We start from the raw sequence: 140,353 nt of genomic DNA on the forward strand, positions 1-140,353 counted from the left end.
GTCCCTGGAGGGAAAGAGGATGGGGGCCTTCTCAGGGAGCCTTGTTTTCCAATCGGGATTTCTGCCCCATTGGAAGCAGCTCAAAACTAAAAGTCACTTGGGAGTTTGTTCTTATGTTGAACCCATGAACTGGTCTCACTTCCTCTTACCTCCCATCTGTCCCCACCTGGCACCCATCCTACACATCCCTCCAGGTCCCTCTTCTTCAGTCACTGTCCCCAAGACTCCAAGGGAAACATCCTCCCTGTGAAAACCTTTAATGATGTAGAATCACCACAATATCTTAAAACAATAATACTCAATGTGGGCAAAGACATTCAGAAATGGACACTCTGGTACACACTTCATAGCAGGCTACACTGACACATTCCTTTGAAGGGTAGTTATGCCATGTATCAAGAATGAAAATGTGTCCCAACTGTTCTATTTTCAGGAATTTGGCCTAAGAAAACAATCAGTGTTGTGCAAATAGATTTATATATACGACTCCTCCTGATCAATCCCTTGTCTCCCTCCCCACCCCCATCTTTTCATCTTTTGCTGATCATGCCACTGGACTCCATAAACCAGGACATACTACAGGAATGTGTATTTTTTTTTCTTCTTTCTTTCTCCTGAGCTCCTTCCTTCCTTCCTTTTTTGTGGGGGTAGGAGCTTGGGGGTCAGGGAGATACAGTTCTCCCCTTGCCTGTTCATCTTTCAACAGTGAATTCAGACTATCACCTCCTCCAGGAAGTTTCCTGACCTCCTGGAGCAGGTTGGGTGCCTCCTCCAGGTCCCCAAGCCCTTCACTTAGTGTTTGAAAGGCAACAACAAGGGACTAACAGAATATTCTAGAGCTAGCCTCAGATTCTAGTACCCACCTCACATGGTTGTGTAACTCTGGGCAAACTACCCACATCTCTGTAAGTTTTGTGGACTTATTCTTAGAAAACATATTGTATGCCCTAAGAGGTGACTGTGGAAGCTGCTGGAACATCAGCACCGTTCCTGTTCTCGGGCTATTGAACACAATGGCCGGGAGCAGGATTCCGTGATCCCCAGGGGCAAGGCGTAGGTTAGAAGCGATGAACCCTCAGTCCCCGCTTCCTGCACCTGGCGATTGCGAGCCCAAACATCCCTTTCCTCCCTTATCCCATGACTGACTCCCTGCGTGCCTACATTCAACGGAGAACGCAAGCCTGCTTTACAGCTTCAAGACAGTGGCCATTGCTTTGTACTCCTTTCACATGCTTTGAGGCATCTGTCCTTGCTTTTCTGATTAAAAACAAAAACAAAAACACAACAACAAAAGAGCTATGTGCAAGGTTCAGCTGCTGCTGCTCTCCCTTGCAGAAGCAGCCTGCGCGGCCACTCAGACTTGTGTCTGAGAACTTTATTCCAGTCCACAACAACAGTTTTCTTTTAAACATGTATTAAGCACTTACTGTGTACCAGGGACTGTTCTGTGTACTTCACAAATAGCAGCCCATTCAACCTCACAGCAACCGTATGAGGCAGGGGTTATTTCTACCCATTTTCTGGATGAGGGGGCTGAGGCCCTGAAGCTTGATTGTTTGTTGAAGCTCCTGCGATGAGAACAGCAGAGCTGGATATGAATCAACAGCGTCAGCGACTATACTATGCTGCTTCCAGGTCTCAGTCTCTTCATCTGGAAAGTGGGGCTAACTTTAACAGTGCTCCTGCATGGAGGGCTTCGAGGACCAGATGAGTGTATCATGAAGGCACCTGGAGCAGCGTCTGCCTGTCCTGGCACCCCGTGACCCTCAAGGACTATTACCGCTCCCTGGACTCTATCTTCATTCCCTATCTTCATCTTTTCATCATTTCCAGTAATCACGGCCTAACTCCTGCCCCTGATATTTATTTTCCAGGCACTCAAAACAGTGTCCATTTGACCTTCGCAACAGCCCTAAGGGGGAATACAATTGTTGCCCTATTTCACAAATAAGGAAATTGAGAGGATCGGAGAGGTTGAGTGACTTACCTCAGGTCACAGAGCTAAAGTAAAGTGATAATTTGACTAGTCTCAGTCAAACCCACCTGGCCTCACAGCTTCCCTTTCAGACACAATCACTTAGCAGAGAGAAACTCCACCCCTGGATCTGACATGATGAATATTTTTCAAGTATGTAGGTTCTGGGGAGTCAGAAGAGGGGCCAGTCAGACCTTAAGGGCTGGTCAGACCCCAGAGAAACGCCCTCCCCCACCTCAGCCCTCAGCCACTCCCTATGAGCAGGGACCCCATCCTGGGCTCAGCCCAGCCACGGGGAGCATCCAGGTATAAGTCACGAGTCCTCAAATTCCCCAGAAGTACTTCCTCCTGAAGGGAACTTGGTCTGCAGAGAACAGCCCAGGAGAACTCCTGGGTCTCCCAGAGGGGAGATGGCCCAGGCTTCAGTACCCCTGATGAGGGCCATGCCCAAGTGACTGGCAGCAGACCCAGAGAGCAGTTGGCACAGTCCTGCTCAGTTTGTAACTAATCAATGTCCCATTATCTCATCTTTGCCTATATCCCCGGTCCAGGACTCCTGTCCTTTGCTTAGGCTGGTCGTCCCAGAGTAGGCAAATACAAGGAAAGCCTGCTGGATGTTCCCTGTCCCACTATATCAATGGGAATGAGAGGCCCAGAGAGAGCCAGTGATTTCCCCAGATGGCACAAAGGCTCTGAAGTCTGATCTCCTGTGTCTGGGCCAGTCTGAGGACCCAGGCAGGAGATGGCAAGTGAAAACCTTCTTCAGGAGTCTGAGGTGGGCTGGTCAGGAGGAAAAGGAAACTCATTTTTACTGAGCAACCCACAAACCTGTGGCTCTCTTTCACATCTCCCCAGAACCCAATGACGTCTCCAGCACCATCACCATCTCCCACTGGGACCACTGCAGCTGCCTCCTCATGGGGCTCCCTGCTCCTGCCCTTACCCTCCACAGTCTGTTCCCTACATACAGCCAACCAGAGGGGTCTTATTAACACTAAGTCAGCTATGTCCTCCCCTGTTCCAAAACTTCCCATGGCTCCCATCTCACTCAGAATATAAGCCAGAGTCCCCACACTGGCCCATAAGCGCCATCCCCCCACCACTCCATGATATGGCCCCATCACAGCTCTCATCCCCTACTTCTCCCCCTCCCACTGCCTCCCTTCAGCCATACTGGCCTCTCTACTGTAAATATGCCACAGTCTTGCCTCAGGGCCTTTGCACTTGCCTTCTTTCCCCTCCAAACACTCTGTCCAAGGTCCCCACAAGGCCTCCTCCCTCACCTCATTCACGTTCTTATTCAGATTTCACATCTTCAGAGGCCTTCCCTGACCACTCTATCTGCGCCCAGCTCTCTGTGTTTCCCACTCCCCTGGCTTACCTCTCTCCAGAGCACTCACTGCCGTCTTACCCTCTGGCACCCTGTGTTTGCTGGTTATCTGCCTGCCTCTAATGTCAGCTCATTGAGGGCTGAGATTTCTATCTGTTTCATTCACTGTTGTATGCCCAGAGCCTTGGACAGTGCCTGGTATACAGTGTTCAATACATATTTAATGAATGAATGTGTGAGCCCCCCCATGCCAAGTAGTCTATTTAATCCGAAGTGAGAAGTTTTCCCCATGGTACACAGGCAGAAATGGGAGGTTCAAAGAGGCCTGGTCACTTTCCAGCCACACAGCTCACGAGGGCAAGAGGTGGGATTTGGACCCAAGTCTGTCTGATGCTAAAGGCCATGTTCTTAACCACCATGTGATACTGCCCCTGGATGTGGGGATGAGGCCCAGAGAACATGCCAGTGGTCATCCCCACTGATGTCCCCTTTGTTAACCAGGACTCTCTCAAAGGTAAGAAGCAAAGGATAAAAGGAGCCAAAGCAAGAATTCCTGCAAGGAGATCCCTTGAAAATCCCTCCCAAGACCTAGAATAAATCTTTCTTAGCTGAGGGCAGCTCTGCCATCTGGTGGCCTTTCACCAACACTGCCCCATTGGTGTCCCATGTCACTAGTATCAACAAGAATAACACTTAACAGGCAAAGGCTTAAAATGCCATAAAATGCACCGCCTGGGTGGCTCAGTCGCTTAAGCGTCTGCCTTTGGCTCAGGTCATGATCCCAGAGTCCTGGGATCTCCACTGCTCAGGGGAGAGCCTGTTTCTCCCTCTCCTCCCAGCTCATGTACTCTCTGTCACTCTGTTTCTCTCTCTCAAATAAATAAATGAACAAAAACTCCCCTAATATACAAAGACCTCCTGAAAAGCAATAGGAAAAAGGAAAATAACACAATTTTTAAACGGGCAAACACACGAATATGCAATTCCTCAAGGACACCATCCTCAAAGGGCCAACTTAGGAAAAGATACACAGCTTCACCAATGATAGAAATGCAATTTAAAACAACGTTGGTGGGGGGCACCTGGGTGGCGCAGTTGGTTAAGCACCCAACTCTTGGATTTGGCTCAAGTCATGATCTCAGGGTCCTGCGACTGAGCCCCATATCGGGCTGCTGGCACTCAGCATGAAGTCGACTTGAGATCCACTCTTCCCCTCTCTTTGCCCCTCCCCCCACTTGTATTCTCTCTAAATAAATAAATAAATAAAATCTTTCCCCAAAATGTTGAGGTCTAGGGGTACCTGGATGGCTCAGTTGTTGGGTATCTGCCTTCAGCTTGGGTGTTGGTCCCAGTGTCCTGGGATCAAGCTCCACATCAGGCGCCCTGCTCAGTGGAGAGCCTGCTTCTCCCTCTCCCTCTCACTATCTCTCTCTGCCAAATAAATAAATAAAATCTTTTAAAAATAAAAGTTGAGGTACCAATGTTCATACACAGATGGGCAATAAGAGGTGAAGTATTATGTCCAGCACTGGGGAAAGGGTCTCATCCAAACGCTATTAGAGAAAGTAAACAGATGACAGTATTTACTAAAACATATCACATAGGAGCCCTTTGTACCCAGAAACTCCAAATTCAGACAGTCTATTCGACAGAACTAGTCACACACGTGGACAAAATATGGGTACCAGGATACTTGCTGAAGCATTGCTCTTATTGCAGAGGATTAGAAACCAGTTAAATGCTAACTGATGACAGAGATTAAATAAACTATAGTAAATTTTTACTATAAAATAATAGAAAGTCATTAAAATTCATAAGGTATGGGGGTGCCTGGGTGGCTCAGTCGGTTGAGCGTCTGACTCTTGATTTCGGCTCAGGTCATGATCTCAGGGTCGTGAGATGGAACTGTGCATTGGGCTCCGAGCTCAGTGGGGAGTCTACTTGAGATTCTCTCTTTCCCTCTCCCTCTGCCCCTCCACCTGCACACTCACACTCTCTCTCTCTCAAAATCTTTTTTTTTTAACTTATTTATTTATTTGACAGACAAAGATCACAAGTAGACAGAGAGGCAGGCAGAGAGAGAGGAGGAAGCAGGCTCCCCGCAGAGCAGAGAACCTGACACAGGGCTCAATCCCAGGACCCTGGAATCATGACCTGAGCTAAAGGCAGAGGCTTAACCCACTGAGTCACACAGGTGCCCCTCAAAAGTTTTAAAAATTAACAAGGTAGGGGCGCCTGGGTGGCTCAGTGGGTTAAGCCGCTGCCTTCGGCTCAGGTCATGATCTCGGGGTCCTGGGATCGAGCCCCGCATCGGGCTCTCTGCTCAGCAGGGAGCCTGCTTCCTCCTCTCTCTCTGACTGCCTCTCTGCCTGCTTGTGATCTCTCTCTGTCAAATAAATAAATAGAATCTTTTAAAAAAAAATTAACAAGGTATATCACTGATGTAGAGAAATCCTAAAACATACTATTAATTGGAGAGAAACACATAACAAAAACAACAGCCCTATGTAAACATATTTTTGAGAGCTCTAGAAAGATCCATACCAAACTAATACATGGGATGGTGTAGGTCTGTTGGGATTTTTAGCTACCTGGTATCTGAAACTCTCTCCTGTGTTTGGAGGAATGGACACTGTGTAGATTTTGGCAGGGACTGAGCTCATCCTTCCTGAAGGAAGCCCCAAAGTTCTGATGTCCACTTTCCCAGACTCCACTGAGTAAGCAAAGAGACATGTGCTCTGGGTTCAGGCAAAGCGACCTGTCCTCTCTGGACTTTGAATTGAGAGCTAGTGACACACAGAAGCAGGACAATGAATCCTTGTGTAGGGAGCAGAGGCACTGGTGTGGACACAGTCCAGCACTGGAACACTGAGCTGTGACTGCCCAGGCTAAGGGAGCAGGGTGTGCGTATTTGGCAGCCATGTCCCTTTGCACCGGCAATGTGGCATGATTTGAGCTGTGCTCCTGGCTGCTGACCCCTTTATTGCTCCATCAGTCAGGGATCTGGGTTGCAGACAACAGAATCCATTCTAGTTAATCTGAGCAGGGATGGATTTATTCAGGGTGTTGTTTACTTATCGACGCACTGGAAAGTCTGGGAGACTGGCTCCAGGATGGTCTTCCAGCTGAAGATGATGGAGACCCCAGAACCAGGTTGTCTTTGTCAAAAAGGCATCCAGTTTTGGGGAGTGAGTCTGGTGGAGGGGTGGGTTTGATCAACCCAAGGATGAGCCCAAAAGGCAGGAGGCTGCTCAGATCCCTACACTGGGGGTTTAGGGTTGGAACAGGGGTGCCACTGAGAAGCAGAGGCCTACAAGGGACTGAGCCCTCAGGGCTCAGAAGCCACATTGAGGGTCTACATATAATACACACGGTTCTGCGGCTTATTCTTTTCCCCTTATTACATCCCAGAATTTTCTTTCACATCATGCACAGCTTCTCAATGCTGTATAGTGTTCCACTGTAAGAATGTGTCACAGTTTACACAACCAGTCCCTTGTGTGTGGACACACTTGTGTGTGTTTCCAAGCTCATACCTGTGCAAGCATATTTGTGGAATAAATGCCCAGAGGCCAAGTCAACTGGAAAATGCATTTGCAATTATAGTTAAAACTTACAGGGAAAGATGAACCCAGCGAACTGAAGGGCTGGGGGATGGCCAGGTGTACCCTGCACACCTCCGTTCACCCTCCATCAACAGGAACCTCTCACCCCTCCCTGCCCCCGGGCACCCATGGCCTCACCACCCCTCTCCACAATTCCGAACCAACTCTGACCTTCACCTCAGCTTCCGGTCATCACAAGGGGTTTAAGAAGCCGAGGTCAGCCACATCTTCAACACTCTAATCCCCATATTCCTTTTCCCAATCCCACCTCTTACCACAGTTCCTGAAACCTTTCCCCTGTGCTCCCAGAAACTCGGGCTCTCACCAAAAGCACCTCTTGCGCCCTCTCTTTGCTCCAAGGTCGACCTACTCACCCCTGGGGCACCCCTTCCCTGCAGCCCTCTCAAGGGACAGCTGTTTTCTCTCCCACAGCTCTTGGCCAGAGTGCCTAGAGGCGGGTGGGTGGTGCCCTTGTCCTCACCGCTGCTTCCAGACCATGTCAGGTCTCCTGGAAGGTTCTCTGAGCTGACACTGCCGCTCGCTTTTCATCCGTCCGCTGACTGGAGTCTGTTAAGCCCCTGGGTCGAACTTTCTATTTCAGTTCAGAGGTTCTTCCTCACAAATGCCTCTGGTTGGGTCATTGTGGTGATGGGTCCCTCCAGCTTTATACTTCCGGCAATCCTCCTTCCTCTCCCGGAGGCCGTCAGGCTTATTCTCACTTCCTTTTCTGTTGGCTCCATTTATTCTGGGGCCTGGAACTGGGGATTCATCTTTTTATTTATTACATGCTTCCAGCTCTCTTGAGTCTTTATTCTGCAGTGTGAATTTTCCTAAAATACATGTGGAACTGATGCCAGAGCCATGTGTCATTGGCGCCTGGCCAGATCCAGCTAGCACGGAAGGAATCAGGGAAGTGAGAGATGTCAGCCGTCTGGCTTCTGGAAACAAGAGGGCTCCAAACACACTGGGTTCAAAGAACAAACTGGAAACACTTCCAAGTATGGACTCTGGGTTTGAATTCTGGCTCAGCCACTTTCTAGCTGAGCGATCCTGGGCAAGTTACTAGAGGTCTCTGAGCCTCCTCATCTGAGAGGTGGATGTAACAATCCATGTTGACCACGAGGTTGTTAGGCTGTTAAAATGGCTGCAAAGTCTTTGTCGCTCCTTCCATGGAGAGCATGGGACTGCAACCACCCCCCGCTCCGGAATCCGGGCTGGCTTGGGATTGCTTTGACAATTGTGTAGAACAGAAGTGAGTCATGACCTTCCTGGGAAGATCACAAAGAGGTCATGCAGCTGCCAACTGGCTCCACTCCCTGTGGCTGCTGTAACGAATTTCTATAAACTTAGCAGCTTAAGAGAAGGCGAAAGTACTACTTCACAGTTCTACAAGACAGAAAGCTCATATGGCTTGGCCCGGACACATTCCTCAGGGATGTCAGGGAAAATCCATCCCTTGGCTTTTTTCCACCTTCTAGACGTGCCTGCGTTCCTTCAGGTTAGCTCGCAGCCCCTCCTCACAGTGCTCTGACTTCCCTTCCGTCATCCCATCTCCCCCTCTGACTCGGACCCTCCTGCTTCATTCTTGTAAGAACTCTTATGATTACAATGGGCCCATTCAAATAATAATAATTACTATATAATCCAGACGGGTAGCTCCATCTCACGATCCTTAACACAATCACATCTGCAAAGTCCCTTTTGCCACAGGAGGTAACATACTCACCAGTTCCGGGGGTGAGGATTAGACACCTTTAGGGGAGCGTTACTCAGCCTGCTTCTCTGTTGCCTCGGTCTCCTCACCCTTGAAATGGGGAGAACAGTTGTACCCACCTCTGAGGTTGTTGCGAAGATTAAATGAGATCATATGTGCTCGGAGCTGGCCTGGAACTGGGGAGGGCTCAGAAGTACTAGCTGTTGGCTTAGTTTAGAACACCCCAGAAGATGACTCTGAGACTTCCTAGTTTATCTGAGAAGTTCGAGGAACAGTAATGGGGGGTGATGCAGAGAAGGGAGGAGAGTTTTGAAAGGGTGGCCACGAGGCCAGCTGCCGCAGCAGGTAGCCAGAGCTCAAGCCTGCAGAGAGACTCTGGGAAGCAGGGCAGGCGCACACTCGAGGAGTGAGGGCGCTGGGCTATTTGGGCTCCAGTTTCTCTCAGGCGTTACCTGAGGGCTGCTCCCACAGGGTGTTAGCTCCGAGGCATTCCCAGTCTGGCCCATGCGGGCGGAGTAGTCTCCTATGGTTCCAGAAAACAGCCCACAGGTACCAAGATGCATGCTGGAAGTCTACAGAGCACCACAGAACATCCAAGGGACATGGGCAGGGCTGTGAGAGCACCTGCTGCAGCTGTTTTTATCATTAGACCCGGCTATTGATGAGATAAAAATTCACGTGAGCTGCGTGAGGTGATCCGAGGTCGTGGAGGGGGGTGGCCACACCCAGTGGCTGTGGCTAAAGGCACAGTCCCCCAACTCTGAATGCCCACCAAAGCCACTCAAGCCTTCAGAGGTAGGGGACTCCCAAAGACAGCTGGAGCTTTTGTGCCATGGGTCACCCCCTTCTTGCCCCTTGTTCGTAAGGCATGAATGAGGCCTCAGTGGGCAGTGGCCACAGCAAGTCAGGGCCCCCAGGGAGGCTGATGAAGTGACCATGCCCTGCCGGCCTCAAGAGGCGGGAACGTCCAATGGGAAGGGGTTCAGGTAGAAAGGGCTTTGTGACGACACTAACTTTCCTTCCTGTAGGAAAGCTGCCTGGCCCACAGCATGGCTTTGTGTTGTTCTACACGCAGTATGTATGTTGGATACAGACAGAATATCTAGTTATAATGTTTATTATCATTCTCTCCAGCTCTGTCCCCCACTTCATGTGACACTTCATGTGACACTTCAGTCTGTCCCTGACTTCACGTCTCAAAGCGAGCTGCCAGAGGGCACCTGACTCTCTGGTTTCAAATCCTGGAAACCAGTTCTCCCGGCTGAAGCCAGCTGGTGCCAGTCTTGGACATTCCAAGGTCTCTTTTCTGGAATGTTCATGGAAATGGAATCAGGTGTTCTGTGGTCTTTCATGTTCAGTTTCTCTTGCTCAGCATCTTGAATTTGAGATTCATCCTGATTGCTGTGTGGATCAAGAACTCATTCTCATTTTTTAATTTAAAATCAATATATAGTGTATTAGTTTCAGAGGCAGAGGTCAAGGGTTCATCAGTTGCATGTAATACCCAGGGTTCATCACATCATGTACCTCCTTAATGCCTGTTACCCCATATTCCCCCCCCACATCCCCTCAAGCAACCCTCGGGTAGTTCCCTAGAGTTAAGACTCTCTTACGGTTTGGCCCCCTCTGGTTTCTGTTTCATTGCCAGATGGTGATCCACTGCGTGGATGTTCGACAATTTTTTCTCCATCTTTTAACGGACACTTGGATTATTTCCGGGGTGGGGGGAGTGCGGTCATAAACAATGCTCCAAACATTCATTCTCAAGTCTGTGCGTGAGGGCTCGGTCTCAGCTTTCAACTGTGGTTCTGCTATTTGGGGGACGGCCCCACCGTCAATGACTGAGCTTGTCGGGGCTACGGGAGTCTGGATATTTCTGCTCAACACAGGACTTCTCTAAGGGGCTATCTTGGCCCCGGAGCTCCTCGCTGATGCCTGGGACGTCAGCACAGCTGCGTGTGGTCTGCTCCCCTGGTTCCTGTCACAGGCGTGTCCCCCGACCAGACTCCTCACACAGCTCACTCAGTCTCCACGTCTGCTTTCTAGAGAACCCAGCCTGAGGCGCACATGCGAAGTGCTTGGAAGAGAACCCAGAGAACAGGAAGTGCACTAAAAGCATTGGTTTTTCACTGTGATTTTTATGCATTGAGGGGCACACAGATCCGGGGCTGGGGGCCTGGGTTCGGTTTCAGGGCATGAGAGCCCCCTCTGAGGGGAGAGTTGGCAGTGCTGGGGCCTGCCCCACCAGGGCCTACCCATCAAGGGCTTTTCAGGGGCCTCCATGGCTCAGTCCTGAGGGAGGAGGGGGTGAGGAGGGAAGGGGTCAGATGCCCAGGCAGGGAAAATAGGAGAGAATCCCCCGCTCTCTTTGTTCGGAGCTCAGCTGCCAGCCTGGAGCTCTTGTCACTGGGGGAGGCAAGAATCTTTAAAACAATCTGAGTTTCCATGATGCCATGGGGCTAGATACCTTTATTACTGAACCGAGACAGCTCTTGGGACAAAGGGTGGCATCGAGCCCTTTTACTGCCAAAGAGGATCTGAAACAAAACAGCCCTGCAAGGTGTCTCGTCCAAAGGGCATGGAAGAACTGGCAGCTACAGCAGCCTACACGTGGACGCGCAGGAAAGAACAGATGTGGGGCGGGCTCGGGTCCCGGAGTCCTGACCCCTCCACCTGGGAGACACAGCACTTCGGCAGTTCCGAGTAGAGCCCCACCCCCTGAGTATTTCGGGCCCAAAACCATTAGGTGGGACCAATCAACTAGGCAGGGGCTGAGGGGAAGCCTCGAGGAGGCCCGGAGCAGGAGGTTAGCGCCTGCCCAGGTGAAGGGGGCATCCACATGTGGGGGAGGGGACAGGCATGGGGGAGGGTTACAGACAACAAACAAGAGAGCAGATCAAGTGCGCCTGGGGGCTCAGTCATTAAGCATATGCCTCCAGCTCCGTCATGATCCCACACTCTTGGGATGAGTCCCTGCTCTGCAGGAAGGCTGTTTCTCCCTGTTTCCTTCTCTCTCTCTCATAAATAATAAAATCTTAAAAACAAAACAAAACAAAAAAACAGAGGGCCGATCAAGTACGCAAATGAATTCAGGATAATGGGAGCTGGGCTCGGGCTGTCAGAGCAGGGAAACCAAAGGAGGGAGAGAGAAAGCTGGCCGGACACCGTGGCACCTGGTCGGGACTGGAGGCTTCAGGGTAAACCAGAGGTTTTCTGCAGGTAGGCGGAGATACAGAAGTCAAGGCTAACATGAACGTGCACTAAGTGACCCAGAGTGAGCAGACCCTGGCCTTCAAGCACTAATAACCGCTCAAAGGTACCGGGGCTCTTTGAGGATCTGGCTCGTTCTGAGGCCAGGGCCGTGCAAAGTGAGCCTGAAACATCTTATTGTGCCAGAGAGAAAAGATGTCCGCAAGGAGAGATGGACAGGATGCATGGACAGGACGCAGAAGCCAGGTGAACTCTTCTGGGCACCTACGGGATAATTTTAGCATCAAAGTAAACAGCGTGTATTCATTACTAAGGGCTGATGTAACAAAGGACCCCAGACTGAGGGACTCCTGCAGCAGAAACGGATTGTCTCCCTGTCCTAGAGTCCCAGATCAAGGTCTGCTGCTTCTGAGGCTTCGAGGGAGAATCCGCTCCCTGCCTCACTCTTAGCTTCCGGTGATGTGAAGAGTCTTTGGTAAGAGCATCCCCTCGAGCTCTCCCTTGTTCTTCAAGTGGCCTCCTTCCACAGGCCTATCTGCGTCCAAATTTCCCCCCTTTTAGTGGGACACCAGTCATACTGGGTTAGGGATCCACTCTAGCTCGGTATGACCTCATCCTAAGTCATCCTAGCTGCGATGACACTATTTCCAAATAAACTCACATTCTGAGGCACAAAAGAGTTAGGACTTCCACATATGAATGGAGGGCGGGGAGCAGAACACAATCCAGCCCTCAACAGATAGTAACAGATATAAGGCACTGAGTAAAACAGAGAGCCACAAGTCCATACTGTTACATAAATAAATACTGATTAATAAAATTAACAAAGTAGGGATGCTGGGTGGCTCAGGCGGTTAAGGTGCTGCCTTCAGCTCAGGTCATGATCCCAGAGTCCTGGGATCAAGTCCCTCATCAGGCTTCTTGCTCAGTGGGGATCCTGCTTCTCTCTCTGCCTCTGCCTGCCACTCTGACTGCTTGTGCACTGTCTCTCTCTCTCTGACAAATAAAGAAATAAAATCTTTAGAATAAAATTAAATTAACAAGGTGAAAGTATGAAAGGAATAGGATAGTTACAGTCTCAGAATAGCTCCCCGTGAATGATTAATTCATTACAAAGTGAGAAAGGGGAACTTTTAAAGAGGCCCCATCTCAAAAAAACAATCACATCGAGGGTTGGGACTTCAATATATGAATTTGGAGGTGACATGATTTGGGCCGTAACAGCTCTCTTGTCACTGAGCAGGAGCTCGGAGGCAATGCTTTCCAGCAAGTGGTTCCTGGAGGTCCCCAGTAGGACCTCCCAGCCCGCAGGAGACAGAAGTATCCTGCTCACAAGCACCGACAGGCCTGCCTCCCCCACTCACTTCCCCACCCCGTACCGGCACCTCCTGGGACTATACAACCAATTCAGCCACGTGCACTGGAAGCCTGGTCAGTGGAGCTGCTTCTGGGGGCCCCAAACTCACCCACTGTCCCAACTCCAGCCCAGGCCTGGGCGCCCAGCCACAGGCAAAGGAGGGGCCTGGTGTGAGGGTCCCTTGGGCCGGGGAGGGGGGCGCTGCCTATGGACAGACTCTTTCCCCGGGGAATCTAGGATTGAAGCCAAGAAATTCTAGCTCAGCCTCTGAAGAAAGACTCTGAAAAGCAGGCACTGGGGGCGGCCTCCTTTCCCCATGCTGGGCACTGAGATGCAGGGGAAGCAGATTTGCAGGAAAGGAGGAGAGAGGGGAGCAGAGAGACGCAGGGGCGAGGTAGATGGGGCTGTAATGAGGCTCCGACTCTGTGCTTTCTCTTCTGAGCCTTCTCAAAACATGCACTGTGTCCTACGACATGATCTTTTTTTTCTTTAAAGTGTCCTGTGTTGGTGTCGCAGGCACTACCAGTGCCTAACGAATGACCCCCACACTCAGCAGCTTGAAACAACCACGATCCCGTCTCCCAATCTTTAAGGGTCAGGAATTTAGGAAGAGCTCAGTGGGGGTGGCTCGGGTTCAGGGTCCTACAGGTGGGCAAGATAATCGTTGTTGTGTAAGTCACATTTGGGGGCCACTCGTTTCACAGCGATAGGTAACAAACACACCTAGAAAGCGGCAGAGCTGGGACTCGGACTGAGCTCTGAGTCTGCGATCGGTGTCTTCTTCCTCAGAGAACACTGAAGTTCCAGCTCTGGGTAGGGCTGGGAAGACTTAGCGGGGTGGGTGGGTGTTGTAGGAGGGGATGGTTGTGGGGAATTTAATTTTATTTAATTCCTGAAAGGGGAGGGTAAAAGTTTTGTGAACCTGAGCTACAAAAACAAGACAGCTGGACACACAAGGGTATAGAAGGTGTTCTGATTCCTGTCTGTTTCTTTGGGAAAGCTTTTTGGTTTTAGTATTAATGTGTGTATTTGGGTTTTTTGGTAATTCTACCCCAATTTTTAATTATGAAAAACTTCAAACCTACTGACAAGAGTAGTAAAATGAACATCTATATCCCTTTACCTAAATTCACAATGAACATTTTGCCACATTTGCTTTAGCACCCTCCCAAATTCTCCTAATGCATTTAGAGAAAAGGAGACAAGAGCTAAAAATACAGCTCTTGCAAACGTCAACATAAGTATGAGCCAGAACCGTATCAGAGGCTAGCGACAGAGAGGCTGACCTTTTGTCCCTCCCAGTCACCACCCCACCCACCCCTCCAAAGGCAACTACCAGTGTGACTGTGACACCATATTGATGAGGCAAATCTGAAATGAGACTGTTCATCTATGGGGGAGGGTCAGATTCCCTAGAGAGTCAGGAAAAAAAAAGATCTTCAGGCCTCTCTCCAAGATGAAAATGCAGGCACACACCACATTTGGCACTCAATTTGAAAAGATGCCCAGCCCTGAGGCTCGTCTGGGCAAGAACATAGACAGGTAGAGCTGGGTGGAGGGGGTGGGGGGGTTGCTGGGAGACCCTGGGCTCAGGCGGCTCTGCATGTGGGCCCCGGAGAGAAAGAGGCCAGACCAGGCCAGGGATCCCTGTCCTCCTCCTTCCCCAGGAATCCAGCTCCTTCTCCAGCTCCCCTAGCGCAAGCACCCAGATGAGACATCCTCTGCATGAATGGTGGCTTTGTCTCTGGGACTCCAGTCAGTCAGCGTTGGCGGTGGTGTAGTGTCGGGAACAGCTGTGAGCAAGACAAGGCAGCGTCTGTGATGACATGAGATTATGAGCATTGTGAGCACACGTGGGATGTTTTAAAATGTAGATTTTACTTTCATTCAGGTAGGATCGGGCCAATGGATCAGGAAATTGCCCTAAAGAAATCGTTTGTTACTCACAGTTCCCAGGAAGAGCCACATGAAAGAACATGGAGGGGGGGGTGGGGAATGAGAGAGGGTATTTATTGTGGGTTTTTTTGTTTTCTTTCGTTTTTACAGGAGGAAATGGGCAGAGTAGGGTAAAGCAGGCTGGGTGGGTTTAAAATTGGCTAGTCTGAATCATTTCTGCAGGCTCTGGGGTGTGTCCCTAGTTGTCTGGTACCCAGGCCTCGGATGATTTAGGCAGGGCCGAAAACAGGACAGCCCCCACCATAAGGAACTGGTCAAGGTTGATTAATTTGCGTAGGAAAGGCGCACTCACAGGGAAGCTTTTTGCCATCTCTAGGAATCACTTAACCCTGGGAGATGGACCCCTCCAGCATCAGCAAGACCCCAGATGCTTCCTAATACTGAAAAATAAAGAACGTGTCTCATCCAGTTCACGGGCCAAGAACTCTGCGAAGTGCTCAGGAGGCAGGAGAAGGCTTATCAGATAAAGACGTGGGGACGACTGCCGGCCGACTGCCAAGTGAGGCTTATTGATGTGGGGGCAAGGAAGCTCAAATCCCCATCGGGAGTCTCCTCCAAAGGAAAGACACAAGGCTAGGGGATGGGAGGGTGGCAGAAGGGGGGGGATATTGAAAGGACAGGGCGTTTTGACGGGCACAGAGAAAAGCAGGGCTGCGAGGACGGGGGGTTCATAAGGTCTGGGCCGTGAAGAGGACTCAGCGCCTCGTTTCCTTAGAAGCCACAAAATTAGAATAAGTAAACGAGACTGAGGCCAGAAACCCCTTATCAGAAGCTCTGAACCTCGGCTAGAAATCGAGGCTGTCTCTGTATTGATAGGGTTCGGGATATGTCCCCCGAAATATGGCACTTTGGCACACCAAACATACTAAGCTGGAAGAATCTTAAGAAATGGCAGAAGCAGGAAGGTCACACTCACGGCTCTTCCCTGAAACAGGTCATGAAACTCCCACCTGAAAGGTCCCCTCCCAGGAGGAAAGAAGGCGTTCTCGTCACGGGAGACAGGGAACTAGGGGCCGAGGAATCTTCATAAACAAGGCTTATTAATGAATGCAGCCCTATCGTCCTGGCTGCTTCGCCGCAGACTCTGTCCAGCCCCAGCTGACCTCTGGGTTCTTCACGCGTTTGTTTTGTCTGTAGCATATAAAAGCTGCCTACTCTGGGCATGGCTCTGGGTCTTCATCTGGGCTGGAGGCATTAATCAGAAATAAGGAGCAATGTCTGAGAAACAAACCATAAACCAATTACTTTGAGGCAGAGCCTGGGCACCGACAGCTCCTACCCAGCTGGGTCTCATGGGGGGGTCTGCGGACGGGGAGGAGAGGAAGGGGCTCCTCCAGTAGTTATGTCTGTGTTTCTCCCGTGGACAGTGGGCCTCTGTCCCAACCTGCCGGCATGAGATTTTGTTTCTCAGAGGCAAGTGAGGGTGGGACAGATTGGCTGCACCCAAGGGTCTGTCTAGACTGTGACAGTCCGACACCGCCTTCATCCATCGCTCAGACTCGAGTGCAGCAGCCATAGCTGCTGGGGAATTTGCCGAGCCAGCGCCCACCGATGGATTAGCCAAAGGTCCACACCCCTTGCCTGCAGAGCTTACCTAAAATTCACCCCAGCATGAAAGGGGTTTCTCCTTCCTTAATCTTTGTGTCCTTCTAAGGATTTTAAAGACATTTCAAAACAAAAACAAACAACAACAAAAACCCACAAAAAACAGCGTGATAAAGTCTGTCCTGAATTAGCAGTATTGTCCCAACATGGATTTCCTGATTTTAAAACTGGACCAGACGTGCTTAATAGATCTACTCAGAAAAAAAAAAATATTCTCTGATCTTGACGAGGTATTTAGTTATATAAAATAGGATCACTAAGGAAAGCTGGGTGTGATACAATAAAAACTAAATAGTGGTCTTTGTTCTGGGTTTCTGGTACACAGGTCCTAAAACCTTTGGGACTCTCCAGGGTGCTCGAGTGTCTCCTGAATGCCAGTGATGTGGCTGGCCAGAAAGACCAAGATGTGGTGAGAGGGTGAGAACTTTCGGCCCATCCTGCCCCACCCCAGATGTTGGTGGAGGAGAGGGGGCTGGAGGATGACTTCATCACCAGTGGCCAATGGTTTACTCAGTCATGCCTACATAACGCAACCTACCCAAAACCCCTAAATGTCGAGGCTCAGAGGGCTTCAGGTTCGGTGAACACACTGAGGTGCTAGAGGGTGGGGTACTCAGAGGGGGCACGGAAGCTCTGTGCACCCCCCAATACCCTGCCCTCTGCATCTCTTCCATTTGGCTGTTCCTGAGTCATCTCCTTTATAATAAACCAGAAAAATGCATGTTTAAGTGCTTCCCCGAGTTTTGTGAGCCATTCTAGCAAATTACTGAACCTGAAAGGGGCCTGCGGAAACACCCCAACTTTGTAGCTGAGACAGACAGAAGTGTGGGTACGCTGGGGACTCAATGCTTAGGACTGGCATCTGAAGTGGGAGCAGTCTTGTGGGACTGAGCCCCTCACCTGTGGGGTCTGACGCGAACTCTGGGTGGTTAGTGCCAGAGTTAGATTGCAGGAGACTCAGCTAGTGGTGGAAAATCAGACAACTGGTTGTTGTTGTGAGAAAAGAAACCCACACGCTTGCTGTCAGAAGTGCTGGGAGTAAAAACATCACACTGGATGAAGGATGTACACAGGAACTCCCAGTTCTGTTTTTGTAACTCCTTTTGAGTCTTAACCTATTTCAATATGCAAAGTTACAATTTAAAAAAAAAATGTGAAGGGCGCTTGGATTTAATTTTGCATTTACAGAGAACATTTGTTTTTTTCAAAATCTGCAGAGCTTTTCAGAGGATGGGATTATGGTGTATACTTGTGGCTCTCTTGCTCTAGTTTATAAACTTTGGCAAGACTTTGTGGCCTTTCCAGGCCATTTACCTAAGCACCTTTTCTTTCTAAAAACAAAACAAAACAAAACAAAAAAACCTAAAATTTATTTTCATGGTCCATTCGATGTGATTGAAATTTTATGACACTTGACTGATGCAAGTGCATTCCCAGAGGGAATGAAGGCAAGACAGGCTGGTCATTAGGAGAAGTCACCTAAGACTTGGAAGCAGAAAGTCAGGAGCCAGGAGCCTACCTCCTCTGGGAGTGCGGAGGCTCTGTTTGCAGGCCAGCTCAGTCTAAACTGCGATCATAAAAGTGAACATTTATTGAGTGTTTACTGTATGCCACGCAGTTGTAAAACACAGTTCACTCAGTCCTCACATCAACATTGTGAAGAAGCTATTAGTATTATCCCCATCAGACATGAAGAACCTGAAGCCCAGAGAGGTTCAGTCACTTCCCAAGCTCGAAAAGTCAGTGTGTGGCAAGACGGGAATTTGAACCCTGGCCGTCCAGCACGATGTCTTTACTGCCCTTGCAACAGAAGCAGAGCCTGACACAGGCCTGTCTTCAGGGGGTGGTCACAAGATAGGGGCCCTAAAATGAAGGAAACCTTACTAAAATGGAGGCAGGAGGTTTGGGCAGGGGAAGCGCTTGTGCCCTACCACCTGTGGTCAGCTGCAGACCCAACAGGAAGAGAGAAACTGGACCTTGCTCAGACTTGACCTTACACATGGATACTACTCTGGCCTGAGGAAGGACGACGCTTTCCCCCTCTCCCAGGGAGAAGTCACCACACTTTGAACTTTCAGTTTACTGAGATGGACTTTGGTTCACAACAAGCCTTCCCAACTGACTCTTTCTCTCCTTAAAAAAGCATGCCTCCGCGCCTTCGTTCCCTGGACTTCCCAATCATTCATCCAAGATTCCAATTCTTTTTTATTCCCGAATAAACCCATCTTTTATTGGTAAATTGGCAGAAGTTTGACGGCCCTTCAGAGGACATCGCCAGCCTTCACTGCCAGCAAAGGTGATTCTGGGAGTTTCTGTGCCCTGTGTTTGCCCAGAGTCTCCGTTCCCTGGAAACAGTCTCTGAGGGAGCTGCGTGCAGGAGTTCGCCCGGGAGTGCTCCTGGCCTGCGTGGTGGTACAGAAGGCAGGCCTGGTGGGAGCAAAGCTGATCTGCCCCAGGAAAGACAGTGAGGCCTCTGTCGCCTCTGAGCCCACCCCTCCTCTCTGAGGAGCGCTGAAGTTGGGCTGGCCCAAACTGAAGCAAAGGGGTTACTACGTGTTCCAAAAAAGACCAAGTCCTAACTCCCAGGACCTGTGAACGTGACCTTATTTGGAAATAGATTATTTGCTGGTGGTAAGTTAAGATGTCAGTAGGCGGGCCCAGATCCAATATGACTGTGTCTTTATGAAAAGGGGAAATTTGGACCCAGAGCTCATCAGACAAATAGGGAAGGTGAAGTGAAGACACGCAGAGAACGCCATCTACGAGGCAAGGAGCTCCTGAGGCTACTAGAGGCCCAGCAAGTGGCCTTGGACCAGACTGTCCCTCCCGGCCCTCAGAGGGAACCAACCCTGCTGATGCCTGGGCTTCAGGCTTCTGGACTCCAGAACTGGGAAGAAATGCATTTCCATGGCTCAAGCTTCCAGCTGGTGGCCCGGCACTGTGGGACGGCCAGGAAAGCAATGCGGGAGGTTGGCCTCTGTGCCCCAAAGGGATTGATGGCTGGCCACCTGGGAGGGGTGGGACAGCAACAGTTCCCTCTGAAAGTCGGTGATTTCCAGGGAGGGAGCCAGCAGGGCATGCTGGGTCGGGTGGGGGGGGCCCACGCCAAGCCCGCAGAGGCATTTTGGGGGGAAGCACACGGCACTCACCTGTGGCAGTGGGGCCACAACCAGTCCTGTGACCTACAGGAAGTGCCTGTGTGGGATCTTCCCGCTGTCACCTCTCTCTTTAAGAAGCACTTGGATATCAGAGAAGCAGAGGTCACAAAATCCAAGGTCCAAAGCAGGCAACATAAAGAAGCCAAACCAGTGAGTCCCTGACTGCAGAGCCCGTCATGTCGCGGACTATCCCACACTTGACAAAGGAGAATGCTCCCTGCTACTTTTCCATAAAATACAAGGCCTGCCGGCTCCAGTGTCCATTTCCACACTACTGAGAGAGATTGAGCCATAAGACACATTTCAGTCTCCTCTTAAGTCTGCTGCAAGGAGAGCACAGCACAAATGGGACGACAGAACGCAAAGGCCTGCCCGAAGGGATCGCTACACACACTGGGGTCTGTTTGGGTGACAGCATTCTATGCAGGATGGGAACGAACACCCTGCGGGGGAAACCATATGAAGTGTGGCTTGTGTGGATCAGAATCTGAACACGAGCAGCTTCAACAATGCAATTCAACAATGCAACCGTATGAATGAGTCTTGCCAACGTGTGGGTGGGCACAAAGAGTCAGACCCGGGAGGGCACAATGGAGGACCCATGTGTCCATAAGGTCAAGAACAGGTGGAGCAAACCTGTGCCCTAGGAGTCGGGATGGCAGTTCCCTGTGGGGGGTAGTGACTGGGAGGGGGCACACGGGGCTGGGAATGGAGCAAACGTTCTGACTTGGATCCGGGTCCTGGTTAAACCAGTGTCTGCTGTTTGCAAAAATTCGTCAAGCTTTACACTTATAATGGGTACATATTTCTGCATCTACATGATGCCCCACAGATGTCACTGAACACCATGGGTTAGGGCTGAGAGGCACAGAGAGGGTGGGCTTCGGGGTGTTGCAGTCAGTGTGATGGCAGGAAACAGATGGCCTGCAGACTATCTGGAAAGCAGGTAATGGTTTGAGGAGCTGTGGGCAGGGGTAAGGAAACCAGTCATGGATGTCATGGCTCACAGGGACTAACAACAGCTAAGAAGCGTGAAGGAGCAGGCGCGGGGTTGCCAGGACCCAGAATGAGCCAGAACCGAGGCTGGGGGTAGAGGACAGGCCGCCCCACGGGAGCTGTGACCTTCCGCAGTGGAGCACAGCCAGCCGAGGCGACCAAGACACAATCTTCTCCCTCCAGACTCTCAAAGACGCTTCCACAGTGGCACCCAACCAGAAACCGGAGGGCAAAGACCTCACTGACGTAGCACAGGCGGGGCAGCCCTCAGGACAGAGGACTAGAAGGACACCCAAGAAAGACCACCATGCTGGCTGCCAGGCAGGGACGTGGACTAGCGTGGCCAGTCTTGCTGTTTTTCAATGGAACTTGGAAATCTGGACTTTGACACACCATCTTTGCATTTGTAAATGCTGGCAACTCATTGGAAATATTTTTCAAGCACTGTCTGGCCCCAGGGAACTTGTGTCTGGGAGCTGCTGGTTTGACATCTCTGAACCAACATCCAACGGGGAATCCAGAGCACCTGCTGGTAGAAGGCAGCCCCTTCAAAGGGCCAGGTGTGTTGGGGGGCATGGTAGTGAGGACACGGGGGTGGGGGATCTATCCTTTCATTAGCAGGTATAATAGCACCAAGAGGCACAAAATGAGTGGAAACTATATGTAATTCTCTTTCTCGGTAAAGGCATCGTGAACCTCCCAGCACCCAGAATCCCTTCTTTGGGTCCACAATGGCCCTCCTCCCAGTGACACACTTGGCACCTCAGGGGGTACAAAGGTGGCTAAGATCCAGTCCCACCCTAAGGACTCTCACAGCCAAGCGGGGTCAGTGGTAAGAGACCTGGCACCCAGAACATGCTCAGGAGAGCTGGGACAGGTGTGAAAACCACAGAGGACGTGGGAGCACAGTGGAGGCTCCCACCCACCCAGGGCTGAAGCAAGGCTACAAGATGGAAGTCACAGCCAAGGGAGTATGGCCCAAAGGGGAAAGAACAGAATCACTGTGAAAGAAACGCAGGAAGTGTGGACAATCTGGTGCACAAAGTACAGGGGTGACGTGGCCCAAGAGAGGATGGTGTCGGGTTACAGAAGCAAGATGGGGAAAAACAGACCTGATTCCAATTCAGGAGCAAAGATGAGCCACTGAAGGGTTTTAAGTAGAAAAACAGGACAGTCAGTTCTGCATTTTGGCAGGGTAAAGTCAGACCTCCTCATGAAGATCCACGTGATCCTGTCCCTCCCAAAATGGCCCTGACACTGACCCTGTGACCCCTCTGCTCCCTCCACCAGGATGGCCCCCCTCCCATGGCCAGTCCCTACCCACTCCTGCCAGCTGAAAGGCAGCTGACACTGCATGGTTGGTCGGTGAATGAACGCACAAAGGAACGAATGAAGACCGACTTTCTGCACCGAGCCACCCCCAGGAATCCCAAAGCACCAGTTCCCCTCCCTTAGGGCCCTGACAGCACTGGCCTTGTCTCCTTTACTGGACCATAAATTTCCCAAATACAAACACCGGGCCTCACACGATGGCCCCCAGCAGAGGGAATGGACTTTTATTAAATTTCTTCTCGGTACTGGGGACTTCATGTGCCTTGAATCATCTCACAACAGAGTATGAGTCGTCATCAAAATACCCTCGAGGAAGAAGCAAGAGTTTATGCGCAAAGTGACTGGCCCACAGCAGAGACTGCGGAGGGGAGAGTGGAGAGGTGAGCCCAGAACTCAGAAGTGTGACCCGCCAAGGAACAGGTGTGCCTTCTATCAGCCCGGGTTACCTGGCAAGGCAGCTTTGCTACTTGCGTCTTGACAGTGTGAAAAATATGCTTTAATGAGAGTATTAACAAAACCGGTGGAGCGCCAGCAACAGGGCGCCCAGGAGCGCTTGGAGGAGAGGTTGCTGGGGTTGGGCGGTGACAGGAGGGAGTGATCACCAGGGGAAGAAAGGACTGCCTTTGCGGAAGGCAAGGCAGATTTGGATGGGGCTTCAAGCGGCACGGAAGGACTGGGACAGCCAGTCAGACCTGTGCATTCCACAGCTTAGCGAGCACCTACTGTGTGCCGGGCACTGTGCTGGGTCCTGGGCTATGGCAGGGAAGAAGACAGTGCTCCCAGGGAGGTGACCCAGCAAGGAAGTAAATGATAGGTACATGAGCCGGTAGTCAGTGCTGTGCAGAAAAAGCAGGGAAGGGAGATGACAAGTGTCATCCCCAGAGGACTCTCCGGGGAGGAGACACTTGCACAGGGACCTGAAGGAGATGAGAGAAGGAGCTGAGTGTCCAGATAGTCAGGAGGAGGGTACAGCCAGGGAGCACAGGGAGCAGCCAGGCAGGAATGGGACTTGCACCTGCCCACAGAGGGGCCATGATGCAGGTGTGGAGAACCAAAGAGCAAAGAAGGAGTGCCCGGACCGAGTATGGGCAGAGGGGAAGTGAGCACAGAAAGCTAACCCAGAGGGAGGGGGTGGCATGGGGGCATGGCGAGGACCCAGATCTTACCCTGCTGGCCATAGAACAGAGAAAGGACAAGGGGTGACTTAGGTTTTAATGGGATCCCTGTAGCTATGAGTGGGGGAAAGACAAAGAGGGACCAGGGCAGGAGCAGGGAGACAGGGAGATGAGACTGCCATGACCCAGATCACTGGTGGCCGTCCTCAGACCAGGGTATTCCTAGTTACTTGAAACTGCGACGGCAGTTTCCTCCAACAGCAGGGTAATGGAGGGCGCCTGGGTGGCTCAGTTGGTTAAGTGTCTGCCTTCAGCTCAGGTCATGATCCCAGCTCAGGTCCTGGGATCAAGTCCCACGTAGGGCTCCCTGCTTGGGTTGGGGGCGGGGGGTCTGCTTCTCTCTCTGCTTCTGTCCCCCTCCCGCTTGTATGCACATGCTCTCTTTCTAATAAACAAAAATCTTAAAAACAAACAAACAAACAAACCAGGGGACTGGATAAACAAGCTCGGGGGTATTCTACAGGGAATTACCACACAGTGAGAACAAGGAAGGAGCTGTTGATGACGCAACAATGTGGAGAAAGCTCACAGTAATTATGCTGAGTAAAAGCAGCCAGACAAAAGGAAAGAGCACCCGCTGTGCAAGTCCATTTATACAGAAGATGGGAAAATGCAAACTATAGTGACAGAAAGCGACCAGTTGTTGCCTGGAGATGGGCAGGGGCGGGAAGCAGGGAAAGCCATGGGAGATTCTGGAGAAATTCTGGAGGGAGAGTTGATGGAATCTTTGACAGACTGCATGGGAGTGTGAGAAGAGTTGCAGATGACCCTATAGGAGCCAAGGGCAGGTGGCCCTAAAACTTGCCACTTTGGTACTTTTTAAAATTTTTTAATGTATTTTTTTAAGATCTTATTTATTTACCCAACAGAGAGATAGCACAATATTTAATTTACTTGAGGGTGCCTGGGTGGCTCAGTCATTAAGCATCCGCCTTCCGCTCAGGTCATGATCCCAAGGTCCTGGGCTTGAGCCCTGCCTAGGCTCCCTGCTCAGCAGGAAGCCTGCTTCTCCCTCTCCCACTCCCCCTGCTTGTGTTCCTTCTCTCACTGTGTCTCTGTCAAATAAATAAAATCTTAAAAAGGAAGGGAGGGGGTAGAGAGGGCAAAGGAGACTCCCTGCTGAGCAGGGAGTCCAGCTCTGGGTTCAACCCCAGGACCCCAAGATCATGACCTGAGCCAAAGTCAGATGCTTAGCCAACTGAGCCACCCAGGTGCGCCTTGATTTTATTTAATTTTGGGGAGAGGGCAGAGGGAGAGGAAGGGAGAGAATCCTAAGCAGGCAACATGGGGCTCGATCTCATGACCCTGAGATCATGATGCAAGCCAAAATCAGGAGTCAGACGCTTAACTGACTGAGCCACTCAGGCATCCCGGCACGTTGATTCTAAAGTTACTTAAGAGTTGGCCGGTGCAAGAAGGACAGATACTCAGACCCTCCTCTGTCCCCTAAAAGCAGGACATAAATTCCCATATGAAAGGTGCCTTCCCTATACCAAGAGGTAAAGAGACATCCTTAGTATCACCAGATACAGGAAATTCAGGACCAAGATGGCCATTTAAACAATCCTTATTACTTTCTATTAATCTACTGCCCCAGTGCAAATTATGTTTATAGAATTCCTTACTAACTGAAGCTCCCAAAGTTAAGCTTTCTTTGTCCTGTCAATTCTTCACAGATTTACTGTCTCTTTGTCTTAAAAAAATACAAAAACTGTGCCTTGGACATTTCTTCAGGTCTCAATTTCATCACTGGGCTTCTGTGGGCTCATAATTAAAATGTTGAGTTTGTTTTTTTTTTTTTTCCTCCTGTGAACCCATCTCACGTCAATTTAATTCTTAGTCCAGCTGGAAGATCTTGAGGTAGAGAATTTCTCCCTCCCTTCAACCCCAACATGTGGGGAGGGCGAGGGTGACGTGGAGATGGGGGAGATGGGCGTCACCACAGAGGCGCACAGAGTGGAGGTGACAAAGTTGAATTCCCACGTGAGGGCTGCAGCAGATTGTGGGTCTGCACACGGCAACTTGCAGGAGGCAGGTGAATGGACGGTTCTGGGTCTCGGAAGGGAGGTGGGTATGAGAGACGAGCGCTCGGGGAAACACAGAGCAGAAGGCAGCTGTATGCTGTAAAAAATTTGCGTATGCGCAGACGCCCGCAGCTCAAGGCCGTCTTGTTGGGGATCAACTGTAGTTCTCTGAAGTGCAAGTGAAAAGCCCTCATTTATTATGCTTGTCAGTCCCTGTGCGGTGCATACTCCCACCATGCCGAGTTCAAGCTCTGAATGGTGTGTTCATTAGAGGAAAAGCTGACAGCTCCCCAAGCTAGGAGGAACAGGCTCCGGTAGCCTCTGGAAGGGGCAGAGTCTGAACAACCCTGACAGTGAAAGTTTGGCAAGCACCCACCCTGTGGCAAGTTCACCATTCAGCCTTCACCATAGGCTCTCCTCCCCTCAAAGGACAAAAGGAAGCCTGAGTGGTGCTTTGCTCAAGGCCACAGCCACCGACCAGCAAGTGGAGAGTCTGGGACTCAAACCCAGACAGACAGACACACTGCAGAGCTCAGTGGTTTCAGGAACAAACAGTTTCATCAGGCTTTTACTCCAGCGTCTACGACATCACCAACATTTCCTCACACTGTTTAATTCCCCGAGGAGCCCCAGATTTTAATGGCAGAGTTACTATTCCAGGCGGGACAATCAGGACAAGAGACACTGGCAAAAGGGAAGGGTGGAGTGGAAGCTGAGCGAGGTCACAGTGGGTGTTTCTCCAGAGGCCTTGAGGTGGGGAAGGTCTGACCTTCCTGAGTCAGGATCCCTCCAGCACATCACAGGCCCTGCTGAAACAAAGGACTGTACCTGTGCTCACTAGGGATTCAGTCAGATGAACCAGAAGGCATCCATCTCCCACCAAGTGGCCCAAACTGTGAGTCTCAGAGAACTTGAGGGCTATGAGGAGCCATGTTCTGGCCTCTGAGGAGAAAGCCAGTCTATAAGAGACAAGTATGAATCCAGGGCACAGAGGCAATGGGAGAGAGAAAAAAAAATTCCTGTAGTAGTTTGAGCCTCTCATTCTGGGTGTCCCTGAGGCACAGCCCTATTCCTAACTTGATATTCCCTTATATCTAATTTATCAGTTTCCTTAAACTACCTCAAGGTGGCATCCTGCCCTGGGGACCCAAAAGAATCTCAAGGCACACACCTGCCTTGACAAGATGCCCCCTGCATTTCTCCTCCCTGCCACAGTGTTCGGTCATGACTAGATTCAGCTATAAATAACAGAAAATCCCAAAATCAAATACCCTAAACAACATGGAAGTTTAATTTCCTTTTCCATAAATGGAGTCTGGAGGTGGAGTGTCCAGGGCTAATGTGACACTTCATAATCATGGGGACCCAGCCTCCTTTCATATTATTGCTGTCATCTTCAGTCCTTAACTTATGACCCAAGATGACTCCTGGAGCTCCAGCCATCACATCTACATTCCAGTCAGTAGTGAAAAGGAAGAAGGAATTAGAAAAACTTTTTTTTTAAGGGCAATTCCTGGAAATCCCATATAACACTTTTACTCCTATTGGTCAAAATGTAGTCACATGGCCACAGTTTGCTCAGGGGAACACAGACAACGCAATTTTTGCTGGGTTCCAACGTGTCCATTTACAAAGCAAGGTCTGTATTACCAAGGAAGAAAAGGGCCTGGCTATCAGGGGAATCACTTCCAAAATCTTATTCCTTCTACAGAGGTGGAGTGCATCCTAAACCTTCAGCCCCTCAGGCCCTCTAAATTGAGAATTTTCCCAACAGATGTTTGGAGAACCGATTCTTCCAAAAAGAAATCAACACTGGGCCAGCGGATGCAGCTCACCTGGGGCAGGTAGTGGCCTGGGGAGCTAGCACAAGGCCAAGGATCTCCTGCTAGGTCCCTCTCTCCTGTCTTGTTAATCTAGTTAGAGGCCAGCCTTCTCTCTTCTCAAGACAGAAACCATCCCAGTCCGACCCAGGCAAGGTCCCTTACTGACTGGCTGGGAGCACACACTAATCCATAACCCAAGCAGCCCACTGACCGCCACAGTGAGAGTTTACCAGCAATCCCCAAAATAAACACCTCCACCACCAGGAGGCGCCAAGGTGGAGGAAGTTGGGGGAGGCCCTGAAGAAGTGGATTTTGCCTGCTCCGTAATTAAGGTACTGTGGCTATGGCCACATACAGAGTATATGCCTCCATATACCCTGGCACAAAGTCAGAATGGAAAGGTCAGCAGAGGTCAGGATACAAAGGACTTCAAATACCAGGCTAAAAATGTCACCGTTTTCCTCTGGACAAAAGAAAATAATTTAAGGAACATAGTTGTCGTTTTCCGGCATTGATTCACAGGATAGAAATCTCTGACTATGAATTTCTATGAGCATTTTTATTACTAACAGTGTGTCACGTACTCTAAGCGTAACCCTAGCCCTACCCTTAAGCCCCTAAACCCTAGCCCTCTAGAGAGGTCTTTGAACTGCAGGGTATCAAGCACATATACTCACCCTCCCCTAGGTCTGAGAAAATGGCTTCCTCAACACACAATTTAAAAAAGGAGAGAGGGGCACCTGGGTGGCTCAGTGGTTTAAGCCCCTGCCTTCTGCTGAGGTCATGATCTCAGGGTCCTAGGATCAAGTCCCGCATCGGGCTCTCTGCTCAGCGGGAAACTTGCTTCCCACCACCCCTCTACCTGCCTCTCTGCCTTCTTGTGATCTCTGTCAAATAAATAAATAAAATCTTAAAAAAAAAAAAAAAGGAGAGAGAGAAGAAGGCTAGTTACTCTGAAGAAGACCCCAAATATTTAAGAATTGGAAATACTTCTGAAAATGGTGCGACAGTAGAGATAAAAACACAAGAACTGAATACCTATTTAAAAAGTATTTAGAGGGGTGCCGGGGTGGCTCAGTTGATTAAGCGGCCGACTCTTGATTTCAGTCAGGTCCCGCACTCAACGTGAGGTCTGCTCCTCTTCCTCTGCCCTTCCCCTCCACCCACCCCCGGGTCACACTTATTGTCTCTAAAATAAATAAAAACTTTTTAAAAAATAAAATAAAATCATGAAAAGTATTTAGAGCCCAAAATCCCTTCCTTGCTTTGGCTGGGTGGATAGCAGCCCTGCCCATACAATCACCCCAGCAGAGACTGAGGACTTGTTCACTGGGAAGGTCTCAAACTGCAGGATGCCAGGCAAATGCCCTAACCCTAGTCCTTACCCCCATCCCCTAACTCCTAACCTTAACTTTCTGGAAAGGTCTGTGAACTGCAGGATACCAGACACATACTCTCACCCTCATCCTGACTCTAACCCTAAGGGGAAAAAAAAAAAAAAGACGTGGTATATATATATATGCAATGGAGTCTAAGTCAGCCTTTAAAAAGAATGAAATCTTGCCAATTGCAATGATACAGATGGAGCTAGCGAGTATTTTGCTGAGTGACATATGTCAGTCAGAGACAAATACCACATCATTTCAATCATATGTGCATTTTAAGAAAGAAAACAACTAGGGGCGCCTGGGTGGCTCAGTGGGTTAAAGCCTCTGCCTTCAGCTCAGGTCATGATCCCAGCGTCCTGGGATCGAGCCCCGCATCAGGCTCTCTGCTCGGCGGGGAGACTGCTTCCCTTCCTCCCTCTCTGCCTGCCTCTGCCTGCCTATGATCTCTGTCAAATAAATAAATAAAATCTTTAAAAAAAAAAAAAAAAAGAAAGAAAGAAAGAAAGAAAACTAGCAGAGGGAAGTGAAAGAAAGAGGCAAAACAAGAAACAGACTAACTATAAAGCACAAACTGATGGTTACTGGAGGGGAGGTGGGGGAGAATGGGTCAAGCAGGAGATGGGGATTAAGAAGTGCACCTGTTGTGATAAGCACCAGGTATATGGAACTGTTGAATCGATATATTGTACACCTGACACTAATATTACACCATACATTAATGGAATTTAAATTAAAAAAGTAAAAGTGTGTCAAGACAATCCATTTTTGGTAAGGAACACTACAACAGTGACTCTCCACATACATAACATTATATTCTCACCTAGTTTTTCTTACGTTAATAGCGCGTGATACCCACGCTTCAAGATCTAATTTTCAAGCGTTCTCACAACTCAGTATATGACATTTAGCCTCAATACAATTACCAATCCAAATCCACCAAAATGACCACCTGAAATCGACTTTATAGAGGGAGTGCCAAAGAGTGAAAATAATTATCCTGTCTTTCTGCTTTTTAATGTTACTAGACAATTTTATCTTATTTTTTATAAGATTTTATTTATTTATTTGACAGAGAGCATCTGCGAGAGAGCGCAAGTTGGGGGAGCAGCAGAGGGAGAGGGAGAAGCAGGCTCCCTGCAGAGCAGGGAGCCCAATGCGGCACTGGATCCCAGGACCCTGGGATCATGACCTGAGCGAAGGCAGACGCTTAACGGACTGAGCCACCCAGGCGCCCCACTGCTAGACAATTTTAAAACACATATGGTTCACATTGTTACATTTCCACTCTTCAGTGTTGCTTCCCACTTCCCAAAGGCTGACGACAGCTCTCAGTTCAGCCTAAGCATATACACAAGAGATTGATTTTAAACCTTTGCATGGGGGGGTCCAAGAGTTTGATAAACAGTAAAAATAGATAAATAGCAAAACTTAAAATAGTAATGGGTAGCATTGAAAATGAGCGTGTCCCATACACCAAGCACATATGCCTCCATATTCCCTCACTGAATCTGCCTCCTGTCTTTGTGCGGGCTTGTATCCAGGGCTGTGTAACAGATTACTCCGAATATTCGCGGTTTAAAAGTTATGAGGGCGCAGTTTCCGTGTGTCGGGAATTTGGGGGCCGCTTACCTGGGCAGTGCTGGCTCAGGGCCTCTTGAGTTTTCAGGCAGGATGAAGGCCGAAGTTGCAGTTAACCGAAGGCGTGTTTGGGGCAGAAAACCCACTTTCAGAATGGCTCATCCCTACCTGGCTGTTGGCAGGAGCACCAGCCACCCGGCCCACGCCCTCCCCCAGCTCTCTCCATATGGTTGCATTTATGGGTGGGGAATGCGGACAGAGAGCCTGAGGCTGGGGAAGGCAGGCTGTGAGCCAGGCCTGGAGGGTGGGAGCCGCCTCGGATGCCGCAGAGCTGGAAGGCTGGTGGAGACTATTGAGGAGCCTCTGCAGGACCCTCTCCTCCCTGCTTTGACGCCGGACGAGCCCCAAGGTTCAGGAAAAGCCTCCTCCTCCCTTTCTCCGCCATGGCTTCCAGACAGAAGCCCGCTCAAAAAGGACAAATCCTGATTGGCCAAAGGCTGAGCCAATCAGATGTTCCCCGGCCAAGTCATGTGACCTGGCTCCGGCCAAAGCTGAGTAAGAAGAAGTCTGCCGGGGAATGATGGGAAGATTTTATTGGATCTTGACTAGAGCTGGGAATGGAAAAACGCTTCGCCTTTTCAGCCTTCGGCTGCAGTTGTGCATGCACGTGGCGGTCATCTTGGTCTGTGCTGGCAGTAGGCCTCAGCATGTAGCGTGCGGAGAACCGGGAAGGGAGATGCAGAACCTGGGGCTTCGGAGTTATCACTGAGCCACCGTGTTGACCAGCTCGGGAACTGCCCCATCATGGGAATCCCTGCTACGTAGGATGGGACACATCAGAGTTTCAAACCATTTTGGGTTAGGACACCCATTTTATGCATCCAGAAGCATCCACACTGATATTTTAAAGGCTGGTTTGCTCACCTGATCATAGCCCAGGCTCAGGTAAGCGTGGGATGTAAGCTTTGCATAGTGGCACTATCATAGCCAGTGAAGTTTTTCTGAGGCATAATTACTGCCAGTTGAAAACTTTCCCCATAATCCTAGAATTTGCATTTCCTGTGCACTATGAAATTTTTACCATGTTATAGATGCTTCTTTATTCTCCCAGCGCTAAAAAATAATGCGATTGCAAGATTTTGACTTGAAACTCTAGGCTGTTCTAACTGCTGGTAACAAAAACCTCAGCAAGGCAAGAAAGAGAACATGTTCTGTCTTCTCCTGCAGCTTCAGAAAAGCAGACTCTGCCTCATGAGACTGTCCTTGTAAATGTATTTCTAACAAAGGAGTCTTATAAGACACCCAGACTTTAAAGATTGATGTTGCTGTATCCTCTGACAGCCACCTTCAAATTCCTGTATTAGTTTGTTACAGCTGCCATAACAAAATATTACTGGTTAGACCAGTGGCTTACACAGCAGGAATTTTCTTTTTTTTTTTTAAGATTTTTATTTATTTATTTGACAGACAGAGATCATAAGTAGAGAGGCAGGCAGAGAGAGAGAAGGAAGCAGGCTCCCTGCTGAGCAGAGATCCTGATGCGGGGCTCCATCCCAGGACCCTGGGATCATGACCTGAGCCGAAGGCAGAGGCTTTAACCCACTGAGCCACCCAGGTGCCCCACATCAGGAATTTTCTTCTCATGGTTCTGGAGGCAGAAAGTTCAAGATCGGTGCTGGCTGAGTTCGTTTCTTCGGAGGCCTCTCTTTGGCCTGCAAATGGACATCTTGTTGCTGTGTCCTCAGATGGCCTTTGCCCTGTGTGCACATATCCCTGGTATGTTTTCGCCTTCTTATGGAAGTCCTGTTGGATTAGGCCTCCACCCTTATGACCTCATTTAAAGTTAATTACCTCTGGGTAATTGAGCCTGGCTGGCTCAATCAGTTAAGTGTCTGACTCTTCATTTCAGCTCAGGTCGTGATCTCAGGTTCATGAGATCAAGCCTCATGCTGGGCTCCATGCTCACCATGGAGTCTGCTTGAGATTCTCCCTCTCCCTCCACTCCTCTCCATCACTTATGTGCTCATGCACATGCTATAAAAAAAAAAAAAGTTAATTACCTCTTTAGAGGTCCTGTCTTCAACACAATTACATTGAAATTTGGGGCTTCATCATATGAATGGGGCTGGGGACCACAATTTAGTCCATAACACCTTTAAAATCTGGACTGTGTGTCTTTTTTTTTTTTTGCTTTTGAATTTTCTTTTATTTCTTTAATTTTATTTTTTCAGTGTTCCAAGGTTCATTGTTTATGCACCACGCCCAGTGCTCCATGCAATACATGCCCTCCTTAATACCCACCACTAGGCTGACCCTTCCCCTCACCCCCTCCCTTCCAAAACCCTCAGTTTCTTTTGTGGAGTCCAGTCTCTCATGGTTCCTCTCCCCCTCCGATTTACCCTAATTCACTTTTCCTTTTGGACCGCATCGCATGTCTTAACTCATAATCTGTCGCCCTTGCTAGTAATATCTACATCAACAGCACTCCCTTTTCCTGAAAAGTACAAAGACTTGGGCATTTTCGTTGTCCCTTCTCTCTTCTCCTACCCTCGAGGAGCTAAAAAGAGCATCATAATTCTGCTAGACCTTCTTATTCAAACAAATAGTGTCATGTCACTTAAATTCATGTTTTCCTCCCATTGATTTACGGGCTGGGGCTCAAACAGCGACGTGAGAAAATTGCTTTCACATGAAATGCTGGTGCGCCTGTATTTTCTAAATGTTGGGAGTAGGTCTGGTGCTGTGACATTGTTGTGCATCTGATTTGATTTAGGACTGGACTGATTCCAATTCTGAGAGGTTCAAGAGGACAGACCCAGCCCAGGGAAAGAGAGCTGGCTGGGTTCTCTCTGATGGGAAGGAAAAGGAAGCCGATTCCATCACGCCCCCCAGGCTGAAGATCTGAAGCTGCCAAACGGACCCACTGGGGGAGCTGCTATCACCACCTCCTAGAACAGTGGGGACTCAAAAAGCTGCTACTACTGGAATTGTTGGCTCCAGAACCACGCCACGCTTGCTGGAGTCACAGAGATAAGAGCCTCTCAAAACGCACAAAGCCAGTCACTGGTGGTGCCCCAGAAAAAGACACCAGCCTCTCCACCACTGTGCTTGTCAGAATCTGTGGCAGAAACATCTTAAGCTCGGCCCCCACTTCACTTCTCCTTTCCAAATCTCACGAAGTATGTCACATTGGCAGAACCCTGGCTTCGAGGGAAGTGAGGAAGTGTGGTTTTAGCTTCCCGGTCTCTGTAGCACGGAAAAGCACACCAGAAGAAAGAAGGCTTGAGCCAACAAATTCACAGTCTAAAACCCCTGGGACATTTTCTCTTCAGCTTCCTACATCCAGGGGGAAACCCAAATCTGGTCTTTTCTCAGCCTAAGTAGGGCCTGCTTTGCAGAAAAAGCTCCAGATAATCTCGATTTCTTTGCACCTATTTTTCTACCAGTAACTGGGCAGAGACTTAAAATCTCAATGAATATCACCTTTCATCCTGGCCTAATGGCAGAACCAATAGAGAGAGAGAGAGAGAGATGCAGAAGTAAAAGAGAGAGAGAAGGCAACATGTTGGCTTTATTACCTGAACAATAAAGAATACAGGAAACCTAAGTGAGCTATGTGGCCCAATGGACTTGCCACTGCCCCCCTCTTTTCTGCTCCCTTAAATTGAGCAGCTTAATTTAGGATATAAATTTGGCTGTGTATGACAGTCAAAATAAGAATAGCTTTAGTTACATACAAATACATGGAAATGTATTCTCTCTGCTGTAACAGTGCAACCGCTCTGTTCTGTGAAGGTGTCAGGAGCCTGGGCTCTTCCATCCTGTTCTTGGCCATCCCTATGGAGTTGCGCTTGTCCCCATGGTCCAAGATACCACATCACCTCGTCCCCACCCTGGACCGAAGGAAGGGAAAACAAGAAAGGAGGGGCCCAGTCCTTTAAGGGCATGACCCCAAAACTGCACTTCTGCTCACACCTCGTTGACCAGAACCTGGCCTCCAGGCCACACTTGCTGCAAGGGAGGCTGGGAAATATAGTCTTTATTCCAGGCAAAAAGGGGCCCAGCGAAAACTTCTTTAACTGTGAAAGAGGGAGCTAATATATCAGGGGTGTGGGCACCACTAGTTTCTCTCCCATATAATCTTACTTCCAGTAGGCCCTTTATCATGTGGCAGACCAAAATGGACACTTTTTAGAGAAAAGCAAATCCAAAAATGGAGGGAGGGGGTCTGAGCCATGCAAGCTCAGTTTCCTCTCCCAGACTCATCAATTTCATAACAAGGAAGTGGGACATAAGCCATAGCCTTATTCCAACTCCAGGTTTCTAACTGGGGCACTACTGGCGTTTTAAGTGAGACAAGTCTGTGTCACAGAGAACAGTCCCTCCTATTACTGCAGGACGTTTAGCCCAGTCAACACCAGTACTGTTCTGGCCTCAAGCATGGTGACAACCAAAATGTAGACAGATATTTCCAACCCCCCTGAAGGCGCTGGGGCACCAGTCCTTCCATGGAAACAGGAAACACATGGGATAGGACCTCACTCTATCCAAACCTAGCCCTGGCGGGATACAGGGTCCTTTCGGCCTTCCAGCTGCCTTTTACAATTCATCTTTGTCCAGAGCCCCCCAGTACTGGCTATTTGTCCTGTTATTAGTGAAATGATACTTTACTGCTCCCCTCTAACACATCACACCCTTGCACATGTGCGCATGCGCGTGCACACACCCGCATGCCAAGAGACCTGAACGATGATGTTGCCAGCAATACAGGACCTAATCTGTGCCTCAGGAAACTCATCATCCCAGGACCGGAGGAAGTGAAGCTGGCTTGGAGTGAGTGTGCCTTACCAGGGTTTGGCTTTGGACTCTCTCCTCCAAGTGGAACTCATGTTCTTTTTTCTTTTTCTTTTTTTTAACTCTAGACATTATTCGAATTTCACCAATTTTTCCATTAATGTCCTTCTTCTGTTGCAGGACCCCATCCAGGATCCCATGTCGCATTTAGTTTTCATGTCTCCGGAGTCTCCTTTGTGACAAGTTCTCAGTCCTACCTTATTTTTTCATGGTCATGATCATTTTAAGGAACACAGGGTATTTTGTAGAATGTCCCTCCATTTGGGTTTGTCTAAATTTTTCTCACACTTAGACTGGGGTTCTGGGTTTGGGGGTGGGGAGAATACCATTAGGTGAAGTGGTTCTTCTTCTCCTCCTCCTCTTCCACATCGTTCTCCTCCTCCCCCTCCTTTTTCTTCTCCTCCTCCCCTTTGTTCCCCAACACCCCCTCCCCTTTCTTCCTCCTCCTCTTTTCCTCCTCCGCCTTCTTCTTGAAGTATCCTTCTTATCATATTACTTCAGGGCCTACATAATATTCACATGACATCACTAGCCAGGTTGAACTTGCTCCATTGGTTAAGCTATCTGACTCTAACGAAAGAGAATGACTCATTAGATGTTGTATCTGCCATTTGCATGCTGTTTTCCTACTTGATTAATCCCTTCCCCAAATTATCTATGGGTGTGATGATGATTTGTTATGATTTCTGCAAATGTTACTTAGCTATTTCCTGGAGTACCAGCAAGGGTTGATTTCAACTTCATCTGACCTTGACTGGACGATAAAGACAAGCTACGTATATGTCTGTTCCTTGTCTTTTTTCTTTAAATAATTTTTAAAACTTTTAATGGTTTTTTTTAAAAAAGCTCATGAAATAAAATTTACCATCTTAACCATTTTAAAGGTACAGCTCAGCAGTAAGTATCTTCATATCGTTGTGCAACAAATCAGGGCTCATGTTCTTTCAGCGACACACCCAAATTTGTTGCAGTTATGTGGACAGATATGTTTCATTTCATCATTATGTTTTTGCTGTCATCTGCAATGATGAAAGTAGCCTATTAGTGTGTAATTTTGTGGGTGGTGGTGTTTAAAAACTGAGTTGAGCTTATTTAAGTCGTTTTAAAGTCAGATATTGAGTAAATAAATAAAAGTGCAGATGGGGTGTGACTATGGAAGGAATTAGGATGTGGTATAAGAAAGGCTGAGGTTTGGGAAACGCAGACTGCTAAATCCTCCTCCTCCCCCCAGGGCATCCCTTACCCGTCCTCAGTTTCCACTAGATCCCAAACCACGTGCTCTAAAAAAAACTCTGTTTTTCACCTTTCCTTTCCTTCAGAGTTCCTTTGGAAGCATGTAACTAAATCCCAAATCAAACTTCCATGAAGATTGATGGGAATCTATAGCCTCAGATGACACAAAAGCTGAAAGATTAGACCAGCTTCAGGCACAACTGGATCTAGCTGCTTAAATGATGTCATCAGAAATATGTTCATCTATTCGCTATGCTTTCTTCTGTGTTGGCCTCCTTCTAGGCAGCCTTTGTAGCCATGGTGGAAAGAAAGCCACAGCTGCTCCACATTTAGGTCCCTTCAGCTTTGCAAGGCAGACAGAAAGAAAATACTTTATTCCCCAGAGTTCCAATAGAAGTCCTCTGTTTAATTTTCCTGGGCCTGTGTGGGCGGTGCGCCCTATCACAGAAACACGGGGTTGAAATGCTCTTATTGGCTAGGCTTGGGTCACGTGCCCAACCCTCCCCCAATCACTGTGATTGGAAGAAGAAATGCTCTGATTAGCCAGACCCAGGCCTCCTCTCCCTGGAACCGTGGGAAGGCTGGTTTCTCAAAGCAAAATCCAGATGCTGTTACCCCAATAAAAGAGGCAGTAAGCTAGATAAGCTGGAACCCCAGACTCCTCATCCACGGATGGTTATTAATCGTGTTGCAAATATTTGCTTATCACCCGCTGGTAGTCCTGTGGCCTGGTTAGTCGCCCCAGCAAGGCCTCATAAAAGTCATAACAAAAGGCAGTGTGGGTAATGCTAATAAAGATATCACCAAGTCACTTGATAAAGACTATTTTCAAAGACTTGTGGGTGAAACTTTGCCCAAGAGAAGAAACCTGGACCTCACCAGGAGGGGAAAGCATGAGCTGCTGAGTCAGATAGGAGTTCAAATTCCAACACTTCCCATGACACTCACTCACTTATTCATTGTTCATTCACTATTAAAAAAAAAAAATTACTGAGCACCCATGATATGCCAGGCACTGTCCTAGACAATGTGGACACAGCCAGACAAAATCTGGACAAAACCCCTAAACCCCTACCCTCCTGATGTTCTAAAGATGGTGTGGGAATGGGGAGATAAAAGAATAAACAAGTGAATGAAGAAATGAATCATTTCAGACAGTAGCAATTTTTGGAAAGAAAAGAAAACAGTGTATCTTGCCAGCAAGAAGCTGGGGTTTCCCCTGGTGCAGGCATTAGGGAAGGCCCTTTGGAGGAGTTGCTATTTGATTTGCGAATGGAACAATGAGACGAAATCAGTCATGAGATGACTTGTGAAAGGTGCTAAGGCAAGACAGCAGCAAGTGCTAAGGACCTGAGGTGACTCCATCCAAGAACTGACAAAAGCCATTGTGAATAGCTGTGTGAGGTTAGGTGAATTACTTAGCCTCTGTGAGCCACTGGAAAGAGGACGATCATTCTGACTCCCCAAGGTTGCTATGAAGATTCAATTAAACAACAATCCTTAAAGGTCAAGTGCTGTGCCTGGCATATGGTAGATGTCCAATAAACGCCAGCTATCTGTTTGAGTGATACAACTATTGAGGAGGAAAGAATGGGTCCAAAGGATGAGAGAATGGAGCTTTTGTGGCTTATCCTTCCAGAATCCAAATTCAGGATATAGTATGAGCAAGGCCCCAAGGGCTTTTGAACATGCCTCCAGGACATCCTGGATACCAACAATACTTCGCATTATTATTTTTTAAGATTTTATTTATTTATTTGATGGAGAGAGAGAGATCACAAGCAGGCAGAAAGGCAGGCAGAGAGAGAGGGGGAAGCAGGCTCCCCGCTGAGCAGAGAACCCGATGCGGGGCTTGATCCCAGGACCCTGAGATCATGACCTGAGCCAAAGGCAGAGGCTTAACCCACTGAGCCACCCAGGCGCCCCAATACTTCGCATTATTTTAATAGCTATTGCCATTCATCGAGCACCTACTCTATGCCAGGCCCTCTGCTGGGCATCTGATGTCCCTGGGCCCCCCTGACTCTGAGGCAGGCACTATCGTCAGCACCCTCATTTTACAGAGGAGAAAAGTGGAGACTCTGAGCTGATAGTCATGGAGTCTGGAGCCAAGTCAGGAGGCAAGAGAAGCCCCTGCCACCTCCTACGTGATGACCTTTGGCCATTCCTCTCTGGTGTGAAGTGACAGAGGCGGGACAATTCTGCCCCACCCTCCATCTTCATCATTCTCCACGGCAGAAGGGCTGGAAAAGGGGGGCAGGGAGGGAAGAGAGCAAAACCGCAGAACCTCTCCTCCCAGAATCCCATCCCTGCGTGTTCCCCACCCACCACTACCATTAACCCAGTGATGGAGAAGAGTGCAGGTCTGGGAGGTGAATCCCCAGCCAAGAGCAGGAGCCAGGCAGGGAAGCAGGGGTGTGGCCAGGACAGGGGCAGGGCCAAAGTCACATACTTGACTGTGAAGTCTAGAAGGCCCCACTCCTGACAGGGTGACCTCCCCTGCGCGACGCCACACCTGGACAGAACGCGGCATGAGGTGTCCTCTGGACGCCAGACGGGGCCACAGCCCTGCCTGGAAGGGGCTACTTCTAACAGGTGCGTAAGGAACAATGGGTTCACCCACAGGTTGGGGACAGGGAGAGGACACCCCCAGGGAAAGTCTCTGTCCAAGTCAGAGTTGCCCCCTCTCAGAGCTCTGCCTCTAGTCAGTTGAAAGAGGCACAAGAGCTCTTGAGGTCCCCCCAAGAAGGGGGGGGGTGTGCTCTTTTTATTTATTTTTTTTTTAAAGATTTTTTAGCGACACAGTGAGAGAGAGAACACAAGCAAGGGGGGCGGTGGGAGAGGGAGAAGCAGGCTTCCTGCTGAGCAGAGAGCCCGATGCGGGGCCCAATCTCAGAACCCTGGGATCATGACCCGAGCTGAAGGCAGACACTTAACAACTGAGCCACCCAGGTTTGACCCTTTTTACCAAGGAAAGAAGTGAGGCCCAGAGAGGGGCAGAGTCACCTGTCCAAGATTGCAGGCTGGGGAGGGGAGAATCAGAACTCAGGACCAGGACCACCCCCACCCAGCCCTTTTTCACTGAGCACCATGGCTCACCCCAGCTAGCTACCTTTAATAATAATTTTTAAATAATAATAATAATAAGATAAGGGCACCTGGCTGGCTCAGCTGGTTGAGTGTGGGATTCTTGGTTTTAGAGCAGGTCACAATTTCATGAGTCGTGGGATAGAGCCCCTCCTGGGGCACCACACTCATCACAGAGTCTGCTTGAAGATTCTCTCTCTCCCTCTGTACCTCCCTCCACTCACATGCTCTCTCTCTCAAATAAATAAGTAAATCTATTTTTAAATAATAATAATAATAGGGATGCCTGGGTGGCTCAGTCAGTTAAGCATCTGTCTTCAGCCGGGGTCATGATCCCGGGGTCCTGGGATGGAGCCCTGCTCCTGGCTCCCTGCTCAGTGGGGAATCTGCTTAAGACTCTCCTTCTCCCTCTGCCCCTCCCCCCTGCCTGTGCTCTTTCTCTCTCTCAAATAAATAAATAAAATCTTAAAAAATAATAATAAAATAAAGAGTCGTAATATCAAGAGGTCACGTGACTGACTTCTCCATGCCATTCTGTTCTAAGTGCTTTCATGTTGTAACATATAATTCTTAACCCTATGAAGCAATGGCTGGATGATCTCCACTCTATGGTAGGGGAAACTGAGGCACAGAGAGGTTATGTGCCTTCCCCAGGCCACCCAGCTTAGAAGTGGCAGAGGGAGAATTTGAACCCAGATGGTCTGGCTACCAAGAACACACTTTCCAAAGATGACACACACGCACCTCTCAGAAAGTAAATGAATTGCCTCCTTTTCCAGGTCTTAAAAGGTATGGTTCCACGTAGTTTCAAAACCCCAAACGCCACTCTATTTCAAGTTTCGCCTCATCCCCAGCTCAGGCCTGTGTCTGACTACAGTGAGATTGTAGTGGGACATGGTGGGCCTCGGGCCGATTTCTCTGTGTGTCCTTCCTCCCCACCCAGAGATGTGGTCCGTGGCCTCCTCAGGGCCATGGGCAGAGAGGAGGAAGGCAAGGAAGGGAGCAGGAAAGCTTCTATTTGGCTACTGTACTTGTAAAGAGTGAAGGCCTTCTGTATGGTTGAGGCACCGTTGCCGGATCTGTCGAGGGGGGGGACACTTTGAGGACCCTTGTCACTGCAGACTATGTTCCTGGGGCTCCATGAACTGGGCCCCACTAGAGGCTTACCACCATCTTCCAGTGCCCTCCAGCCTCTTTCTGCCAAGGTCAGCCCCTTGGGAGCCCCGTCCCATGAGGGTCTTTGCCAGACAGCCTCCACCTGGCTCCCTGCGGAGGCATCCGCCACTGCCTCATGGGAAACACGAGGACACCTCTGTTGTCCCACGGAACGCTGGAGGCGTGGGTCATTTCCACTCTGGCCTCCATTCCCTCAGCCCCGCAGGCCCTTCCCTCTCCATCCCTCACTTGGAGACCTAGAGGTCTAAGTCCCTGCAAATTCCAGCTGATGCATTTCTAGTTCCCCGGGACAGTTTCCCTTGGAGCCGCCCTCACTTGGCCTGGGGAGGAGGAAAGCCCCAGGACTCCCCTCACCCCTGGGGGGAGGGCTCGAAGTTCATTCTCAACTCTCCCCCAGAGAGCCTCACTCTGGGCCTCCCCCTCTTCTCCAGGGGCTCTTGGCCTCCATTCCAGTAGACTGGCAAGGGCTGGAGTGGCCGATGCCGGCAGAGCTAGTGACGTAATCCCTGTTTTGAGACCTCAGCCAGGCATGGAGGTTCTCGTCAGCTGCTCTTCCGCCCTCAGCCTCTGGGACCTCTGTGGAAATTTTGAGAGCCCGAGGAAGTCAAGTATAACATCTCGCCTGTGTCTCTATATTTAACTGCCGATTCGGGAAGTGTCCCTGACTAAAATAGCCACGCTCCTAAAACCTAAGAGTTCTGGAATCATCTCGATGGTTCCACCTCTGAAATTCCATCCTTCATCCTGCAGACTTAAAATATATGTGTGTGTATATATATATATATAATTTATATAATACCTGAATGAGACTGTCCCCAGCCCTGAAAATTCATGATCTCACTGAATGTCAGACACTGCTGGGAAATGATTACTATCAAGCACCTTCCTTGAGGTGAGTGGGGAAACTGAGGCTCAGAGCCCAGAAATAATAAGTGGCAGAGTCAGGGTTACAAACCAGGCTCCAGTGGCCTCCAAGTCTCCAAGTGAAACCACGATTCTTTTTTTTTTATTATTTTTTAAAAGATTTTATTTATTTATTTGACAGACGGAGATCACAAGTAGGCAGAGAAGCAGGCAGAGAGAGAGGGGGAAGCAGGCTCCCCGCTGAGCAGAGAGCCGGATATGGGGCTCTGATGCCAGGACCCTGGGATCATGACCCTAGCCAAAGGCAGAGGCTTTAACCCACTGAGCCACCCAGGCGCCCCTGAATCCATGACTCTACAGCAGCTGAAGGAAGGGTCCCCAAGATGGGAGGTCTCCTTAAGGAGCCTTGGGGACACTCGTGGAATCACCAGGGACCTGCAATGGTGTCAGAGTCAGAACTTCACCCCCGACTGCAGACCCGGTGACCTGAGATCTTCCACTTCAATTGCTTATTCAACAAACACCCCTGCTCTCTTGGGGCTCATGGTCCAGAGAAAAGACCAGAGTGGGTAGGGTAGGAATGTTGGGGCCCAAAGAAGACGAAGCTGGGGAGGCGCTGGCCAGGGAAGACCCTTCAAAATAAGAGCTCAGGGAAATGTGATGTCACTTTTGCAAACTGCATCCCTGTGCCCTCTGTTTCATAAAAGGGTAAGAATGCAGATTTTTTTCCATCAAAAAAAAAGCGACACCCTGAGAGCTCTCATCACTCCATCTGCTGAGGTCCCTGCCCGGACACTGTAGCGTCCATCACCAAGCATCCCTGAGGGTCAGGGAGGGGTTCAGAAGGGGGGTGCCTGGGCTGAACCTGGAATCACAGCTGGATGAAGAGATTCTAGGTAGGGGGACCCACGCGTGCCAAGGCCTGGAGGCCGGGGCAACTGCACAGAGCTCAGTCTGCCTGATGCAGTGAGGGAAGAGTGGTAAGACGGGCGTGGAGATGTAGGAGGGTGCTAGGTGAGGGGATCTGTGCTGTGTTCTGAGAGCACTGGGGAGCCACGGAAGGCTTATGAGCAGGGGAACAGAAAAGTCACACCAGGGGTGCCTGGGTGGCTCCGTGGGTTAAGTGTTTGACTCTTGATTTGGCTCAGGTCATGATCTCACAGTTGTGAGATCAAGCCCCGTGTGGGGCTCCGTGCTCATCGGAGGAGGCCACTTGAGATTCTCTCTCCCTCTGCCCCTGCCCCAACTCTCTCTCAAATAAATAAATCTTTTTTTTTAAGATTTTATTTATTTATTTGACAGAGGGAGACACAGCGAGAGAGGGAACACAAGCAGGGGGAGTGGGAGAGGGAGAAGCAGGCTCCCCGCTGAGCAGGGAGCCCAATGTGGGGCTCAATCCCAGGATCCCAGGATCATGACCTGAGCTGAAGGCAGATGCTTAACAACTGAGCCACCCAGGCACCCTGAAATAAATCTTTTTTTAAAAAGAAAAACATACCAGTTGCCCACTCAGAGATAAAAATCAGTGGAGGTACGACAGGGGCAGTGAGGCCCACCCACCCAGAATGCCCTATAACAGTGTCCTATATTTCTGATCCTTAAAATGTAACCACTTATTGTATTGGGTTTTTTTTTTTTCATCCTTAAAAAAGTCATATTTACAGCACACCGAGGACTTGCGATTACAGAAGCAAGAACGGTTAACAGTGATGGTAATGATAACGATAATGTCAAGCATTGATCTGGCTGTCACCTAGTTGGGACACCGTTCTAAGCCCTTTACAAGCATAAGATCAGGGCTTTTCAACATCGACACTACTCGCATTTGGGGTCCAGTGCTTCCTTGTCACCAGGGCTGTCCTGAGCATGGTAGGAGGCAGAGTAGCCTCCTTGGCCTCTACCCACGGGGTTCCAGTAGCAGCCCCCCCACCATCATGACAACCAGAAAGACTTCTAGATATTGCCAATGTCCCCTGCGGGGAGCACATCATCCCCAGTTGAAAATCACTGGAGGCATTATTATTCCCATTTTATAATAAGGAAACTGACGCTCAGAGAGGATAAGTAACTTTCCCAAAGTCACTAGAGTTAATAAGTTTCAGGACATGCACACTGGCAGTGCAGTTCTGGATCTTACACTCCGGTGTGTGTGCATTTGTGTGTGTGTACGTGTGTGTGTGCATGTATGTGTAAAAGACTACTGAGAACATTTATGCTTTCTTATTTCCTTTATTCAAACTTTAATTTTTGAATGGGTTGTACGTTCCAACGCTTCAAATCCCAAAGATATAGAAAAGACCTTGTGACGTCTCTGTCTACTTACCCAGTACCTCTGACCCTTCTCTCCCCGCCGTCACACACAGAGAGCCACTGTTTTTGTGTTTCCGGGATTCCTTTGCATGTTTATAAGAAATGCAACTATATATTTACTTTTCTTTCGTTTTTACACCAAAGGTAGCACATCATAAGAACTAGCCAGCAGCACACATTTGTTTCTTAACTACATACCCTGGAGCTCTTTCCTTCTCAGTTCATGCCATTCTGGAGTTCTTCCTCCTCCTTTTGTACGGGTATATCATTCCACTGTGTGGACGGACCATAACTTATTAAACCGGCTCCCTATGGGTGGGCACGTGGGTATTTCCAATCCTTAGCCATTATAACTAAGGTGTAGCAAAAGAAACCTGCCCATTAGTCATTTTATATTGAGAAAGTGTATCTGTAGAACACATTCCCTGACATTTAATTTCAGGATCAAAGGATACAGAGGGGCACCTAGGTGGCTCAGTTGGGAAAGTGTCTGCCTTGGGCTCACGTTACAATCTCAGGGTCCTAGGATCGAGTCCCATATTGGGCTCCCTGCTCAGCAGAGAGTCTGCTTCTCTCTCTGCCTGCTACTCCTCCTGCTTGTGCGCACTCTTTCTCTCTCTCTCTCTCTCTCTCTGTGTCAAATAAATAAATACAGTCTTTAGAAAGACGTATATAATAATAATATAATAATAATAATAATAACGTGCATTTCTCCTACCATGAGCACGACTGAGCATTTTCCCAATGTTGACACATCTGAATTTTCTTTTCTATGAATTGCCTACCCATATTCTTTGTATATGTTTCTGTTAGGTTGCTGATATTTTCTTACTGATATCTCAGAGCTTTTTACATATTAGTGAAATGAGCCCTTGGTCTTTGGGATCTGTTGCAAACCGTCTTTCCTGGTATGTCATTGTTCTTTTGATTGGTGGGTGGTTATTTGTTGTTGGTTTTTTTTTTTCCACTTGGCCAAAGTCTTTTACATTTTCACCTCAGTTGTTTCCGTCTTTTATGGCTGGACCGTGTTCTTACTGCAACAGCCACCAATCCAATGAGAGGCAGAAGACTGGGGTGGCTGAGTATGTGCAAAGGGTCTGAAGCCAGACTCCAAGGATTCCACTCCAAGCACTAAGCCACATGGAAATTTAATTAAAGGAAGTGAGAGCAACTGGGGATGATAGGGGCACACTCACCGTCTACTTTACTGACGGAATTTTGCCTGCCTGGTTGTGGATCACAGCTCTGCTTTTCCCACCTAGGACATCCTAGACAATGGTCTTCAGGTCTCTGAACTTCCATTTCCTCAGTCCTCCTGGGGGGTGTAATAGTTGTGTCATTCAGGGTTGAGGCAGGAAAATGGTCTACTCAAAAGGAGTAATGGTGGGGGAGGGTAAAAAAAGGGACTATTTGCAGAGATGTAGACAGGGCATAGATAAACCCATCTGAGATCGTGCAGCACCCAGAGGCTAGTCATGGCAGAAAGCTCTTACCTCCTCTGTGCTAGAAACCCTAAGAGGAAGACCAGACCCCCCCAAACCCAAAGACAATGGTATATGGAGAGGGACCAGGAGCTCTAATAGAGGGACACGGCTGACTGGTGTTGATGGAGGAGGGAGGGAGTTGGGGGACCAGCTACCTCAAGGTCACTCCCATTGGCAAAAGCCAACCGGAAGCAAAAGACACAGGGACCTGACAATGCAGATCAAAGAAGTCAGCCTTCCAGGAAGCAGAACAGGGCAGAGAAGGTCAGAAAATGGATCGGCAGGATTCCCTGAGTAATGTGTGCTTGGTGGCGTCAATGAAGGAGTAAGATAATAAAGGTTCAGTGCTTAGAACAGTGTCTGGCTTGTGGGAGGTTCTCAGTGAGTATTTCCTTTTATTTCTTTTAAGATTTCTTTATTTTAGAGAGAGAGAGAAAGAGAGAGAGAGAGAACAAGCAGGGGGAGGGGCAGAGGAAGAGGGAGAGAGAGAATCTTCAAGCAGACTCCCCGTTGAGTACGGAGCTCAAGCCCAGGACCCTGAGATCATGACCTGAGCAGAAGTCAAGAGTCAGACACGTGACCGACCGAGCTACCCAGGCGCCTCCACCCCCACCCCCCACCCCGTACACTCTCTCTGTTATCATCACTGTTTTCAACTCTCAATGTGCCACACTCTTTGCCAGCTCGGGAAGGGTTACTTGCTGGGGCAGCGTCTCGCCTTTGGTCCCATTCGCTCCCTCTGATCTCTCCTCTCCCTTCCTACCTCCTCCAAGGCATCCTGACCGCCTCCTGCACCTGTTCTGCCTCCTTGGAGCTGCCCACCCCTGCATCTCCAGATGCCCTGACTGAAGGAGCCAGTGCCCGCCTGCCTGTCCCCGGAAGCCCGAATGATGTTCTCTCCACTTCTTGGTTCCGAGGGCACAACGCCCAGCCAGAGACTATGATCTTCTCCCCTGAGGGCCTCCCAGGGCCCAAATACACAGGCCAGGAGACGCCGGACACCCAAAGCAGCCTGATCATAGGAAACCCGACAGCTCAAGATGCAGTGCTGGAAACCAACAGAGGACGCAGGAGTGCAACAGGGCAGATAGCTGACCTGGGTGAGTGGGGCCCAAAGGGACCGAGTTCTCAGGCAGAGAGACCAGTGTAGGCAAGGCTGGAGGGTCAACAGAGATCTGGGAAGCATAAGAAATTGGGAGCAGAGCCGTGTAGGGGGTGCGGGCCATGAGAGGCTTTGGGAGGTGGGCACAGCTGGTGGTCTGCAGCACTGACTGTGCAGGGCCTGAGATTTCCACTCAACAAAACACTTACCAGCGTTTATTCTTGCTTACGCATCAAATCCTCTTTCAGTGCTTCTCTGTCCTGGGTGAGGCTGGGCTCATGAGCAGAGACATGGGAGAATCCAGCCTAGGAGACAGGTAGGGCTCACCAGGGGAGGGGCCATCTGAGCCGGGACCTGTAAGCAGAGTAGGAGTTGGCCCCAGGCCGAGTGGGAGAAAGTGCTCCTACAGAGAGGTGAGCTGAAGTAAACACCAAAATGCAGGACAGACTGGCTCCAACTTACTAAGCTCTCACTACATACCAAACACAGGGGATTTCACAATGATCTGAGAAAGCAGATGCTCCAAGCACCAACCCCACTGCACAGGTGGGGAACTAAGACTGAGAGGTGATGTCAATAGCCTGTGGTCACCTAGAAGCCAAAGGCCAAGCTGGGATCTATAAGACTTTTTATGGTCTTAGAGCTTATCTCCTTCCCCCATGACCTCTCTAGCCCAGCACCATCTTCAGGGTACCAAATGGGGTAGAGGTCCCCCATGCCCATGCCATGCTCAGCCCAGAGCTTATGCAGACTCTGAAACCAGGACAGCCTTGCAAAGATGTGGTGTTCCACCTCTGACCAGCCAGGTGTCCTTGTAAATTTACTTCGCATCTGTGTACTTCAGTGTCCTCATCTATAAAACTGAGTCACAGTAGAACCTACCCCATAGGGTTGTTTTGAGGATCTCAGGAGTAAATCTGGTGTTCAGGCTTTGTTGATCATGACCCACCGTGAGAAATGAACTTCACATCATGACCCAGTGTATACGCATACACACATACACACACACACACACACGAGTAAGACACGTGTCATAAAATAAGTTATTGCTATGCACAATGCATTCTGATATTTTCTATATTATAGTTCATATCACATTTCAAACACTGATTATAACTTCCTAAATGATTTCGTCCAAGCATGGATGGGTCTCACTCACTCATAACCAGCCATGAGTTAGCATGTGTTTGGAATGGTGCCTGGCTCCTTGTAAGAGCCAGATCCAAGTAGATATTACATTGATTCTTGTTTCTACACCTGGAGTGCTCTTTCTCCTCCTGCAAGGCTTAGCTGAGACACCATCTCCTCCAGGAAGCCTTCCATGAGTTCCTGGTTGGATCTAAAGTTCTTTTCACTTTATCACATTGCACTGGAATTGGGAATCAGCTCAGTGGGGAGGCTCCCGACACTTACCATGACATCAGACTTCCAGGTCCAAATACTCACTGTGCCTCTCTGACCACAAAACCTGGGTCTAAGAACCCCTGGATCTCAAGTCTTTAACCTGGAAACAGAACTGTTATGGGTGCCCCATCTCTATAAAGAGGGTTCCCAGCAGCCAGTGGCACAGGTCCCAAGCCTTGGAGGCCCTCCCTTGACTCTTCTCTCTCTCTCTTTCTCCAATCTATCAGCAAATCCTGGGGGCTCTGCTTTCAAACTGATCCAGAATCCAGCCACTCCTTCCAGGTCCTTGGCCTTGCCCTGGGCCCGCTGAGGGATGGGCAGCTGGGATATTTATACACCAGTCCATGCCAGTCATAGCTCAGTGCCCTGGCTGGGCCCATCTCCCAATTCTCTGGCCTACTCCCTCCTTGGCCGGAGCAGGCTCTGGCAGCTGAAGAAAGTGCCCAGGCAACAGGTGCAATGTGGCCGTTGGACATGGTGAGGGTGAGGGGCTGGGACGGGGGTGCCAACAACTACGCTACGGCCCCGTGTCTGGAGCAGCACTGGACACCAATCAGGAACTCCAAACACACTTGTTGATGAATGAATGAATGAATGAATGAATGTTGGACAAGAGAAGTGCTTGGGCTCTGTGAGTGCTCCCCAACCACATGACCGTGCTCTCCATTCACACAGCCAGCTCCAACGGCGTGATGCTGCTGACATTCCCCTACGACTCTGAGGGCGTTATCCAGAGTGACCTAAACTACTCAGTGATCCTGGAGTGTCTGGCTTCTTCCATCACCCCCAAACCTGTGCTGCACTGGAGCTTCAATGGGGAGCCCTACCAGACTGGGGCTAGGCTGATCATCCGGAGGCTGTCCTGGGAGCATCTGGGCACCTACATGTGCACAGCCAAGAACAGCCAGGGACAGTACTCCTCCTCTCCTGTGACCCTCGTGCTGCCACGTGAGTCCCCCACTCCCACCCCAGACTACTGCCTCCTCGGTTGCATTGAGTCACTTACACAGCAGTCCCCTCTGAGTGCCTTTCTAGCCAAGATGTCGTCCTGTCCTTCCATCTGCCTGGCAGAGTGGGGACTATTAGCCCATTTTACAGAGGCTGCAGCTCACAGAGATGATCTCTAACGAAAGCTCAGCTCGGGATCTGGAATCAGTTGTTTGGGTCCCAGCTCCAACAATTTGTTGGCTATGTGAACTTGACTTCTCTAGGTCTCAGCACACATCTGCAACACACACACACAATGCAGGTGTTAAAGAGTGTTTCTGAGCACAGGCTTTGCAATTTGAATTCTGACTCCGCCACTTCCTAGCTGTGTGACTTTAGACCACTTCCTTGATTTCTCTGTGCCTCAGTGTTCTCGTCTATAAATTGGGAAAATAATAGCTCCCACCCCGAAATATAGCTGTGAGCATTCAATAAGGAGGCGAACAGCTTAAAGTCATAGTGCCCAGTGCTACTGAACGCTAGTGCTCAGAAAGCATGAGTTAGTATCATAGCTGCAATTACCATTATCCATATTATTATTAATTTTGTGACCATAACTATATGCGGTGGCATGTGTGGAGCCCCAGGTGGTAGCTGGCATCAAGAAAGTGGTCTGGGAGAGGGTTAAGCCTGGGTTCAATTCCCACCCTTGTGCCTTCCTGGCCAGGTGATTTAGGATAAGTGACATCCCTTCTCCGGGCCTCTGTTTCTTCCTGGGTGTAACAGGAAGTGACAACAGGGGTGACTCTGTATACCTCCTCATGACTGTCATAAGGAGCAGAAATAATACATGAGTGAGGCCAGCAGAACACCTGTTAGAAAGCAGGTGCTTTAAGGGTTCCTGGCCCGTTCACAAGGCCTTGTGAACTCAAGCCTACTTTAAAAAAGAAGAAGAAAGCAGGTCCTTTAGATAGCAGCTAGCCTCATGAATATTATTTTTCATGTACTTATGCATGGAGGACAAGAGGCCTGGAGTGAGCTAGAATGGTACAAAGAACCTGGCCAGTAGGGAAGCCAGGGAGGGATCTGGGCAGCAGGGAACACATGATCCAAGGTCTAGAGCATGGGAAGGGCAGGGGTGATGGAAGGTCTGGCTTGGCTGGGTCTCAGAGAACTGCTACTTCTTCCCAGCCAGGCTCCAGTAGGAGCTTCAGGATTTAGTTTGGGAGTGATTCACTGGGAGAAAAAAGGTTTAAATCCTGTAGCAGCAGGTGACTCTTGTATGTTCATTAAGAAAGACCCCCTTTATTCATTCATCAGCGGTACTAGAAATGTTTATTGGCTGCCTACTACATGACCACCCTGTACTGGGGGGTGCTGGGGACATTCTGGAAGACAGCCCTGGCCCTGTCATCAAGTAGTGATGTTTGAGTGAGGGACAGAGCAGTGGGGGACAGACCCTTCCACAAACAGTAATGGTCAGAGTGGGCAAGACTGGGGTGGGGGAGCCAAGGGATGTGGGACCCAAGGGGCCACCTGACCCAGCAAGTAGGTCAGGGAGGTCAGATGTCCCCCACTGGAGGAGGGGACATCTGAGCTGGAACTAGGATACATAAGAATTATCCAGGCCAAGGGAAGGAAAATGGCATAAATTGTATTCAGGCCAGGAGGTTGGAAAGAGAAGTGAACTTAGAAAATTGAGTAGAGTCCAATGGAACTAAGTTATAAAGGTGAGGAGAGAAGGAGGGCTGGCCAAGTGGCAGGGCATCAAAGGCTAAAATGAGGGATGCTTCCTCCCCAGGTCCTGGGAAGCCACAGAAAGGTTCTGAGCAGGGGAGGAACAGGGTCAAGTCTGATCTTTCCACAAACCTCTCCGACTTCTAGTTGTGGGGAAGTGGAGAGGGAGAGACTAGGGCAGGAGAGCCAGGAGGAGGCTGGAGTGGAGACCAGAGTGGGGAAGAGGGGGTAGACTGAAGACACATTTAGGGGGTGAAAGGGTGGGAGCGGGGCTGTGGAGGGAGGATGGCTCCTCCAGTCTTGCCCCTTCTTGGTCCCCAGAAGACAACGTGGATCCCACAGTCGCTGAGCCCATTGAGCCAGACCCCGTCCTCTCTGTGTCAGGAGGAGGTGCCATTGCCCTCCTCTTGGCTGGAAATGTGGGGGCCGCGATGCTGATAGGAGGCATAGGCTTCATCATTGTCCAAAGCATAAGGTATGTGCTGTCCTCCGCCCCTGTCCACTGCCTGACGCGCTCAGTCCCCACAAATCAGAGCTCACTCTGCAGCAAGGCAGAAGCCCAACTGGTAGCCTCATCCAAGAAGCTTTGGACTCAGGGAAGAGGATACAGACACTGATGCACCCACCCAACGTGACACTGGGGAGCAAAGAGACAGAGAAGGATTCTGGAGCTCATATGCCTAGGTTCAAACCCCAGCTCTATTCCTTACCCGCAGTGAGGCCATGGGCAAGTCACTCCTGTGGTCTGTGCCTCAGTTTGCCCATCTGCAAAATGCCATCCTCGAGGCTGTTGTGAGGATGAAACAAGGTAGTATTTCTAAAGTATCCACACCTGTGCCTGGGATGCGGTCCACACCATATTCATTCCTTCTACAAGTATCGACCCAGTGCACACTCTGCCCACACTGGAGAAACCATGGGAATAGCAGCAGGAAGTCCTGGACCTCATGAACTTGCATCTGAGTCAGAAACACCAGCAATTTCCACGATGACCAAGTAAAATATAGACAGCATGTTGGATAATGATGAGTGCTAAGCAGAGGAGTAAGGCTGGGAAGTAAGGCCAGGGTTGGGTGGGGAATGGTTTAACTAAGTCTGAAGGCCTCCCCAGAAAAGTGACATCTGAACAAAGACACTGAGCAAAGGAGGGATGGATGTCAGTGGATGTCTGGCAGAAGGCATACCCAGTGGGGTAAACAGCTGGTGCAAAGGCCCTGAGGTAGGATTTGCCTGGTGTGTTCAAGCCATAGCAAGCCACAGCGTGGCTGGAGTGTGCGAGGAATGGGAAGACAAATAGGCCATGAGATCAGAGAGGGAATGGGGGTAGGGGTGGAAAGACAGCATCAAGGTCTTGAGGGCCCTATAAAGACCTGGTTTGTGTTCTGAGCGACACAAAAGCCATGGACTTACTCTCTGACTTGCATTTCAATCCTAGATGTATTAGCTATTACTGTAATACTATAATATCTTACCATGTATTGAGTGTCTATTATGTGCTTGCTAAACATTATTCTATTTAATTTCCACAAGAGCTCTGCAGGTGTTAGGGAGGAGGGGGAGGAGGAAGGGCGGCTATAGATAAGAAAGAAACTTGTTTTTGTCAAAGAGGAAATTAAGGCTCAGAGAGAAGTGACTGGCCCCAGACCATACATCTAGAGAGGGTTTCATACCCAGAACCCTGCCTCACTCCTAATTATCGCCCCTCACCTCCACTGCCTCTTTTCCTGCCATAACAACACAAGCCTTCATAGTTTATGTACTACAACCTGACATTGTTTGCAAAGGCCTTGTCCATCAACAGGGAGAGGCTGGGGCCAGGTCTCCAGTCCCAGAGTCCCATGTGGAACCTTCCAGGGGTGGAGGAGGGCCAGGCTGTTGCCTGACACCCCCCCCCCCCGCATCATCCTCATCACTGTAGCAGCTGTAACTTCCCGGGGGTCCTCAGTAAGTGTCGAGAGCCTTCAAGTCACAGCTACTCTGAGGGACAGGGACGTTCTTGTCCTCATTTTCCAAGTGACTAAACCAGAGAAACTCACCTTGCCCAGGCACGCGCCTCTGACAAATGGCTCACCCCGAACCAAGCCCAGATCCACATCCAAAACCACGTTCTTAGAGAGGAAGCATGATGAGACATCCAGTCCCTGCCTCCACGGGCAGGGAGGAGGGGTCACTTCCAGTCCTCCCACCATTTTGGCCAAGGCGTACAAGGACGTATGAGGACGTACAAGGACATATGAGGACGTACGAAGACGTATGAGGACGTACAAGGACGAATGAGGGCGTACGAGGATGTACGAGGACGTATGAGGATGGACGGGAGTGATATCAACCAGGAGGAACCATCCTCTTCCAATCATGGGAGCTTTGGAGACGAGGTCATGAGGACAGGAGTGGTTGTCTTGCCCCTCCCAGTGGGGAAGAGCAGTGCTGGGGAAAGGGGATATGGGCTCAGGGGGAGCCCCACACACGTTCGCCACACCCACCCACGGCCATGAGAGCTCCCTGTTGTTTGCAGTTAAGGCCATGGGCTCTGAAGCCAGGCTAACCCTCTGCCTTATCAGTAAAACAAGGTTAGTAGGAATTACTATTAATACTATTACCTCCAAGGGAAGGTGCGCGGATTACACGACACGGTAGGAGTGAAACACGGCAAATAGTGCCTGGCGGTGGTAAACCTTTCATAAATGTCTGCCACATTAATGATGACGATGATGATGATGATGGCGATCGATCTCTCTCTCTCTCATTATAGGTCTAACAGACAAAGAATACGGTCATGCTGCTGAAGTGGGCCCTTGTCTGTCAGCATCAGAGGTGATGCTGGGAAGGGCAACGAGAGCATCCTGGGGCTGGGACAAGATGAAGTTCCTGGGGGCTCCAGATGAGACCTCCTCCGTCCTGATGATTTGTCTTTGGGATGTTCCCATCTTGCTGAGCGTCCCAGAGACTGCCTTTCTCTCCCTCACCCCAGCTGCCGGTGCCCCATCTGCCTAGCTCACCAAATCCCTGGAAGCCACCTACACAAGTAGTCCATACTTCATAAAATTCATGGGCTGAAAGCAAAGGATACTTCCTTAAGTGGTTCAATAAAAACAAAAGGAGGAATTTAATACAAGGATCCGGGAAGATTTAAAAACTAAGGACCTATCAGTTAGCACTTGCTGTGTAACAAACTACCTCTCCCCCCGGACCCCCAGTTTAATGGCTTGAAAAGACAGCCATGGGTTTAGCTTACAATTTTTGTACAATTTGGGGCTGCGTTCGGCTGAGCCATTCTTCTGGTCTCTGTTGGGCCCACTCATGCACCTGTGATGAGTTGGCAATCACCCAGGGACTGTCTGGACTAGGACAATTGTCTAAAATAATTCACCTGTCCTCCACATCATCTCTCATTCTGGAGCAGGCTGACCCAAGCTTGTTCACATGACAGAGGGAGGATTCCAGGAGTAAGATCAGAGGGGCAGTGCCTCTGAAGGCCAAGGTTAAGAATGGCAGTCATCATTCCGGGACTCCTGGATGGCTCAGTTTGTTAAGCATCTGCCTTTGGCTCAGGTCATGATCTCAGGGTCCTGGGATCAAGTTCCCTTGTTGGGGGGGCGGGTCCCCTATTCAACAGGAAGTCTGCTTCTCCCTCACCCTCTGCCTCTCCCCTGACTCGTGTTCTGTCTCTCAAATACATAAAATTTTAAAAAATCAGTAGGGGCGCCTGGGTGGCTCAGTGGGTTAAGCCTCTGCCTTCGGCTCAGGTCATGATCTCAGGGTCCTGGGATCGAGCCCCGCATCGGGCTCTCTGCTCAGCAGTGAGCCTGCTTCCTCCGCTCTCTGCCTGCCTCTCTGCCTACTTGTGATCTCTCTCTGTCAAATAAATAAATAAAATCTTTAAAAAAAATCAGTAAATAAATAAAAATAAAAATAAATAAAAAAATAAAAATTAAAAAAAAAAAAAAGGATGGCACATCATCATTTCTGCCACATTCTTCTGGCCAAAGCTAGCCACGTTGCCAGTCCAGATTTGAGGGGTGGGAAAAGGACACCACCTCTTGATGAGAAGTAAAGAATCCGTGGCTCTCTCTCTCTGCCCACGGATGCTCAGTGTTTCTCCATCCATGTGGGGAAAGACACAATCCCATAACTTCTAAGACCACTGAATTCCTTCGCCTTGTCCCCAAAACCCCTAGAGAAGGCATCCGATTGGCTCACTCGGGTCAGATGTCAACCATGGTCGCATTCCCGTGGCTGAGGTGGGGGCCAGGAGGGTTTGTACAAGCAGAGTTCAGGGGTTCAGCCCTGCCTGTGGGGTTTGTTGCTCATAAAGCCAGGGAGGTTTTGCCTTGTAAACTGAGCAGACACTCCAAAATGTCTTCTACACATGCAGTTTATTTTTGCTCCTTTTCAAAAAAAGAAAAATAAATAAATACATAAACCTGGACACAGAGAAGTGGGGGAGGTGGTCACAAGCCCCAAAAGTCTGTGGCCCATTTTTTAAAGAGATTATATTTACTTGTCAGAGAGAGAGAGAGGTAGAGAGAGAAAGCACAAGCGGGGGGATTGGCAGGCAGAGGAAGAAGCAGGATCCCTGCTAAGCAAGCCCCCCCCCCCCCCCCCGCAATACGGGACTCGATCCCAGGACCCTGGGATCATGACCTGGGCCAAAGGCAGCCACTTAACCCACTGAGCCACCCAGGTGTCCCTTCATGGCCCATTTGTAAATAAGACTGACCACTTGATTTTGAGCTGTTGGAGAATCCCGGTAGATGGCAGGAGGAGGGGAAAGGAGTATGAATGAAGCTTTGGCTGGGGAGCATCCCTGCTTTTGTGACCAACAAAAAAAACCACCTACCACATCATTATGATTCACAGTGATAGGAGCAGACCTGGGTGCAAATGTTGTCTGCCAAGGGCTGTCTCTGTGTCAGCCCCTACACTATGTACCTTTGATGATTCATGGGTCATATCTTCTTCACTGAACCCACTGAGGGAAGGAGAACCCACCTCCGTTTTCCTGACAAAGCAGGGGAGGCTCAGAGAGAGAGTGACTTGCCCAGGGTCACATGGGGTAGCACAAGGGGGAGCTGTTCTCCAAGCCAGGTTGCCTGGCTCTGAAATCCCTGTTCCCAATCACCCCGCTTTCCTGCCACTCCCTCCTTGGGGCCAGACCCCCCCCCCTTCCCCTTCTTTCATGAGCTCCCTCCTCCTGTATCAGGTAGTGGTCACTGTGCTTGAGTACACAGGATAAAAGTGATGCTCACAGAGGGCAAGTGACTGGCCCGAGGCAACACAGCCATGCATGATCTCAACTCAAGTCCCCCGAATTCCAAAACCCGTGCCTTAGACCAGTGCTGTCCGACAGAACTCTCTGCGGTGATGGGAATGTTCTATACTTGCACCATCCAGTACCTGTGGCTACTGAGCTCTTGCAATATGGATAGTGTAACTGATGATCGCAATTTTTGTTTTTAATTCAATTTAATCCATTTATATTGCCACCTGTGGCTAGCCGCTATTGTACTAGACAGTGCAACTCTAACTCCTCATTGTTAAAAATAAATAAATCCCCCCAGGACCCGTATGTGTCAATCACTGACTCTGGGTTCCTTGCCCTGGTCTGTCCAAGGGCTCAGATTTGCTTAGAAACCCCTAATATCTAACCAGTTCCTTGGTCACCTTAGGCATCCTGCAGTTCCTCATCCCTCCTTCCCTCTCCCTCCACTGTTAAAGAAGTTAGTCATTTCCTGCTTGGGCGGTGGCAGGGCAGGAAATGGTTCTTCCAGCTCCAAATCTGGCCAGGACTCAGTGGGTGACACTGAAGCCACCGCCCAAACCAGCCCACGGCCTGCTGTCCTCTGTAGCAAGTCCCTTTCCCTTGCCCTCTGGAACAGCTGAGAATCTTTGTGAAGTCCCTCCCCACTCCTAAAAGTAAACTGGGCAAATTTCCTCAAAGAGACCTCCTGACGACCCCTGTTATAAATTCAGTCCGCTGGTGGAACACTGTCCTAGCGGGGTCCTGCTTAATAGCGGTTAACCACATTGTGTCACTAAAATGTTTGTTGGTGTGAATATTTCATATTTACCTCATCTATTAGACTGTCAGCTCCACGACAGCAAGATCTGTCTCTGTCACACAGGGTACGTGCTCCATGAACCTTGCTACAGCGTGCTTACCATGGAAATTGGAAAACAGTACAAATCAGAGGTTTTGTGGGCTTTTCTTGTTTTGTTTTTTTTGGAACGTCAGTTTACCAACATCCCACTGAAAAATGAGTGCCATTTTTCAGAGATGAAAGAGACTCCGTGAAGCCATCCAACTGGTTCTGTCTTAAATTCCTCTGGATTCTTTGTACCTGAAAGAAGAAACAGCCCTCTTTTTTTTTTTTTAAAGATTTTATTTATTTATTTGACAGACAGAGATCACAAGTAGGCAGATCACAAGAGGCAGGCGGGGAAGGGGGGGAAGCAGGTTCCCCGCTGAACAGAGAGCCCAATGTGGGACTCGATCCCAAGACCCTGAGATCATGACCCAAGCCAAAGGCAGAGGCTTTAACCCACTGAGCCACCCAGGTGCCCCAAGAAACAGCCTTCTTTCTTACTTACACCACTGTTGCCTTAGTTCCATGGTTCCTTGCAGCCAGTCTAATACCCATGCATACATCTAACCCTAAGATGTAAGCCATAAAGTCAAGGATTTAAATGACACTTGGCAAAACAAAGCTGGCGTGACTAGGAGGAAGGCTGTGCCCACAGGCAGGTGTGGAGGAGTTGGGCCACAGTGAAAATGTGAGCTGAGAATAAGCACAAGCTTATCCCAACATCCCCCCGGGGGGGCGGCGTGGTTGGAAAGTGCTGTCAAAGGCACGAGATGCAGGACAAGAAAGTTGAGAATCCCGCACCTGTTCTTACTCTGTGACTGTGTAGACATCACACACTTTGTATCCAGGTAGAAGACAAAAACAAAGAAAATCTGGAACTTTCCTCCTCTCTCCAGGCATTCCACACATCCCAGCAGCCATAAGGGTTGTCGTGTTCTTGAGGATCAAAGAAGGAAGAAATGGGAGAAGGGAGATGGAATTTCTAGCTGTAACCTCTGGCCATAATTCCTCTCCATTTTCACATCCATTTTGCCAGGATGCCTGCCTCCTCAGCTACCATTTTTTTTAAAGATTTTATTTATTTATTTGTCAGAGAGAGAGAGAGAGAGCACAAGCAGAGGGAGCAGCAGGCAGAGGGAGAGAGAGAAGCAGGCTCTCCTCTTAGCAGGGAGCTCGAGATGGGGCTCGATCCCAGGACCCCAGGATCATGACCTGAGCCGAAGGCAGACACTTAACCAACTGAGCCACCCAGGTGCCCTCAGTTCCCATTTTTGATAGACTGGCAGTAGCTCCTCTAAGTAGTATACTGAGAGTTCTGGAAACCCACCCACACTCCCCAGGAAGGAGTGCCAGTATCAAGTATCAGGACTGATGTTCACCAGTCTAGAATAGAGTGGTGACGGCAGTCCCATATTTGTCTCCCGTGCTTATCAGCAATGAGTCAGACTCTCTCCTCCCTGAAAGGGACAAAAAGAACTTATTTCCGGTTCAAGACCTGTCCAAAACATACCATGACCAACAATTATAATAGAGGCACAGCAAGATTCCTAGGCTACTTTAACAACACCTGGTTCATTCACTCACCCGAGGAATATTTATCGAGGCTCTTCTGTGTGGCTAGATGCTGGACACGGCCCAAAACAAGACAGACATGGCTTCCGCCCTCTCGGGGTTCGACTCCATCTCCAGAGTCTAAACTCCAGCTCATGCCTTGCCCAAGTCCTCAGCCCTCCCTGCTTCCTACCCCACCCCTGTCTCTTCCCTCTTGGAACACACCCAAACTCTCAGGCTTGCTCTCACTCTCTCTCTCTTTCACACACACAACTTCGTAAGTAGGTTTCTTCTAAATTCCAGTATTGACAGGAAACATAATTTTATGTGCTAAGGTGGGAGAGAAGACTAACAGACAAATAACAGATCAAATAATTACTAAAGCCATCCATCCAACCATTCGTTCAACATGCCTTCCCCTGGCCCCTGGTCCATGTAGAGCCCTGTGCTGGGCAGTACTGGGTCCTCAGGGCTGACCACAGCAGCTGCAGCCCTGCCCTCCCAGAGCTCAGGGTCTAGTGGGGAAGAAAGATCCATTCCCGGTGATGACAACCCAGAGTAGTCTAAGTTGGGACGTGGGAACCCAGAGGGGGCTCCAGATCTAGTCTGGGGAGGGGAGGTCCAAGAGGGCTCCCTGGGGAAGGGGTCAGCTATTCTGGAGAACACATTAAGAGGATAACAAGAGTAGCCATGTCCCTTGAAGGCATTATTTATGCTAAAGGGTTCTAATGCATCATTTCTGTTTATTAACCCAAATCCTAGAAAGTAGATGCTATTATTAGCTCCATTTTAGAAATGAGGAAGTTGGGGCGCCTGAGTGGCTCCGTCAGTTAAGTGTCCAACTCTTGATTTGGCTCAGGTCATGATCTCAGGGTCGTGGGATCAAGCCCTGCATCTGGGGCTCTGAGCTCAGTGGGGAGTCTGCTTGAGGTTCTCTCCCTCTCCCTCTGCCCCTTCCTACACCTCTCTCTCTCTCTCAAATAAATAAATACAATTTCTTAAAAAAAAAAAAAACAGGAATGAGGAAATGGAATTCTCACCACCCTGGGCCCTGCCTCCATGGAACTTACAGCTTCAGAGGCTCAGGAACACCAGAGAAGGGATTGCCCAGCCCGGGGATCCAGGAAGGCTTCTAGGAGGAGGTGCCGGCTCAGTCATGAACTGAAGTGTTAATAGCCATTGCCAGGTGGAGAACAGAGGAAACATGTCCCAGCCTGAAGGTGAGCAAATACGCTTTATTTAGAGGGACTGCAAGGGCTTTGCTCTTTTTGACTTGTAAAGCGGAAGTGACATCATTGCTGTTGTCAGGGGCCAGGTCATGTAGGAGCTATAATCTGGACCTTGTCCTTCTCTGTTGTATACAGAGAGCTGCCTGTCAGAGGGTACGGCTCTGATTAGTCACCAGTGGTAGAAGTAGGCTGGGGAGGGCAGGTTTCAATTCCTTCCTTGGGCTGTGAGAGGCCTGTGGGATTTGAAAAGAACAAAGAGGGAACAACCTTGGGGAGGCACCAGTACACCCCTGCAAGGCAGTGGACGTGAGGGAGCTGGCCAGAGATGTAGGACAGGAAATGATCTCAGGATCGTGGTCTGGTAACCAGCCGGTGTTTGGGGAAGGGCAGGCAGGTGGTGGTGGTTTGGGGATTTCTTTCCATCTTTTTCCTGCCTAGCCTCAGAGTGTAGAAGATGAAAATTCTGCCCCAGGACACCAAGAATAGTTTCTGCCATTTGTGGACCACCTGAACAAATTTACTTGTTTAACCGTATAACTTACTCGCAAATAACTTATTCAATCGTCATCACACAGTTTCTTGATCCTCTGTTTTACAGATGAGAAAAAAAGGAGGCAAGAGAAATGATCCAGGTTGTTTAGGATCACCAGCTACTATGAATTGGTGAAACCAGAATTTGAAGCAAAAGAGTAACTCTCTGGACCCCCACTCCCTTCCCTCCCTCCCCTCTCCCTGCTCTCTTTCTCCCTTCTCCACCCCTCCCCTCTCCCCTGCCCCTTTTCTCCCCTGTCCACTCTTTCTGCCCCCCCTCCCCCTTCCTCCCCTACCCAGCCTCCAGGTTCCTACGTGAAAGCCTTGGGACAAAGCTTCACATCTGAAATTCTGGAAGCTCCAGTTTACTGTCATGCGGGTCCCGGGGTGGTAAGCCCTGGACTGCCACCCTCTACCTTGCCGGTAAGAGCACTGGACGACAATCTGGTGATGTCCCCCCAAAACACAAGTGTGCATGCCCTCGGACCCAGCCAATCAGCTTCTAGAAACTACCGTGGACCTGACTGCATCCCACACCAGGGGAAATGGCGTGGACATGGTTTCTCTCGGCGCCTCCCTCTGCACGGGCGAAGCAATGGAAATACCCAAAAGGAGAGGTTCAAAACTGATGGTGTGTTTGAACACAGGAACGGTTCGACTAAAGGAGAGTGGTTTCAAGGAGATCCCAGACCAACATTAGGGCTCAGAGGTGGGGAGGGGTCCCGGCAGGGGCTGTCTAGGGAATGGTAGAACACCTTGCCTCAGCCTACCCATTCCAACTGGCAACAATCCCCCACCCCACCCCATGATGCCCTCATTGAGGTTCATCCAGACCTAAAAGAAGACATTTACTTGAATTCAGAGATTTTTATAGCATGGGTGTTTTGGCCTTCCCAAGTATCTATTGACCCAACTATTTGGGGGCAAGGGGGTGACCAGAAATACCAGCCACCGAAGGCCCTCCCCATCCCACTGACCCTCCTGTCATCCCAGCCCCATTCCGAAGCCCTCCCTTTTCTTGACCCCACCTCTGGTTCCATCCTTAACCTTCACCACATCCCTGACCCTTGGCTCTGCCTTGACCCCACTTTTGCGCTTCAGTGACCGAGGGCGGGTATCATTCCCTTTACGTGCCCGTTGTTTAGGACCAGGGTTCTGATGGCCTGTTTTCAGACCCAGGCTCCATTCCTGTCAAAGAGGAGTCAGATGTCCAGGGGCGAAGAGGTAGAGTATGGGATGAGGTGGGCCCCAGATCTGAAGCTCAAACATCAGAGGAGGAGGGGGCAGCCTCTGACCAACCAAGCTCTGTGAGGAGGCTCCTCACATGCAGTAGCTGGGGAGCCCTGGAGGAGGGGGAACCCCGGAGGGTGACAGCACGGTCCACAGGAGGAACGCAGTAGCAGCCACAGGTTCCGGATTCAGAGAGAATTCAGCATCCCAGAACGAGAGTGCCAGAAAATTCAGAGATTTCCCAGTGACTAGCGTCTGTGTTTCCATTCAGAAATTCACCCACATCCAGGGCGAGAGACACCGGGCATCAGAGCCACCCTCCCACGGCGATGCGCCATCAGTGAACACTAGCTCCAACTCAAAGACGTCGGCGGGATCACAAAAGCCTCCAAACCGGCCAAAGCCTAAAAGGGGAGTTGTCTAGAAAGATAGAGGGATGTCACAGAACAAGAGTCAGAGCTGCTGGGCGGGGCCGGGGCTGGGGGCGGGGCGGGGGGGGGGCACCAACTATAGCCAGGATAGACAGAGCTGGGGAGAAAGCCATCTCCCAAGCTCTGTGTCTGAGTACACAGCTCCCTGCGTCTCTCTGTCAACTCTCAGTTCTCTTTCATCTCTCTCTATGCTGTGTCTGCCTCTCCTCTCTCTCAGTCTCTCATCTTGTGTCTCTCTCTTTGTATGTTTTTCTCTCTCCCTACTTCCCAATCACTGCCTCTGAGTGTCTCTGTTTCTCTCCTCTCCTCTCTCCCTCCCTCGCTCCCTCCCTCATCCTTCTCCCTGTTGTATGTGACCCTGGGACCATCATCACCACCAAACAGGACAGTGTTCTCTGCATTCATTTGTTAACACCTATTTCCCTCCAGTAGAAGGTGGGCTTCACGAAGGCAGAGATTTTTGTCTGTGTTATGTTCTGCCGCCTTCCCTGTGCCAGGAATAGGGCCTGATTCAATAAATTGATGTTGAATGCAGAATGGGTGAATCATCGTTCTCGCCAACATGATTGTTCAGTGATATCTGTAAAAATACTGATACTGGTTGTTACTGGTATAGCTGTTGCCTATCAAGTGCAAACGGTAAAACCAGGAATCGGGCTAAGCAGTTACTTTTCAGCCTTACAAACCCTCCTGTGTAGGTGAGTCCTGTCATCGTGCCCATTTTTCAGATGAGGAAAGCGAGGGAAGCAACTCGCCCAGTATGAGCCCAGGCCTTGTCTGACTCCAAAGTCCAGAGGGTTTAGGCCTGGTGGTTAAGAACTAGGGATCTATCCCAATGGTAGGTTGGAATGTCAGCTGTGGCCCTTAGCAGCCTTGACCTTTAAAAAGTGAAGTAAGTCAGTGAGAAAAAGACAAATACTAAATGGTTTCATTTAGGTGGAATTTAAGAAACAGAACACGGTGGTGGGGTGGGGGCCGGGGGAGACAGGTTCTTCAGTACAGAGAAGGAACTGGGGGCTGCCAGAGGGGAGGTGAGTGGCGGGTAATGGGGGAAACAGGTGAGGGGGACTGAGAGCACCCTTGTCACGGGCGAGTACCGAGAAATGTACATAAGTGTTGAATCATAGGGGCGCCTGGGTGCTCAGTGTGTTAAAGCCTCTGCCTTGGGCTCAGGTCATGATCCCAGGGTCCTGGGATTGAGCCCCGCATCCGGCTCTCTGCTCAGCCGGGAGCCTGCTTCCTCTCTCTCTCTCTCTCTCTGCCTGCCTCTCTGCCTACTTGTGATCTCTGTCAAATTAAAAAAGAAGTGTTAAATCATTATACTATACACCTGAAATTAATACAACACTGTGCTTATTATGCCTCCATAAAAAAGAAGAAACCACCCGCTAGATCCTGGGCGGTGTCTCGAGTGGCGCAGGCGCAGAGGCAGCCCCCCACCCCACCCCCTCGCAGGGCCGGTCTGGAGGTGAAGATCGGGGAACTTCCCACGCGCCTGCTCGCTCTGGCAGGCTGGGGTGCCTCGGGGTCTAGACTGCAGCTCCCAGTCGGCGGCGGCGGGCGAGGGAGAAGGAGCCCAACAAACCAGGGAGGGAGGAGGCTCGTCCGGAGCGGAGCGGCGGAGCGGCGACCCAGCTGCGGGAGGAACCCAGTATGGTGCTGCCGCCAGAGCTGCCGCCGTTACTGCTGTCGCTGCCGCCGCTGTTACTGCTGTCGCTGCCCTGGGTGCCCACGGAAGCCAGTAAGTGACACTTCCCCCCACCGCGGCGTGGCAGCCGCGGCTCCCCCCACCCCACCCCCCCACCCCCCGCACTGGCAGGATGGTCCGCCTCCCCCAGGGCTGGAGGAACAGAACGGGGAGAGACCCCAGCCTCCCGGAAAGCAGCCGGAGTTCCTTACGGTAGAACCGTCAGTCAGTCTAGGAAAGCCGAGAATGAATGACACATGCCCGGACACCTCACCTCTTGCTCCTGCTCACGGTAGCCAGACCGCAAAGGCTGGGCCCGCTGACCTCATCAGAGAATGCTTGATGGGGGCGGGGGGGGGGGGGAGTAGAAGAGGGCAGGAGCACATAACCTCTTCCCCCTTCTGACCCCAAATGTTTGGCTCTAAGTCATGGCCATTCATTTATCCATGCAGCTGGGCAGTTCATCCCACACACATTCACCGAGTGTCTCACAATGTTCCAGGCCCTGGGGATATAGCTCTGAAGTCAGACCGCCCGGGTTTCAAAAGAGCTTTTGGCATTTAATACCTGTGTGAGCTCAGGAGAGTTTTAGGGAAACTAAAACTGTTTCCCTAAAAAGTGTTTCCCTAAAAAGTGTTGGGGATGGGGGGATAGAGATTCTACCTACCTTCTAAGACTCTTTCTTGGGTGGATGCTGATCAAAGTTGGGTGCACTGGGTAAGAACAATAATGACATGGTAATTCAGATGAACAATATTAATTCTGAATGCAGACTTGGGGAAGCCACAGTTGATCAACTCAGCATTTCCCAAAAGGTGATTCCCAGAACTCTGGGCACTTCTCCAGAAAAGAGGGGCCCAAGGCTCAAGGACTTCACAGAGAGCCACCAACCCAAACCTCTTAAGGAGATTCCCAATATGAGCCCCACTGTGGCCTCCATTCGGAGAAGGGAAGCAACTTGCCCAAGGCACCACCAAGAAGTAGCAGCTCCAATGAGTGAACCAAAATAGTGGACGGAGCCCCCCCTCTGCCAGGACGGGAGAGCCTGGTGCCCAGGAGCAGGGGCGCAGGGTAGACCTAGGCAAGTGGCTTGACCCTCGGAGGTGCACCTGACCTCTCTATTCAGTGGGGATGAAAATACAAGTGCGCATCTCATGGGGTTGTGGAGAGGGTTGGGGGAGGCCACTTGTAAGGAAACAGCTTTGGTGTCTGGCACAGAGGAGGCACTTGAGTGTGGTCGTTACGCTTCACCCAATGTCGTCTTCATGGCAACCTTGCCAGGGACGAGACCTGCCATCAGGTGGACGAAAGCCCCAGAGAAGGAGACCCGCGTACCCAGAGCCACACAGCACATCAGTGACACAGCCGGCATTAAGGCCCACGCTAGCAGGCTCCCCACTCTCCAATTGCCTGTGTCCGAACCGTGCCCTCCTCCACACAGCACGCTCTAGGCACCCGTCTGCTACTTCCCAGCTTCCTCTTCCTCGTAACACAATAATTACAATATTCACCTTGACAGAGTTGTTGGCACATGCTAATCCCTCTAGATAGATTTCATTGTCTCGTCCACCCAGCAACCATATCATGCTCTAACCACCCCCAGTTTACAGATGACAAAACTGAGATTCAGAGAAGTGACACCACCCACGCACAGTCTCACAGTGGCTGCTGCTAGCAGTACCAGAATTCAAAACCCTTACCTCCTCGTTCCCACCTTCTCCATTCTCTTTATTATTACTAGTAAGAATGGACAGCATTGTGTTTATTAATAGCAGTATGCGCCAAGACATATTGAGGACCTACTATGTGCTGAGGCCTGAGCCTGAAAGATTTTAATATGGTGGGCTAGAGGTCAGGACTCCTGAGCGCAGACCGCAGGGTTCAAATCCCCCTTCGGCCATTTACCTTCTCTGTGACCTGGAGGAAACGATTCTGTGCCTTGGTTTCCCCATCTATAAAGTGAGGGTGATGGTAGTGTTTGCTTCAAGGAGCTGTTTAAGAACTAAACCCTGAGAGATGCGTGAAGCACTGAGAACAGCCTGTGCGTGTTAACTGTTATTAGTCCCACATTACAAACTAGGAAAAAGAATCAGAGAGGTTAGGTAACCTGCCTGAAGCCTCACAGCAGAGATCGGAAGGATCCAAAATCCTTGGGTTATAACTGCCTCCCTTCTTGTGCCGGGATCCCCTACAAACCTTCTCCCAATTGGGGTCCATGCAGAGCAATAATAATAATAATATCATATTTCATGGATTCTAGGACTTAGATATGCTGCGCCTTTTCCCACCCCTCAGTCAGAGTTCCTGTAAATGACAGCGTCACAGTGGCCTTGATGACAGTGAGCTGATGGAAACGCTCTGGAACTAGATAGTGGTGGTAGTTACATGCACAGCTCAATGGCACGAACAGTGCACTTTAAAATGGTTTAAATGGCAGATTTAAGTTTTCAACCTCAGTATGGACCACAATTTAAAGCATCGATGGGGAAATACGGTAATCACAGCCCCGCGAGGCTGCTCGGACGCAGACAGGGAGCAGCAGACCCAGTCCAGCCCGGGAAGGGTGAGTGGCCTCCCAGGGGCCCCTCGGCATCCCGACCTCGGACGCCTGGGTCTGACCTGCCCGCGTTTGCCCCGCAGGGACCGGGACGGTCGGCGTGCTGGCGCCCCGGGAGGTGAGCGGCCTCCTGGGCGACACGGTGGAGCTGTCCTGCAAACTGCCCCCGCTGGAGCACGAGGTGCACGTGACTCAGGTGACATGGACGCGGCAGGACGCAGCGGGGAACGAGCTCAACGTGGCGGTCTTCCACCCCATACAGGGCGCCAGCTTCCCCGAGCCCGGCCGGTTGGAATTTGTAGGCGCCAAGCCGGGCCTGGAGCTGCGGGACGGGTCGCTGGCCCTGTGGGGGTTGCGCGCCCAAGATGAAGCCAACTACACCTGCCGCTTCGCCATGTTCCCCGAGGGCAGCAGGAGCGCACGCACTTGGCTCCACGTGCTCGGTGAGGGCGGGGGCGGGGAAGGGGGGGGCACGGGGGGATGGAGCGGGGAGATTTTGTGGGGACCAAAGGAGGAGATGGGGCAATGATGGGGAGGTGGGGAAGGGGGAAGGGGCTGTAGGCTAGGAAGAGATGTGGGATCCTGGAGAGTAAGGTTAAGCTCTTGCAGACTGAGGGCAGAGCTTGGCGGTGGTGGATAAGAAGGTGGGACAGGTAGAGTCCTGGCAGGGGCCTGGGAAGCCTGGAGGCCAGGGTTTGCCTCCCGGTTGGCTACCACCAGCTTGGCAAACGCCTTCATCTCAGACTCTCCTTTCCTCGCCTGTAAGGTATGGTTAGTTACAAGAGTGCTGTCCTCAGAAAGCTGTCCCTAGGGTCTCCGGAGTTTATCCAGCTGAACCTTAGAACAGAGGCCCCTGTGAGCTCCTGATGGCTGTCAATCATTGTTACTCCCTTTGGTGAGGAAGGGAGAGTTGAAATACACAGACAGGAAGGAGGGCCATTCTGACACCCAGAAGAGGCTTTCCCCACCATGGGTCCAGATGCTCCCAGGCATTGTCATGGACTCAAGGTTCCTGTTCCCCAGCAGAACATTTCCTTTTTGAAATTGAGTAAGTCCCTACGCCTCTGGGAAGGAGGGATCACCCTGAGGATTAGTAAGAGCTGATGCGTACTTACCGGTACTTTCCCTTCCCATGCTGGGAAGGCATCCAGGCCCTTACAAGACTGACTCCTGCACCGTTAAGTCCTTGGAACGGTGCCCTCAGCGCCCAGCCAAAGGCAGCGCTTTCAACAAATCTGGGACTTCAGGTCTTCAGGTTGAGAGTAACCCAGAACCAGTGAGCAGCCCCCGGGCCAGGGGCCCGGCTCCCAGCATCTAGCGACTGCTTGTCAGGCAGCCTGGGGGGGATGCCAAGGATGCTGTACTGAGTTTCCTGTTAGCGGGGACTTTGCTGGGGCTGGAGGGGGGGACATGAAGGATGGCAGCTCGTGGTGGCTTCAAAGCTGTTCTGGCGGATTTCAGTGGCACACTTCACACTGAAGGTGCAGCCGTCCCAGGTGCACGGGACACTCTTAAAAGGTCATGTGGCCCTTCCGTTGTTGCTTAGGTGTGTGATGAGTACCAGGCAAGAGAGGAAGCAAGACCTATTGGAAAGGTGGGAAAAAATTGTTGTTTGAGATCTCTGCTGCTAAGATAACTTCTCCTCTGGCTGCCACCAGAAATTTAGTAGAGCAGAGGGGCACCTGGGCGGCTCAGTCAGTGGAGCGCCCGATGCTTGATTTCGGCTCAGGTCATGATCTCAGGGTCATGAGATCGAACCCTGTGTCAGGCCCCACGCTGGGCACGGAAACTTCTAGGGATTCTGTCTTTCCCTCTGTCCCGTCCCACCCCTGCACAAGACCTCACTCATGCTCTCTCTCTCTCTCTCTCTCAAAAAAAAAAAGAAAAAATTTAGTAGACCAGAAACAAGTTGGACCTATGCTACTAGACGATCGGGCACTACCCGATTCCAAAAGACACAAATGAGTCATCCTAACCCTGTGGTCATAGGGTTGGCATCAGAACATTTTCATTATCAAATTCTGCAAGGAGCTTTCTGGTTACTCCCAGAGGGGGCGCCTCTGATAGCACTCTACCAAGCCAGGGGCGCTGGCCATGAACCTGAGGAGGTCATTGTGATAGCAGACCTTGGTGGGGCTCAGAACGTCAGCATGCTGGTACCTTAGTAACAACTGGGAAATATCAAGCCGCCCATGAAGAAAAAAGTTAATCTACCTCCTTAACTTTGGAGAGCTTCCCTCCGGTTGTAGGCCACATTCTGCAGCATCTACTGTGATCCCTTAGGCGAATCAGAGGCAACTGGAAACACAGCTTTTCGTGTCTACAATGAATCCCTCCCCAGCTCCACGCCAAAGTAGATAGACCCAGACCAATCTTCCTCTACTCTATGTTAATCAGAAAGAAAGGTGCTGAATTGCAGCAGCCCCTAAACCTTGCTTACGTCTTTTATTTTATTTTTGTAAAAGATAATGAGACCCAAAGAAAGGGAAGGTTGAAATTTCATGCTATGCTTTCACATTCATCAGTGAGGCAGGCTGGGAGGGGGGCCTCCCCTCCAGGAAATCGAGTTCTCTTCTACCTCCTCGCTGGTACCCTGGGAGTGAGGAGTGTTCCAATTGTGGATAAAATTGAAGGGCATTTTGCAAATTATAAAATAATGCATGTTTGAAAAGCACATTTGGCTGTCGTTTTATGACTGAGTTCAGCTGTGAAATCCATCAGACGTGCCAAGCGAAGCACAAATTGGGAAAAGCAAAATAAATCGAACTTGAGCCCAAGCGATAGAGGGAATTTGCTTGAACAGAAGTGGACAACTGGATTGTCTAGTAGATTATTCCCAGCACCTGTGATTTCCTTTTCTCTTCATTAGCCGGAGATGACTAATTTAAATTTAGAAGCTGATTTTAACTTAAAATTTCCATGAATAAACTATTCATTGCAGATGCCTATTATACTATGTAACCATTGTTTTGGAAATTTTGTGTAAAATTAAAACTACCAGTATTTTACCAAAAAAAAAAAAAAAAAAGACAAAAAACCCACAACCAGTGAGTCAAATTTAAGAGAAATCTCCAGTCGATAATAACACTACAGTAACAAGTAATAAAGAGGAAGGAACCAAGCGGAGCCCCGGGTTTGGGAATTACCAGAATAATGAAGAGATGGTCACACGAAGGGTTTGGGAGTGGAAGCCCAGCTCTGTTCGGTAGAACTGTGTGACCTCAAGCCTGTCTTCCCTTCTCAACCTCCACACAACTGCTCAGCCCTCCCCTCCTCCATGAAGCCCTCCTTCACCACTCCCCCAACATTGAGACACCCCTTCTGGGCTCCCCCATCCCAGCTTTGCCCATTCTGGGTTGCCGCTCTCTGAGGAAGTCTGTCTTCCCGTTGGACTGTATACCCCCTAAAGGCAGGGCTGGGGGCTGCCTCGGGCATTGCTGGTTCCCCAACATCGCCCACCCTCCAGCCAGGCACTGTATTCCATTCCCAATAATAATAGCAGCATTTCCTGAGCATGTATTATGCGCCAGGTACCATCTTGGGAGCTTTACCTGCATGTTCTCATTGCCTGTGATCCTGTCCTTATCTCCCATTGACAAAGAAACTGAGCACAGACATACCCATAGCCACCCAACAGCTCAGGGACGGAGCTAGGATTTGAACCCGGACCTCCAGTGCACTCACCTAGCTGCCCCCCTCTGCTGGTGTGCTGTTTGCTGAAAGACCACAGGCGAGGACTGACCAGTCCTTTTTGCTCTTGTCCGCAGCCCAGCCAGAGAACAAGGCCGAGGCTGAGGAGGTTCCACTCAGCCCGCTCGGCCCGGAGCCTGTGCCTGTGGCCCGCTGCGTCTCCAGTGAGGGCCGCCCGCCCGCCCTGGTCTCCTGGTCACACCTGGATGGGAAGACCAATGAGAGCCAGGTGCCAGGACACCAGCCTGGCACGTACACCGTCACCAGCTTCTTATTCGCAATACCCTCAAGCCAGACAGATGGCAAGCCTGTCACCTGCAGAGTGGAACACGAGAGCTTCAAGGAGCCCATCCTGCTGCCCGTGACTCTCAATGTGCCTTGTGAGTGCGCCCAGATGTGAGCAAGGACAAGGACCACTATCCCGCTGTCTCCACCACCATCCCCACATTGTCTACTGGGGCCCATGGGGACTTTGAAAATCTTCCCTGTCGATCATATTTGGGGTGGATAAACAGCAGCTGAGGCAGGGTGATCCAGGATTCTTCCCAGCAGGACTTGTCAGAGCCTTGAATGTGCTCCTGTATGTGATGGGTGTCCAAGAGGCCTTTTCTCACAGGACACCCATGCCATGCCAGGACTTGGCTATCCAGGAAAATGACTAGAGAGAAACAGATCCCCAAAAGCCTTCTCAGCACCCCACTACCTCCCACCCTGCCAAGAACTTCTGGCCTTCTCTGCTCTGAGGGAATCCATTACCCAAGACTCCTCACAGCCCTCTCTGTCTTGGGCTGTTCCTGAAACCCACTGAAGCCTTTTCTCGTTATGACATGCTCCCATATATCTTTAGGCCCCTCTGAAGGGTCCCTGTCTTTGAGCCTGTGTGTCTGTTTCCCTCAGACCCCCCAGAGGTCTCCATCTCTGGCTTTGATGACAACTGGTACCTCGGCCGCAGGGAGGTCGCTCTGAGCTGTGACGTCCGCAGCAAACCGGAGCCCACGGGCTATGACTGGAGCACGTGAGTCCTGGGTGGACCTGGGCCGACCTGGGCCCCTGGGTCCTGGGTCTGAGGGAATCAGGTCCTGAGTCTGAGGGAGGAGGGGCTGGGGGCAGGACTCCTGGGTCTGAGGGAGGAGGAAGCTGGGGGCCTGGACTCCTGGGTCTGAGGGAGGAGAGGGCTGGGGGCCTGGACTCCTGAGTCTGAGGGAGGAGAGGGCTGGGGGCCTGGATTCCTGAGTCTGAGGGAGGAGGAGTCTGGGGGCCTGGACCACTGAGTCTCAGGGAGGAGACTGGTACAAGAAAGTGAAAAGAGAGAAGTGGAGTCTAGGACGCAGTAGGATTTCTGTCTCGTATGCACAGTTTATGAGGCGGTTTAGGGCAGGTTCACCATTATACCTGCTCTTTTTGGCTGTCTGCTGTGTGCCAGTGGTCACCTTATCCCATGTGACCCCCACACCCCCAGGCACAGGCAGCGCCGTCACCGCGCCCGGGGTTAAAGATGAGTCGGGCCCCAGTAGGTGCGTCACCTGCCTGGGTCCCAGGGCCACAAGGGTGCAGAAGTGGCTCCACACTGATCCTCCTAACGTCTGGGTTTGGCCACCTCCACGGTCACCTCATGTAACCCACCCAGTCACTTCTGGTAGAGTGGGTGCCATCCCCACTGTCTTGATGAGGAGGCTCAGAGCACTTCGATTCCCTCAAGTTCAGACCAAGGCTAGGATGCAGAGCGGGGAAAGAAAAAGGCAAGGGGATCGATTGTTTTACACGCTTCTTATCGGGCTCTTGTTCTTATTCTAAATAACTTACGGCCATTGTAGAAACTTCAGACAATCCGGTTATGAGCAAAAAGAAGATCTGTAGTCAAGTGTCCAGAAATATACACCACTACCCTTTGTTACACAGCTCTCCTGCCTTTTGTTCTCTACCTTTCTCAGCAAAAACCGTGCCACAGGCACCTTTTTGAAACTTTCCCTCTGTCAGGATCGCCTTCCCGCGTGACCCCATGTAGGTCCCCGTCGCCATGTCCCCCAGCGTTTCATCAGGCCAATCTGTAGATATACAGAAAAGACGTACGACTTTCCCAACAAGCACTCAGGAACCCACCCGGTGCATTCTCCTGCTTACCTTTTACTGGATTTGCCCAATCGCATCCATCGTCTGTCCCCTCTCCCCATCCATCCGTCTTCTACCTGTTAGGCATGTCAGAGCCCCCACAGCACCCTTTTCAGTGCTGCTGGGACCCCGTTCCATCCAATGCACATGCTATCAATTATTTAACCAACCCTGGACGGGGCTCACATCCCAGCTTGCAACCCTGCAGATGCCACGGGAGCACCCGTCCCCCACCAGCCCACCTCTGTGGATAGCCACTGCTACGTCTCTATGGTCAGTCAAGGGAATCATGGTCAAAGGTTTTCCAGTGGTGAAGGCAGATGCCTCTCCCATCCTGCTTCAAAGCACCGTGATCCAAGCCCATGAGCCATGGGGCTGGGTTTCCGTCCAGGCTATGCCGCATGCCCAGAAACCCATATTTCTCTGTCCACTAAACTGAAGCGTTTTGACGCTTGCTCTGTGCCAGATCACATGGGCCAGCGTGTCTTGGTAAATGAAACAGACCAAATTCTCTCCCCTCCTGGTGCTTCCAGTCTAGTGGGGGAGGAAAACAATAGACAAAATAACGCTGTGAAGTCGGTAGTGCGTCAGATGGGGATAAAGGCTGAGTTAGAGGTAAAGCAGAGGTGGGGGGGGCCATTGCAGTTGAAATCAGGGTGGGGGCAATAAAGGTCTTGCTAGGGTGACGTCTGAGCAGAGGACTGAAGGAAAAAGGAGGATGAGTTGGGCACATACCCAGAAGAGCATTCCAGGCAGAGGGAACAGCATGCAAAGACCCTGAGGTGGGGGTATTCAAAGACCACAAGGAGGCCACCGTGGACATAGAGCAGAGGGGAGAGTCACAGACAGTGTGGTCGGTGGTATCTGCAGCCAGCGTGTGGGGTCTGTGGCTGTGTAGACACTTTGGGTTTATGCTGAGTGAGGAGTGAGGTGGGAGCCACAGGAGGACTCTGAACAGTAAGGGAGGTGAACAAGTTCGTTCTAACCAGATCTCTCCAGCCACCGCATGCAGGGCAGAGTGGGGTAGGCATGGGGTGGAGGCAGGGAGTCCTGGGAGAAGGTGGCCGTGGCAGCCCAGGAGCAGGGAGATCAGCCTGGGGTGGTGGCCGAGGAGGCCTGTCGTGTGGTCAGAGTCTGGAGAGGTTTTTCAGATGGGGCGGACGGCACCTGATGCTAGGAGGGATGTGGGTATGAGAGGAAGAGTGGGAAAATTCCAGGGTTGCTCTCAACTGAGATCAGAGACGTCATGAGTATGCAGTGAGAGCTCACACCTGCCGCTTCCTCCCGCCTCGGTCTCTCCCAGGACCAACGGGACCCTGCCGCCCTCTGCTGTGGCCCAGGGCTCACAGCTCCTGATCCAGACGGTGGATGAGTCCATCAACACGACTTTCATCTGCCAAGTCACCAACGCCCTAGGGACTGGTCAGGCAGAACTGCCCATCCTGGTCAGAGGTGAGGAGCCCCTTGGGTGGCCAGAATAGAGGGACCGAAGGAGGAGGTCACAGCAGGATCCTCTCTGACAGAGGAGTTTGGAGGTGGTTCCTGGTTAAGGGAATCCTCAGACGCAAGAATGCTTTCTGATTCCCACCCTTCCCCTAACACCCCTAATGAAAGGACCGATGGAATCAGCTTTAGTCTCACTAACTCACCATCTGTACCACTGGAACCACTGTGCAGCCTCCCGGATACACCCCGCCTGCAAACCCAGGCGTGGATAGCCGTGTGAGGCTTGTCCCCAGGATTCAGAAAGGGCTTTCCAAGCATGTGAGGCAGGAATCTCTATCAGTTGCAAGTGATAGAAGCACAACTCTAAATAGCCTAAGCAAAAATGGGACTTTACTGAAAATGTACCTTCAGGTATGGTTGGATCCAGATGCTCCAACTGTGAAACCCAGGAACTTTCCTTTACATCTCTTGTCTGTGCTTTTCTCTGTGTTCTCAGGGAGGTGAGATGTTCCTCAGCAGCTGCAGCCTCCTGTCTCCCCTGTCTAGTAGTCCCAGTTGAAAGAATACACCACTTTCAGTAGCTCTAGCCAAAGTCCCAGGGCTGACTGTCATTGGCTTAGCTGGGGTCCCAGCAGCCCCGTGAATCTATCCCAACAGCCAAGGAGAATGGAATGCTCTGATCAGCCAGGCCTGGGTCAAAGTCCTGTCCTAGGAACCAGGGGGTGGAGTCAAGTCCACCTGAGACATGACCAGGAGAGGTCGAGCAGTAGCTTCCCCAAAGGATGAGGAATCATGTTTTAGGGGCACGTGAAGACCCCAGGAGCCCCTGAACTTAACCCTGCTTACTTCTTCTCTTCCAGAAGAACCTCCCAACCAGGCACCACAACAAGGCTTGTCCACTCTGGGCATCGTTTTCCTGATAGTGGGAGGAGTCCTAGTCTTTCTGGCCCTGCTGGTCTTCCTGATTCGTCGTTTCTGGCTGTCCAGACACTCCCGTGAGTCCCTCCTCTTTGGCATATCTCCTGCCTGTCAGCTGAGAATGAGCGTCCCCACAGCCTCCATGCTTGGCCACCTACTATGATCTAGGCTCATCCCCGAGTACGGCAGCCTCAGACTGAACCCTCAGTTCAGTACCCAAGTACCATGAGCTTCCCCTATTTGACACAGGAAGACACTAAGTTTTGGAAAATCCTGCTCACTGGATCATTGATTCCTTTTTGCAAACCTCTGGGGAGGAGGGGCCGTAGCTGGCACCCTGATCCCAGCTCTTAAGGGCCTGATCCTCTTGACTAAAGGGTTCCGCATAGGCTGTTCGCCTGCCTGCAACACCCTCCCCATGGCTCTTTCGGGTGAAGTCCTTTGGCTTCATCAGTAGAGCTGAAGAAGAGCTGTTTTGCTGAGCACTTTCCAAGTGCTGAGCACTGAGCCCCACTCTATGGATGAGGAAATGTTTGCTTGCAGAGAGGAGGTCTACCAACGGGCTCGCAGCCCAAAAGTCAGGAGGAGAGGGCATTTCTGGTGACGACAAAGCTTCTTCCCTCAACCCCTAAACAAAACTGCCTCCTCACATCCCAGCTGGAGGCCTCCTCCTCCAGGAAGCCCTCCCTGATCTCCCAGAGTGAGCCAAACACCTGCTCTGGACTCCCCCCCCCCAGCTCCCACCCAAGGCCTTGCCCCCTCGGGAACGCGCCACTGTGTGGGGACTCATCTATCTCTACAGCGAACAGAGCTAGAACTGTCATGGGCACAGCTGTGTCCCCAGCCCTGCCTGCCCCTGCGCCAGGCACACAGGAGGCACTTGAGGAAGGGTTTGCCAAGCGTGGCATCTCCGGAGCCAGACTGCCTGTGTCTGTGCCCTCAGTCTACTGCTTTATTAATTGTGTCATCAAGGGCAAATGATCTACTCTCTGTGACTCAGTTTCCTCCTCTGTGAAATGGGAGTAACCGTCCCTGATCATAAGCTCTCAGGGCAGCATTTGGCACATCGTAAGCAACACACCGGGCACATGTAGGCTCTGAGTCCGGTTGTCGCCGGTAACAGTGGTTAATCCGAACTCCATGAGAGCAGGGATTGGGGCTGTTTTGCTCATGGCTGTATCTCCGGCATCTAGAAGACCCCTGGCACAAAGCAGACATTTCCTATTTGCTGAATAAATCCCTGTGTGATGGTTGAGGAAACTGAGGCACAGAGAGTCAATTGCCTTAGGTCACACAACCCCTAAAGGACAGAGCTGGGATTTGAAACCTTCTCTCCGGTTCCAGAACCCATGGCAAATAAATATTTATTTATGCTTAATAACTGCACAGATAGCTGGGTGGGGCACATACCCCAGTCCTGTTTTACGCATAACCACTGCGAGGAGTGGCTTCCCCGTGTCAGCAGCAGAACTGGGGCTGAGAATTCAAGGGGCTCCGCCACCCACATGTGTCCTCTCACCATGCTGTCCAGCACTGTCATTCATTCCTGAATGAATGTCATTCATTCTCCTTCTCTTTCCCTAGGTCGCGACCAACACCGCTCCTCGGCTAATGGCGTGAGTGTGGTGATGGGGCTGAGGAGGGTGTGGGGCTCTACACAAACCACAGACTAATTGCATGGACATTCCCAAGGAGGTGACAGGCATCTCTGGGGAACTGTAGCATTTAACCAAATGCCAGCATGGTGTCAGGAGCCAGGTCCTGGATTTTCTCTCCAGATGCCTTGAGCCGTGGTTCCCAACCCTCCTGCCAGGCAGAGTCCCCCGAAAAGTTTGCTTAAAATGCAGGTTCCCGGGCCCTGCCCCCTGAGCATCTGGTCTGGTGGGTGTGTGCTGGGGCCTGAGGATCTGCATTTCCGTAGGTGCTCCTTCCCACCCCACTCATGACCACACCTTAAGAACTGCCGCCCCAATCACTTCTTGGCCTTTTGGCTAAGCTCAGCTGAGGAAGCACCGCCCTGACTTCCAGGGAGAGGGGAGGGAACAGGCCTGCAGCTCTTTGCACACAGGGCTCCAGAGGGCAGATTCTGTTTGGAAGGGCCCTGAGGCTAACGTTTTAATATCTGCCTTCTAGCATGTCTCCTATACGGTTGTTGTGGACATCATTGCCAGCTCTTCGGAGGATCCACCGAAAGAGAACACAAAGTGACAGCATCAGGACTGCTGGAGAGAGAGACTGGGGCCGGTGAGGGCATGGACCTTGCAGCTGGCCCCTGGCCCCAGGGAAGGAAGCTCCCTCCAAAGAGACGGGCCACCCTTCTCAGGCCAGACCTCAAGAATGTCCCATCCACCCTGCACTGCAGTGACAGGTGCAAGTTCAAGTGCCCCCACGACCCCTCTCAGGTGCAGTCATTCACTGAAAGGAATCACAGCACTCAGGAAAGCTGGTGCACTTACGGTTACAGTTTATTACAATGAAAGGATGAGGCTAACAGTCACATGAGAAGCCGCATGGGGCACTATTTGGGAGAGACCCTACAACAGCTCTCAGTTGCACGGACAGCACTGAATTCTCCCAGCAATGATGTGTGACAACACACAGAGTCTCACCAACCAAAGACGATCACCTGAGCCTCGTTTTCCAGGGTTTTTATCCGGGGTACATCATTGCAGATGTGGCTGACCAGCCATGGAGCTGACCTTAGTCTCCAGCACCTCCACAGGTCAGGGCCCCCGCTATGAATCACACTGTTAGCATAGACTCTCTGGTGCCGCCCACAGCCCCAGGCAAAATAAGACTCCCATCAGCCAAAACACTCCAAGGGCTTAGGGTTACCTCCTGGAGCCAGAGGCAAAGGGCCCAATCTCTCTTTGGGCAAGATTAACCCCTTCCTGCCTCGTGGAGCCACACAGACTATTCCAACTGCCAGATAATTTTTATAAGAATTTGACCTCTGGCCTTGAGCTACGAAATCTCTGTATCCATGGCATCCCTTGGTTACAAGAAAGAGCTGCCAACCTTTGTCCAGAAGAGAACCCAAGTCTGGAATTCAGCTGCTTAGAGCTGTTCGAGGAGCAGGAACGATGGCGGACATGAACTTGAAGGATGTGAGATCCTAGCACCTTCTGTCAAGACTCAGGCCACGGGAGATCATCTGTAGCAGCACGCTGGGCTGGACAGGAACCCGGGGAACGGGAGCTAGTCATCCACCAAGGAAAGCAAAGTGTGAAAAATAAGAAGGAAGAGGTCCTGGGGGAGCAGAAGCTACAGCTGTTCAAGACACAAGACAGCCCTCAGACCAGGAAGGATACAGCCCAAGGTCCCGGAGGCAGAGGTGCTCAGATGCAACAGGTCTGTTTCCTATTTTATAACAGACGCTGATCTCGGGAGCAGGAACCAGAATTCCTCTTACAGTGAGACCTGTCTGTTGGGGAAGTACTTGGCAGGATGTAAGGCCGTGGGCCAGGGTGCTAAACAGGAGAGTGAGGCATGAGCTGCTGTGCAAGAGAAAACAAGTTCTTGGGGTCTTCTCTGGATGGAAAGGAGAGTGTGAACAGAGAAGAATGGGAGGAGTGAGAGGCAAGGGCGTGGGAAGGCCCATAGGGCTCCACAGTGTCAGGGAGACGTTGCTGCTACATAAACCCCTGTCCATCCCCAGCCCCAATATTAAAGTTAATTTATTACATCTGGAGTGGCTGTGTGCAAGGGAGGTCTTTTTGTAGGAATTGGGGAGGGGCTACATTTTGTGTGGACTTTGAGCATGTGGGACAGAACCAGAGGTGTGGGAGCAAGATCCTGAATCGAGGAAGTGTCTGGGGGGCTCAGTCGGTTAAGCATCTGACTCTCGATCCCTGCTCAGGTCTTGATCTCAGCATCATGAGTTCAAGCCCCATGCTGGGCTCCACGGTGGGCATGGAGTCCACTTAGAAAAAGGTGAAAGAAAACTACAGGGACGTGAGCCCCCAGGATTCTCAGACACCCTGGGGAAAGTTCTTATTTATCTCTCTCTCTTTAATATTTTTAACTAGGTCCTATGTAAACACCCCAAATCAAAAGTTATAAAAATCAAGGGGGGTCTACTTTGAGTTAATTTGCACATAGAGAATAAGGTGAGGGTCCAACTTCACGCTTTTGCTTACAGATATCCAGTTTTGCACAACCTTGTGACTGTGATTAATGCCACAAAACTGTACACTTAAAAATGCCGAAATGGTCAATTTTTTCATCTCTATTTTCCCACAATTTTTTAAAAGTTGATAATGTAATATACCAAAAACCACTGAATAGTACATCTTATTTTTTTAAGAATTATTTATTGGGTGCCTGGGCTCAGTGGGTTAAGCCTCTGCCTTCGGCTCAGGTCATGATCTCAGGGTCCTGGGATCGAGTCCCGCATCGGGCTCTCTGCTCAGCAGTGAGCCTGCTTCCTCCTCTCTCTGCCTGCCTCTCTGCCTACTTGTGATCTCTCTCTGTCAAATAAATAAATAAATAAGATCTTTAAAAAAAAGGAATTTATTTATTTGATGGAGAGCACAAGTATGGGAAGCAGCAGAGGGAGAGGGGGAAGCAGGCTCCCTGCTGAGCAAGGAGCTGGATGTGGAGCTCAATCCCAGGACCCTGAGATCAACCAACTGAGCCACCCAGGCGCCCTCTGAATAGTACATTTTAGATGGGGGAACTGTATCACCACTTGCATAGTGGCTTCAAACACAAAATTCTCTTACAGCTCTGGAGTCGGAAGTCCAGAGTCTCCTGGGGCTAGAATCAAGGTGTCGGCTGGGGCTGGTTCCTCTGGAGGCCCCAGGGGAGAACCCATTTCCTGCCTTTCGGGCTTCTAGAGGTGGGGCCAGCACTGCTTGGCAAACAGCCCATCACGTGGCCTTTCCTCCTCCTTCTCCCTGCTCCCTCCTTCCTCCTGTGGCCTTCTCACCTCCCTCTTCCCGATAAAGATCCCTGCGATTACATCGGGCCCCCTAGGGTCATCTAGAATCTAAGTTCCCCATCTCAAGGTCGTCAACTTAATCACACCTGCAAAGTCCTTTCGCCATATAAGAGAACATATCTTATCTACCACTCCCACCAGAACAACCATGGCATTGCTTGCCGGGTAAGGTTATTAATGCACAGAGAACAAATTAGGTATTGTTTTTTCCGTACTAGGTAGTGTCTTAGACACACCATTCTGCACCTTACTTGTATTAGTAGAGTTTCTGGAAATTCTGTGGAGTGTCTTCAGTTTTTTTACAAAAAGCCACATAGTGGGGCACCTGGGTGGCTCAGTCAGTTAAGCGTCTGCCTTCAGCTCAGGTCATGATCCCGGAGTCCTGGGATGGAGCCCCTGTCGGACTCCCTGCTCTCCGAGGAGTCTGCTTCTCCCTCTCCCTCTGCCTCTGCCCCTCCCCCACCACTTGTGTGCTCTCTCCCTCTCTCCCAAATAAAATCCTTTTTTTTTTTTTAAGCCACATAGTTGGATGCCTGGGTGGCTCAGTTGGTTAAGTGTATGCCTTCAGCTCAGGTCACGACCCTGGGGTCCTGGGATAGAGTCCCACATGGGGCTCCTTGCTCAGCAGGGAGCCTAGTTCTCCCTTTCCTGTTCCCCCTGCTTGTGAGTGTGTGCTCTCTCTCTCTCTGTGTCATACAAATAAAATATTTTTTTTTAATGTAAACCACATAGTAAGTACTCCACAGGAGGATATCCGGAACATTTTTCAACCAAGACCTTACTGAGCAGATGTTTGTAGTATTTCTGCCCCTTTACCATTACAGTGATGTGGGGGGTTGCCTTGTGCCCTGTCACCCCCCACCCCCAGCTCATGTTGACACAGGAGTGTAGGACACACTCCTGGAGGTGAAATTCCTAGTCAGAGTATGTGCCCCTATTACTGCGATAGATACTGGCAAATGGTCCTCCACAGAAGTCTCTGTTCCCAGCAGTGATGGACGCAACTGCTTGTGTCGATGGGGGAGCATCTGTGGGTTCCACAAAAGCCAGGAGTCGAGAGTGGACCCTGTATTTCAGTGTAGGAGTTGTATAAACTCCACATACAACTGAGAGAACCACGATCATCCATTCTGGACAAGGAAGGGGAGGGGATCTGATGGAGAGACTAAAACAGCCCCCAACCCTCCCTCTGCGCTGCTCGGACTCTGAGGAAGGGGAGTTCCAGGCCGACACTACCTTGCCTTGAGGGGAGCTTCAAGATTCTGGAAACCTCTGGGTGGCAGACGGATTGGTCTCCCGAAATCTGAGTGAAAAAGGTGACCCCACATTTCCACTTCCAGGCAGGTACCCAGAAACACTGACACTAGGTCATCAGAGAAATACCCGCACACAAGTGTTCACAGCAGCACAATTCCCAACAGCCAACAGGCCGAGATGCCCCAAATGCCCATCAACGGATGGGAAACCAAATGTGATCTGTCCACACAGTGGAATGTTTATCCGCGAGAAAAGGAGGGAAGCACTCACATGCGCTACAACAGGAATGAACCCCAAAAGACTGAAAGAAGCCAGATACGAAAGGCTATAGGGTGTAGGAGTCCATCTGTAGGAAATGAGTGGGCAAATCCATGGAGACAGAGGAGAGATCAGCAGTTGCCAGGGCCTGGGGGAAGGAGGTGACAGGGAGTGACTGATTGAGATTAGTCAGCTCTAGACACAGCAGGGACAAGTGGGACTTTTAACCAAGGTGCAGGGCGGGAGGGCAGCAGGTGCAACTTTACTAAGAGGTAACATCAGGGGTCAGGGGGATCCTGGCTAACCTGACCTGACAAGATTCTTGTCAGGGGGGTGAGGAACCTGATCCCACGTGGAGAGCAAGCAGCTATCAAGGGTGGGGAGTGGGGGGGGGGGGGGTTCTGTTTAAACAGACTTAGGAGGCTACTTGCCAAAACTGGACAAAAAAGACATGAACACGGAAGTCCAAAACTCAGTTCTCATAGGAAGAGTGAAGGAAGCATACGTAGAGTCCCATTATGAGAGAATCTCCATCAGTGAGGACACTTCAGGCGCCAAGAGGAGAGAACACCATCTCTCGCCACCACCCTCTCTCACCGCCACTCCCCAGGCTGGAATTAAAAACAAGGAACTGGATTGTCTGTTTCTATTGCAGGCACCACCTGTGGAGTTCAGCAGTGCTACTCTGCTATTTGTTCCATTTTCTACCACATATTCGTCCTCAGGCTGGTGCCAAGATGGCTGCTGCATTCAGGTCATCGCAACCAGACCCAGCCCTGGAAAAACAGGCCACCTTGTCCTGGGTGAATTTAACAAGCAGCCTTCTCTCCACGGTCATTGGCCAGCATTGCCCACAGCTCAGCCAATCCCTAGCCAAAAGAAGAGGACTACCTGGGAGGCTTGGGCCAATCAGGACCTGTTCTCTGGGGCTGTGGAAAAGCCAGGGCTGTCCCCTGGGACTGCAGAACGGACGACAGAAGTCTGGGCCTCTGGTATCTATTAGCGGTGACTCTCTCTGGGTAGTTGGAAGGTGGGTGAATTTTACTCTCTACGTTTTGAGATCATCCTGTCTACATTTCCTATATTACACCTTGACTTTTCTTTTAATGATGCAAAAGGAATCAAAGTCATTATCTGAGGTAGAGACAGACAGAAAGGGAGAGAGGTGGGGCAATGTCATTTATATCAGGTTTGAAAAACTGCAGAGCCAATGCCATCGATTATATGGGGATGCATCTGGATGTGATCATAGTATGAAAACACAGGAGAGGGGCGCCTGGGTGGCTCAGTGGGTTAAGCCTCTGCCTTCAGCTCAGGTCATGATCCCAAGGTCCTGGGATAGAGCCCCACATTGGGCTCTCTGCTCAGCCTGCCTCTCTATCTACTTGTGATCTCTCTCTGTGTGTCAAATAAATAAATAAAATCTTTAAAAAGAGAGAGAGAGAGAAGCTTCAGCACCTAGAAAATTCAGGATAACTGGCTTTGCTTTATAGGCTGCCTAGCCCTGCTTACAGAGCCTTTGCTCCAGGTAGTTAGTGGTGATAATGTATCAGAGTCCCTCTGACTCCTAAACTCCCCTCTTTCTGCCCAACCAAATTCCTACCAGAATGAGGCTGGTTTGTGCAATTTTGTTGCAGCCCAGACTTGGAGCTATCTCCCCTAGGTGGCTCCACTTGGAGACAATGGCTGGGTTTGCAACAATCTCTGTCTCCAGCAGATGGACAGAGAAACTTACAAAACTGCAGCCAGAAGGACTGAGGGAAAATCCCTGTGAACACTGCAGTAAACATCGCACAAAACCTTCCAGGCATTAGGGACCTTTCAGGAGTTGGGGGATCGGTAATTCCTCCAGAAAAAAATGCACTTCCCTTGAACAGGGTTACAGAGGGGCAGGGAGAATTCAGGAGGTAGCTCAAGTCCAAAGACAAGGTCAACACCACCACCATGAGACAGCTGTTACCTGCTTGCCAAACCTCCTGCATGAGCATCTCCTTACCCCTCCCAGCAGCCCTGTGAGGTGGCGATGCTTGTCCCCATTCTACAGAGGAGGAAGCCAAGCCTCAGACAGGTGACGTCATTTGCTACCAAGTCAAGATTTCTCTCTCACTCCAACCTGGGGACCCTGGTAGATGCCACCACCTCCGGCATTCTGGTGACATACACAGGCAAACTGCTACTGATTTATGGCACCCCAATCTATTACTCTTCCCACAGAACCCGAAACTTTGCCCGGCGCCTGCCCGCTTCAGATCCATAGACAAGCACTGTCCAACAGAAATTTCCGTGATGGTGATGGAAATGTTCCATAGCTGTGCTATCAAATGTGATAGCCACTGGTCCCGAGGGATAACTGATCACTTGAAAGGGACCAGGTCGAGAAACTAATTTTGAAGGCAGTGAATTTTAATTGATTTAAGGGTCTATTTCAGTCACCTGAGGTGACTACTGACTACAGTATCGGCACAACCCTGGACCCTCCATCACCTAGACCCTGTCCCAAGAGAGCTCAAAATTCCAATCAATCCTCCTTCTTCCCCAACCTCACCCCCTCCTGCTCAGCCCGTTCAGTTGGATTTTCAGCCTCCACACCTTGCATGTGCTATTTATGACGCTTGGTAAACCTCACACCCCTCCCGCACCCTACCATCTGTCTCATTGCCACTCCTACTCCAGGTCTCTGTTCAGATGTCTCCTCCTCCAGGAAGCCCTCCCTGCCCTTCAGGCTGAGTGAAGCACCCTTTTGGGCTCCTCCGGCCCCCTGGGCTCTTCCATCTCAGTATTGATCACTCTGGATCATCACCGGTGTCTGCGCCCCATCCCAGAGAAAACAGGTGAAGCCTCTGGAGCCTGTGGATAGGGGGTGCTGGGGCTCAACTAGCCTCAGCCATGTCTGGAAGGCACCCCCCAGGATCCCCACTAAGCTGACCCACTTCACACGGCCAAGGCCCAGCCCTCCAGCCCAGTCGGCGTCCGCTGTGGCCCCTTGGCATCTCCACGCTCTGGAGTGAGTGTGCCCAAGGAACAAGGGCCCAAGAATGTTAGCTGTTGCTACGTCCACCACCCTCTTTTATTTATTTATTTTTAATTAATTTATCTTTTTAATTATTTTATTTATTTACTTGACACACACACACAGAGAGATCACAAGTAAGCAGAGAGGCAGGCAGAGAGAGAGCAGAAAGACCTATGCGGGGCTTGATCCTCGGACCCTCAACCTGGGCACTGTTAACATCTTACTCTGGCTAATTCTGTGTAGTCGGGGGCTGCTCTGGGCACTGTAGGATATCTAGCAGCATCTCGGGCCTCTACCCACTAGATGCCAGGAGCATCCACCCAGTTGTGACGACCAAAATTGTCTCCGGACATTACCAACTGTCACCCCGATTGAGAACCACTGCCCTATATTAACTCACTTGTATCTTAAAAAAAAAAGAAACAAACAAACAAACACACACATGAGGGACGCCTGACTGGCTCAGTCAGAAGAGCATGAGACGGTGGGTCTCTGTGACATGAGTTTGAGCCCCACACTGGGTACATAGCTTACTGAAAAACAAATAAACTTTTAAAATTAAACTAGGCATACCTGGGTGGCTCAGTCATTAAGCATCTGCCTTCAGCTTGGGTCATGATCCTGGGGTCCTGGGATTGAGTCCGGCATCTGGCTACCTGCTCATCCGGGGGCCTGCTTCTCCGTCAGCCGCTCCTCCTGCTTGTGCTCTTTCGCACTCTCTCTCTCAAATAAATAAATAAAATCTTAAAAAATAGGGACACCTGGGTGGCTCAGTGGGTTAAGCCTCTGCCTTTGGCTCGGGTCATGATTTCAGGGTCCTGGGATGGAGCCCCGCATCGGGGTCTCTGCTCAATGCAGACCCTGCTTCCCCCTCTCTCTCTGCCTGCCTCTCTGCCTACTTGGATCTCTCTCTCTCTGTCAAATAAATAAAATTTTTTAAACATTTAAAAACATATATTAAAATATATTTTTTAAAGAATTAATTTAATTTAATTAAAAAACCTTATGAAAGTGATATGCCTTTTACATCTTAATAGAGCTGGGGGAATAAAATATGTTCTCAACCCTCCCAGGCAGACTTGGTCATTAACCATCTATGTCCCCCAGAGGACTCTGATCATCCCCCTAACTCTGTGATTTTCATAATGTGTCACATTCCAAGCATGTCTCACTAGCAGAGTAATTCTTCAAAGTGAGAGAATGAAAACATACTTGTCTTTTTTTTTTCATACTCATCTTTTTATCATCCAGCATCTTCTACAGGGTGGGGTGGGAGGGACACACAGTAGGTTCTGTTAATGTTTGTTGGATGAAGAAATGAATGAAAACTTTCTCCTTTTTTTGAAGGGGTAGGGCAGAGGGAGAGAGAAAATCTCAAGCAGCCTCCCCGCCCTGAGCGCGGAGCCTGACTTGGGGCTCGATCTCATGACACTGAGATCATGACCTGAACTGAAATCAAGAGGCAGACACTTAAAAGATCAAGTCACCCAGGAACCCCTGAATGAAAGTTTTCAAAACCAAAAACTCCATGAGGCAGGCCCCATTATTGTCTTCATTTTACAGTTGGGGAAATTGAGGCATAGAGTATGGTAGCGCTGAGATTTGATCCCACAAACTCACAATACCAGAGTCCGGGAGCTTAACCACTTCCTCTCAAAGCAAATAAAGAGGGAGAAAAAAATCTCCTTACCTTCATTCATATGTGGGATGGTGAAAATGAGCATGTAAATAGTAAATTAAGCTCATATTTCAGAGACATTAACAATAATAGTTATAGCTAACATTATTTGGTGCTCGTTACATATATGTATGTATATATATGTATGTATAACTCATGTAATCCTCACTGCAGCTCTGTGAGGTGGATAATATTATTGGACTCATTTTACAGATAAGGAAGCTGAGGCACACAGAGTTTACAATTTGCCCTGTAAAAAAAAAATTAAAATGAAACAGGATGATGTGATCTGGGATGGGAGGTCATCAAAGAGTGACATTTGAGCAGAGGAAAGGAAGGCAGCCTTGCAGATTTCTGAGGGACAGAGTTCCTGGCAGAGGGGAAAGCAAGTGCAAAGGCCCTGAGGCAAGACTAGCTAGCTTAGTGCTTTCAAAGCATACAGACAGAAAGATGCCATGGCTATAAGGCAGCGAGCAAGTTGGGTGTTAGGAGTTGAGGTCTGAGAGGCACACAGGGGCCAGGCTTGTTGGCCGTGGGGGGATTGAAAGGAGCCACTAAAGGGTTTTAAAGAGAGGAGTGATCTGATTCCCAGTTTAACCCAGCCACAGTGAAACGTGAGCCAAATCTCCATTCTATCCAGAAAGAAGCTGAGGCTCGGGTGGTTTAAGGCATGCTCTCAGTATTAGGCATCCAACCATGGAATCAGTGACAGGGTTGGGATTCGAGCGGAGGGCCGCCTGAATGAGACACGCAGCTGCCCCTGCACGTGCTGAGCAGCTCATTTACTCGTTCCTTCAGCAAGGCTCCCCCCAGCGCCTCTTCCTCAAGGCTGCCTCTGCATCTGGACTGTAGTGGGCAGTGCTGGGGACACAGTACAGACTGAGGAAGCCCTGGCCCTGCCCTCCCGGGGCTCACAGCCCACGGTGGGGGTGGGGAGGTGGCAGAGGGACTGATATTAACCAACAATCACATACACAAAATACATCATTATGGGGATACCTGGGTGGCTCAGTCGGTTAAGCGGCTGCCTTTGGCTCAGGTCATGATCCCAGGGTCCTGGGATTGAGTCCCACATCGGGCTCCTTGCTTGGCAGGGAGCCTGCTTCTCTCTCTGCCTCTGCCTGCCACTCTGCCTGCTTGTGTGTGCGCTCGCGTGCTCTCTCTCTCTCTCTCTCTCTCTGACAAATAAATAAATAAATAAAATCTTAAAAAAAAATACATCGTTATGCACGGTGCAGGTACCATGAAGGAAAGGCACATATGGGGATGATGAGAGTGTAAGTTGGGGTAGCAGGGAGGTTGCCCTGGGAAGGTAATCTTTCAACAAAGCTTGAATGATGACTGGTAGTTCTAAGTAGAGGGGAAAGGAGCTTTGGGAGGTGTTTGGGCAGAAGGCTTGGTCTGTGCAAAGGGCCTATGGCAGGAAGCTGTAGGGCTCATGAACTGAGCTGGCAGGAGGCCAGCATGACAGGCAGGAGAGCAGGAGGAGCATCCTGGGAGGCCAGCGCAGTGGGACATATTCAAGCCAAGGCCCAGGTTGTAAGGACAGAAGCTCTCTGCAACTGATTCACAGGGTAGGGAACCTTGAAGGACCCCAGGATAGTCCCTGGGATGGTCAGCTCTGGGAGCCCTGGGTTCACAGGTGGCTCCTCGGAGCCTAGAACAGGGACAGACATCCTCGAATAAATGAGTGATCAGGGAGCCCAGCAGAGCTGATGAAAATAGTTGTCAGAAAAGCAAGCGCACCCTCCTCCTCCAGAGGGCACCATCCCTGGCCTCGCCTCTGCTCAGGTTTCCCCCCACCCCACCCCGTTCTTTTCATGGACAAGGATCCCTGCCTGAACTGGGTGTCAGCCTAGGCTTCTTTGCATATTCTGAATCTCCCCTTCCAAAATGCAGAGGTAGAAATAAAGAGAGCTGGAGAGACAGACAGACCAAGATAGAATCTAGTTGATCTGGGTGCCAAGGTGGCTCAGTCAGTTGAGCGTTCGACTCTTGGTTTCCGCTCAGGTCATCATCTCTTGGTTGTGGGACTGAGCCCCACGGAGGGCTCCAGGCTCGGTGGGGAGTCTGCTTGTCCCCTGTCTTCCTCTGCTCCCTGCCCAACCCCCACCCCCACCCACTCACGCTCTCTCTCCCGGACTCTCTCTCAAGTAAATGAACAAATAAAATCTTTAAAAATAATAATAATTATAATCTAGTTGGTCCAACCTGGCCTGTGGTTTCCTTCGCCATGAGTGAAGGGTCTACCCCTTGTCCAAGGGGGTGGGATCAAGTAGGACCAACGAGACAGGGAGCCAGATGCCAGGGACCCAGGGCAGGGAAGATAAGCAAGAAGTCAACACCTGCTCTCCAAGTAATAATCGTAACGTACGTTTCTATTATGGTTTTGTTCACCACCGAGCCCCAGTGCAGAGCAGTGCTTAGCACACAGCAGGTCCTCCGTAAATACTTGTGACTCCGTCTCCCATCTGTGAGCACTTCTGGTATGCCAGGCACCTCCAAGCCAAGCCTTTGCTGACCTCACTACATCTCATTCCCACAAGAACCTGGCAGGCCCCGGAATGATCCCCATTTTACAGAGGGGCAAACAGAGACCCTGAGGGCCCACTAGCACGTGGCTGGGGAAGGCAGGAACCAAGGGCCCTGCCAGGTCTGAGTCCGTGTCCCTATGTCACCTGGCCTTTTTCCAACCCCAGTGGAATCCACTCCCTCATGGGAAATGCCTTGGCATCCAGACGGCTGAACACAGGGGACAGGGAAGCAGCGTGATTCAGCAAAAGGAACAGCAAAGGAGAAGGCAGAGGCGATGAGGCATAGGGTTGGGCATGTCCTCATGTCAGGTTAGGTCACCTCAGCAGCTGGGGCATTTCTATTTGAGGACAGCTGTGGCTGCAAATCCAGCCCCCGGGAGGGGGGACGGGGATGGGCCTGGCTGGGAGCTCTTCCTGTGTCCCTGGTAAATCCCACGCTTTACCTCTCTCAATCATGAGAGGATGGGGTATGCCTTCAGGGGTCGGAACGGGAGCCAAGCCCAGCTGGTAATCACAGAAAAGGGCTTAGTGAGGGGTACTGCAGGCTCACGGGACCCCAAGGAAGCCGGGAACCAGAAATAAGGTGTAAACTACTCGCAGAATTCTGCAAGAGTTAGCATTGCCCATGTGTCAGCCCTGGGTCCTGAACTCCTGCCGGGGGGGGTGCGGGGGAAACACTGGGAAGCTGCATTCATTCAACAAACATCCACTGAGCACGTCCTGTGTGCCAGGCACTGAGTGTACAGAAGGAACAGACAGAGATCTCCGCTCGCGTGGAGTTTATCTGTTGGTGGGCATGTCCCTGAGTGGGGCCCTGGGTCACATGACACTGCCCCATGGAAAAAGAAGCCAAGAAAGCCAGCCTCTGGCAGAATTCCCAAAGGGGAGGATTCACAGGCTCAGGGAGGATTGAAAACATAAGAAAGGCCCAGGACGCATAGGTCCCCAGTGTACCGATGAGGAAACAGACGCTCAGAGAGGTCCCAGAGCCAGTACGCAGCCTAAACCAGGCTTGGAAGCCACAGTGGGATCACATTATTGACAGCTGGTGTCTGATCTCCGATAAATCCAGTCGTGGAGACTTGGTAACACTGCACGGGTTCCTCAAAGCCTTCGGGGCCCTCTGGCACCCAGGGCAGCTCATTACAGAGCATAGCACCCCTTTACCAAACGTGTGGAGTGTTCTCACACATTTCTCCTTTGTGTCCTCCCTGCCATGGCAAGATGATCCTCATTATGCAGATGGAGAAACTGAAGCACAGAGCTTAAGTAACTTGCCCAGGTCACCCAGCTAAGGGACAGCAGGAGCCAGACTTGAACCCAGGCTGGTGGGCTCCAGAGCCCACAATTTTAGGACTTTACTCTGCTTCATCATTAACAACCACTAACTGACTGGTGTCATGGGTTTATATGACCTTGAGTCAAATGCCCACACCTTTCAGAGCCTCTGTTCCGCACCCCCTAAATACTAAAATGGTGGCAATCACACCTCTCACCATGGGTTGTTGTGAGGACTGGCTGGCAAATTCACGTGAAGTTGTGGAAACCCCAAGCCCAGCCAATGGGAAAAGCAAAGGCCATTTACTCAGAGCTGGCTGGAATAAGGGAGTTGGCTCTTGTCACTTGCAATTGGGCAGAGACTCAAAGGCAGGCCGAGGGATGGGAGAGCTTCGTAGTGGAAGAAAGAGAAGGCTTCAGCTGTGTCCTGATTGATGGTTGTTGGCACAGGGACGCTGGAAGCCCCTGGTTAGGGTATATATCTGGCTTTCCTAGGAGCTGGTCCTAAGTTAGAAGCAGGGACAAAAATCAGGGAAGCTCTTGGTCATTAATCAAGTCCTGGCCATTTAGGGTCAATTCTTATAGAAGTTACTATTTGTCTTCCTGGATTGTCACTGGAGATAGCAATCTGGCTTTCCGCAAGTGTGACTCAAAGCAGGCTGTCATCGTGGGCTGTTTGTAAGAGGATTGGTCTTCTAGGTAGGTTGGTCCTTGCTGCAGGTTGTAGTTTGGAATTCTATTTTCATGTGTGGTCTGAACCGTGTCTGCTTTTCTAATGGTCTCTCAAAGCACTTTTCCAAATGTGTTTGTATCTACTCAAAAATAAACACAGTTAGGGGCACCTGGGTGACTCAGTGGGTTAAATCCTCTGCCTTTGGCTCAGGTCATGATTTCAGGGTCCTGGGATCGAGCCCCACATCAGGCTCTCTGCTTGGTAGGGAGCCTGCTTCCCCCTCTCTCTCTCTGCCTGCCTCTCTGCCTACTTGTGATCTCTGTCTGTCAAATAAATAAATAAATAAAATTTTTAAAAGATACACATGGTTAATTTTGGTCCATAGAAGAAGACCCAGATGATTCTTTGCTGGTAGAAGTGAGGATAGATGGTCCCAGTTGATTGGTAAAGAAAAAAGCCAAAAAGAAAACTTTCAGTCCTGGAAGAAGAAACAGAAGAGGGAGGCTCTGTTCTAGTTACTTGTTTTTTTTTTATTTTTTAAGATTTTATTTATTTCTTTGAGAGAATGAGAGAGATATAGAGAGACAGAGAGAGAGTGTGGGAGAGGGCAGAGGTCAGAGGGAGAAGCAGAATTCCCGCCGAGCGGGGAGCCCAAGGCAGGACTTGATCCTGAGACTCCAGGATCATGACCCAAGCTGAAGGCTGTTGCCCAAACAACTGAGCCACCCAGGCGCTCCTGTTCTAGTTACTTCTTGGTGCAGAACAAATCAGTTGTATAGAACAACCATTTTATGATGTTCATGATTGCTGGGATCAGGAATTCAGCCAGGGCAAGCAGAGATGGTCTGTCTGCTTCATGATGTCAGGGGCCTCAGATGACAAGCCTCAAAAGGCTGAGCCTGGCTGAAATGCTGGAGGATGGAATCATCCAGAGGTGTGTTCACTCAGATATGTGGAGGCTCGCCCTGGCCGTCAGTTGGAAACTTAGCTGGGGCTATCCACCAGATCTTTATTACTTGGTCTCTCCAATGTGACTGCTTGGGCTTCCCCATGACATGGAGACTGGGTTCTTGGGGAGACCAAGTGGAGAACAAGTGTTCCAAAAGACCAAGGCAGAAACGCTATGGCTTCTTCTGACCTAGCCTTGGAAGTCATACAGCATCGCTTACATTGTATTCTTTTGATTACAACAGGAGCGGCTAAGATTAGCCAAGATTCAAGGGAGGGGTATTAGATCCTTCCACCAGATAAGAGATGGTATCACAGAAGAGATCCTTCCACAACGACTTTGAAAAAGACAATGATTCACAGGCTCCCTCTCTTAAGCTCACTGCCTATGATAAAAAGCAGAAAATATAACAAGTTCTAAAGAGGGGACACTTAATCCTGTGGTTCTGGAAGGGTTCTTGCTACGGCAACAGAAACCGCTTCTAGCTGATTTAAGCAGAAAAGAAATAGATTCAAGGATTCTGAGCAGCTCAAAGATGCCTCAGGATAGCAGGGAACCAAGCTTGGCAGGTATTGCATGTTAAATGCTGTCCCCTCAAAAAAGACACTGACTTTTTTGATCCCCAGTACATCAGAATATAGCCTTACTTAGAAATAGCATCTTTATAGAGGTAATCAGGTTAAAATGAGATCACTAGGCTTAGCCCTCATCCAGTATGACTGGTATCCTTATATAATGGGGAAATTCAGACACAGAATGTTGTATGTGAACTTGCCTGGGGTTCTAATGTTAGCAGCGATGTTCAACACCGTGCTCTAAGGCACTTTTGAATGAGCTAGCTGTCCATGTATGGAGGCTGCAAAGGAGGCTGGGAAATGTCTTTATTTCTGCCCCGCTCAAGTTCAGGGTTCTCCTTCCAAGGGGTAGGAGACATGATTAATGCCTTCAAGGGAGCAAGATGACCGCAAGGTTCCCAAGACTCCAGCTTCCAGAACAAGGGATCCCTTCCCCTGGCAGCCCCCTCTGAACCACACCCCTTCACTTCACTCTGATTGGACCAACCTGGACCAATCAGGAAGGCCGAAGGAATGCAGAGCGCTTATTGGCTTAGGTCTGAACAGCAGCCCTTCCTGATGCAGTCATTGTAACAAGGGAATAAGCCAAGGGAGCCCACCGAGACCTGGAGGCGGGATCCATCCCTCCGGAAGGCTTGGAGGCTTCACAGTGGTGGAGGGGTGGAGTGAGCTGAGGACACACCTACATGTCTGTAGCTGGGGCGCAGGGGTGCAGGAGCACTTGGCTCCGGGGATCCCAAACAGACCAGGTTTGGCCACTCACTGACAAAAACCCAAAGGCAGAGCGAGGAAGCGTGGTTAAACAAGAAAGGGATTTACTTCAGTGAGGCCAGCCCCAGGAAGACGGCAGACAAGCATCTCAAAGACGGTCTCCAAAGTGCTGAAAACACTTCTAGGTTTATAGAAGAAAAAATGTGGGACAAAGGTCAGTGGGCAGTGAAGGTCAGGTCATTGTCTTGGGGTTAGTCGGGAAGGGGGTCTTACTGGCTCAGAGCAGTCCCTACTGCTTGAGGGAGTAGTTTCCGTTCCCATCACAGGATGCCTTGGGTGGGACTTTTCCATGAGAGACAAGCTGGAAAGAACTTCGTCAATTCCCAAGCACAGACTGAGGTCAGAATGGAGGTAGGTGAAGTTAGTTAGTTAGTTAGTTTGTTTGTTTCTTTTTTTTTTTTAAGATTTTATTTATTTATTTGTCAGAGAGAGAGAGGGAGAGAGAGCAAGCACAGGCAGACAGAATGGCAGGCAGAGGCAGAGGGAGAAGCAGGCTCCCTGATGAGCAAGGAGCCCGATGTGGGACTCGATCCCAGGACGCTGGGATCATGACCTGAGCCGAAGACAGCTGCTTAACCAACTGAGCCACCCAGGCGTCCCTCTTTCTTTCTTTCTTTCTCTCATCTATTTATTTATTTATTCAAGAGAGAGCATGCATTCATGTGTGCAAGCAGGGTGAGGGGCAGAGGAAGAGGGAGAGAGAGAATCTCAAGCAGACCCCGTGCTGAGCGGGGAGCCCAACACGGGGCTCGATCTCATGACCCTGGGATCCTGACCTGAGTTGAAATCAAGAGCCAGCACTTAGCCGACTGACCCACCCAGGCGCCCCTGAAGTATTCCTTCTTGTCCCATCTACCAACGTGAATCAACGGAAAAGCGTATCAGGAGTCTCCTTGGCCTGGGGTTGTCAGAGAAGGCTTGCAGAGGGACCAGGAATGGAAAAGTGAGCAGGAGTTATGTATTGTGTGGGGAGAAAAGAGTGCCAGGCAGAGGGGACAGCATGGGCAAAGGCTGGGCGGCCCAGAGGGTAAGGAAGGGAGCTGTGGGTGATGGAACTTTGCGGGTGGACAGGGCAGCAGGGGCCAGCGCAAGCAGATCCTGGGGAAGGGGCTCTGGATGCTGTAAGAAGACTGGGCAACAGGGTTGGGGTGGGGAGGGCAGGAAGTGGGGGAGCTCCTTGACTCAGCCCATCTAGCCTCCACCCCGCCCCACCTCCTGAGTGACTCATAGAAGCCACTGAATTTCCACTTACTGTTGCAGGGATTCAAAAACCTAGAAGGTGGGGGCACCTGGCTGGCTCAGTCGATAAAGCATGTAACTCTTGATCTCTGGGTCTTGACTTCAAGCCCCATGTTGGGTGGGAAGCCTACCTAAAAAATAAATTAATAATCAATTAAAAGGTAGAAGGTGCAAAAGTTGCTAAGTTCCAGTGTCTGAAAGAGGGGCTGCCTTCTATCCTCTGCCCAAATGCAACCTCTCTGGGCCTTGGTGCACACATCTGCAAAATGGGCCTGACTTAGGCATCTCCCCGGGTTGTGGGAGCAACAACCACATATGCCCAGACACAGCCTATCCTCTTTCTCCCAGTGAGAAGAGTACATTTTAAAATGGGTTTCAGACACTTTGAACTGATGAACTTTTAGGGAAATGGATGAAATAGACAAATATTGATTAATTTAATTACACACACAAATATATATATATATATATTATATATATGTATATAATATATATATATATATATCCATCCATATGTATATATGGTGACACTCTAGTCCCTTTGGATTTAATGGTCTTCACTCTAGTCATGCAAAACCCGATACAGTTCCTTCCCATCCTTCAAGGGCTCCTGGGACACAGGCCCCTCCTTTGGAAGCCACACAGAGTGGTCATTAGAAGCTCAGGTGGCCCACATGTAATGCCAGCACTGCACCTACTGTGATCCCTTGGCCAGGTTAGCTTACCTCTCTGTGCCTCAGTTTACTCATCTTTAAAATGGCACAGATCCTACATTCTTGGATAGTTAAAGGAACTGTGTGCGTGCGTGCGTGTGTGTGTGTGTGTGTGTGTGTGTGCAAACTCATTCAGTCTTCACAACCCTACAAGGTAGACACTCCTATTGTCCCCATTTCACAAATGGGAAGAGACACAGAGATTGAGTAATCTGCCCAGGGACGTGAACCCCAGCATTCTGACCTCAGAGTCTACGAGCTTAGCTGCCAAGAAGGGCTGGGGATATAACAGGTGTTCTGCTTGATAGTCAAGCTAGAGGTCCTCATGGTGGGGGTAGGAAGTCAGGTAGGCTTTGTCCCAAACCTGGCAGGTAGTGTTTGAGAACCCCATGCATCCAGACCCTATGAGGACCCAGAACTGCATTCTTTCCCTAGAAGGATAGAGGTGCCAACCAACTGAGGCGAGAAAAAGCAGGTAGGTGGGGTGAGGTGGGGGAGTGTGTCGGCAGGTAGGTTTCAGATGTGCCAAATATGGTAGGAAATCTTAGGGAAACAAAGATTTTGAGGTGGGGTGAGCCAAGGAATTCCTTCCAGGGACGTTGAGTTTTATGTGCAGAATCAACCAGATAGTGGATGCTCAGCTCTGAAAAGCAGGAGAAAGCTCTGGGCTGGGGAAGGGAAACTGGACATCAGTGCTCTATGTAAAGTCACTGATGCAGGGGCGGGGGGAGTGGGGAGACCCTCCTAGAACATCTCAGAGACCTCTCTTTCTTTCTCATGCCCCTCAGAAGAGCTTAAGGAGCTGCCCATAACACACGTGCCCGTGAGTGCTGGGATCATGGCTGCCCTTATAATTGGGTCCCTTGCTGCTGGGTCCCTCTTTGTCGGGTGCATTGCCCATCTGTTAACAAGAGGCTGGAAGGGCCAGAGCCACAGGTACAGGGGCCCCAGGTCTCTCTCTCCTTCCCTCTGTCTTCTTCCCCACTCCTTGATTGATTGATTCTTCCCTGAGTCACGTCCTCTGACTCATACACAATCTCATCAAATCTTGGAACTCTTGAGGTGAAAAGGGCCTTTCTATCCTGTATGAGACAGAATTCGAGGGACAGACATCCTAACTTTGAATGGCCTTAAAAAAAATTAGAAAGTTTTTTTGGTCTTTCATGAGCTTCAGATATGGCTGGATCCAGGGACTTGATTTTGTCAAGAGACTCCTCCATACACCTCTCAACTCCGCTTTTCTCTGTGGTGGCTTCATTCTCAGACAGGACCTGCCCTTGTGGTGTGATAAGATAGCTCCCAGGGGCTCCAGGGTTATATCCCACCAGTTCAGCCGTCACAGAGAGAAGACTGCACCTGCCTCCTGATGCCTCCAGCAAAAGCCCCAGAGCTGCTTCTCACTGGCTTAACTCAAATCACATGTTCTCATGTGGACCAATCCCTGTGGCCAGGTGCTGGAATACCCTGATTGGCCAAACCTGGGCTATTTGCATAGCTCCAGAGTCAGAGAACAACCTAGCTCCACGTGACTAAACGGATTCATAGGGGGGAGGGGCTTCCCACACACACACACACAAAGACGCTAGTGCCAAAGAAGCAGAGTGGATGGTGGGCTGGCAAAGGCATCAGATGGTGCCTACTTCTATATGGGGGAGAGAGTCAAGGGCCTATTTTTCCAGGAAACAGTCTATTCATGAAAAATTCCTTCCTCGTGAGATCAGCCTGTTCAGAACTTTGTCTCCTGACTTGGGTTCTGAGCCGCTTGGAAATGTGTAGTTTTTCTGCTCTCCCTAATCCCCAGGAAATGAAGGCAGCCACCTTTTCTCCCCCGCCTCCTCCTTCACTTTTGCAACTTTTCTATAAGTTTGAAATATTTCCAAAGAGAAATCCCTCTTCCTATTCTCTCCCTTAGGTGCTGTGATCTCCAGATCTCCATCCTTCCACTTACTTGTCTTTCTCCCAACACACTCCCATTTAGGGGTGGCAAACAGCTTTCACCTCCTTCTGGGTGCCATAGAGAGCTTGGTAGAAAGGGGTTGGAGGTGGTGTCTCAGGGCAATGGGAACGGATGCTGTGATTGATTTATCATGTCTGCCACAGGAGTTGGAGGTGGTGTCTGAGTGTATAGGAACAGATGCTGTGATTGATTAATCATGTCTGCCACAGTTGTAACATGGCTATTGGAGGCACCTAAACTATCCCTGCTAACCACCCCCACTCCTTCTTAGCTCACTGGTGGTATGAAAAGAGGCGATGCTGGTCCATAACCCTCCGGTTAGCCTAAAACCAGGTGTAGCCTGAAACCAGCCCCCAAACACAGAGAGGAGGGAGAGACCAAGGAAAGAGGCAGGCCCCTCCAGGTTGGCAGTTGGCCCTTTCAATAAACAAAAGGAACTTAAGCAGGAAGCTTGTCTCAGGCGGCAGCAAGATGAATGGATCCCCCCATGCTCACCCTCCAAATCTTACAGATTTATAAAGAGGCCCCAAGTGGGTTCAGCCAGACACACCACGCAGGTGTTCTCAGCATTATACACCATCTCAAGGGCACGTCCTTGGAGCAGCCTCAGGGAGCAGGAAAGGCAGGTAGCACCTACATTGCAAGGACACGGGAGGGAAGTGAGAAGACTCCAAGTGCCCGTGTCCGGTTCACGGCTCAATCGGTGGTCACATCTTTTTCCTGCCATTCCCCAGCAAGCGATTTGGCCCTCAGTGGATGGTTTGCCATCGTCTCTAGAGACAACTAAGGCTTAGAGACATGAAGTCATTTGCCAAATGGCATAGAACTGGCCTGTGAGTGGCAGCAGGTCCCTGAGATGGGAACCCACACCTGAGTGACTGGTAAGCTCTAGAACCAAAACTGGAGTCCACATGTCTGGACCCTCTGACCGGCTTTCCTTCCGCTACTGCCAGCGATTCTCAGAGAATCTCACAGATCCTCAAAGAACTGCCCTGAAAAGGGCAACTTGACATGGCATTCTGGGCTATAGTGTTTAAAAAAAAAATGCAAAATGAAAATAGTTCAATACCTAGAAGTATTTACAAGTGAAGGGCCATGATACTTGACCCTTATCCTCAGATGGTTCAGGAAAACAAAATATGCACAGGAGACACAGAAGGAGAGAGAAAGCAGATGCTGAAACAAAAGGAATAAAACAATAGGCTGATGTGAGTAAAAATTACACAGATGTTCTTTGTACCATTTTTGCAACTTTTCTATAAATCTGAAATATTTCCACAGAGAAATTCCTTTTCCTGTTCTCTTTGTAGCATTCTGACTGTGGCAAGAGAATATCTCAATCTGGTTCTAGTCAGCTTTAACGCCCTTCTAACACTTGCTAGCTTTTCCCAAGAGAAAACCAAGAACCCTATCAAACCACAGATTTAACCCATTGTTTGGCTTTTCTTCATTTCCCCCATCACTTTCTACTTATGTCTGGTTTCATTATAATATGGCAGTTTCTGACTGTCTGCCATTTCTGCTCTTGCCCACACAGTCTGTTTCCCACTCAGCAGCCAGAAATATCCTGTGAAAATCAGTCAGCTTGAGGCCCTCAGAGTCGAGGCCAAAGTCCTCACTATGGACACAAAACCTAGCTTGACCTGCTGCCCCCGCTGGCCTCACCCTTCCCCCCTTCCTCCCCCACACTCTCTGCCCCAGCCATATTCGTCTCTTTGCTGTTCCTGCTCCTGCCCCAGGGCCTTTGCACAGACTGTAAGAGCTCTTTTCCCATGATTTCTGCAAAGCTGGTCCACATGCCTACATCAGACCTTTGTTCAAATGTCGCCTTCTCCATGAGCCCCCCGCCAATACCATTCTACTCGAAACTGCACACACACACACACAAACACACACACACACACACACCTCCACCCTCTGCCTCTTTCCATCTTCATTTTCTTTAGCACTTTTCATTCCCTAAGATTCTACTGCCAGTCATTTTTTTGGACTTCTCTCTCTCTCTCTCTCTCTCTCTCCTAGAGACCCCCACTCCAGGGGGCCAGGGGTCTTTGTCTGTCTTATTCCCCGCTGTGTCCCCAGTGGCTTCAGAAGGACCCAGCCCATGGCCCTCGTTCCGTAAAAATGTGTTTAGTGAATTAATGAATTAATGAATTTGCTGCAGGGATGCCAAGTGTACTTTTTAAATAAAAGTATTCAGTTGAGGGACGCCTGGGTGGCTCAGTTGGTTAAGCAGCTGCCTTCGGCTCAGGTCATGATCCCAGCGTCCTGGGATCGAGTCCCGCATCGGGCTCCCTTGCTCGTCGGGGGAACCTGCTTCTCCCTCTGCCTCTGCCTGCCATTCTGTCTGCCTGTGCTCGCTCTCTCTCCCTCGCTCTCTCTGACAAATAAATAAATAAAATCTTTAAAAAAAAAAAGTATTCAGTTGAGCTGATTCAAGAGAAGTATCAAGGAAATTGTGAAACAGGTGGGAGGAGCATAATCATTAGAAGGTCTGCCTAAATTGTGACATTAGGGAAACATAGTCATTGGCCTACGGTGGTGGCTGGGGAAACTAAGGAAGGGCTCAGTGGCTGGAGATTATGAGAAAAGAGGTGGGGATAAGGGAGACTTTGTCCTAGCTCATGCTGAAGCAGAGATCATCTCTCTCTCTCTCTGATGAACTGATGGGCTTTCCAGGTTCTCTGAGTTTCTCTCCATCCACCTGAGCAGCTTACTACCCTAATACTGTTCTCTCCATATGTCCTCAGGATGACACCCACAGAGAAGCCGGAGGCCCACCCCAGTCACAATGCTGGTAAGCCAGAGGTCCCAGTGGGTGGCTTACCTTCCTCTTCTCCCCATCAGCCACACACACCTCACCCCCCCATCACTCGTCCCACCCAGACTTCTCTGGAGCCCCCCAGACTCAGCCCACAGATTCTGCTTTTCCTCCTCTTCTCAGTGGCTGGCATATCCAGTCCCGGTGGTTCATTTATTCCCAGGTGCCCACACCCAGCTCCTTGTTGGGCTCCCGGCCCCCAGGCTGGCCTCCACCCCATGGTGGGTGGGAAGGACCCCATCCCCGGGCAGAGTGCTTCCAAAACTGTCACCCTGTCTCTCCTCTGCTCAGAGGCCCTCTGTAGCTCTCCAGGGTCCCTTAGGATAAAGTCAGCCTCCTTTACATGGCTCTCTAGACCCCCCTAAACTGGTCTCCACTGTCTTTCCTGGCTTCATCTCCCACATGTAACATTCCCACCCTCAGAAACAAAACAATATAAAATAAACTATATGTATAATCCAGACAGACCAAATATATCACAGCTCCTCAAACATGGCAGGATATCCCCACCAGCCACTCCCTCCTGCTTTTGCATAGTTCTCCGTTCTCTTCCCAGTCTCAGATGTCCCCTCCTCCAGGAAGCCCTCCCTGGCTCCCCTCCAGGAGCTCTCTGGGCTCCGCCACTCAGCCCTACCCACTCTGGGGACAGATCTGTCTCCCCTACTGGATGCGAGCCTTGGAAGGGGAGGGCCAGCACTGCCTCAGTCTCTGCTGTGTCCCCAGCATGGGGCTGAGGAAGGAAAGGGATTTGTACCAATGTGAGATGAATAAATGACATCAGCCACTGACAGCAGCCAGCATGGGCCTGAGGGCTGTGTGTCAGTCAGCTCCTCCCTTGTCCTCTGCTTCAGAAGACCAGAAGATCTATGAAGTGATGCCATCTCCAACCTTCCTGGTGTCTCCCCCGAGTGACACGGGGTCACGAACACCTCCATGGTGAGTCCCACCCCCCTGTGGTGCCCATCACCTTGTCTCACACTGTAGGAACACAACTCACCCTGGGATGCTCCCTATTTTAAAACCACCGGGAAAAGAGACTGGAAGGACACAACATAAGGAGCATTAGTCTCTGGGGCATGGAGGTTGTGGGGGGGGGCATGCACAGGGGTGCTTTCTTTTCCTCTTCCCTTGTCTGTAGTTTCCACACTGAGCAGCTACTCCCTTTATAATCAGGTGGGAGGGGATGATAAGAAGAAGAACTCAATATGAGAAAGAGAGAGAAATTTCAAAAGCTGAGATGAAAAGCTTTAGAATCACAGGCATGCGTGGGAGGCTAAGCGCATTATGGGGGTCATTGTCAGAACACCGCCCACACCACCCGTGGAAGTCAGGAAGGGCCATGGGGACTTGGATAGCCAGGTCTGTCCTCACAGCAAGGTCAAAGGTGGGAGTGTGTCAGGGTGCTGGGGGCCTGGCTCACCCGTGTTCTTCCCTTGTAGCCCCTGCCCCAGCAGCAGCCGGATCCAGAGAACCACTCCTACCAGGTGTGGAGCTGGGACGTGGGAGAGATCCTGACCAGGGGCAGGTTGGGGCGGGAGAGGGACAGGGCTGTCCTCACTGACCGTCCACCACTGACCGTCTCAGGGTCTGTAGCTCCCCTGGGAAGCACAGCACAGTTTCTCCCCTCCGGGATTTTAACTTCCTCCTTCTTAGAAGGATTTGAAGGCTGCAGGTCCCAGCCCCTCTCTGTGATCTGCCCGTGGATCTCTGTGTCCATGTGTCTGTCTACATTTCTCCTCATTTCTCTACACCTCTCAGGGTGCCTCCTGCTGTCATTCTTTGATTCCCTACATCCTTTTTTCTTTCTCTCTCTATCTATCTCTTTACCCATCTTTGTTTCTTGATGTCTCTGTCCTTCTCTCCCTCTCTGTGCTCCTGTCCCTCCTGTCTCCCCATCCCTGTTGCTCTGTGTCCACCCCTTTCTCTGGCCCTCCTGGTGCCTGGTATCTCCCACCTCTGCGCGCCTCTCTCCTTCCACCATTCTCTCCAGGTGTGTTCTCCCCCACCCCATCCACAATGCTTCTCTTCCCCTTCCCCCCCAGGACCTGCTGAACCCCGACGCTGCCCCTTACTGCCAGCTCATGCCAACCCCCTGAAGAGGTCCCAGGCCCTTGGAAGAGCAAAAAGACTCAGCCCTCCCCTGGGGCCTGGTGCACCCAGAGAAGCCACACCAGAGACCCCACAGGACCAGCACAGCGGGGGGGGCCAATAAGGTGGCCTTAAATGAAGACTCAGCACAGCACTGGGCCAGGGCCAAGAGATTGTGATGGGCCCAGCACCTCTCTGACCCTCTGAGTATATAATCCACCCTCAAGTCTGGTCTGTCCAGCAAGCTGGCCTGGGCCTCGAGCCTGGGAAGGCAGGCTCTTGCCTTCTCCTAACCCAAAGTACCCCCAGACATGCACTGGATATTTGGGTGTGAGGAAAGGCCTGCTTCAAGCCATACTCACAGGCTCCTACTTGCTGGACTTCTGTCAGCCACAATGCCCCACCCCTGCTCCCTGTTTTTTCCTTGGAGCCCTTCCCCTAGGGACAAGGCAGCTCCCTACCGCACAGGCCCCAAAGGATAAGGTACATGACATGGGAGGCCCCCGACAACAGTCCTGGCCAGTGAGCCACAGCTGTCAGACCCCTTCCTGCTCAAGATTCAGTCTCTCAGAACCTGTGACCAATTTCTGCCTGTTGCTCCTGATCCAGAATTGTACCAAGGCCCTCAGGGCAGCAGATCCCTTTCCTACCCCCGCCCAACCTCCACCCAGTCCCAAATGTGGGCCCAATCTGTCACCCTTAATTATTCATTCATTCAGCAATAAATAAGCCATGTGCTATGCATGGTTCTGGATCCTGCAGCTTTGGGAGGAACAAAACAGACTGCGGCGGAGGCGAGAGTCAGCAATCGGAGTAACTAACATACGTGGTGTGCTGGATGGTGATAAGAGGAGGAGGGGAATGAAGAGAGAAGGGGATTGGGAGCACGGATGGACTGTGATTTTAAATAGGAAGGGCAGAGAAGGCCTTGCAGAGAAGGCGACCATGAGCAAAGACCTAAAGGAGGAGAAAGAAGAAGCCATGTAGGGATCTGAAGGGAGAGCATTCCAGGCAATGGATACAGCAAGTGCAAGGCCCTGAGGCGGGAGTATGCCTTCCGGTAAGGGGGGAGTCAAGGAGCAGCAAGAGGCCAGGGTGGTGGGAGCAGAGGAAGGAAGGAGGGAAAGGGTGGGAGGCGAGGTCAGGGAGATGAGGAGCAGCTGACAGGGCAGGGGATAAAAATCCCCCCACATAAGGTAGAGCAGACAGTCACTTTGCTCTGGGAGCTGAAAAACAAGACTATGCCAGGCTGAACACGGTTGCCTCTGTGCTAATGCTCTGTGAATGTTACCTTAGGCGGCCAAAGGGACTAGGCAGGCGTGATTGGGTGAAGGATCTTGAGATGGGGAGATTATCCTGGATGACCCCGCGGGCCCAAAATATAATCACAAGGGTCTTTGTGAAAGGGACCGGGGGAGAGGAGAGTCAGAGGAGTAGCTGTAGTAAGGAGGCAGAGATTGGAGTGACACTGGACTCTCAGATGGAGGAAGGGCCCCAAAGCCAAGGCCACACAGAGTCAGAGCCATGTGATGGGAGAAAGATTTCATCAGCTCTTGCTGGTGTTGAAGACAGAAAGAGGCCACAGCAAGCCAAAAGCTGGAAAGGGCAAGAACACAGATTTCTTCCCTAGAACCTCCAGAAAGCAATCCCCGCTCCCGCCGACACCTCGGGTTTGGCCCAGTGAGACCCATTTCAGACTCCTGACCTCCTGAACTGTAAGCGAATAATTCCTATTGTCTTAAGTCACTACACACTTGTAGCAAATGGTTACAGCAGCCACTGGAAATTTAATATAGAGGATGAGGAAAAATTCACAGGAAGGGAAGTTGCATCTCCTGCTGACTCGACACGCCAAATACTCCCTGTAAGGATTTCTCCATCCCGAGGACCCTCTCCGGACACCCTGATCTCTTGGGCTCCTGATCTGCTGCGTCTGAGGAAGGTCAGCCAGGTGAAGTCATGGTCAGTGTCAGTCCCAGCACAGGCCGCCTGGGCACAGAGTATGGGGGATCCTGTACCTGCTTACCTCTCCTCTTGTCCAGCAACCCCTCATCAAACCCCAGTATCTGTTCTCTCTTTTTCCTCAGTAATAGGGTTTTTGAACCAACGTGTATGCCAATCTGAGCATAAAAACTACATTTCCCAGATTACCCTGCAGCTCAATGTAGCCATGTGACTAACTCCCAGCCAATGGGATATGAGCAGAAGTGATGGCCGCGCTCAGTCCTCAAGTCCGCGGTTAAAGGGAAAGCATTCCCCCTTCCCAGAGCTTAATGATGTGGTGGTGCGAGCCATCTGGGATCGTATGGACAGGGGCACACAGATCCCGGTTAGAGAGAGCTGGGGCAAGGACAGCAACCAGGACAGAGCCACCATGCCAGGTTAGATAAGTTACCCTGAGAAGAAAGACTCCTCTCTCATTCAAGCTACTAAATTACTTTGGGATTCTTTGCAACCCACCCTCCTTATAAATCTTGACTCATACAACCCCCACCTTCAAGACCACGGTATTTTTTCAAGAGTAAACTCTCTTTTTCAAGAGTAAACTGATTGCTCACTTAGTATCAACCCTGACGTGGGCTGGGTTGCATCCCCCGAAAATGTGTCTGTTGAAGCCGTAGCCCTTACTGTTACTATATTTGGAGATAGGACCTTTAAAAAGGGAGGGGACATTGCAAAACGTGCAGGCTTTTAAAGGCCTTCACCCAGAAGTGACAGTCCCACTCACATCTCCTTGACCAAGGAAGGCACGTGATATAATCCAATGTCAAGAGTGCTGGGCAGGGGCAATGTTCCTATGTATGCAGAATAGGCAAAACGGGGCTCCTGGGGGGGCTCAGTCGGTTACGCGTCTGCCTTCAGCTCAGGTCATGCTCTCGGGGTGCTGGGATCGAGTCCCGCTTTGGGCTTCTTGCTCAGCAGAGAGTCTGCTTCTCCCTCTCCATCTGCCCTTCCCCCTGCTTGTGCTCTCTCTCGCTCTCAAATAAATAAATAAAATCTTAAAAAAAAAAAAAAGAGTAGGGAAAACCAATATATATGAACAGCCTAATCAATATGCTACCATAATGCACACCAGAGTCCACGTTCTCAACCTCCACGTCTCCCTGAGAGAACTTCCCAGGAGGACCTGCTGTCCTCCACCTCTTCAATGACTCATTCATTCATTCAGCAGGTGCTGGACTAGGGTGGCAGGCATGGCGGGGGAAGAAATGCACAGAGACAAAAGATGTTTAGAACAAAGCATTGACAGGATCTGGTCCTGGGTTGGATATTGGGGATGAGGGAGAAGGGTGTGTCACAAACGTGTTCGCTCATTAGCTCAACAAACATTTATTGATCGCCTGCTGTGTGCAGTTGGTGTAGGCCCTGAGGAGATAGCCGAGGACAAATCAGAGATCCCTGCCCTCAGAAAACTGACACAAATGGCATCAGACATAATTTCCAGGGGAGTGATGTTATGGAGGAGAATGAGCAGGTGCTGGGAAAGCCAGGGGAGGGAGGGGGGAGCTGGAGTGGGGGACCACCCCCTCGCCCCGTATCTGGCTTGCTGACCAGAAGAAGGGGCAGTGGCGGCATTCACAGTGCAAGAGGGCCAGGTATGCGAGGAGGAAAAACGTGTCCATGCGAAAACTCGGTAGGCAAATGTTCACAGCACTGCTCCTAATAGCCAGAAAGTGAAAACAACCAAATGTCCATCTGTGGATGAATGGGAAAACAAAACAAGGTGTACCCAGACAAGGTGATATAATCAGCCAAAAATAAGGACCGAAGTACTGAGCCATGGCACAACATGGATGAACCTTAAGAACGTGATGCTGAGGGGCACCTGGGTGGTTCAGTGGGTTAAAGCCTCTGCCTTCAGCTCAGGTCATGATCCAGGGTCTTGGGATCGAGCCTGCATCTGGCTCTCTGCTGGAGGGGCGGGGGGAGCCTGCTTCCTCCTCTCTCTTCCTGCCTCTCTGCCTACTTGTGATCTTTCTGTCAAATAAATAAATAAACCTTTAAAAAAAAAAAAAAGAGGGGCACCTGGGTGGCTCAGTGGGATAAAGCCTCTGCCTTCAGCTCAGGTCATGATCCCCAGGTCCTGGGATGGAGCCCCGCATTGAGCCCCGCATCAGCAGGGAGCCTACTTCCCCCCCCTCTCTGCTTGCCTCTCTGCCTATTTGTGATCTCTCTCTGTCAAATAAATAAATAAAATCTTTAAAAAAAAAAAAAAAGAACACGATGCTGAGTGAAAGCAGCGAGACACAGAAAGTTACATATTGTCTGATTTCATTGATGGGAATGTCCAGAATAGCCAAATCCATAGAGACAGGAAGCAGCTGAGTGGTTGCCAGCAGCTGGAGGGACGGGGACATGGGGCTGGGGGGGAGGGGCAGAGGATGGGGAGTGACTAATAAGGGGTACAGGGTTTCTTTTGGGGGTGATGGGAATGTTCTAAAATTGATCATGCAGATGGTTGCACAACCCTATGAACATATTAAAAACACCGAACTGTACACTTTAAATGGGTGAATGGTCTGGTATGTGAATTATATCTCAATATAACCAAGAAAGAGAAGGAAGGAAGGGAGGGAGGGAAGGAGGGAAGGAACAGTGCAGGTTTGGGAGGTCAGTTTTGAATTTGTTTCGGTGTGCTGGAGAAGGTAGCTGAAGACCCAGGGGCACGGCGGCGGGGGGGCGGACAGTGAACACGGGTGCACCCTGCCGCATGGTTGCCCCAGAAATGTCATCTTTTATCACTGGTTGGGATTGAAGTTGATTGGGTCTGTCCTTTCTGCCAGACTTGCAGGCAGGACCCGTGTCAATGCAGAGCCAGCAGGGGGCAGCAGAGGACCACATAGACCCACAGACAATTCCTCTGGTGGCTTGGAGGAGCTCCCCACCCCACCTCGGGGCACCTGTCTCCAGCTTCTGCCCCTTCATTTACCCTTCTGAGAGCCCAGAGAAGGCACCCAACTGCCCAGGCCCAAAACCTGGGCGCCTCCTTCCCTCAGGGAAGGGCAAACACGGGAACCTACCTCCTGGGCCTCCCAAACTTGGGGTCTCTACAGCCCAGCCCTGGACCAGGACTTGTCTCCCCAGCCTTCTACCTAGTCTCCTGCCCCCTCCCAGCCTCCCACCCCAAGACAGCCCAACGGATCTTTCTAAATCCCAAACTCAGCCCTACCCCTCCCTGCTCGGAACAATCCATGGCTCCCCAGTGCCTCAAAGTCCAGGCTTCTCACCATAGCCTGCAAATCCCTGGGAGGTCTGGCCCCTGGAGGCCCCTCAGGTTCCCCTGACCCTCACCCCGACCCTGTGGTCTGCGGTCTTTCGCCCACCACACCGAACTGCTCCGGGCCTTTCACATTCTGCCCCCCTGCACGGGGAGCATCCCCACTGGCGCAGTGCTCCACCCCACTGACCCCACCCCCATTCATCTCCCAGGTCTCAGCTCAGACACCTCTTCCCCCAGGAAGCCCTCCCTGACCCTCAGGCTGGGTTGGGTCCTTTTCCTGAGTTCCTCCACCTCAGCCCTACCCACTCGGGGTAGTCCCTATCTAGAGATTTGTCTCGCACTTGACAGTAAGCTCTGGGAGGACAGGGCCAACCAAGGCAGCCAGGGTCAGGAACAGGTCCCAGCACCTCCCCGCGTGGCAGGCACAGAGCAAGGGCTAGGGGTGGGGGGACTCAGGTGGGATAAGTGAATGTGTGCATATTCTCATTATATAGCCTTCCCTTCCTGTACCTGGCAGTCTCCACTCACTGAGCAGCTGCTGGCCACCCAGCTCTGTTGAATGAGCCCGACTTCCAGTATCCAGAGACACAAAGAGAAAGCGGAGGAGCCCCTACTCTTGGGAAGCTGGTCGTCTGGGGGTGGGTGGGCAACGGGACCTGCCAGGCACTCTGCTGAGTGTTTCCCATTTACCCACTTATTTGATCGTCACCACGGTTCTGTGAGGGAAGTGCTAGGACCATCCCGATCTCACAGATAAGAAAATTCTGAGGCACAGAAAATTCAGGTCGCCCGGCCTAGAAAATGGACACACCAGGGAACAGAGCAAAATCTCTCTAACATCCGGCTTTCTCCTCTACTCATTCTAGTCCGGAAAGAAGGACCAAACGAAACCCACGGCGGCTACCATGTTGGGGTCCGCGTGTCCTAGCAGAGGGGTCTGCCTTCCACACGAGGACCCACGGATAAGGCACTTTTCATGCCGAGGAGAGAGGCATCACTGAGGGGGGAGCTTGAGGCACTGGGTGAAGTGTTTGGCCCGATTTGGAAGAGACCAGTGTCCTCAGCTGGGACTAGGAGCACCCTCACCCCCCACCCAGTCCTTCACTGTCTCCACCCAAGCTCTGCCCCTCAAGGCTCAGTGCGGACCCCCATTCCCTTCCTCTGAGCCCTGGTCACCACTAGGTTCTCAGGGCTGTGGCTCTTCATTCTACAAATGAAGAAGTGGCTGTCTGGGGAAGGAAATGGCTAGCCCATGACCAAGACTGATTATGATTCATGGGGAAAACCCTTCCCTCCCAATCTCAACCCCTTTGCAGGCAGAGGGCATTGCCCTCTGAGAGTCCGTCTGGGGCTGGGGAGTGCAGGCGGAGGGGTGTGGCCCGCAGGGGTGGAGCCCCTGATGCACGACTTCCCCCCCACCCAAGCCTGTGGCTTCCCCCCAACCCAAGCCTTTGCCATGGGCTCAGGTCATGATCCCAGGGTCCTGGTCTCTGCTTATCAGGGAGCCTGCTTCCCTCCCACCCCACTGCCCCACCTACTAGTGATCTCTGTCTATCAAACAAATAAATAAAATCTTTTTTAAAAAAGAAAGAAAAGAAAAAAAGAAAATCACACGTGGGGGGTGGGTGACCACCTGGCTTAGTGGGTGTAGTGTGCGACTCTTGATCTCAGGGTTGTGAGTTTGAGCCCCACGTGGGGCATAGAGATGACTTAAAAAAGAAATCCTAAAAAAAAGGAAAAAAAAAGTATGCCCCAGTGAAGCTAAGAAAGAGATGTGTTTGAGACTAGAACTCTGAATACTGACTAGGTATTTGAGGATATTAAGGAAGTGTTTTTTTGTTCATCTTATTTTCACGCGTTAGGTGAAAATATGACATTGTGTGTGTGTGTGTGTGTGTGTGTTTTAATGAGTCCCTATCTTTGAGGAATTCAGGCTGAGGTAGCTATGAATAAGATGATAAAATGCCTGGAAATTGCTTTCAAATGCTATAGGTTGGGGTGGGTGTGGGAAGGGAAGGAAGGTTAGAAGCTGGGGATGGGCAGGAGGCATTACTGTCCCCTCTACTTTGGATGAGTGTGTGGAATTTGGAATTTTTCCAGAATATAAAAGTTATTAAAAATGTAAAAGGTATTAAATTATTTATACCTAACTCTAAGTCTAAATCCACCCCCTTCCCATATTCCTGATGGATAGAATGAGGCTCAGAGAAAGTACATCTAGCCAGGTTCCCACCCAGACACTCCTGGACCCTTGGGAACCCCCTTAGAAGGCTGGCACTCTCTCTCTACTCCCCTCCACCTCCCTAACTCCAAAAAAGCCCAGTTTCTCACACTTACCAACCCAACCCCCTGTAGCCCCTTATTCCAGGCCTAGATCCTTCTCTTCTGTCCTCATTAGCTCTCTTACCCCAAGCTGCACCTTACCATCACTCCATTCAGCTCTAATGGGCCATCTTTTGCATCCCAAGTCCTACTCCCTAGGTCCCTTGCTCCCTCTGTAACTATCTCTTCCCCACAGCCCCCTCCCTCACTCAAAAGACCCTCCTGCCCCAGGACCTTTGCACTTGCTGTGCCTGCTACCCCAAAACACCATTTCCCCAGATGTGTCACCTCCTTCAGGTCTCAGCTCACACCTTCAGAAAGGACCTCCCTGACCTCCCTGGCTAAAAGAGCGGCAACCCCGGTCCCTCCTATCCTCTGGCCCTACTTTATTTTTTTATAGCAATTATCTCTCCTTGACAAGATATGCCGTATCAATTTTTTGATTAGTGTTCCTCTCCCTCCAATAGGATTACACCCCACAAGGAAAGGGATGTTGTCTGTACCCCACCACAGCCCGACTGATAGCTGGCACTCAATAAATATTTGTCTAATGATTGAAGGACTTGGAAACCACCCCCCTCCCCCTCCGTGGCTGAACGAGATGAGAGGGAGAGACGGGGGGCGGGGGTTGGGGGGTAGATGAGAATCCAGACACAGGGAAAGAGCCTATGCTAAGGCATGAGTCTCACTCCTCTGATCCACCCGTCCCCACCTGCGTGGTACCCTCTTCCCGGGGTGAGGGATCTGGGGTCCTTCTGGGGATCTGGGGGTCCCTTCTCCCCAAGGACAGCCTCCCCAGGACCAAGCCCAGACCTTGCCTGCCAGACGGGTGCAGGAAGCCACACCTAGAGGTCAGGTTCATGAGTAAATATTGCAGCACCCAGGCCTCCTCTCAGCAGATAAGGGGTATGGGGGGGGGGGTCAGAAACCTGCTTTGGCCTCGCTGAGGGATTAGCTCCAGCCAACCCCTCAGCTCCAAGGTCTCTGCCCTGGAGGATGGGACAGGGGTCCCGCCAGAGAAGCCCAGGCCTGTTTCCATCTAACAAATACTGATTTAAGTCCCGCAGTGGATGGGATCAGAAGCACCCAGCACTAGGCCTTCTTCCCAGGGAGCTATTGACGTGGCTGGTCAGATAAGAAGGTGGGGGCCGGAAGAGCTGACGAAACAAGATCAGGGAACCTTGTCCCCAGTCTGCTGTGCGGCATGGAGAAGATAAGACTTGCCCACTCCAAACTCCGGAGGCAATGGCCCTGAGCCTCAGTTTCCCGGGCTACAAAATGGATCCTCGGGGAAGAAGGGAGACGGGGTGCCCAATGAGGTAACAGGTAAAGCCAACAATTTCAAAATGAATGATAGCGTTGGTGTAAACTAGGTCCACGTGATCCGTCCATCTCCCCGTCCTCAGTCCAGCCACCACCACCCCCTGCCTGTTCCAGTGCCTTCCAACAGAAGAGATGCAAGCCCCATACACAGGAGAAGACATCCTGCTATCACATGAAGCAAAGCAAAAACAACAAAAACAAAAACCAGGTGAATGGTTTTTGAATTGATGAATTGATTTAGCCCATGTTATCATCTCCACATGGAATCAATATAAAAAATGATTTTTATAAAAAATGAGTGATCTGGGGCGCCTGGGTGGCTCGGTCGTTAAGCATCTGCCTTCAGCTCAGGTCTTGATCCTGGGGTCCTCAGATCGATCCCCGCATCAGGCTTCCCACTCAGCAGGAAGCCTGCTTCTCCCTCTCCCACTCCCCCTGCTTGTGTTTCCTCTCTCACTGTCTCTCTCTGTCAAATAAACAAATAAAATATTTAAAAAGAAAATTAGTGTTCTGTTTCATTTTACTTTTTTGTTTTGTTTTTGCCAGCAATAGGTCCTCAGTATTTGACGTCGTCATTTTTACTCAGTACTCATCTCCGGTGGCTACCGTACTGGACACAGCTAGACTATTACAAACACCCCCACAGGGCCTCCCAGCTTGGACCCTCACTCCCCACCCCCGTCTGTTCCCCACAAGGCAGCCAGAAGTTTCTATTAACACCTAAGTCAGCCCCCGTCCTCTGCTCAAAGTGGCTGTCATGGGTCTGGTCTCAGAGTAAAAGCCAAAGTCCTCCCATGGTCCATGAGACCCTGAAGGATCTGCCCCCACCCCCATCCCCAGCCCCTTTGTTCTTCCTCACACTCACCAAAACGCTCCTGCCTCAGGACCTTTGCACTTGCTATGTCCTCTTCCTGGAATGTTCTTCCCCCAGATTCAGCATGGCTTCCTTAGTTAAGTGCTGCCTCCTACAACATCTTCTCACTGGACATAAACCAGTGCCCAGGCCACCTCTAATGCTGCCCCCGCTTTCTTTTTCCCCATGGCATTATCCCCACCTGAAAGTTAGTTGTGTTTGTGTTTATTTGCCTATTGACTGCCTCCCCAAACAAAAGGTCAGTTCTATGAGGCAGGGATTTCTGTCCTATTCACGACTGTGATCTAAGCACCTGGACCTAAGCACCTGGACTAGGTACTCAAGAAACTCCAGCTCTCAAACGAACCAAGGATCCAGGCTCATGTCTAGGAGCACCAGAGTAGAGGCAGTGGGGGTGGAGGCTGGCAGCAGACCAGGAAGGGCAAGGACAGTAGAGAGCGGTCAGCATGACCCCATGAGGGGTAGGGAGCCAGGCAGAGTCTGGACAAAAGCCTGGATATGTCTCAGGCCTCCCAGAGGTGCGGCCTCATCACGCTCCTCAACCAGATAGCAAATCACCAGAAACCCGGGCCTCCCTGGAGATTCCTGTTTCTGTCATCCACAGCCGGTGTCTGCTTCCACAAACACCCTTTGAGCCCCTGCTCTGTGCCCGACCCTCAGCTGGGCAGCAATGGGGACACAGTAGTGACCTCAACAGCCCAGGTTCTGCCCTCCCAGGACTCCTAGTCTAGATGGGGGGCCCACCCCCTGACAGTGAGGACCCATGGTGGTCAGGGCTTGGTCTGAGGATCCCAGGGTGTCCTTAACCCAGCCTGAGAGTCCAGGGGGACTTCCTGGAGGAGGAGGAGTCGGGCAGGTAATGGGATAGAGCTTAGGGAAGCAGGGATCTAGAGTTCGAGGCAGGAGGGGGTGTCCATGAGGCTGGTCAAGCCAGCGGGTCTCGGCCATGCAGGGCCTCATGGGCTGCACCAAGGAGCTGGGCTTTCTCCTAAGGGCACTGGGGAGTCCTAGCAGGTTCTGAGCATCATGGAAGGAGGAGGGTAAGACCTGGGCCACAGACCTGGGAGAACTTGCAGAGGGAAGCCAGGTGGGAGGCGGGAGGGATGCCTGGACCAGGGCAGGGGTACAAGGAAGGAGAGAAAGGCACATACGGAAGAGAGTTTAAGAGCAGGTGCCACAGGGTGTGGTGTGCTGGGGAGGGCGGGGGGCGGAAGCATCAGGGACACAGTCCTGGGTCTGTGTGTCCCAATGACAGGTGGATGGTGGCGCCATCCCTGATAAGAGGAGGAGGAGGAGCAGGTCTGGGGGAAGATGCCAAGGTCAGTTTGGGACAAGGTGAGGGAGCAGTGCCCAGGGACATCGAGGGGGAGGCGTCCTGAATGACTCCGGGAAGCGTCCCAGGGCTCCAGGGAGAGGCCTGGGTCAGGACAGAAAAGGATGAGGTGAGGTTGCAGGCGGGGTGAGGAGAACTGGAGGTCCCAGGGGACCCACACCTCCTGCCAAGCCCCCACCCCCCCAACCAAACAGAGCCCTGCCCGGCAAGGGTAGCTCAGGACACTGGGCAAATTAGGAGCAAAGCAGGACGGGTGAGCCACAGGTAGGCTCCTGCCAGGCACAGGCTCTGGGGCCTGACAAGGACCAGGACCCAGAAGCCCTCAAGGCTTCAACAGGAACTCGTCTGTCAAAAACACTTCCCCTAGCTCCCCCCATGGCTCTGCCAACCTCACCTTTCCAGAGACACTGTCCCTGATCCCCTCCCCCACTTCCAATTTAAAAATCACAAACCCCCTTCTTGGCTTTATTTTTCCCCAACAACACTTAGGTCCATCTCACATGGAATAGAGTTTGTATTTTTTTATTTTTTTTAAAGATTTTATTTATTTATTTATTTGACAGACAGAGACCACAAGTAGGCAGAGAGGCAGACAGAGAGAGAGAGGAGGAAGCAGGCTCCCCACTGAGCAGAGAGCCCGATACAGGGCTCGATCCCAGGACCCTGGGATCATGACCTGAGCCGAAGGCAGAGGCTTAATGACTGAGTCCCCCAAGGTGCCCTAGTGTTTCTATTTTATTTGTTTACCCTACGCATGTCAGCCCCGCGAGGCCAGGGATTTTATCTACTTGCACCTAGAACACGGCCTGGCAGACAGGAGATGCCCATTCAATATTTGTTGAATAAAAGAGCCCTATGAGGTGGGTACGGTCATTGTTCCCATTTCACAGATGAGGACACTGAGGCCCAGCCGGCTCCAGAACTTGCCCAGGGTCATGGAGGTAGGGGACCATGGACTAGGCCCAGGGCCACTGCCCCTTAACGGCAGTCACACCAACCAGACCCCGTGTGTGCGGCCCCAGCCTGCCAGGGGCTGTCCATCTCACTAACTACTGGCAACAAACATAAGCAGGGTCTGCACCCAGACCGCTTTTTGGAGCAGCAAATAGAGACTCAGCAAGGGGCTGCTTCCAGCCCCACTTGGGGAAAGAGAAGGGCCAAGGTCAAAACCGGACTCTCTCTGGCCCCAAGCTCTCCACGCGCACACTTGACAGGCAGGGAAAACAAGGCCGAAGAAGAGAAGAGAGAATGTGGGTTTCTCAGACCCAAAGAAAGTGTGTAGCCGCCCCGCCTCCGTCCCTCTGCGCGTCTTTGGAGACAGCAGGCTTCAAATTCCCTCTCCCTGCAGGAACTTGGGCGAGTCAGAGCCCCTGCCCGGTGCCTCACTTTCCCTATGGCGAACAGGGTTTCTAACAGTGCCCACCTCACAGGACACCCCCTGAGAGAACAGCTGAAGGTCACCCACGTTCCCTGAGGCCGGGAAAGGACAGTCACTGCTGACTGGTTTTATCCCTCTGTGACCCCCGATTTCACCAGGGGGGCCGAGGCCTGGGCCCCGGGTAAGAATTCCCCTAAAATCTTCCCCCACACCTCCCCCCGCCTCCCTGGCCACCTGGTTCTTCTCCTGGTACCAAACCCAGGCCCTTGGCACAAAGAAGGTTAGGCAGTGCCCCAGGAGGCCTGGCCAGGTCATGGCCCCTGGCCCGGGCCTGCCACACCCACTCTGGTACCCACACAGGGCCCCAGATCCTCGGTGACTCGATCCCTCCAAATTCAGGTGATCTCCCCCGGCTCCAAATCACCGAACCCTCCCAGGTCCCACGCCAGACGGAGCCAGGTCCCCACCGGGAAGGGCCTCAGAGCACCGGGACGCCAACACCGCTGCCTTGCAGACCAGGTTGGGGGCAAAAGATGGCACTGACTAGCCACAGCTGGCTCTTCCTCGGTGGTGAGCAAGAACGGTGTCCCCCACAACCTCAGCACCCCGTCAGCCCCAGGGAAGGGTGGGGATCCCTGCAGCCGGGGAGAGGGCAGGTGGGAGCCAGAAGTCCAGCAGACTAGGTCGGGAGGGCATCGTTGGCTCCTCCGGGAGGCACTGGCGTGGGGCTGGTCAGGGAGGCTTGCAGAGTGAACCTCACAGATGTCTAAGATCGGGGCATGAACTAAGGCAGGGGAGCCACCGAGCCTCCTTGGAAGCTTGGCTGGGGTGCACTCTAGCTAGCAGTTTGGCCTCTCTCCCCGAGGACGTGGCTTGGGGCAGCCGGTCCCCTTCCCCTTCTCAGCCTATTTCTTCATCTATGAAATGGGCTAAACTCACAGGGTCGTTTGAAGGTCAGAATAAGCAGCATTGGCTAGCACTGGCCACGCCCTTGGAGCTGTTCTAAATGTTCTCCCTATGGGAACAACCACCTTAGGGAGGAGGCCCGCTCACGACCCCCACTCCATCAACGAGAGACCTGAGGCTCAGAGAGGGGAGGCCACTGGCTGGGGTCACACAGACAGTAGTGGTAGGGCTGAGTGCTAGACCCAGAGCCCTCACCCCTAGCCATGCTTTATCAGCCTGGAAAGTACCAGAAACTAGGCCAGCCACGCCAGCATTTCTTCCCCAAGAACCTGCATGGCCACCCATTCTGGGCAACCAATCACACACAGTTCTAACCCAAGCTACCCTGACCAGCCAGTCGGGTTTGGGGCTTATCTCCCGGGCTGAAAGGAAAAGGGCAGAGTCAATTCATAACACCCCTACTAGCTGCTGTGGTCAGACCTGGAGAGGCAGAGGAAAAGCACTGGACTAAGAGTCACGGCCCAGAGGCTAGACAGGCCTGCCTGATTGTGTAAGCCTTGGTTTGGTGACTCTCTCCCCAGGAAAACCCTCTCGTGGGCTGAGCACGTGCTACATGTCAGATCCTTGGCACAGCCCATCCAACTCAATCCTCAGGCCTACTCCAGGACCAAGACCCTATGGCTGGCTAACACTTAGTGAGCACTTACTGTATACCAGGAACCCATGGGCCAGGAGCCCGTGTCTCCTCCTCCGTTGAAGGGGGGCCATGGTCAAGCTGGCCTCATCCCATCCCTCTGGCTTCTTTTCCTCAGCCGCTTTCCTGAGTGTGGGGGCCGAGATCTCTATCACCCCTGAGCCTGCCCAGCCAGCCGAGGGGGACAACGTCACACTGACTGTCCACGGGCTTCTGGGGGAGCTGCTTGCCTACAGCTGGTACGCGGGGCCCACTCTCAGCCTGAATTACCTGGTGGCCAGCTACATCGTGAGCACGGGCGACGAGACCCCTGGCCCAGCCCACACAGGGCGGGAGGCCGTGCGCCCCGACGGCAGCCTGGACATCCACGGCGTCCTGCCTGGGCACTCAGGCACCTACATCCTGCAGACTCTCAACAGGCAGCTACAGACGGAGGTGGGCTACGGACACTTGCAGGTCTATGGTGAGACACCCCTCCTGCCCCCCCCCAGACTCCCCTCTGCCCCAGCCAGCCTTCCCATCTCCTTCCCAGTTCCTCTTAAAAAAAAAAAAAAAAGGTAAAAAACTTAAAACCATAAAAAAAAAGACAAAATAACATTAAAATGCTCACCTTGGGGCGCCTGGGTGGCTCAGTGGGTTTAGCCTCTGCCTTTGGTTCAGGTCATGATCTCAGGGTCCTAGGATCAAGCCCCGCATCAGGCTCTCTGCTCAGCAGGGAGCCTGCTTCCTCCTTTCTCTCTGCCTACTTGTGATCTCTCTCTGTCAAATAAACAAATAAAGTCTTTTAAAATAAAATAAAATAAAATGCTCACCTCCTTCGGGATGGCTTCCAGGACTACACCTGCCTCCTATCCCATATGTTGTCCCTCCAGCTGGGGGTCCTGGACACCACCAGGATCCAGCCATGCCCCTGGACAGGGGAGGGGGATGGCCGGGGGAGCAGGCAGTGCCCGGCCCCCTCCCCCTCTGTCTCTTGCCCCCACAGAAATCCTGGCCCAACCTGTGGTCATGGCCAACGACACGGCACTGGTGGAGCGCCGAGACACCCTGCACCTGACATGCAGCAGCCCCAGCCCCGCTGAGGTCCGCTGGTTCTTCAATGGCGAAGCCCTGCCCATTGCCATCCGCCTTGGCCAGTCCGCCGATGGCCGGGTGCTGACCCGGCACGGCGTCCGCAGGGAGGAGGCTGGAGCCTACCAGTGTGAGGTCTGGAACCCGGTCAGTGTCAGCCGCAGCAAGCCCATCAACCTGACCGTGTACTGTGAGTCCTCCTGGCCCCACTTAGAAATACCCAGTGCCCAAACCTCATAGATGGGTAAACTGAGGCCAGGAGAGGGTGCCTGAGGGCACACAGTGAGTCAGGAGGTGAACTGGGGTTAGGAGCCAGGGATCCCTCTTAAAATGCACTTGACCCATCTTCCTAAGGACTAAAAACCACCCGAGAAATGGAATAAGCCTTCAGCCTGAACCAACACCCATAGAAAGGGGCCCAGGGCTGGTGGGTTTTGAAAGGGAGGCGGGAAGTGAGTGGTGGGTGGGAGGGGAGATCAAACAAAAAAATGTAACCAAAGCATGGAGTCATTCCCAGGGGCAGCAGATCCGCAGTGTGGAATCCGGGGCAAGTAAATCTCGGAGGTACGCAGGGGCCGCTGATGTAGAAAAACTTGGAGCCTAGAATCCTACGACCAGGGAATGCTGAATTTAAGAAGCCCTGAATTCTAGACTCTGAGAATCCTAGAAACTCTAGAAGCAGAGATTCTTAGAATCTTAGAGTCGAATTCTAAAATCTTAGAGCCACCCAATCCTAGAATTTTAGAAACCTAGATTTCTAGAATCTTAGAGCCCTAGAGCCTAGAAGCATTGACTCTTGGAGCCCTAGAATTCTATAGACTCTTAGAATGCCTTATGAGAAACCAATAGTCTAGTCTTCTTCTTCTTCTTCTTCTTTTTTTTTTTTTTAAGGGGGCCATAGATTTCAAAATATCTTGAAATTTTGTCTGGCCCCACGTCCTCTTTTTACAGAAGAGAAAACAAATCCCCAGAAAGGGGAAAGTGATTCTCGAGATCCTAGAGCAAATTAGAGATCTGTGTGGGATCTGAAAAGACCAGAGCTCTCTCCCTCCGCTAGGCCCACACGTTCCCAGGGGTGCCCACCTCTATACCCCTGTCCCTCCACTGCCCCGTCTCTCTCCCTCCTGCCCCCACAGATGGCCCAGAACGCGTGGCCATCCTCCAGGACTCTACCACCCGCACGGGCTGCACCATCAAACTTGACTTCAACACGTCCCTCACCCTGTGGTGTGTGTCCCAGTCCTGCCCAGAGCCCGAGTACATGTGGGTGTTCAACGGGCGGGCCCTCAAGAACGGGCGAGACCACCTCAACATCAGTAGCATGACCGCAGCCCAGGAGGGCACATACACGTGTATTGCTAAGAACCCCAAGACCCTGCTTTCTGGATCCGCCTCAGTGGTGGTCAAGCTCTCTGGTGAGTCGCCCCCGGCCTGACCGCCACCCCCTCCCCACGGAAGCCCAGGTGGACCGTGAAAGGTTTGGCCGCGGCTCCAACAGTTAAGGGTACCCTTTGCCCAAAAGATAATTGGAAAGTAAGAGAGTCTCAACCCATTCTTTGGCCAAGTGACAAAGTGGCGTGGCGGGGGTACCCCTCTTTGTTCAGGTGACAGAAGGAGACACCCCCTACCTTATCACCTGAACAGGGAATCAGACTCTTCCGTGAGGGGTGGCGAAGTGAGAAAGGGGGCACATGTCTGTCTCACACACGGGGTAGAGTGGGGACACATTCAGCTGTCCCTTCACATGTGTGCCTCCCCGTCCCGGTTCTGAACTCAGCCTGCCACAGCCGCGGAGGACCCCGCCCCATTCCCTCCATGCAGACAGCTGAACAACTGTGCAGCCAACTAGACGATGCGGTTATCTGGCCCCTGTGACTGTGTGCGCGTGCATGCACAGACACACATACATACGCACAACACACACACACGGAAAATCACAGCCAGTTGCTGGCAAGTGGAAAAACCCAGCCAGGGAGGCACTGTCTTGCCTCTGTCCTCAAACAACCTGGGGGCTGGGGGTAGTGCAGACACAGCTGGTGTTTTGAGAGCTATCAGCATCCTCAGGGGACACTTTCTCATCCCCTGGGGATGGTGGCTTTGAGGCCTCATTAATTCTGCCTTGGTTCCTTCCCAAGTGGCCACCATCCCCCAAAGACAGTGGGAACAGTCCTTCCCTCCCTTCCTCCCCCTTCCCTCCTACTAACAGTCTGGGTCTCATCCAAAGGGTGGATACTCTTTCACCCAAAGCAGAAATGGCGTCCCCAGAGGTAAGTGTACCTCCTGCCCCACCCCCACCTGGGGACTTGGCAGCTGGTCTCGGCAAGAGACGGGGGGTATACCAGATGACCTCAGGTGCTGCCCCTAGCCCTGCTTGTGTGGGCCAAGATGGGGGGTGTCCAAGTGTGCAGGTATGTGCAGGGAGTGGGTACAGCACCCCCAAGGGCCTCCTGAACAGTCAGCATCCCTGTGACAGGTGCCAGGAAGAGACAGAGGAAAAGGAAACACCCCCCCCTCCCCCATGTGGGGGAGACTCTGATCTGATGGAGGAGACATGGTCTCTGCTCTTGGAGAGATGATCCTGGAATAGGGAAGCATGACTTCCTTATTCAGGGAGCTGCCAGTCAGAGGGAAGAGGCAATGCCTCACACTCCATGGGTTTTTAAACAGTGATGGAGGAGACACGACACCCAACTGCAGTGAAGCTCCAGTCAGATGGAGGAGACAATCACACTTGGGGACATTTCGTAGTCTGATGGGAGAGATGTGGTCTTGAGGAGACATGGTCCTCTCTCTCTTTTTTTTTTTTTTTTTTTTGAGAATTCCTAGTCTGATGGGGGAGACACAGTTCCCACCTCTGGGTTACTCCCAATCTGATGGGGAGTACAAGCCCCCCATTTTCTAGGAATTTCCTGTCTGATGGGATTGACATGCCCCCAGTCCAACTTCTGGAATCCCCAGGCTGATTGGAGAGATCTATAATCTGGAATTTCAAATCTGATGGAAGAGACATGGCCTCCCACCCTTTGGAATCCTTCTATTTGATAAGAAACTATTGCCCCCACATTCTGAGGTCTCTTGGTTTGACAGAAGAGATACAGCCTGGGGTACATAACTCCCAACTATCTGATAAGGAAGGCAGGGCCCCCATATTCTGAGAATTTCCAGTCTGATAGGGGAGACGTGGGCCCTATATTTTGGGAATTTTCAATCTGATGGAGGAGACATGGCTTGACCCTCTAGGGTCTTATAGTTAAATGGGAGAAATATCCCCCAAGGGCTGGAAATTCCTAGTCTGATGGGGGAGAGACAGCCCCCACCCTCTGGGGTCTCCCAGTCTCGTGGGAGAAGACACAGCTCCCTGGCAGGCACTGTCAGGACACAAAACCCCCCTCCACTACCACAAAAGTCAGCTCCTTCCTCTGTCTCCTTTCCGGCACCCCTCCAGGGGGAGCACCTGCCAGTTGTGGGGAGGCACGGATGAGCTGGCTGGGGGGGGGGGGGCACGCTCTGCCCCGTGCAGGCCCAGCTGACCCAGCCTCCCGGACTCTTTCCCCAGCCGCAGCAGTTGCCATGACAATCGTGCCTGTGCCGACCAAGCCAACCGAGGGCCAGGATGTGACCCTGACTGTCCAGGGCTACCCCAAGGACCTACTGGTCTATGCCTGGTACCGCGGGCCTGCCTCAGAGCCCAACCGGCTGCTCAGCCAACTGCCGTCTGGGAACTGGATCGCAGGCCCCGCGCACACAGGCCGGGAAGTGGGCTTCGCCAACTGCTCGCTGCTGGTGCAGAAGCTGAACCTCACGGATGCCGGCCGCTACATGCTCAAGACCGTCACGTTGCAGGGCAAGACCGAGACGCTGGAAGTGGAGCTGCAGGTGGCCCGTGAGTGAGCCAGAGAGGGCGGAGGGTGAATCTTTTCAGACACAGGCTCCCAAAGGGGGGCTCTGCCTCCTCCATAGTCTGGCAAACACAGATTGAGGGTGGTTATGCCTCCCCATCAGACTGAAAGAAGGGACTTTGTCTCCTCCATCTGACTCGAAGAATTCTAAATAGAGTTCTTTCCTCTTCTGTCCAACTGATGACCTAGACTAGGGGTAGACAGGCCTCCTCCATTAGACTGAAGGCTACTACAGGGGACTTCTGTGCCTTCTCTCTCACATAAGAGGTTCACCAGACTGAAGGTTTTCAAAGAGGAGACATAGTCTGAGAGTAGGGCATCCTTTTCCCAGCAGATGCATAGACTCCAAAACATAGGAGATATTGCCTCTGCTACTATATTGGAAGATGGGTTAATGATGGGAGTTTACCTCCCCCATCAGAATAGATGTATAGCATGAGGGTGGATCCTACCTCCCTCTTCAGCCTGGGAGATCCTAGATAATTAGGATTGTGTCTCATCCTTTGCATTACAGTAAGAGTGAGGACAGAATTTCTACCATCAGAGGGTAGAATTTTTCTCATAATGGAGGAAGTGAAATCCTCCATTAGGATAGAAGCTTCTAGATGGTAGGAACTGTGTCTCTTCCCTCAGACTAGGAGTTTACAGTGCTCAGGAACAATGTCTCTTCCATCAGCCTGACAATTCCCAGATGTTGAAGACCATGTCTTGCCCATCAGAGTAGGGACTCCCAGGGGCCATGTCTCCTCCATCAGTCTGGGAGCTCCCAGAGGCAGGAAACATGTCTCCTCCATCAGACTGGGAGCTCCCAGAATCAGGGACCAGGCCTCCTCTATCAGACTGGAACCTCCCAGAGTTAAAGACCATGTCTCCTCCATCAGACTGGGAGCTCCCAGAGTCAAGGACCATGTCTCCTCCATCAGACTGGGAGCTCCCAGAGTCAGGGACCATGTCTCCTCCATCAGACTGGGAGCTCCCAGAGTCAAGGACCATGTCTCCTCCATCAGGCTGGGGGCTCCCAGAGTCAGGGGCCTGGTCTCTTCCATCAGACTGGGAGTTCCCAGAGTTAGGGACCATATCCCCCACATCAGACTGGGAGCTTCCAGAGTCAGGGACCAGGTCAACCCCCATCAGACTAAGTATCCCTAGAGGTCCAAGAGCCATGTCCCTGAGGCAGGTTTCATCCCATTAGACTAGAAGCTCTCAGACACTGGGAACTAGGTCATTCTCCAGTCTGGAGTCTCACCTCCCCCATCAGACCAGGTACTTTTGGAAGCCCTGAGTCAGGCATGGTGTCACCCAGCTCAGACGTGAAGCTTCCAGGATCAGGAAATCAATCACTGCCAGGTACCCCCTAGATACCCTCCTTCATCAAACCCTGGTCCCAGGTCAGTGCTGGAGGTAGAATGCTCTTCGATGGCAGCCATCCATCCGCCACCTCCACGAAGGTTCGGGATTCCTTTTCACCCTGTCTCTCTTCTCACAGTCAACCTCCCTCCCCTGCATGAGGACCAACGCCACCTTCCTGAACCTGAACCTGGCACAGGCTGAGCGTGTTGAGGGGGCGTGTGGGAGGCTGGGGGTGGACAGGGGAGCAGGAGGGGTGAGGGTCCTGGGACCTGGTCCTCTACCTCCCTGACAGCCTCTTCCACCCTTTTCCCCCATCCCCTCCTCAGCCCTGGAGTAGCAGCACAGCTGTGGCCATGGGAACCTCGGAGAGAAGAGCTCTTCATGCCACCCATCCCCCCCATCTCCTCCCACTGGGTGGAGGACCACTTGCTCCCAGTGAGGATGCCAGACTGACCGTGGTCGGCCGTTCTCCTGCTTCCACACTAGAGTTAGAACTGACAGGGCCCTACTCCCTCGCTGAGTTGTCGGAGAGCCACAGAGACCATAAATGTCCTGGTTAACACACGCACGTGTCAGCCTCTCCTTAATGACCGCCAGCCCTGCCATTTCCCAGTGCCCACACTCGCCTCCTTCCCTACTCCGGGTGACTCTCAGTTTAGGTGCATGCGTGCACAGGGATGCCTAAATGACAGTGAGGCGAGACCCTACTGCTCAGTGTCAGGGCCTCAGGCTCCTCCCACACCTCCCCAGGTTATATCTGATGGTCCTGCTTCCCAAGGGGCCAAAGACTGCCCCTCCCTGGGACACCAATAGAGCTGGGTTCTGTAGGACATAGCCCTCCCCTATACTGCACCTCACTCCACCTGGGCCCTGAAGCAAGATCGCTCATGCCACAACAGGAAGTGACCAAATTTCCCATGAAGTGTACCTTCTATCTAACCAAAGATGCTCCTTTGTGTCCTCCATTGTCCTGAGATTACCCCCCCCACCTCATTTCCCTCTCAAACATTACCTGCACAACCCTAAAAATATCTCCCTCTTCTTAAAAATGCAAATGGGGTATTGTGGGGCTGAGGAAAGCAGATCAGGGGAATGGGAGCCAGAGAAATGGTGTCTTCTAACTCCTGTCACTACTAGGACCTGACCCACAGGCCCTACTCAGCCAAGATGTCCCACTAGAGACAGACACTTTGTGTTGGTCAGAAGTAGTGATCACAGACTCCATTGGGGGTAGAAAGAGATGTTTGGACAGGCATAGAAGGGCCTGCTAGAGAGATTTCCCAGAAACTTTCAAGACTGAGTCTTTCTAAGGATGACCATGTTGAGATAAGACAGTGGGTGGTGAAAGTGCCCCAGAATGAGGGCTATGACATATGGATTATGATCCACCATTTGCCATGGATCTATTGAGACCCTCAGTTTGAATATCAGCTAAAAGGTGTGGGCTTAGGGTAGACTAGAATTTTTCAAACCATTTTATTAGCCTCAGAGCCCTTGAAATGCCAACTTACATGGTAGGTCAATATATTATTTGAAATAGTAATGCAATAAAAGTAGCTATCAAATCAGCAGCTACAGCCCTCTCTCCCCCAAAGTTTATACACAGTTGAAAAAATTCCCCAAATGTAAATTAAATAAACCTTGGATTACAGAGGCAATTACAATGCAAAATAGCAACCAGAATCAAATACCAGTGAAAACAGTAGATACAGAAACCTGTGGGAAGGGTGCCTGGCTGGCTCAGTTGGTTGGGTGACTGCCTTTGGTTCAGGTCATGGTCCTGGAATCCTGGGATCAAATCCTGCATTGGCCTCCCAGCCCCATAGGGAGTCTGCTTCTCCCTCTGACCTCCCCTCTCATGCTCTCTCTGTCTGTCTCCCTCTCTCTCTCAAAATGAATAAATAAAATCTTTAAAAAAGAAAAGAAAAGAAACCTGTGGGATATGGCCAAAGCCACACTTGGAGGGGGAATGATAGCCTAAAAGGTTTATATGTAATGAAAATACTAAAAAGAAAAGAGCTTGTAGATGAGCAAAATAAGCTTTACTAGAAAACGTTCAGAAAATATACCAAAGTAAAAAGGTAAGGAACGTAAAAAAAAAAAAAAAAGCAGATATGGATGAAATAGAAAACAAAACATAGAGTTAGTCAATAAAACCTAAACCTGCTTCTTTGAAACTGATGATGGACTAGACACACTTTTTTCAAGAGAGACAGAGAAGACTAATATTTAAAAATATCGAATATCTAAGATAAAACAGGGGCACCTGGCTGGCTCAGTGGTGAAAGCATGGGGCTCTTGATCTCGGGTTTGTAAGTTCAAGCTCCATGTTGGGTATAGAGATTATTTAAAAATAAAAATCTTAAAAAAAAAAAAAGAAAGAAAAAGAAAAACTGGTCTGGTTGTAGTAGAAGGTTGGTTCCTGGTTAGATACACAATCAACATATACCTTGAGGGAAGAGAGTCTGGGATACCTGTGAATAGCTAGCTCCCCAGCAGCTACTCAACCTCCCTCTTTCGGGATAGCCAGGCACGGCCTCAGGTAAAAGCCCCTGAAATTGGCAGGTACTCATTTTCCCAGAAGGCTTTGCAGATCCAAGTGGCCATGTGACCAAACTCTGGCCAAGGAAAGAAGGAGAAAGCCGAGAGTCCCACCCACTGCTTCTCCCCACCTGAGGGAGGCACTAGGAGAGCTCCACAGAGTTTGAAAGCTATTATCAGAATCAGTGGTCCCTAATATAAGAGTTCCAGGAAGCGCAGATGGATTTGAACCCCGACTCTAAACCCCAACATCATCCAGGTCCCCAGATGGGAAATGGCACCCACATTCGACCCCCTCCACCAAGTTCACATAAGAGTCAGCAACATACATGGGACCAGAGCCTAGATATATAGTTAGAATGTCTCTTCAGTGGCAAGTCAAAGACTGGACACAACTCAAGACAGAGAGAGGAGGACTAAAATACCAGAAGAAGAAGAAACTGGGATGGGTAAGAGGAGCTTACATGGATAGAAGACTGTTTCTCTCTCACATGAAAAGTGCCCAGAAGCAGATTGTTCAGAACTGGAATCAGGGCTCTGTGGTGTCATTAGAGACACGGCTCCTCCTGTGTTTCTGCCCCACCATTCCCAGCTTGGGGGTCTCCATTCTCTTGGCCTCCTCGTGGTCCAAGATGGCTGCTGGAGCTGCTGGGTCAGTGCTCCAAGAAGGAAGTGGAAAGAAAGGGACAAAAGGCCTACACAAACCCACACACCTTATAGACTATGCCCCTTTTAAGGAAGCTTCCCCAAAGTCCCATCCTACAACTTCTACTTACATCTGATTGGCCAGTGCTTAGTCACATGGTCATCCAAGCTGCAAGGGAGGCTGGGACATGTAGTCTTTCGCCTGGGTCAATCGCTGCCCCCAAACAACCTCAGGGTCCTGATATCAAGGAAGAGAGGAAGAGTGGATCCCAAGTGGGCAGCTGGCGGCCTCCCCCATGCCAGACCTTGGAGCTCCCACTTCCCCAGCTGGACAAAATGGCCTTTCTCATCTAAGCCCAAAGGGAGATCACCACAGCCACAGGAGCCAGGGTTGGGAAAAGACAGTGGTTGTGTTCAGTTGGGGTTTGCTTTGCGCAGTGCAGAACGAGGACAGCGGGAGGGATGAGGTGGAGGGAGCCAAGGAGGAGGCAGCTTAGGTTTCTAGGTCAGTCGGATCCTATATCCTCAGGGTGTGGAGGCTCAGTGTCCCCAGGACCAAAGCTCTGGTCCCTCTAGACACCTCTGCGCTCCTGAACTGAATCCCAGGTGGTCCCAACCCCTTCTGTTCACAGTCCAGGAAAGAACAACAGGAACCACAAAATGAGACTAGCATGGACTGTCCTTCTGCAAACACGTTCTCAGTGAATGTCTACAACAACCCCTTTGAGTTGTCACTGCAAGTTCCTCCACTTTACATGAGGAGGAAACTGAGGCACGGCTTAAAAACCTTGCTCTGGGTCCCACAGATCCCCACGGCTGCTGGCTGGAGGAGCTGGCTGGTAAGTCCCCTTCATTCCTCAGCAGGGCAGGCCGGTCAAGGGCACAGGCTCCGGAGCCCAGACGGGGCTGAGTTGGCCACTTTTCGCTGTGGGGCTTGGGACACGTTGCTTTTTCTCACCTGTAACACAGAAAAGACAAACAGTGCCCACTCCTAGTCATTGAAGAGTCACTACAAGTAAAGGTTCTGGGGCAGGCAGATGGCAATGTCAAAAATAATGATTTTTCGGGGAGCCTGGGTGGCTCGGTTAAGCGTCTGCCTTTGGCTCAGGTCATGATCATCAGGGTCCTGGGATCGAGCCCCGCATCAGGCTCCCTGCTCAGCAGGAGGCCTGCTTCTCCTTCTCCCATTCCCCCTGCTTGTGTTCCCTCTCTCACTGTGTCTCTCTCTGTCAAATAAATAAAATATTTTTTTAAAAATTGTAATCACTGAAAATGGCTTCCAAAAAAAAAATAATAATGAATACGTGTGAGCTTTTAGAATCATGATGCTAATCATCAGTGGTTCAAGGATAACATGCTCTGAGCACAGACTTTCCCACCAGCTCCTTTGAAATGGGGACACATTACAATGGGGATATTTATTAAAAATACACATCCCAGGTCCCTGCCCGGCTCCAGGAAACCTGTGTCTCCAGAGAAGAGATGTGAAAACTGAATTTTTCAAATAAAGAGCCTGGGTGGTTTTTGTTAACTGCGAAGTTAAAGCACCTAGATGTGTGGCATGTTGGTGGGGGGGCGGGGGGGGCACAAAGAGGAGGAGGCAATGTGCCCAAGGCTACTCAGCCAGGAAGGGGCAGGGCCACAAACTGGCCCAGAGGTGGCAGGAACAAGAGCCCAGGATCACACAGAAGAGGGGGGGACAGGAACCAGGATCACACAGAAGGTTTCAGACTGAAGGCTGAGACTGGGGTTCTCCTCTGCCCCACCTCCCCCAACAAAGCCAAAAAGCCGGGATGGTGCCGGTTGGGGCTTGGGTCCCTGGATTCCACTAGCTGTGGGTGACGGCCAGACTCTGCCCTGTCTCTGCCCCCATGCTTCCCCCCTCACCTAAGAAGCCTTTTCTCAAGTAACCTTCTGCAGTGGGGAGGGGAGGGCGGGGCAGGGGCAGGAATGACCTTGAGGCCAGAACACACAATGGCTGGCTGGAGCCCCGCCAGGGAGAGGAAGGAAATCTGCCCCATTTTTCTCCCCTGGGCTGGAATGTTGATTCAGGATGGAGAGAGGGGAGGGTGAGCAGAGAGAAGAGGAGGGAAGAAGAGGAGGGAGGAGGAAGGAGAAAGAGAAGCAGTAGGGAAGGGAGGAGAGATGAAGAAAGAGAGGGATGAAAAGGAAGAGGAGAAGGGGCGGGACAGAGGGGTCCTGGCACCAGGGTGCCGAGGCCAGACTTTGGGAACCAATCAGGGAGGCTGCTCAGCTCCAGCCCAGCCTGACACACAGTGCAGAGACCAGAGAGGACATCCCAGCACCCTAAGGTTGCACAGGACCAGGGCACCCAAAAGGGTTCACCTTTGCTGCTAACCACAGGCAGGAGCTCCCTGAGTTCCCACAGTGACCTTCAGAAGCAGGTGTCAACCCTTCCATTCCTCAGAGGAGGAAACAGAGGCCCCAGACATAAGCTCACATTTCTGGAACCATCTCCCGTTTGGATCACAGTCCATACCCTTCTCCTCTTATCTCACTCCAATCTGGCCACACTGGCCTCTCGGCTATTGTTTGAACAAACCTTACCACTCCTGCCCCAGGGCCTTTGCACTGGCCTTGCCTTCTGCGGGTAATGTTCTTGGCCTAGATACTCAAATCACTCTATTCAGGTCTCTGCTCAAACGTCACCTCCTCACAGGGGCCCCCTAAACACCCAGTGTTGTCTAGCTTTGTCCTTCACAGACTTTATGACACACACCCCCAACTTTATATTCGATACCCCTTTCTTCACTTGTATACTGTCTTCCCCACTGGACTGCGAGCTCCACAAGGCAGGGATTTTCTTGCTTTTTGTTCACCGCAGTGTGTTTATCACCTAAACTAGTGTCAAGAGAGCCTGTAGGCATTACTCAGCCTCCCACAAGGTGGGACCTGAAAGCTCAGAGGAGCCGGGCAGAAAGTAGGCAGGGAAAAGCATTTCAGACAGAGAGCACAGAATGTGCAAAGCCCAGGAGGCGGGGAACCAGGTTCAAGGCCAATATGGCTAGAGTGGTCATGGGCCACCATGAGGACTTTGGCTGTCCCCTTGAGTGGGAGCCACAGGGTGGGAGGGGTGGGCAGTGCTGGATAGGCTCTGTCTCAGGTTCTAACACGATCCCTCTGGCCATACGTCGGAAGAGACATAAGAGCAGGCAGCCAGGGGCACCTGGGTGGCTCAGTGGGTTAAAGCCTCTGCCTTCTGCTCAGGTCATGATCTCAGGGTCCTGGGATCGAGCCCCGCATCGGGCTCTCTGCTCAGTGGGGAGCCTGCTTCCCTTCGCTTCTCTCTGCCTTCCTCTCTGCCTACTTGTGATCTCTCTCTGTCAAATAAATAAATAAAATCTTTAAAAAAAAAAAAAAAAGAGCAGGGAGCCCAGTGAGAAGGCCACAGCAGTGGAGACAGGAGATGATGGCAGCTGGGCAGAGGAAGCGGGGAGGCTATGGAGATGGGGATAGAATTGATTTTTAAAGGTGGAACCAAAAACATTTGTGGATAGACAGGATGCCATAGAGGGAAGAAAGGAGTCAAGGGGTCTCAAAGCTTTGGGCCTGAGCCGGCACAGGATGGAGCCTGGAAGGAAGGCTTGGGGTGTTTGAGAGGCCAGGGAACCGGGAAACGGCCCCGACCCCAAGGCGCCCAGGCTCCAGGAGGGAAATTGGCACTGGCTGTGGACTGTGGTTTTCACCCACCTCGAGGGGCCCCTTATCCTCTCCCCCAACTTCCCCTCTGGCCGCCGGGTGGAGCTGGCCTTGTTTGTTTCCCTCTCCGTCATCCGTTTTATGATGGGGAAGGCTGGTTTTCCCCTAACCCAGCAGACACCTCTTCCTTCTGCCTGGCCCCGGCCCTCCCGCCTCGGGAAGCCCCGCGCTGGCCTCCTGAAATGTCCCTGCAGGATAGGACCCCTGCCACCCGTTCATCCAGCCAGATGGGACCCGAAAGGGGAAGTGGGTCACCCCTAGTCACCCGGCATGTGGTCAAGTCCAGACTTTGGGGTTGCATCTCCTCAGTGCCCCAGCACGGTCCTGGGAGGCGTCGGGGAGAACCAGCAACTCTTTCCACTTTTCACATGGGAAAACTGGGGCTCCCAGGGGGGGCCTGAGCTCACCCAAGACACTCTGCGAGCGGGGGAGTCAGAATTGAAACCCAGCTCCCAACAGCAGAACGGCCGTGTTCTGAGCTCTGAGGAGAAGGCAAGGGTAAACAGAACCCAGCCCTGTCCTGCCAAGATGCAGCTGGGGTACAGACAATGACAAAGAAGCACTGGTCAGCGCTGAGGTGGGGGAGACCCAGGAGATTAGGTGGGGGAACACCTGACCCAGCCAGGGGTCATGGAGGGCTTCCAGGAGGAGGTGACCTAGAGAGTTCAGCAGAAGTTAACAATGTTCCAAGGAGAGGGAATAGCACAGGCAAAGGCCCAGCACTGAGAAGGAATCTTGGGGGCTTCTCAGTGACCATGTCCCTTAACTCTCCTCTGACCATGCAGGCAAACTGTGCAGCCTGGCCTGTGTTCATTCTTTAAAGCAAACATTCCCTGGGGGGGCGGGTAGTTAGTGTCATGCCCCATGGGAACACAGCAGTGACTCCAACGGCCCCTCCAGACTGCGATCCTGACCTGAGGCATCAGGGAGGGGCTCCTGCAGGAGGAGGCATCTACTTCACGACCTGAAGAGGTAACAGGAGCGAGGCTGGGAAAGAGGCAGGGAAGGGTGTTGCAGGCAGAGGGAACAGCCTGTGCAAAGGCCTGACGGCAAGTTCTGAGTAGAACAGCGGCTGGTGGTTCAGCTGAAGCACAGGGCGGTTTGGGAGAGGCTAGAGAGGCCAACCCCGTGGCCTGTGGGGGCAGGGGGGCTTCCTTCCAAGCCCCTGGGGAGCCCTGGAAACCCTGTGAGCAGAGGGACGGGCAGAAAAGTAGACTGGTAAGTCAGAAAGATCTCCCCATCGTCCACGCGGAAGGTGAACAGAGGAAAGCCACAGAATCACAGGTGGGGTTTTGCCGCAAGGAGGCAAAGGAGGAGATTTGCACCGGGGTCTGAGGGGATCCAGGACTTGGGGGCACAGTCGTCCCGTAACTGGGGATGGGAAGCCTGGCCCACAGCCACCACCAGGTGGCGCCAGCACACCACTACGCCAGGTCTGAGCCCGCAGACGGCCCTCCCCCCTCCGAGTCCGGCACCACCGCCCCGGGTCAGGGGAGCAAATCTCACACGCCCCCGGCCTCTCCGTGCGGGGGTCATGGTTCCCTCCTGAGCCGGAGCTTGCAAACAGTAAGATTGCAGGCACCCCGAGGCTGCTCGGACCCCGGGGCTCCAGAGTTGAGGTAGCTGAGCCGCAAACGCGTTCCATCATCCCCCGGGAAGCCGAGACCCGAGCACCTCGCCTCCCCTCCCGAACGGGAGGATTTTGATCTCTTCCCATAAGACTGTGTTGACGGGGGACGCCTGGGTGGCTCAATTGGTTGGGCAGCTGCCTTCGGCTCAGGTCATGATCCCAGCGTCCTGGGATCGAGTCCCGCATCGGGCTCCTTGCTCGGCAGGGAGCCTGCTTCTCCCTCTGCCATTCTGTCTGCCTGTGCTCGCTCTCTCTCCCTCTCTCTCTGACAAATAAATAAAATCTTAAAAAAAAAAAAAAAGACTGTGTTGACGGGTCTGCAGATGCTCTCGTTCTCCCTTTCCCCCCTTCCCCACACCTGCCCTCTGCCCTCCCTGCGACCTGGGTAACTCCCCTGGCACTGGGACTAGGGGAATTTTGCGCTGGCCTCCGTGCTTAACTCGCCTTTATTGGTGGCGCCCAGTGGCCCCGGGGTTAAAGTCCCCCGGAGCTAGGCTTGGGGCTCAGAGCAGGGAGAAAGGGAGGGGCAGTGGCCTAACTGGCAGTGGGGACTCCCCAGAAAGACAAGCCTTTGCACCTGGGAAGGGTAGGGGATGGGCTGAGAGGGTAGGGGTAGGGCGAGGCAGCACCCAAGTTCCTGCAGCTCTCCCAGCCTCAGTTTCCCCCGCTGTTTAAAGGGTGTGATACTTCTCTGGGTGGTTGTGAAGACTCTGAGTTTATGGGAAGGAAATCCTAGAAACAGTGGTCGATTGTGGCCTCTCTGTCCCCCCCTTCTCTACATGGTTTCCTCCTAAACCTCTGGAATTGACCTTCTTTACCCTCAACCCAAGCCACCTGCATAGCTGGTCTCCCTACACAGCTAGAGAGGTCTTCCCAAAATTCAACCCCATCCCAGTTCAAGACCTGCTGTGGCTCCCCAGTGCCCTCAGAACACTGATGCTGTACCAAGGCCACAGGCCAAGTAGGCACTGTGTGACCTGACCACTGTTCCCCTCCACCCTCCTTGCTGTCTTTCTAAGCTCCCTCCTCTTTCCAACATTTCCCCACTCACTTCAGGTCCCTGCTAAAACATCACGGCTCCAGGAATGCCTTCCCTCATCTCCACAAACCAGGCCTGCTTCCCGCCCCCTACCCCACCCTCCTTCTCTGTGCCCCTCCACACAGCTCCCACCACGGTAGCCAGAACATGTATTGGAATGCCACCTTCAAACTAGCCTCTGAGTCCTGCCACTTCTCCCCATCTCAGCTGCCCCACACACCCACCCCCCACCCTGTCCTGGCCCAGCCTACCCTCACCTATAGTCTGGACCGTTACAATCCCCTCACTGGGCTCCCGCCTCCGTCCTTGCCCCCCACAGGCAGTCAGAGGGACCCTGTTAAAGCCGAAGTCACACCACATCCCTCCCCTGCTCCAAACCCTCCATGGCTCCCATCTCCCTCTGTGCAAAAGCTTAAGTCCTCAAATCTGCTCAACACCCCCAACCCCCCCCACCCCACCCCCACGCATCTCCCCAAGCTCACTTCCACTCCCCCAGGGCTCACCCTGCTCCAGCCACACTGTTCTCAGACAGTCAATGGGAACCACCTCAAGGCCTCCGCACTTGCTGTTCCCTTGGTCTGGACACTCTTCCCCCAGATGCCCAAGGCTCCTCTCACCTCCTTCGCGTTTCTGCCCAAACATCACTCCTTATAGGGGCCTCCTCTAAACACTCAATTTAGGGGTGAGTGGGTGGCTCAGTGTGTTAAAGCCTCTGCCTTCAGCTCAGGTCATGATCCCAGAGTCCTGGGATCAAGCTCCGCATGGGGCTCTCTGCTCAGCAGGGAGCCTGCTTCCTCCTCTCTCTGCCTGCCTCTCTGTCTACTTGTGATCTCGGTCTGTGAATAAATAAAATCTTAAAAATAAATAAATAAATAAACACTCAATTTAAAAATCACTTTTTTTAAGGGGGGGCAGGGTCAAACAGAAAGGGAGAGAGAATCTCAGGCAGACTCCCTGCTGAGCCCAGAACCCCTTGCTGGGCTCTGGGCTCGAACTCACGACCCTGAGGTCGTGACCTGAGCCAAAATCAAGAGTCACAGGTTTAACCTACTGAGTCGCCAGGGTGCCCCCAAAACACAAAACATGCTCTAAACCACTCCTCACCCCAGCCCCCCACCAGCTCTATTTTCCTGCACAGCAACTAGCTGACATTGGTTATACTCTATTGTCTTATTGACAGTCTGTTTGGGGGACTGGACTGGGACTCCCCAAGGGCTGGAAGGCGACTTGTTCACTACCAGAATGGGGCCTAAACTACTTGTTGGCACAGCCAGTGGATCATATGTGTTTATTTTGGAGAGGTAAGACGCTCACGAGTTTCAAAATCCAAAAAGTACAAAATGGAAGTGAGAAGTCACCTCTCCACCATGTTCTGGGGGCCCGTCCCACCCCAGCCCTGCTCCCCCTCCAGGTCTGCACCTTTTCCAGTCTCCTGTGTTTCTTTCCAAAGATTGTGCACCAACAAGAACATCGAGGCTTACATATCGTCCCCCGTGTATGCCAATGGCACATACTTGGAGCCTGCACCACATTTTTTTTCCCCTCCAGCTTCTGGAAGATCTCGCTGCTCAGCCCAGGAAGCACCTTTTTTTTCCTTCCCAATTTATTTATTTTATCTTATTTTTTGGCTAGCAGCTGCATGGATGGCGACCACAGTGGACACAGCTTTTGTCACAATTATTATTTATCGAAGCAGTGTGCCTGGGTGGCACGGGTGGTTAAGTGTCTGCCTCCTGCTGGGGTGATGATCCCAGGGTCCTAGGGGAGCCTGCTTCTCCCTCTGCTGCTCCCCCTGCTTGTGCTCTCAGGCACATTCTCTCTCAAATAAATAATAAATAAAATCTTCGAGACTGGTGCAGCTCGGCGGTCAGGAGCTCAGATCCATCTCACAGACCCCGACTCTGGTTACAGCCCACAGCCCGCAGCCCCGCCACCGGCGCCCTTGCACGCTGCTGGCAGGAGGTCCCACCAGAGGAGCCGCCTTGGAAAACGGTTTGCCAATTTCCCCAGAGGTTCAACATATACTTCCCATGAGACCCAGCAGTTTCATTCCCCGGGTATTTACACAAGAGAAATAAAAACCTATGGTCATACAAAAACCTGTGCGCACATGTCTCCAGCAGCTCTATTCATAATCACCAATAACTAGAAACAACCCAGGTGCCCTTCAACTGGCGGGTAAGTAAGCAAACTGCGGTCCGCCCACGCAGCGGAACACTGCGGGACCCCGAGACTGGACAAGTTACCCACGCACACGACCACGTGCGTGATCTCGAGTTCACGAAGCAGAATGGAAGAAGCCAGGCTCCGAAGGCAACGTTATTCCCTGTTATCAGACATTCGGAAAAAGGCCAGAGGATAGGGACGGAGAGCAGATCGCTGGGTGGTTGCCAGAGGTGGGACGGGGAAAAGGTGCGACCACAGATGACCAGCATGCGGGGATTTGGGGTGGGGGGTGATAGAAATCATCTGTAAAGCGATTCTGGTGGTGGCTATGCAAAGGCAGGCAGAGAGCAAGGCTGACAGAACAATCCACCAGAAAGAGTGAATTTTACTGCACGCCAATTTTTAAATAATTTTTTATTTGTCAGAGCAAAAGCGAGAGTGAGAGAGAGCACAAGCGGGGGGAGCAGCCAGCAGAGGTAGAGGAAGAAGCAGGCTTCCTGCTGATCAAGGACCCCAAGGCATGACTCAATCCTGGGACCCTGAGATCATGACCTGAGCCAAAGACAGACGTTTAACCCACTGAGCCACCCAGGCATCCCCAATTTTTTTAAAATATTTTTTTTAAAGATTTTATTTATTTATTTGACAGAGAGAAATCACAAGCAGGCAGAGAGGCAGGCAGAGAGAGAGGAGGAAGCAGGCTCCCTGCTGAGCAGAGAGCCTGATGCGGGGCTTGAACCCAGGACCTGGGATCATGACCTGAGCCGAAGGCAGCGGCTTAACCCACTGAGCCACCCAGGCGCCCCTAAAATAATTTTTTAAAGACCACATACTGTATGATCGTATTCCTGTGACATTCTAGAAAAGCAAAACTATAGAGATAAAACAAACAAAACAAACAAAAAACCAGATCAGTGGCTGCCAGAGACTGGAGATCTGGGGGGTGGGTGACTGCAAAGGAGCACAGGGAAGGTTTTGGGGTGATGGAAATGTTCTATATCTGGCTTGGGATATGATGAGAGGACTATCAACTTTTATCAGAACTCATCCAACGTACACATTTAAAATGGGTGCGTTTTATTGTCTGTAAATGATACTTCAATAAAGTTGGTTTTCTTTAAGTTGATTTTTTTAAAAGATTTTATTTATTTGAGAGAGAGACAGTGAGAGAGAGCAAGGTCAGAGGGAGCAGACTCCCCATGGAGCAGGGAGCCTGATGCAGGACTCGATCCCAGGACTCTGGGATCATGACCTGAGCTGAAGGCAGTCGCTTAACCAACTGAGCCACCCAGGCGCCCTTAAAGTTGATTTTTGAAAGCCTAGCTCCCTTGCCCTTCCCTGGCTGTGTGAGCTTAGGCAAAGCCCCTAACCTCTCTGTGCCTCAAGTGAAGGAGTGGGGAGGTGGAAGTGGGGAAGGGATCGAATTCAGGGTGGGTGTTGAGGTCTCAGATCTCACCTATGGGTACACAGGTACACACGAGAAATATTTGTAAACGAAACAGAAGGTCTTTGTGAGCCTTTAGGGCAGAACTCAGACCTGAGCCGGTGACCAGGACCGGTTCCTGTGTCTCAGGAGGGCGGGTCCTGGACTGAGATCTGTCAGGTTTTGCCTGGGTCCCTTTGAACCACTGGACACTCCTTGGTTGACCTAGAAAAGCCAGTGGAGCCATCCATGTGTCCCAGAGGGACGGGATCAAGAGGTACAATTCAGAGCATTGTGAGAAGGCCTTTTTCAATAGACAGATGGGACTGACACACGGGTTCCCTGAGGTCTCAGCTGCTTGGAGCCGTGTTTGTGGGTATACAAACCTATCCTCACAAGGGATATGGGGAGACATGGGGAGACTGCGTTGCCCCCCAGACAGTTAGGGCTCCAGTGGGAGAACCCAGGAAAGGCACCTCACCCAGCCTAGGGAGAGAAATCAGGGAGAGCTTCCTGGAGGAGAGGCTACTGGAATTGAGGCCCCGCTATGGAACCCCTACCATGTGCCCTGGTTCGGATCTCAGAGGAAGAGGCGTATTTTTGAGGCTGCCGTGGAAAGGGTGTGTGTGTGGGCAGGAGGGTGGTGGGGAGAGGCTGCTATCGAAAGCAGGGGTACAGGTAGGGACAGAGGGGGAGATCAGGCGAGGGGAGTGGGGGAAGGTGATGCCTGGTGTGGAGGGGCCCTCTGTGGCCAGAGCCTGAGGCCCAGGTGGGAGCAGCTTGGTCAGGAGCCATCCACAGGTGCAGGGAGGACCAGCGAGGGGAGGCAGTGGGAATGAGAAGTGGTGGGAGCCACCCCTATAAAGAATGAGAGCAAGTAAGGCCTCGTCCTCAGGCCTCCCCCAGACCCTCCCCACCCTGAGTCAGGGGGCCTTTGACTCCTTGTTTCTGAGACTAAGACAGTGCCCTGAGATTTGTCAAGAATGCATTTCTATCATTCCTTAGTTCCTACGCCTCTCTGATCTGACCCTTCTCCCTTCTGAATCTCCATCGGTCTTTGCTCTTCGAGGTCCACAACGGCAAGTTTCTCGGAGCCTTTGATCGTTTGAGTCTAGGATTCATTCATTCTCTTCGCAGCTGTTTACTGACCCTCTCTCCTGTTGTAGGGACTGAGGATACAGAAAAGAACGAAATGGGTAAGATTCCTGCCTTAAGGGAAACCACACTTACTGAGCTTGCCATGTGCCAGGCCCCATTCTAGCCAACCCCGTGGCTGAAGTAATCCTTCAGCCAACCCTGTGAGTGAGAGACCCTTATCACCCCCATGATGTGAAGGAGGAAACCAGCCACAGCACTCTGGAATGCCTTGTTCCAGAAAGCCAGGGACTCCAGAATTCTTTACCCTTAAGATTTTAGGGTTCTAGATTTTTTTTTTAAAGACTTCGTCTATTTATTTGAAAGAGAGAGAGAGAGATCACGAGCAAGGGGGGGAAGTGTAGAGGGAGAAGCAGGCTCCCACAGAGTAGGGAGTTTGGTACGGGGCTCGATCCCAGGACCCCGGGCCATGACCTGAGCCAAAGGCAGACACTTAACCGACTGAGCCACCCGGGTGCCCGGGGTTCTAGAATTTTTTGTCGTGAAGATTCTGTTGCGCTTGGATTCAGGTAGACAATGGACACAGGAAGAGGTACTCAACCTTGTTATTGAGCCAGGAATTACAAATTTGAACCACCCTGAGATTCTTATACACACACACACAGACACACACACACACAGACACACACACAGACTCTCACAGGCATGCAGGGTGACTCATACTTTAAAAGTCTGGCCAGAGCTAGTGCTGGCAAGATGAGAAGCCAAGTAGAACCCACAGCAGACATTGGAGATGGGAGTCAAAATTGGTGCAGTCAGGATGCCTGGGTGGTTTAGTTGGTTAAGCGTCTGCCTTTGGCTCAAGTCATGGTCCCAGGGTCCTGGGATCAAGTCCCCTGTGGGGGTTCCTTGCTCAGCGGGGAGTCTGCTTCTGTCTCTGCCCCTCCCCCTGCTTGTGCACTCTCTCTCTCTCTCTCTCTGACAAATAAATAAATAAAATCTTTTTTTTTTAAATGGTGCAATCACATGGAAAAACTGTCTGGCCATATCTTGCACCCCTGGACCTAGACCCATCATCGGCCCCATCCTACGACAACCCCGCTCTTGGGGAATGCAGAAAAAGGGGTGCTCACGGGCACCAGGAGAGGCACACAGCTTTGTCAAAAGAGTCACTCACATGTCAGAATCATGCACGTGCCTGTCAACAGGAGACTGCATTGACAAACTGGTATATCGTGCAAAAAAAATAGTACAGAGCCACGCCCATGAAGGCACTCCCACGGACACGAGCGTATGCCCACAGCGCACAGAGATACAGCTGAGCACAAGAAGCCACCTGCACTATAAGATCCCCTTATTAAAAACGCAAGACTGTAGTGGTCACGGGGGTATTCATAGGCAGCAAACGTATCAAAGAAAGCCATAAAACCATAAAAGAATTTATGGGTTGCTTTGAGGGGAGGGCAAGTGCTGTGATTTGGAAGAGGCATGAAGGGGCTTCTAAGGAAAGGACAAAGCCATTTCTGACCGCAGCGAACGGTTTGCTTTATAACGGGTCGTGAAATGGAACATTCTTATTTTATGCAAAGCCCCCCCCCCTTATATTTCATCATTTGAAAATGCATGTTTTTTTTGAAAATACATATATTTTTTTAATCCGCAATTGCGCATTTCTCTGGTCCTCAGAGGACTTTGTTCTCCAGGAGGCAGGGACACAAAATTCCTGAGCCGGGAGGCGGGAGGGGGCAGTGAGAAGCCACAAGAGGAGAACTGGGATGTGAAACACACAATACGAATTGATTTTCCCAGAAGTGATCAAATGTTCTGTGACAATGTGTTACCGCAGGAGGCCAAAGTGACAAGTTCCACGGTGGGTGATATCCAAAGTAGACGCCACAAACCAACCGCCACCTCCCCCCCAACCCCAGCAGTTCATGGCTGTAGGGGCCCCCGTTTATCCCATCCCTCGCCAGCCAGCCCAGAGCTAGGTGCCCTGCGGGTACAGCTGCACCAGCGGCTGGTGCCAGCTCCACGCTTCTCAGACGAGCAAACAGCCTGCCCTGGGGTGCGGGGCTGGGAGGTAGGGTGTGAAGGTTTCTTCCAGCTGGCGACCCCATTCCACTAAGTGGGGTGCTGGAGACCCACAACCCTGGTCCTCACCTTCCCGGGAAGGTGTTGGAGGGTTGGGGGGGTCCCCCACTGGGACAGACGATGGTTGGCGGGGACAGGGGAGGTGAGTCTTTCGTGTCCCTGGTTCAAATGAGGAAGAGGCTGGCGTGACCTTGGCTTTCCCAGGAGCCCAGGGAACTTTTGCATCTGTATTTTTAGGCCCTGGTGGCCACAGGGGCGGTTGTGGCCTCACACCGGGGAGATGCCAACTTCCAGGAAAAAGTCTGGCTTTTCAGGGAGGGTGCTGTCCCTTCCTACGGGATGGGCTCCATGCTCTGCCCTGGGGAGTGGGATTGGAAAGGGGTGGGGGCTTCAAGTTCATTGGGGGAGGCTTGCCCCATCTCAGGGAGTGGCTAGGTTGGGAGAGAGATACTTCCCCAATTCAAATCTCTGGAAGCAAGCACTAATCTGATGGAGGAGGCAGGCAACAGCTCCCTCCAGGGTAATTCATACCTCATATTTAATACTGGGGACAAGATTAATCTCACTCTCACAGTGCTCCTGGTACGATGGCTGAGTCAAGCTGTGCAGCTTAGTGAGATGATCTGATGGAGGAAGCAGGAACCACACTCAGTCTCAGGGAACTTCAGTCTGATGGTGGAGGCATGCCTACTATCTTCAGGAAGCTCTGATCTAGTCTAATATTTAGCTGAATGTCCCCTGGAAGGGGACAAAAAAGCTCCCCTCAATTGAGAACCACCGTCCCAGACAGGTGAGGGAAACGTGCCTCCTTATCTCCGGGGAACTCCCAGTCTCATGAGAGGCACCCCCCAACCCCCCACCCAGGGAGAGTTCTGGGTCTGATAGGAGAGGCATCACTCACTCTTCAAGATCCCTAATCCATACAGATGTCACACCCTCTTTGTCAGAGAGATCCTGGTCTCGCGGAGGAGAAAGAACGCACCTCAAACACACCACAAACTCCCACACGGATGGAGAGCATGTCCCCACCTCAGGGACCTCCCAGTCTGAAGGTAAAGGTCCTCCTCCCACCCTTGGGGAGCTCAAGCTTGATGAAAGAGGCAGCCTTGTCTCTTGTACATTTTTCCTCCTCCCTTGCCCACTGAATGAGGGTTCCCCCTCCCCCGCTCTGTGGTGTATCCTAGAATTGGGGAGCTTCTACAGGAGGACACCATGGTTTCCCAGCCCTGGGATTTCCCTGCATGGGTCAGCCCAAGAACAGGGGCCCCCCCTGGGGGTCAGACGTGCCTGCACCCACCACCACCCCTGGCTTGGCCCCTCAGGGGGATCACAGGAATGACACCAGCTGGCTCTTGAACTTCCTGTGTGCCAGCTTCCCCGGGGCTTTCCACACCTGACCCCACCGGTGCCCTACCCTGGGAAGGACGAGGTCCATCTCCACCTTCCAGGCTCAGAGGGCATAGACTTGCCAGAGGCCACCTAGCCGGAAACCGGCTCCCAAAGGATGAGTGTGGTGTATGTGTGTCAGGTAAGTGTGCCAAAAGCTTTCCTGCTGACTCATGGGGAGCCAATCGGCCATCATGTGACTCTTCTCCTGACTCGGGGTGGGGGGTAAACTGAGGATCAGGGAGATCGGCCCCTGCTGCGAAGCCACCCAGACAGAGACAATACTCGCCCTCAGACTGCCTGATCCCCAGAGTCTGCCCTCACCCATCCGGTCCTCCCGAAAGCGGAGGCTTAGAGGCAGAGGAGCATAGTTAGGGAGGCCATCCATGAGGAAGGGAAGGGGGGAGGCGGTATTGGGTAGAGGGGTAGGAATCATCAGGCCACCATGTCAGCCCAAGAGGGAGCCCCTGTGGCAAAGACTGCCCATTGGAGGAACCCCACAGTAGGCAGAAATGGCCAGAACCCCCTACCTCGCCCAGCTCCCTCAATGGCCAGAGGCTGCCCAGGAGATGGTGTCCCTGACTGGCAAGCCGTGGCTGAACTTGAAGGAGCCAACTGTGGGAGGCTGTCCGGCAGCCATCTGCACGCCTAGCAGCCATGCCACAAGTCTTTTCTTAAAGGGGGATCCAAGTAGCGTGTCTCTGTGGCAGCCCCTCCCGTACCGGTATTAGTAATAGCAATCACGGAAAAATGATACCTTCTATTTACCAAGAACTTAGCTCCTTGCCAGCTTGAGCTGATGTTCTTGAACTCCTGCGACCCTCACAACTCCGTGAGGATTCACTGCTTTGCCCCCACTTTATAGATAAGGAAACTGAAGTTCAGAGAGGGTAAATCACTTGCCCAGGGTCACACAGCTGTTAAGTGGCAGAGCTGGGATTCGAACCCAGTTACACAGTGACCCCCCACTGACAGATGAGGATGCTGAGGCCCCGTGTGGCACTGTCTACCATCTGTCTGCCATCACCTCCCCGGGACCCCTCTGACCTTCCCCAACCACCCCCCTCCCCAACCCAGGGCAGATGCCAATAGCCACGGATCTCTCCCACCGCATCACCTTTGTCTGATCAAGGCGGTGCATGGGGCAAAGGGTGTCTGGTCCCAAAGCCTGGGGAGAGATGTTGCAATCCTCTGACTCAGCGTCGTGCGTGCAGACCCAGCAAGAGGGAGAAAGGGGAAGATTAAGTCTTGGCCAAGGCCCCAGATGAGCTGATCCTGCCTGGTGCCAGGGGTTCCAGAAGCTGCCAAGGCCCCAGGGTGGGGAGGAACCAGAAGGTACGGAGCATGCTGCAGGAAGCTGGCCCGCATTCCACCCCTTGGGGTGGCGTAGGGGCAGCCTCTGAGAGCAGAGTTGTGTCTGCAGACCCAAAGCCGTGCAACCTAGGGCAGGGCCCTCCAGCTCCTGCCTCACGTCTGTTTTCCTCTGCCTATAATTTTGCTTGCTCTCCCCAAACCTCTCTTAAATTGGAATCTGTACCTTCCTGCTGCAAGGCGACCTTCCCTCCATCAGCTCGACCTCCTTCACTCCTTCCCTCCCTGTGCCTGGAGGCAGGAGAGGAGCCTGCAGACAG

General features: G+C 51.3%; 4 protein-coding genes, 1 long non-coding RNA gene and 2 pseudogenes across 9 annotated transcripts; 6 read left to right on the forward strand and 1 right to left on the reverse strand.

Annotated features, from left to right (window-relative positions):
- Nucleotides 1-31,187: 31,187 nt before the first annotated feature.
- On the forward strand, nt 31,188-31,351 carry LOC125090103 (uncharacterized; annotated as a pseudogene).
- A 7,227-nt stretch (nt 31,352-38,578) lies between these two features.
- Nucleotides 38,579-53,468, forward strand: IGSF23 (immunoglobulin superfamily member 23). Its single transcript, XM_047712482.1, has 5 exons — nt 38,579-38,908; nt 46,008-46,334; nt 48,416-48,688; nt 50,726-50,879; nt 53,157-53,468. Exons 1-5 carry the CDS (start codon nt 38,845-38,847, stop codon nt 53,188-53,190), a joined length of 852 nt encoding a protein of 283 aa, XP_047568438.1. The 5' UTR covers nt 38,579-38,844; the 3' UTR covers nt 53,191-53,468.
- Nucleotides 53,469-62,905: 9,437 nt separating this feature from the next.
- PVR (PVR cell adhesion molecule) lies at nt 62,906-77,803 on the forward strand. Its single transcript, XM_047711149.1, has 8 exons — nt 62,906-63,203; nt 65,790-66,149; nt 69,474-69,776; nt 70,294-70,411; nt 72,809-72,957; nt 73,812-73,946; nt 75,454-75,485; nt 76,003-77,803. Exons 1-8 carry the CDS (start codon nt 63,116-63,118, stop codon nt 76,075-76,077), a joined length of 1,260 nt encoding a protein of 419 aa, XP_047567105.1. The 5' UTR covers nt 62,906-63,115; the 3' UTR covers nt 76,078-77,803.
- LOC125089177 (haloacid dehalogenase-like hydrolase domain-containing protein 2) lies at nt 67,219-67,981 on the forward strand (annotated as a pseudogene).
- A 14,020-nt stretch (nt 77,804-91,823) lies between the features above and the next one.
- On the reverse strand, nt 91,824-93,124 carry LOC125089178 (uncharacterized). Its single transcript, XR_007123874.1, has 2 exons — nt 93,050-93,124; nt 91,824-92,131 (listed from the first exon to the last, which is right to left on the reverse strand). It is a non-coding gene; the product is annotated as an uncharacterized LOC125089178 (long non-coding RNA).
- Nucleotides 93,125-94,074: 950 nt separating this feature from the next.
- Nucleotides 94,075-101,513, forward strand: CEACAM19 (CEA cell adhesion molecule 19). The gene is made up of 6 exons (XM_047709764.1): nt 94,075-94,120; nt 94,538-94,685; nt 98,457-98,503; nt 99,666-99,700; nt 99,967-100,011; nt 100,570-101,513. The coding sequence occupies exons 1-6, from the start codon at nt 94,075-94,077 to the stop codon at nt 100,621-100,623; spliced, it is 375 nt and encodes a 124-aa protein (XP_047565720.1). The 3' UTR covers nt 100,624-101,513.
- A 10,236-nt stretch (nt 101,514-111,749) lies between these two features.
- On the forward strand, nt 111,750-121,597 carry CEACAM16 (CEA cell adhesion molecule 16, tectorial membrane component). 5 transcript variants are annotated; one of them, XM_047711146.1, is made up of 8 exons: nt 111,750-111,797; nt 113,093-113,247; nt 113,466-113,636; nt 114,785-115,129; nt 115,652-115,927; nt 116,874-117,152; nt 119,294-119,620; nt 121,123-121,435. In XM_047711146.1, the coding sequence occupies exons 3-8, from the start codon at nt 113,600-113,602 to the stop codon at nt 121,185-121,187; spliced, it is 1,329 nt and encodes a 442-aa protein (XP_047567102.1). In that variant the 5' UTR covers nt 111,750-111,797; nt 113,093-113,247; nt 113,466-113,599; the 3' UTR covers nt 121,188-121,435. The 5 variants fall into 5 exon arrangements, with proteins under 5 accessions (XP_047567102.1, XP_047567099.1, XP_047567103.1 ...); XM_047711143.1 differs by lacking the exons at nt 111,750-111,797; nt 113,093-113,247; nt 113,466-113,636 and adding an exon at nt 117,944-118,004 and having other exon boundaries at nt 114,528-115,129; nt 121,313-121,597; XM_047711147.1 differs by lacking the exons at nt 111,750-111,797; nt 113,093-113,247; nt 113,466-113,636 and adding an exon at nt 114,584-114,667 and having other exon boundaries at nt 121,313-121,448.
- The last annotated feature ends 18,756 nt before the right edge of the window (nt 121,598-140,353 follow it).

The sequence above is a fragment of the Lutra lutra genome, chromosome 17 (genome assembly GCF_902655055.1).
Source record: "Lutra lutra chromosome 17, mLutLut1.2, whole genome shotgun sequence".
Lineage (NCBI taxonomy): Eukaryota > Metazoa > Chordata > Mammalia > Carnivora > Mustelidae > Lutra > Lutra lutra.

Excerpts from the sequence above, each read along its gene's own strand:
- CEACAM16 (XM_047711143.1), top strand. The coding sequence starts at position 114,739 with ATGGTCAAGCTGGCCTCATCCCATCCCTCTGGCTTCTTTTCCTCAGCC. Across the intron at positions 115,130-115,651 it reads CGGACACTTGCAGGTCTATG|AAATCCTGGCCCAACCTGTG; the intron begins GTGAGACACCCC and ends TTGCCCCCACAG. Across the intron at positions 118,005-119,293 it reads CAGAAATGGCGTCCCCAGAG|CCGCAGCAGTTGCCATGACA; the intron begins GTAAGTGTACCT and ends CTCTTTCCCCAG.
- PVR (XM_047711149.1), top strand. The coding sequence starts at position 63,116 with ATGGTGCTGCCGCCAGAGCTGCCGCCGTTACTGCTGTCGCTGCCGCCG. Across the intron at positions 66,150-69,473 it reads CACTTGGCTCCACGTGCTCG|CCCAGCCAGAGAACAAGGCC; the intron begins GTGAGGGCGGGG and ends TCTTGTCCGCAG. Across the intron at positions 73,947-75,453 it reads CTGGCTGTCCAGACACTCCC|GTCGCGACCAACACCGCTCC; the intron begins GTGAGTCCCTCC and ends CTCTTTCCCTAG.
- IGSF23 (XM_047712482.1), top strand. The coding sequence starts at position 38,845 with ATGAGGTGTCCTCTGGACGCCAGACGGGGCCACAGCCCTGCCTGGAAG. Across the intron at positions 48,689-50,725 it reads TGTGACCCTCGTGCTGCCAC|AAGACAACGTGGATCCCACA; the intron begins GTGAGTCCCCCA and ends CTTGGTCCCCAG. Across the intron at positions 50,880-53,156 it reads ATCATTGTCCAAAGCATAAG|GTCTAACAGACAAAGAATAC; the intron begins GTATGTGCTGTC and ends CTCTCATTATAG.
- CEACAM19 (XM_047709764.1), top strand. The coding sequence starts at position 94,075 with ATGGTGGGGGTAGGAAGTCAGGTAGGCTTTGTCCCAAACCTGGCAG. Across the intron at positions 98,504-99,665 it reads CCACCCCAGTCACAATGCTG|TTTCCACACTGAGCAGCTAC; the intron begins GTAAGCCAGAGG and ends CCTTGTCTGTAG. Across the intron at positions 100,012-100,569 it reads CAGAGAACCACTCCTACCAG|GACCTGCTGAACCCCGACGC; the intron begins GTGTGGAGCTGG and ends CTTCCCCCCCAG.